This window comes from Rousettus aegyptiacus, unplaced genomic scaffold (assembly GCF_014176215.1).
Source record: "Rousettus aegyptiacus isolate mRouAeg1 unplaced genomic scaffold, mRouAeg1.p scaffold_m13_p_7, whole genome shotgun sequence".
Classification (NCBI taxonomy): domain Eukaryota; kingdom Metazoa; phylum Chordata; class Mammalia; order Chiroptera; family Pteropodidae; genus Rousettus; species Rousettus aegyptiacus.
Genome location: NW_023416310.1, coordinates 45509997 through 45654175, shown reverse-complemented (window position 1 = coordinate 45654175; position 144179 = coordinate 45509997). Strand labels below are relative to the sequence as shown.

General features: G+C 41.9%; 1 protein-coding gene across 1 annotated transcript; it reads left to right on the top strand.

The window, feature by feature from the left end:
• Nucleotides 1–44791: 44791 nt before the first annotated feature.
• On the top strand, nucleotides 44792–136892 carry TGFA (transforming growth factor alpha). Its single transcript, XM_016161387.2, has 6 exons — nucleotides 44792–44998; nucleotides 77191–77244; nucleotides 116043–116160; nucleotides 128008–128157; nucleotides 130871–130980; nucleotides 132857–136892. The coding sequence occupies exons 1-6, from the start codon at nucleotides 44959–44961 to the stop codon at nucleotides 132862–132864; spliced, it is 480 nt and encodes a 159-aa protein (XP_016016873.1). The 5' UTR covers nucleotides 44792–44958; the 3' UTR covers nucleotides 132865–136892.
• The last annotated feature ends 7287 nt before the right edge of the window (nucleotides 136893–144179 follow it).

Sequence of the window (144179 nt, the reverse complement as noted above, 5' to 3'; positions counted from 1 at the left end):
AGGCAGTGATAGAGGAAAAAAGAACAAAAATCATATAAGATATATCAAAAAGAAAGAGTAAAATGACAGATGTAAACTCTACCTTATCAGCAGTTACATTAAATGTAAAAAGGTGAACTCTCCAACTAAAAGACAGAGCTGTAACTATATGGTATCGATAAGGGGCTCATTTTAGATTCAAAGACACAAATGGGTTGAAAGTACAGAGTCACGAAATGGTACATCATGCAAATAGTAACCAAAAAGAGTGTGAATGGCTATACTAATATCAGATAAAATAGATTTTAAGACCAAAATTGTAATTAAAGACAAAAAAGGACATTCATAGTGATAAAAAGGATAATCCATCAAGAAAAAATAATGCTTATACACACATGCGAACCTAACAACAGAGCCCTGAAAATACATGAAGCAAAAATTGATAAAATTGAAGGGAGAAATAGGCAGTTTAGTAATAATAGTAATAGTAATAGTAATTAGTAATACTAGGAGACTCCAATATTCCATTTTCAATGGAATAATGGTGTGATATAATAAAAAAATATATTTGGTGTTTGTCCCAGTTTTAGCACAAAGCTAGTAAAATCCTTAAAATTTCCTGAGTGATAGGACTATCTTTTCTTATTCATAAGGTGCCTCTTTTAAGTAATACCTGGGAGTAATTGGGGGGATCATTTTATGAACTATACAGATGTCTAACCAATATATTGTATACTAGAAACTAATTTAAACATAAATTTAAAAAAAAAAGAAAAATGGAAGTGTCTAATACAGCAAATATTCCATTAAAAAAAAAGAATACCTGAATTTATTCTAATGAAATAGCTTAAGGTAGGATCCCTACATAGCCTTAGGATGGCACTGGCCATCAGAAAAATGAAGTTATTATAGGACTGGAACTTTCACCCCACTCACTGACATCAGGGAAGGGGTACATGCTGGAGATTAAAGTTCTATAAAAACTCTTGAACAACAAGCTTTCATGAGATTTGGGTCGGTGAATACGTCCATATGCCAAGAGAGTGGCACACCCCAGTTCTGTGAAGAATAAAGCTCCTGAACTTGGAACCCTTCTAGACCTTGCCCTATGTACCTCTTCATCTGGTTGTTGAACTATATCATTTATAATAAACTGCTAAATATAAGTAAATGTTTCTCTGAGTTCTATGAATCATTCTAGCGAGTTAATTAAAACCAAGGAGGGGGTCGTGGGAACCTCTGATTTATAGCTGGTTGGTCAGAGACACAGGAAACAACGTGAACTTCTGATTGGCATCTGAAGTGGAAGCAGTCTTGTAGGACTGAGCCCTTAACCTGTGAAATCTGACATTATATCCAAATAGAGAGTGTCAGGATCGAATTAAACTCATGGGACACAAGTCAGTGTCCACTTGGAATTGGAAAATTGCTTGGTGGTATTGGAACACATTCTGAAAATGGATAGAATCACTAGATAGGAGATCATCAAGGACACAGAAGACTTGAACAATACTATTAACCAACTAGACCTAATAGACATCTGTAGAACACACCACCCAACAATAGCAGAATATAAATTCTTTGGAAAGGCACATGGAACATTCTCTAGGATGGACCATATATCAGTCTATAAAAGGCTCAATAAACTTAAAAGGATTTAAATCATACAAGTATGTCCTCTGACCACAATAGAACTAAATTAGAAATCAATAACAGAAGGAAACTTGGAGAATTTACAATATACGGGAATTAAATAATAACCAATGGATCAAAGAAGAAATCACAAGAGACATTAGAAAATACCTTGAGATGAATGAGAACAAAAATACAATATACCAAAATTTTGAGGGTGTTGTGAAAGCTGTGCTCAGAAAGATATTTATAGCTGCAAACACCTACACTAAAAAGAAACAAGCCCCCCAAAATAAAAAAGACTAATCTCTCACCAATTTAAGAAGCTAGAAAAAAGACCAAACCAAACTCAAAGCAAGCAAAAGAAGGGAAATAAAGATTAGAATGGAAGTAAACAAAATAGAGAATAGAAAACAATACAGAAAATCAATGAAATCAAAGTTGACTCTGAAAATATCAACAATTTAACAAACTATAGCTAGACTGACCAAGAAAAAAAGAAAGAAGATTCAAATTATTAAAATTAGGAAAGGGGGGACATAATTATTGATCTTATAGAAATAAAAAGGATTATAGGGGAAATCATAAACAATTGTATGTTAATGAGCTAGAAAATCTAGACAACTTGATAAATTCCTACAAAGACACAAACTACCAAAAATTACTCAAGAATAAATAGAAAATCTTAGACCTGTAACAACAAAGATTGAACCAGCAATCAAATAACTTTCTATAATGAAGATCTCAGGACCAAACACCTTCATGGTGAATTCTACCAAGTATTTAAAGAAGAATTAACACCAATCTGTCATAATTTCTTCCAGGTCAGTATTTCTCTAATACAAAAATCAGACAGAAACATCACAAGAAAACTACAGACCATTATCCCTTATGAATATAGGAGCAAAAATCCTCAACCAAATACTAACAACTCAAATCCAGAAGTATATAAAAAGGATTTATTCTAGGAATGAAAGGTTGGTTTAACATACAAAAATCAATGCCTACACCAGATTAATAGACTAAAGGGGGAAAAAATCCACATGGTCATCTCAATAGATGCAGACAAAGCATTTGACAAAATCCAACTCCCTTCATGACAAAAAAAAAAAAAAAAAATCAATAAACTGGCAAAATAAGAGAACTTCCTTAACCTGGTAAAGCGCATCTGTGGAAATCTCACAGCTAACAACATACTTAATGGGGAAAAACTGAAAGTTGTCCCATTAAGATCAGGAATGAGACAAGGATGTCTGCTCTCACCATTTCTATGTAACACTGTACTGGATGCACTAACATGGACAATTAGGTAGGGAAAAGAAATTAAAGTCATCCAGTTTGGAAAGGAAGGAACAAAACTATCTCTATTTGCATGATTGTGACCTTGTAAGAAAGGTGTTGGAATGATCCTTGGCCATCTTTGAGCCTCACTGGCTTCTACTAAGGGCCCCGTTTTTCAGGAGGTCTTGCTATCCTCTTGTTCCCTGTTGCATCTGCTACTGAAGTCAGGCTACCAGTTGTCAGGTTCACACTACTTTTATCCTCTTTGTCCAAGGACAGGGCCTCTTTGAGTCTGCTGATCCTTTTGTTCACCTCCCTGCACCACGCTGGGGACACAGGCCTCTAGGAAACTGTCCTCGGGTCCACCCACAAAGATGCCTCACCCAGCCATGAATACAGCTCTTTCTGGGGTCCATGTTGGAGGTAGATCTTTCAACCTCCCAGGCTACACCTAGGGGTCCAGGCTCCAGCTTTCCCAGAGAGAAAGATACTCAAGATAGTACATGGAAAGAAGGTTCTGTGAGGAGCCTGAAGACATGAGGAAATGGAGAAGTGATTTATAATGGGGCAATATTCTAAGAAATTATTCCTATTGTTGGAAAGGGTTGGAGAGACATTATCCAGGGAGAAAAGAATTAAAGAAGAAATCAGAGTGGTGTGGGAGGGACAGGTGTGACAGTTTTCATTGGCAGAGCAGACTGGACTATGGCAGAGAGGAAGAGCATCAAGGCTGTAGAGAGGCCCAAGTAGCAGAGACCTGCTGAGCATGTGGGCCATGGGCCTGGTCAGAAGCAAGAAGTCTTTGCTCATGGTTACAAACAGATTGCAGAGAATGATCATTCTGGTGCCCCAAAGAGGTATATATACCTGCAGACTACGTGACAAGGGGCCCAGCACCAGGCCCTGGGAGTTGGAGAAAGGAGGTTCAGTACCTTCAAAGAGGCTCACTACCTGAGAAAATGAGCAACATTTCCAAAGAAAAACTTCTAACATGTCACCCTCTCATGGTTATTAATGAGAACTTGTTTTAGACCTTCATCTTTCAACTGCAGCAGCAGGAAGTCCACTTGAAAAGCCAATAAGGGCATCCCCACGCGCCAGTCAGTTGTACGGCTCAATCAAAATCAGTTCTATCCAGTACAGATGTCTTGAGCACTCCCTTATTCTCAGCACGATGCTATCACTGTAGTTTCAGCCAGGATGTCTCATAATTGTGCACCCTTCCACAAAAATCATTGATTAAATCTGCAAATAAGAGAGTTTAGTTGTTATTCCCTTTATTCATCATATTTATACATTAGAAAAAGACCTTGGTCAGACCATGTATCCTAACTTTTGATTCAGAAAAGATCAACACTGCAATTCTGCTATATAAATGATGCAGGGACTGAGGCCTAGTCTCCCAGGTCTCTCCTGAGTCAGGGTAGGAACGAATGTAAAAATGCGTGCTTATAGGCACTGAGCACCATAAGTTCAAAGACAGTGAGCTGCGTCTGATCCAAAACCTATAAAAGTGAAAAACGTCCCTCCCACCCCATAGGCCACTGGGCAACTACCCACTTGCCCTGTGAGGTCATTCAGTCTTGAGCTGTAATTTTTATGATGTCTAAATAGGCACTCTGAGAAACACAAAGCACATTACTTTATGGGGATTTCCTTGGATATAATGGGAAGAATATTAATAGGCTTCCATCTCACAAAGCCTAGGTCCTATTCCCATCCTTACCACTGGGATTTGTGGGGCCACAGCTGAGCTCCTTAACTCACTTGACTCCCACTATTCCCTCTGTAAAAGGAGAATGCCCAGGTTTGCTTCACAGGTGTTATGAAGATTAGGGAAGGCTTATTCAAGAATGTGTCCATGGTGGTGTTAAATAAATGCTATTCTTGTTTCTCCCTTTGTGGAAAGAGGAGATGACGCAAGCCAATTTAGGACCAAATAAAGGACTCCTCACACTGCCTAGGGATAGCTGGACCACCCTGGGCTCTTCTTACTCCTGCGTTTATTTAGATGAATAGTCTCAGGGTTTCATCTAAACAAAATTTGATTGCACGATGGAGGCTTCAGCTTGAAAATATACAGTTTCTCTCTCCCTCTGCCATCTCAGCCTTTCTCAGCAACCTCCTGAACAATGTATTAACTCCTCAGAAGTCTAACTTCATTGCTCCTCCAGCCTCAGCCATACTCTAGCAGAGAGAGGGCCATATATCTTCTCTCCATAGAAACTGTCAGTCCTGAAACACAGCCTGCCTTCTCTGAGTCTGAGCCTTTCACCTCCCAGGCTGACATCAGTCTTGTTCTCCTTGGGGCTCTGCATGGACTGAATAGGGGCTCTGCAGTGAGTTCCCACCCTGCAGTTTTCAATGGCCATCGTGTGGGGAACAAGACAGTGAATGTGTCCATGGCACCGGCTGTCTCTGATTATGTGGCCTGAGAACCCATGGGTCACCAAACCAAGAGCTGGGTTGGCCCAAGTTTCTATAATCACAGAGTCCAGCCTCCATGTGGCATAAAGAGGAGCATTGTCTTGGCAGCATAAGAGATGATGAGATGAATAAGGCTGGTATCAGCACTGCTTATTATTACCTGACCTCAGTTGATTCTGTGCCCAAACAGTGAAATATAGACAATTCATGGAATTCCTTCCTTCCTTCCTTCCTTCCTTCCTTCCTTCCTTCCTTCCTTCCTTCCTTCCTTTTCTTTTTTTTCTCTCTCTCTCTCAGTTATGATGCAACGCAAGCTATACAAGCCTGCTACTAGTAGTATTTGCAAATGGATGTTGTACAGACCAAATTTCATATTAACATTATTTTCTGTGTTGAAAGACCATCATTAAATGTCTTATTCATTTCTTTCTTTTGCCATGAGTTTATATCTGTCCTGGCCCATATGTCACAAATTAAAATATAGCTGAGACTGGCCTCTGAGTTCAGTTGGAAACCACCTTAGTTCTTAACAGTGGGGCTGCCACCGCAGGTTCCGTGTGCCCAACTTGAGCTGAGTCTTTGGAATCAGCCGATGACCATTTACCTTGTCTGTGGTTAGCACCTTCTCTATTTTCAAGTCTTCAGCATTTTTTCAAACTCCCTATTCAGTCAACCCCCTAGGTGTTATGCCAGCAGAGGACCTACCACCCCTTTATGAAGATAACTGGGGTACATACCTGTAAATTACTTCCCTTCACTGTTTCCTACATGTGAGCTTATTCACATATCCCTTCCTCCCCTTTTACCTTCATCTCTCCAGATTCAGAGGACCAGGTATTTGGACTTGGGCTCAAACCCAATCCTTCCCCTATATTCCTTATTGGTTGTTTGCCCCTTGCCTCTGGGACCTTGGTCTACTAGTCAGCTCTTCTCTCTCTTATGTCTTCCAACTCCCTCTCTCTACGGCCTCTTTCCCTTCATCCCATAAGAAAGCTGGAGCCTCTCCTACTTTAAAAAAATGAGTACAAGATCCCTCCATCTAGCTTCTTTCCCAGCTTCCTCCTTCCCCGTGAAACCAAACTTTGAGAAGCAAGTCTTGCTCTTGCCACTCTCTCTCCTCCTACTTGCCTCTTTATGTTCAAGCTCCTGCCTTGGCACTACGTTGCAGCAGCTCTGGAAAAGTTCGCCAGGTTTCTGGACGACTAAATCAAGGAATGTAGCCTTCATCTCACTATGGCCCTTTCTGAAGAAGGCACTGACCACTTCTGTCTTAAAAATTTTCTTCTAATTGTTTCCAAGACATCTTCCTGTCTCCTCCTCCCTCTAATTGCTCCTCTTCGGAGTTCTCGTCTGGGCACACTGCTCTCCTTCTCTCATAACTTTACTGCCATGTTATGCTTAGGCCAATCGAACAAATAGAAGCAGCCCTGGCCTCTCCTCAGTGCTCCTTCACACTGGTTTGTACAACTGCGTGATAGGCATCTCCGTTTGGATGATCATAGGCATCTCAAACTCAAAGTATCTAAAACCAGCGTTCCTTCTCCCCTTTATCAGACCTGCACTTCCTCCTGTGTTCTCAATCTTATGATCTTATCTTAGACCCACCATATTAGAATCTGAAGCCATAAACCCGACAATATAGACACCTCTCTTTCCTTCATTTGCCACATTCAAATAATCACCTCGTCTTGTCAATTTTATCTCCTAAATATTCCTGGAACTTGTACTTTATCTCTATCCATTCTACCACTATCTTTTTTCATCTCTGCCAATAACTTTTTAATTTATTAGATTCCATTTGGGCCATGTTCAATTTCACCTGCCATATAACCCCTAGGACAGTTCGCATAAAAGGAATATATTATTGTTTGGGTTCCATGTGTGACAAGAAGAAAAATAGCCTTTTCAACAAATGATGCTGGAAGAACTGAATACAAAAACAAATTTTTAAAATGAACCTCTACCTAAGTCTCTCATTTACACAAAAATTAACTTCAAGTTGGATCATGGACTTAAATATAAAATGTAAAACTATGAAACTTTTACCAAAAAAAAAAAAAATACAGGAGAAAATCTTTGAGAGCTAAGTCTACGCAAAGAGTTCTTATACTTGCCCCCAAAGCATAATCTATAAAAGGAAAAATTAATTAGTTTGACTTTATCAAAATTAAAAATGCTCTGTGAAAGATTCTGTTAAGTGGATAAAAAGACAAGCTATAGAGTGGGAGAAAATATTTTCAAACTATGTATCTAACAAAGGACTAGTACCTAGAGTATATAAAGAACTCTCAAAACACAACAATAAAAAAGCAAATGATCCAATTAGAAAATGGTCAAGAGATGTGGAGAAACATCTCCTTGAAGAGGATGTACAGATGGTAAGCACATGAAGTTGTTCAATATCGTTAGCCATTATGGAAATGCAAATTAAAACCACAAGGAGATGTTGCTATACGTCTATCAGAATGGCTAACATAAAAAATAGTAACACCATAAAGTGCTGGCAAGGATGCAGAGAAACTGGCTACATTGCTGATGGGAATGGAAAACAGTATTTTCACTCTGGAAAAATGTTTGGCAATTTATTCAAAAATTAAGCATGCAACTACCATATGACCCAGCAATTATACTCCTGGGTATTTATCTAAGAAATGATGGCTTACATTCACACAAAAACTTGTACACAGATATTTATAGCTGCTTTATAAGTAGTAGCCAAAAACTGGAAACAACCTAGATGTCTTTCAAAGGGTGAACGGTCAAACAAACTGGTACATCCTTGCCGTGGAATACTATTGCTGCTGTCTAAATGTTTGTGTCCTCCCCACCCCAATTCATATGTTAAAATCCTAACCCCCAGAGGCAATGGATTACTTCTGAGGGTTAAAATCATGAGGGTGAAAATCCCATGAATGAGATTAGTATCTAAAGAAAAGAGGCTCTAGAGAGAGAGATTCCTAGTCCCTTCTAATGTGAGGACACAGTGAGAAGGCACTGGCTATGAACCAGGGACTGGACCCATAAGTCATGACCACGCTGGCACCCTGGCCTTGGACTTCCAGCCTCCAGAACTGCAAGAAAAACATTCGTTGTTTATAAGCTATGCAGTCTGTGGTATTTTGTTATACAGCTCAAACAAACTAAGACAACTACTCAACAATAAAAATTAATACAGATACATGTGTCAACCTGGATTAATCTCCAGAGTCCTATGCTAAGTGAAAGAAAAACAATCCTCAAAAGTTACATACTGTATAATTCCATTTATATAACTTGAAATGACACAATTACAAAAATAGAGAACAGATTACTGGTTGTCAGGAGCTAAAGAGGGTACTCTGAAAGGTGAGCGTGGAGGATTCTCATGGTGAGGGAAATGCTCTGTGTCTAGGCTGCATCAGTGACAGTAATGTGGTTGTGAAATTGTACTACAGTTTGGCAAGATGTTACCTTTGGGGAAAAGGGGTAAAGGTGCAGAGGATGCTTCTGTATTATTTCTTACAACTGTACCTGAATCTACAATTATCTCAAAGTAAAAAGATTAATTAAAACATAATTACAGAAAAAAAAATTCATCTTTTCACCCCCTTCTAAGTCACCTCGGGGAAGATGCTTTTGTTTTGTTGATCAGAGAAGTGAATGTGATGCAATGCTAAGGAAAGGTACTAACACAAAACAGGGAGGGAGAGAAAGAGAGATAGGTGGAAAGAAAGATAGAATGGGATGGAGAAGCAGAGAAAGGAAGAAAAACTGGAGAAATTTAGATTTAGAACACTTACTATAAGAAGTTATGAGAAATTGTTTCTCATCATAAGAGGAATAGAGGAATTGTTTAGAGAGGATTTTACATATATTTTTGTGTGATGTGCTATGTAACCCTCTCTTCCAGGTCTAGAAGAAAACTTTAGGTAAAAACCTGCATTACTTATCAATTTGTGTGTGTGTGTGTGTGTGTGTGTGTGTGTGTGTGTGTGTTGGTGATGGGGACTTGTGTTTATTTGGATGTGACATCATGGCAATATCTGCAAGGCAGCCTGGAACATTTAAGTCATATTTGGTGGTTTGTCTGGGTTTTTGTCCTTTAAGAAAATTGCCTCCCTAGAACTAGGACAGGAATGAGCTTTCACCATGACCATCCAGTTGTTATGCTCACAGTGCACGGGAGCAAAGGCTGGCCCAAGAGGAGTCATACAGTCCTTGGAAAGTCTTCAAGAAGAGAGAAATGGTGGAGGCTATTCTGAAATTAGAATTAGAACAATGAGAGGGTATGTATAGACTTTTAGAGCCCAGATGTGTAAAATGGAGACCACTCTTGTGTAGTTTTATGTAAGCTAGGCTGAAAGAATCTAAGAATGTCTATCAGAAGGTAAATGCTGGGCATTAGCTTGTAAATATACAATTTCTACAGATATTGGAATCTTTCACAGATGAGGAGGTCAGTGGCAGACATGACCGGACATGTTCAGAATCCCAGTCTAGCCGCTGAAGAGCAGGAGGTCATGGATGGACCAGCGATCAAGCAGACCACCTGTTATCCCACACAAGTTTGGTCTGCGGTTAGACACTGCTCCAAACGCTGCAGGGGTGGCGAACCTGGAGGCTGTAAGTAGAAGAGGTTAAGAGGGTGTGCAAGGTCCAGCCCTAATAATTACCTGTGGGCACAAAGCCACAGAGACCAGTGCTGTGGCAGAATTCCTGCCAGCCCTGGAAAGGTGCTACAGCAGCGTGGAGCCTACGTGCTGGAATTCGGAGTTCACCACTGCCTATCAAGGGGAAGGGAAGTTGGGAACAGGGTACGCAGTCAGCACCTAAGGACTTCTGTGGCAGTTCATTTAAGGGCACAGCCAAGTGCTGTTTAGAAAGGCAGGAACAGCTGGCTCAGACAACTGAGGAATAATGAATGGTCAAGTTCAAGAGCAAACGTAGATTTCCCCAGGGAGCCTGATTTTTTGCCATGCTAATTCAGAAGGCAGGAAGAAAAAGCGGCCCTCCTGAGGGAACCTGAGGAGTTAAACTTGGGGTTGCAACCGGAAGCGGAAGTGGTATGCAGACCTGGGCCCCAGGGATGATGCCCCTATGACTCAGCCTGCTGAGGTCAGGTCCTCACAAGACAGGTTTGGTGGGTGGGGGTGAACCGATGGCAGTGGTAGATTGCTTCGCATAAGAAAACACAGGGAGGAAAAAGTTTCAGAGGGTGGTGGAAGAGGGCTGGGAGTTTGAGCAGCTGCTGGGAGGAGAAAGAGATTCTAAGGACAATTTTTAGGAAAAATTGCAGTGTTTCATGCCATGTGAGAACTCTCCCCTCTGTGTCCTCAATTAGCCAACAGCAAATGCCAACCAAACTAGTTTACTGAGGCCTATTTCATTGGGGTATAGACATGAGGGTTTTAATTTTTTTCAAACACTTTTCTCCAACTGTGTTACACTCCCCTTTCCCATTAAGTAGCAGCTCCCCTGTCGATAACTTGTCAAGACTCCAGAACTCTTTTTTATATCACCTGAAATTATTGAAACAGTCTTACACTTACAGTACTGAAACTCCAGGGCAAGCTAATGTTGTGGCCCCACAACTTGGAGCAGCTTAGAGTTGGAGGGTGAGCTGGGGAAGGGGCTGTTGAGGATGGGGCCCACCTCTCAAGTACCTCTCACCTCTTCCCATTTTGAGCCCAAGCTCTGAGAGACAGGAAAGAGGGCCCTCTTGCGGTCCCTCTGTGGGTGTTGCTACTTTTCTAGGTAACACTGATGGGTACCTGGTGGCCTTTGAGAGTCAGACACACAAATGCTGTCCTTTCTTGGGCCAGTAAGGCTACCCCCATGCAAGTTCCCTGACACAGGTGGTCCTCCTCTCAGAAAATGTCACTGGGGTCCCCTCACCCAGAAGATTGCTCAAGCCTAGCTACCCTTTCTGGTGTCTACTGAACTGTGGAAAACCCTCGTATTTTTGCTGAGCCAAATGTCAGGGGCATAGCTGTCCTACAGATCTCCTTCTAGCAGCTCTCTGCTGCCCCTTTCTCCAGACTCCAGCAAGGAAGAAGCTCTGTGGATCCAAAGACTCAGCAGACTTGGAGTCAACAGACCCTACTTTGGTGGAGATGGGGATGATCCATGTTCTCTCAAGTCAGCCTGCTCTTGCAGGAGGTGCTCAGCAGGCCTCACCAGCCTCAGTTGCCCTGCCAACTGCCTTGCATTTCATGCCCTGCTAACAGCAAAGGTCTTCTATTTTCTGTGCACAGTGGGGTTACACATTTCTGAGTCTTTGTGGCTTTCTCCCCAATGGAAACCTGGAAAATGTTCCTCTTTTGAAATCAGGTCAGTCCTCAGTCCTCCCACTCAGATGGGGCTAAGCATCCATTTCCTCTGCTCCAATCCCACCCTGTGAACATACATGTTTCTAGCATGTGTCTCCTGATAGAAAATAATACCTTTAAGTATCGAACTCTCCCACATCGGACTATACATTCCTTGAAGACAGAAATTGGCTTTTTATTTCCATATGTTGTAACTACAACAGCTTCTGATGTATGAATACAGTCAATAGTACTTGTTGATCAGACTAAACAGAAGGGAAAAGGACTAAACCTCTGATCTTTCGCAGTGGGGAGTGTGCACAATGGACAGTTCAGTTTGGGGAATGCCAGCCTCTGACACCTTCCTAGGTTCAGGGAGTAGAAGGTGACGCCAATCGTTCTTGACTTAAGTTTAAAAAGGCAAATACTGTCCTCCCAGACCCCTGGCAACTAGAACCCAGGTGGGCAGCCTAAGTTCAGCTAACAGGAAGCTCAGCCCTGGGTTGGACCTAGAGGAAGAGAAGTCAAGATGGGGAGGCCTGTGCCCTGGGCTGTGGTGGCAACAGCAGGACACTAAATCGGCTGGTCCTGGGTGTGATCTGGGTCTGGGTTCCTGGCCTCCTGCCAGCTTCCCCAATCTTGCTCACCAGGCCTTCCACCAATTCTATAATCTACCAAATATACTTCCACTGAAATCATAAAAATTAGCAGGGGGCTTCTCTTCTTTACCAAGAGCCCTGACTTGCATACTTGTCTATAGATGCTAATTTATGCTTGACCTTGTAAAAGATTTATATGTATGTATATATAAATACATATTTAACCTAAATATATATATAATCTAAATACATATTTCTTTATGTATATTTAACTTAAAGATAATCAGTAGTAGAATAAAATGAGATCTAAAACTTACAAATATGAAACAAAAAAAGAGCAAACAATAGTTGATCAGTATACTGAAAGATAAGAAGAGTAGGAATGCAAGTTAGCATAAGAATAAAGATGTTATATCAGTAATATCAGTTGTCACAATAAATGTAACTGGGCCGTACCCGCATTTGAAACAGAAGGGCTCTCAGAATTCAAAAGAATAAATGTAACGCTGTTAGTGTGTGGTAGATTCTTAGATAGACTCTCCTAACTTCCATTTCATCCTCCTTCTACTTGGAGAGATTACAAAATTTTAAATTACTTTTTAAAAAACTTTCAAAGTGAGGGTGCTGGGTGTGAATTCGGTGGGGCCAGTAAGCTGTACTAGAGGAAGATGCACTTATTGGTAGATGGAGGTGAGGTGGAGGCCACTTTCCTGCAGCTAGTTGGTTGACAGGAAACAGGTTTGAGTGAACAGGAGTGTTGGCAGAAGCCAGAGCCGAGTTCCAGTGTCTGGTCACTAACTTGGAAAGGTGATCGGTGGCTCTGCGGGCAGCAGCAGCAATAGCATCCTGAGCCCCACACAGTAACTTGGAATTAATAATTCAGTGGAAGTCGCCAATCTCCACAGCCTCCCTTAATGCTTCAATGAGCACTGAATTCTGCATTAAATCTCTTTTCACTTGACACACATAGGTAGTTTCTATTTCCTTCACCGAAATGAGTAATGTACATTGTTTATAAAAGTCAGGCCTAAAATAAAGTGATCCATAAAGCTCTTCTTCAAAAGGTTGACAAAAAGATACAGTACATTATGAAAAAGCAAATACTAAAGTAGGGCTGGCAATATTAATATCAAAGAAAGAATTCAAGAAAAAACATAGATTATATCAATACAAGATACAAATCACAAAGAAGATATAAGCTCATGAATGTTTATGTTCTGCATAAAATAGCATCTAAACGTTAAAAATAAAAATCCTAAACATCAAAAAGAAATAGAGAGGACTATAATATTATTGGTAACCTTTATCATTTCCTTCATGTGCTTTGATGATTCAAGTGGATGGATGAAGGAATTAAATAATGTAATCAATAAGCTTTTCAACATTTATAGTACACAAATACCTAGTTCATATTCCTTTAAAATAGCCATGGGACACTTATAAACTAAGTTAATATATTAAGTTATAAAAGAAACCAATAAATTCTTAGATGTAAATTCTCTTTAACCATAATCTAGCAAAACAAAGAATTAGTAAGAAAATATTAAGTAGTTGAATCCAAATACCAGGAAATTAAGTAACATTCTTCTAAATAACTCCTGGGTAAGAAAGTAAATAAAACATGCAATTAAATAGTGTTTTGAAAAAAATAATACTAGGTTTCAAAACTTCAGGCATGTGACAAAATTGTACTCACAAAAAAAGATCATATTCTAAAACAAGATTATTATTTTTATAAGGGAATAATGAAAATAAATGAATTAAGTATTCATCTCAAGAAGGAAATTTTTTAAATTTATTTTTGTTTGTTTATTGTATAATTAGAGAAGGTTGTTTCACCTCTTTGTTCACCTGCCTCTACCCAACAGCCTTCATAGTTGTATATTCTTTTTTCCAGCTTTACCGAGGTATAATCAACAAAAATTGTATATTCTTAAGATATAAACTTGATGTTTTCATATATGTATACATTGTAAAATGATCACCATAATCAAGCTAATTAACATATCCATCAACTCACATATTTCTCACTTTCTTTTTCTTTTTTGTGGTAAAAACAGTTAAGATCAACCCTCTCAGTAAGTTTCAAGTATACCATATAGTATATTAACTGTAGTCACAATGCTGTACAGTACATTAAATTCCTAGAGCCTGCCTATTCATACTGCATAACTGAAGCTTTGTACCCTTTGACCATCACCTCCCCATTTCCCCCACCTCTCAGCTCCTGGTAACCACCATTTCACTCTCTGCTTCTACGGACTGGACTATTTTAATCTTAGAAGAAATGCGTTTTTTTTTTTTTAAATGTAAAATAAATGTAAAGCTGTTAAAAGGTATTAACATAATGAGAATAGAAAATAATTAATTGAAAATCAGAAAAACATCATTAATCATTCAATCCAATCTGGTTTCTGTAAAACAAAAAAAATAACGACAATAAATTGGACAATATTCTAGAAGTTAAGTAAAAAAATGAGAGAAAACTATGCTAGCCCATTTGAGGTTCTTGATAAAAAGGGATGACTTTTAAAGGAAAATGTAAGTTACCAAAAAGAACTCAATAGGAAGAAGGGAACCTGATTACACTAACTAATCCTTAAAGACATTTTAAAAGTTGTAAATGAAAATATCAATTCACAGCGTTGGGCTGTCCACTGGATTCCTCTTGGGTATCAGTAGGACCCTGCCTGCTCAACCAGGGTAAAAAGTAGTTAATGTTCTTTGGAGAAACCCTCAACCAAGGGTAGTAGGGAGCCAATGGAAATATACTTTCCCATTTTTCCCCAGGAGCAAGGCCCTGAGCTGCATGTAGTAAAGCTTCTCCGATTGTCCATTGAGATTGAGCATCCAGTAGCCATTAACCGACTCGATAAAACATCCTTATTTTTACTCTCCTTCTTTCCCTGTCTCATTTCCTTATCCTTCCCTCATCACTATCCCAACCCCTTGATCTACTCACCCAAAGGAACAATCATAAATGAGTCTTGGTCTTAGACACTGCTTTTTTTTTAGTCTGCAAATCTTAGTTTTTACATTAGAGTATTAATTCATTTGTGTTTAATGGAATACTAATATATTTGGGATTATGTTAACTTAGTATTTGTTCCACATGTTTTCTTGTTTCTTGTTTTTTTAATAATTAATTTTTTAAAGAATAATTTTAGTTTCACAGCAAAATTGAGAGGAAGGTACAGAGATTTCCCATATACCCCTTGCAGACTTGGGATAAATCTCACTTGATCATTATAGTTCTTTTATGCATTGTTGGATTCAATTTGCTAATATTTTATTGAGGATTTTTATATCTTTGTTCATAAGAAATATTGTTCTGTAGTTCACTTATGTCTTTGTCTGATTTTAGTATTAGGGCAGTTCTGGCCTCATAGCATGAGGTAGGAAGTATTCTCTCTGCTTTTCTCCTCTGAAAGAGATTGTAGAGAATTGGTATAATTTCTTAAATATTTGGCATTATTCACCAGTGAACCCATCCAGGCCTTATGCTTTCTGTTTTAGGAGGTTATTAATTATTGATTCAATTTATTTACTAGATATAAGATTATTTGGATTGTCTATTTCTTCTTGTATGAGTTTTGGAAGATTACATCTTTCAAAAAATTGGTCCTTTTCATCTAGAATATCAAGTTTGTGGGCAAGGAGCTATTCAAAGTATTCCTTTATTGTTTTTTAAATCCATAGGATCTGTGGTAATGTCCTCTCTTTCATTTCTGATATTAGTAACTTGTGTCCGCTCAAATTATTTTTCTTAGTTAGCTTACTAGGGAGTTATTGATTTTATGAACTTTTCAAAGAACCAGCTTTTGGTTTCATTGATTTCCTCTATTGATATCCTGGTTTCAATTTTATTGATTTCTGTTCTAATTCTTATTTCTTTTCTTCTGCTTACTTGGGGTTTAATTTGCCCTACTCTTTCTAGTTTCCTCAGGTAGAAACTTATTGACTTAGATCTTTCTTTTTTAATACAGGCATTCAACAATATGTTTCCTTCTAAGCATTGTTTTCACTATAACCCTCAAATTTTAATAAGCTGTGTTTTCATTTTCATTTAGTTCAAAATATTTTTAAAATTTCTCTGGAGATTTCTTCGTTGACCCATGTGTCATTTAGAAGTGTGTTGTTTAATCTCATATTTTGGAATTCTCCAATTATCGTTCTATTATTGATTTCTAGTTTAATTCCATTGTGGTCTGAGAACAGACATGGTATGATTTTTATTCTTGTAAAATTGTTAAGGTGTGTTTTATGATTCATAATGTGGTTTATCTTCGTGGATGATCCATGTGAGTTTGAGAAGAATGTGCATTCTTCTGTCGTTGGATGAAGCAGTCTATAGATGTTTGTTATATACAATTGGTTGATGATGTTGTTAAGTTCAGTTATGTCCTTACCAATTTTCTGCTTGCTAAATCTTTCTATTACTGAAAGAGGGGTATTGAAGTCTCCACCTATGATAGTGGATTCATTTATTTCTCTTTGCAATTCTAGGTTCTGCTTTTAAGGGGACCCAAGATAAGATGTTTGGCACTAGAAAGTGGCCCCTCAGGGTGGGATTTTATTGATGGGCCATTCACAAGTCATATGACCAGCAGGTCTCCACAGCTGGTGGGAAGTAGGGTGACGAAAACTTCTAACATGCATTGATATGACGTGATGGACTGAGATGAGGTACAGGTGGGAGGTGATGTGTTGGATTAGGAAGAGGGGTTTTGCTTGAACTACTGGAGGCAACCATAATTGTAAGTATTTTGAAGTGGTCTAGCTTCTTTTTAACTGTACTGAAAGTCTTGAAAAGTGAAAATGATGGGATTAGAACTGCCAACTCTCAGCACACAAAGCAAGCTGCATAAGCCAAATTCTTTCTACAGAAGTATTTAGTTAGGCCCCCTCATTTCCAGCAGCTGTAGAGGACACCAAGGCAAAAATCAGGGTGAGAATTCAATTGTAAAGGTAGCAAAATAGAAAATGAGATGACATCTACAATAGACATCACATGTTAGAGTTAAGGTCCTAATACAAAAAGAGTAAATCTGTGAGACATGGGATGGGGACATTTGGATACATGACCTACTAATTTCGAAACCCTAGAACTCCCCTGAATTGTTTATGCTAGGAGAAACAGCCATCTCCCCTTATCTCCTCTTGCCTGGATACCTGCAAAGACTTCACCTGAGGCAGTTACCTTGCAATATGGACTCATTACTCACAGTTATCAACAGGCTGACAACCATGACTGTGTGTCAGAACAGCCTGTGAATAGAAATATGGTTCTTGCCCCAGGAAGAATCGCAGGTCCTGACTCATAGGTACTGGTAGGAAACAAGGAGTACATCTGGGAGTGGACCTTGAAGATGCTAGACCTGGGGATGCAAAATCTAAGGGTGGCTAGGTAGAACACATTCATATGGGCTACTAACCAGTGACTTGGGATGTAATATTCTTAAAGGACAGAATCAAACAATTTACTGGAGAGTTATTTTAAGCTTTTAAGAAAAAAAATAATTAAAGAGTAAGTTTTTTAACTGCTCCAGAGAATACAAATTGTAAACATTTTCTGATGTATAAAATAAAACTCAATTTATAAAATAAAGCTAATGTAGCCCTGAAGTCAAAAATGACAGTAAAAGTTAGATTAATTTATTTTATTAACACAAGGGGAAAATCCCTACATAAAATATTAACAAGTATTTTTGAACCGTATATTTTAAAAAATATGTCACACAGTGTCTAGATAAGGGTTTATTCCAGACTCCCATGGGACGATCAGAAAGAGAATACATTCAGAGGGAAGATCCGTCCCTGTGTGATGGAATTACACCAAAGTGTTTTCAGGATTGATGTTGCCTTTCAGAATAAATTATTTTTCTGCTTTCTATGGAAGAATACTTGAACTAATAAGACAGTAGCTAGTTGTGATGTCTAAAACACATATTTAAAAGTCAGGTGTTTTACTATGTATTAGCAATAACTAGCTCAAAATATCTGGTGGAAGAAAAGCTCCTAATGACCAGAGCTACAGAAATTGTAAAATATCTAAAAATAAACTTCATATGAATAAGCAGCAATTTATCCAACTAGATAATACAATATACAATAATACATTATGTATGACAATAAATCATATTAGTTGAAATAGTCTGGAACAATAAAGACTAAGATCAAAAGATTGATAAAAAAAAATTAGAAATTCCCAAGACGAATCAAAATGTATACAATATTTTAATACATGATAAAGATAACCCTTCAAACAATTAAATAAAGGATAACATTTTCAAATGGCTAACCATTTAGAAAAAATGAAGTTTCTACTTTACACAATAAACATCATCACCAAATAGATTAAAGATGTGAATATAAAAATTAAAGATGAAATTATAAAAATTCCTAAGGAAAATAAAGAGATAATTATATAATCAAGGTGGGGAAGTACTTTCTTAGAATGATACCAAATACATAAATTATAAAAGAACTAGGTCATTCAATTTTGACAATATAAAAATATATATATATATAAAATTGTAAATTAAAATTAACAGGCAAACAACCATTTGGGGGAGGGGAAAATATTTGCAATTTGTAAAGGAAGCAAAAATTTGATATTCTTAAAATATATATGCTCTTATAAATCAATAGGAAAAAGACGAATGGTCCGACAGAAAAACGAACAAAGGACATGAGCATGCAATTCACAAAAGAATACAAACGAGTGATGCTGCTGAAAAAATGGTCAGGGTCAATAATAACCAGCAAAATATAAATTTTTTAAAAAAATGAGATTGTATTGTATACCTACCAATGTGGTAAATACAATTTAATAATGATAATAATAATTAGAAATGCTCATGACCTGCTTGTTTGAGTACAATAGGCACAAACTCTTTGAAAGACAATTTGAAAATAAATATAAAAAACCTGAATAATGTTTATATATTTGAACCAGAAATTCTAGGCTCTACATCTAGGGCCCATGTCTAGGGCATTTATATTAAAAATGTGCACTTTGGCTTCAAAAATAGGCTTTGACCTCAAAAATTACATTGTTGATAGCAAAAACAATTAGAAACAATCTAAAACTACAATAAAGAATGGGTTAAATATATTAACGTATATCATATAATACAACCCCATGCAACCATTAAAAATAATATTTTAGAAGCACCCTTAGTGACTTGGAAAGACTGCATTATATTGTTAAATTAAAATCAATTTACTAAGCAACATGTATCACAGTTTTATTTTTCTAAAACAAGGTAACAAGGTCTATGTTAATAGTGGTTATCACTGGCTCCTGAGATTCCCATTTAACTTATATAATCTTTCATTGCTTTCTGCCTTTTCTAAATTTTATAAGCAACACAGCACTTTTATAATCTAAAAAACATCATAAATGCTAAAACAAACAAACACAAACACTATTACAAGGTCACACCCCAGAAATGGCTAAAATTCTCTCTGTTGGGTTTGTGAGCTGCCCAGGACAAAAGCGGCAATAGGAAATAATACATGAAGTTATTATTCTTGCATTAATAACTATTATTATGGAGGCACAATTGCAGCCTGTCCATTTCTGAGTTCCTGTTATTACCTGTGCCTAAGTCTTCAGGGAATCTTTGTGCCCCTATGGCCTCCTTTATCAGCAAATCTCTGAGCAGCAGATAAACATCTCCTTCCAGTTGAATTAGAAATGGGGCAAAGACCATTAGGCTCCAGATAGACAAATAGAGCCTTAGAAGGATAAGGGGATTTCCCACCTGAACTGTGGAGTCTCTGGGCCTCAGAGCTGGAAATCATCTTAGGAGACATCTGTCATCCAGCACACTGCTGAGTCCTGGGTACCCTACTCCAGTAGAGCACTGTGCTTGAACCCAGGGCCAGGAAGTACTTGACCTCGCAAAAAAGCATATATGTTCTTGTGTTGGGCTTTCCTAACAGAAGGGCCCTCCTGATATCAAGACATAATCTGCAGCTCGGAATTTCTGCTCACTGACCTCAGTCAGAGAAACAGAATTTTTTGAGTTCTGAGGCAGCTCTGGTTCTGCTAGGGTCATCAGTAATCATCCATCCCGCAGGAAAAATAGGAACAATCGCTCTTTGCATCTTTAACAGCTCTCTGTGATCTGCCTTCTTCTTTCTTTCTTTTTTTTAAACAGCTTTATTGTGGTAAAAATCACATACCATAATGTACAACTCAATGATTTTTAGTAATTTTTTTGTGTAACCATTACCACAACCTAATTTTAGAACGTTCCTATCACCCTCTCAAAAAAACCCTGTACCTGTTTGCAGTCACTCTTCCTCCACTCTCCTCTTCCTACCTGCCCCCTAGGTTTCTGCTTTATACAGGGGCCTATACCTAGATTGTCTCTTGATCATCTTTGAGGCTAGCATTCCCACCATACTTTTTAAAAACATTGTTCCCTGTTCCTTCAGGCCCAGTTCTAAAGAATGCAGGCTGACCCAGGGGCTTGAAGGTCAAAGAAATAACATGCCCTCCCTAAACCTGGCTGCTACTGTGCAAGGCCAATATCCACCCATGTACATTGCAAGCATCTTTTGAATAAGGTAGCCAATGTGCTCCTGAATGAGCATGTGATGTAATTTAGTTCAATTTACCAGGGGTCATCAAAACCTAGGAGAGGATGGGACCCATGATCCAACTTTGGACACCGCAGATAGATTGCTTTTAACAAAGAAGCCCTTACTTCTCACTCACCTTGCTGTGATCAGCAATGATGATTCAAGAATAATGTTAGCCCTACACTGCACTGAAAATAAGGGTGCTGAGTATCTTAGACAGAAATCTTTGGTGTGGCAATTGAAGGTCAAGGAAAGCCTTCCCAAATCCATTTCCGGGGCTTTTAGGGATGCAGTTGAGTCAGGGAGACTTTTATAAAAACGCAATAATTTGGGTAGGTCCTAAACTGGAGGCGTGTGGCATGGCCAGTGCTTGCTTTTCCCTCATAGTCTTTCAGGGAATGAGGCTTGTATCCTGTTTGCTAAATGTATAAAGTGAAGCAAGGGGACACGGAAGAAATGACTGCATCCTGAGGAGTTATTTGCATATTAAGTATAACCAGGAACAGAAGTCTTAAACTGTGAAAATATATCTGTAGCATACTATACCGGCTATATGGTTCTAATTAATTCTGTTGTGCTCCCTCAACTTTCATGTTAATATCATCAAGCTAATCCCTTAATCAGCTACCCACTTCGGCCCAACCCCACAAACATTTTTTGGTTATGTTTTTAATCTTCATTCCACAAATAAGCCTGCAGCCATTACATTTAAACCAAACCAAGACATTTAAGGTCTCTTACCCTCCTAGCTTGTTGAAAGAAAAATCTTACCAAAATTGCCATTACCCAACCTATTTCTCAGAAAATACTTCACCCCTTCCCAAGTCTGAAATGACTATTTCTGGGGGTGTAATGGGGGTGCGTGGTGAGGAAACACTCCAAAATGTAGAAATAAAGCCCAGGAACAGGTTTAAAATTCCTCTAGGGTTTACATCTGAACCAACTTTCACCAGCCTCAAACCACCTTCCCTTCCTGTCTTTCTCATTTTTACGTTTTACAAAAATAAAGAGCTTTCTAAAAGACTTTAAAAATAGGAAATGGTAGATCCAAAACTCTCAGAAAAACATGAAACACAAACCTGAAGCTGATTTCCAAACAAAGTATAAATGTTCAGACACTCCTCCCCTTCCTGCACAGGCCCCTCCTCACGGACAATCCTCAGAGGCATTCCTCTTTCCCAAAGAGATGAGAAAACCACTACACATTCCTAATGTAAAACCACAGATTCTGATTTTTTTAAATGCTCAGAAAAGTAAAAATAAAGACAATTTTAGTAGTTCCCTCAAAGATTTTTAAACCACTAGAATCTTACTTCGAGGTCTTAACCAGTTTAGTCATCTCTTGAAGGTACACTCCAGCATGCATGCGCGTGCGCGCGCGCGCGCGCACACACACACGCAACAGCACCTACCCACACACTCCTCACACATTCACACATTTTTCCTACTGTAGCTTCTTCACCATCCAGGGTTATAAGCATGAAGTGTGGGGACTTTTAATTTTCAGTTGTGCATGTAAGGAGCTTGAAAGTAGCCACACGTCTAATAAGCAAAGAGCTGAACAGATGGAAAAATCAACTCTTCTTGGATCCATAAGACAGGGGAGGATACAGGGCGAATTGCTGCCCTCAAGATTGGAGACATGGACAGGTGATATGGGGAGTTTCGGCTTCCTGAGCAGACTCTCAAGCAGAAACCACCACAAGAACCAGTGTGAGGGAATGGCGGGTGGGGAAGAGGAGGGAACTGAGCTGAAATGACAAATTTCTGAAGTCTCAGAGTGGACAACTCTGAGAGTTTAAACCTCTAGGGGGACCTAATCAGGGGGTTAGGGGCTCAGTTTTGGAGATTTACCTCCAGGAGTTCAATCAGGCTCCCAGAGTAAATATGTGAGAAAGATACTCTCACACTTCTGGCAGGGGGAGGGGAAAAGGAATCATTCTGAAATAGCCAGAGCACTCCATTCTTCTTAACAAGACCTGTCCATAGAGGAAACTAGTTCCTCAGAGGTCTAACCTAGTGGGGTATTATCTGAGCCCAACTAATCCCCGGGGAGGGAAATACTCACCACCAGTCAACTCAAAGCTATACTCTCCTACCTAAGGGGAGAGAAAAAAATTTTTTTAAACACTTATGAAATTTATTATTAAGAGTCACAAACTCACTAAAAGACTGAGACCTAACCATAGAACTATGGAATGCCTCCCCTCTCCCAACACCTTCTTGCCACATTATTAAAGGCCTATTTACAGCAGTTCTTTTTACCCAGAACACATGTCTGGCTATTAAGAAAAAATTACAAGGCATACCAAAAGGCAAAAAACATGATTTGAAAAGGCAGAGCAAGTATCAGAACCAGACATGGTAAAGAGGCTGAAATTATCAGACTGGGAATTTAAAACAATGATGATTAATATGCTAAGGGCTCTAATGAATAAAGAAGACAGCATGCAAGAACAGACGGGCAATGCGAGCAGCGAGAAGAAGCAGTCCTAAGACAGAACCAACAAGAAACACTAGAAATCAAAAAAAAAAAAAAAAAAAGAGAGAGAATACTTTTCATGGCCTTATTATTACACCAAACACAGCTGAGGAAAGAAGCCCTGTACTCAAGGATAACTCGATAGAAACCTCCCAAACTGAAAAGCAAAGAGAAAGAAGGTTGGAAAAAACAATGACAAAATATCTGAGGACTGTGGGACAATTAAAAACAGTGTAATATACATATAATGGGAATTCCATAAAAAAGAAGAAAGGAACTGAAGATGTTCAAAACATTAATGACTGAGAACTTCCTCAAAATGAATGTCAGATACCAATCCAGAAAGCTCACAGAACACCAAATAGGTCAGATGCCAGAAAAATTACACCTAAGCATATTATTTTCCAATTACAGAAAATCAAAGATAAAGTAAAAAAATATCCTAAAAGAAGCCAGTGGGGAAAAAACACCTCACCTATAGAAGAACGAAGAATTGATTCTGACTTCTCTTCAGAAACTACACGAGTAGGAAGAGAGTGAAGTAAAAGGTTTAAAGTGTGGAGAGGAAAACACTATCAGCTTAGAATCCTGTACTCTGCGAAATTATTTTTTTTAAATGAAGGAGAAATAAACACTTCCTCAGACAAACAAAAATTGGGGGAATTTGTTGCTAGTAGACCTACCTTGCAATAAATATTAAAAGAAGTTCTTTAGAGAGAAGGAACACATATAGCTTAGAAACTCAGATCTACAAAAGAAAGAGCATCAAAGAAGGATTAAGTGAAGGCAAAAAGATTTAAGCACAAAGAAGGGTTTGAGGAAGATGATTAGATCAGGCTGTCACCTGTGATTTGCAGAGGACACATTGAGTATGGTTTTGCATTCTAGGAGTGGTCGACTGATGGGAAACCCATTAACTGCAGAGCTCAATGACTGGAAACTGTGAATGATGAGGAGGAAGGTGAGGAAAAGGAAAAAGGATGAAGGTGGGTCAAGGTGGCGTTCTGCTTGATGAAAGCAACTAGAAAAGTACCTTAGGTGCCCTGTGTAATACCTTATTATACCTTGCCACATTCTTTACATCAATGGTCCTCAACCTTTTTTAGCACCAGAGACCAGTGCTCCTGTGAGAATCTAATGCCTGATGATCTGGGGTGGAGCTGAGGTGGTGATGCTAGTGCTGGAGAGTAGCTGCAAATACAGATGAAGCTTCATTCACTTACCAGCTCTCACCTCCTGCTCTGAGGCCTGGTTCTAGCAGGCCATGGACTGGTATCAGTCTGAGGTGGGGAGAGGGGTGGTTAGGGACCCCTGCTCTATATGACACCACAGGCTACTTAAAAATATCAAACCACTCTAGACATCCCAGGGTTTCCAATGTCAAGCTTGTGGCTACTCTTTCCAAAGACATATCTAAAGATGCACATAAACTCAGGAAGTTTTTAAGAAGCTCTAGCTTTGTCTTCTGATTTGAAATCTCAGATTCTCCTCTTCATCGAGAAGTCTATATCCAGCATTGCTGAATCAGCTTTGATTGCAGGGGAGGAAAATTACGAGTTTTATGATTCCTGTTGAACTACTACCTTTGAGTGATGTTTAGACATAAAACTATCTGCAGATTTTAAACATTTGTTTAAAGTTCAGTAGAAAACATAATCTTATTATACACAAATACACAAGTATATACAGTGAGCATATGTACAAGTTTACAAGTATATGTACATACACGTATCTCTCTTTTATTGGCAGTGATGCAGAGATGGATAGCAGGAGAATTGTTTTCAAGATGTACAATAAGATATAGGTCAGTTTTATACAGTTGAATTAAGTGGCTTTATTTGGGAAACAACAGAGACGGGGTTGGATATTGGGAGAAACTTCATCGGGGGACTTAACTGAAGAGATTCCTTGGGCCCCATTGATGTCCTAACAGGGCATCTCTAAGCATCGGCTCCCGAATTAAAAAGTGACTTTATAAATTTAAAGTGTCAACCACTTTTTTCTCTCTTAATGCTAGGTAGTCAAACTGACAGTTTATCGTGGAGCTATTTCATGTGAGCGATTCTAAAACTTCATCCTTTCTGTGGTGCTCAAAACAGGATGTCGTTGCTGTTGTTGTTGTTGCTGTTGCTGTTGTTGTTGTTGTTCAGTTGCCCCCGGCATGCTATCAAGCATAATATCAACGAATTTCTAGAAAGCTTATAAAGAATGCTACCTTCATCATTTATGGCATGACCTAAACTGTGGCGTCAGGGCATCCAGAGTTGAAATAGTTTTGTTTTAACAGCATCTATAACCCCAGCAGGACTGTGGAGCCAATATGAAACAGTACAGCATCGTGTGGACTCTTTATGAGTAGAGGCCACATTATTTTTATAAGCATGCCAACTGGACAAAGACAGCCACAGCTCTAAATGAGGTTAACACAACTGTAGTCCAAAGCATGGGTGAAGCCCCAGGTAAATGCAATTTGCTATTTACAGCTGTGAGATTGAAACTAAACCACCAAATTCTAAAAGCTTCAATTGCAGAGGTGATAATTTGTCTTTTCCTGCTTGTTTTCAGTATGAGTTGGACAAAATTCCAGCTAATGAAGCAGATCTTCATTTCACAAAGTTCAAAAATCATACCTCCAGCCTAGACTGGCATATTCAGGGACTACATGACATCTTTGCTTAGAACTATACTCTTACACTTAGCTTGCTTAAAACAGACCTTCTCCTCCCACCCTACCCCCAATCCCCCAAAAACCCCTTGTTCTGGTTCCTGAGCAGCTAAAACAATGCCTGGTGCATAATTGTTTTCGTCCTCCCCATGTCAGTAAATGGCATTTTCAACTTCCCAGTTGCTCAGGCCAAAAATCTCTCTCACACATCCGTCAGCTAATTCTGTCATCCCTATCATCAATGTTTTTCCAAAATTCAAGCTCTTTTCATCAACTCTGTGTGGAGAACATTATGCTAAATGAAATAAGCCAGACACAAAAACGTGAATGATGTATGACCTCACTTATATATGGAATAGTCAAACTCATAGAAGCAGAGAGTAGAATGACAGTTTTCAGGAGCCAAGAAAGGAAGAAATGGGAGATGATGGTCAAAGGGTACAAAGCTTCAGTTATGCAAGATAAATACATTCCAGAGACTTAATATACAGCATCGTACCTATCTATAACTAACAATGCTGTGTACTTAAAATTTGCTAAGAGAGTAGATCTTATGGTAAATGTCCTTAAACAATCACACACATACACATATAATAATAATAAAGTGTGTGAGAGGACACTTTGGGAGGTGATGGATATGTTCATGGCCTTGATGATGATGATGGTTTCATGATGTATACTTATCCCTTAACTTGAGTTGTATACATTAAATATGTACAGCTTTTTACACATCAGTTATACCTCAATAAAATAGTTTTTTTAAAAGCCCAATGTAGTGCCTTAAAACAACAATCATTTTATTATCTCCTTTGGTCCCTGTGGGTCAGGAAAGCAGGAACAGCTTAGCTCTATGCTTCTGAGGTCTCATGCGATTATAGTTGGATGATGGCTACGGCTGGAACATCAGGGAACTAGAGCAGTGGGGGGCTGGCCGAGCATTTGTATAGTTTTCTCTTCATATAGTCTTAGGGCCTCTCTATGTGATCCCTCCACATGAGCTAGTTTGGGCTTCCTCACAGCATGGCACCTCAGTACAGATGGACTGCTTACGTGGCAACTTAAGTCTAAAAGAGTGAGCATTTCAGTAATCCAGTAATGCAGTGGCTTGAAGCTGCATTACCATTTATGACCTGCCTAGGAAGTCATGCAGCATACAGATCCATTTAAAGTCAAAGAAAGGAAAATTAGACTCCATGTATTAATGGAGCAATGGCAAAGTCACGTTGGAAAAGAGCATATGGGATTTGGATTGGGATTGGAATCCAACTTGGAGAGAAATTATATCTAAGCAATATTATGTTTTAATCCATAAACATGGTATATTTTCCCCATTTATTTTGGTCTTTAAATTATTTTCTCTTTAATATTCTGTAGTTTTCAATAGAGAGACCTTGAACATCTGTTAGATTTATTTCTAAGTATTTCATGATTTCGATGTTGCACATTGTATTTCTGCTTCATTTTAAGTTACTTATTACTAGTATATAGAAATTAACTGATTTTTGTATTGATCCTATATTCGACATCTTTGCTAAAGCCACTTATTAATTTTAATTGTTTGTACATTCTACTGAATTTTATACATGTGCAATCGTGTCATCTACAAATAATGAAAGTTTTACTTTTTTCATTTCAAGCTTTATACTCTACCCCACATCCCACCTGCAAGACTTTCGGTACCATGTTATGTTGAATAGAAATGGAGAGAGCAAACATTCTTGCCTTATTCTCAGTATCAGAAGGAAAGAATTCATCGTTTCACCATTAATTATAATATAAGCTGTATGTTTTTTGAGAAATAATTTAACCATGTTAAGGAAGTTCTAGTCCTAGTTTGCTGAGAGTTTTATCATAAATTTATGTTCGATTTTATCAAATTCTTTTAATTTATCTATTGAAATTATTTCTCTATTCTGTTAAATCATAAATTACACTGATTTTTGTAATGTTAAACCAAACTTACATCCCTGGAATAAATCCCATTTTGTCATGACATATAATCTTTTAAGATGTATTTTCTGGGTTATAGTTTCTAAAACTTTATTTAAAAGTTTTAATCTATTTTCATGAGCAATATTGGCATAATTCTCAATAGTGCCCCCTTTCACTCTAAAAAGAGAAAGTAAATGACCACCCTAACAAATAATGTCTTCTTGAATTTCATTGAAGTTTTAACCTTCCTAACTTTATCTTCTGGTTTACAATAGATTGTTTCAAAGAGTCATCAAAATTATATCTCCTTTTCCTTGTTCTGTACGACTTTTTATATACACACAGTTTTGAGGTATGAACAGTAGGATTTTTTTTTCTCATCTCCAACTAAGATGAAGTCTTTCCAGACTAGATGTTGGTTGCCAATCAGTGTAAGTGTGTTGCCCTTGGCCACACAGTCAGTCAGTCCACTGTATGATAAGCATCTTTTAAGATTTGAAGTACAAGTTGACATGCACAATGTCCAGACCAAGTTTCAGTTTCTAGCAGGTGTACACCTAACATGATTCCATTCAACTGAGGTAGCACATTCTCCCACATGGTTCTCTATTCCTTTGACCCATGGAGTCATTTGCAAAACTGCAATTGATAGTGTGCACTGCTGTTAGAGATCTTCCCATCTCCACCCCTGCCTGTAGTGTTTACCCTGTAAATATTGCTCCTCCCAGGACATAGTAGAAAATTGCTGGTTCTCCTTCCTCCCACCCCTCCCCTTCCCATACATACACTTCCTGACCAGCTATTTCCTGGGAGGTGCTACCTTGAAATAGAGATAGTATTAGCATCCTCGAAAAGCAGCACTGCCTTAATAACACTATTTTGCATATTTGAAAGTTGCTGAGAAATTTTCAAAGTTCTCATCATAAGAAAATATTTTTTGTAACTATGTAAGCTGACAATGTTAACTAGTCTTACTATGAAGATTTTTTGCAATGTATGCAAATATTGAATCCTTTTGAACATGCGAAGCTAATATATTACATGTCAATTATACCTCAATAAATTAAAAAAATATATTTTTAAGTAGCACTTTTATGGAATATGGGTAGCTATCTAGTGTTCTAGTTGGCACAGACCTTGGATCTCTATGATTGTAACAATTATATTCCTATTGATTTCTATTTCATAAGGCATAACCTGCATTGATTTGTATCAATCCAATGTGCCCTACTTTATAATTAATAAAAATACCTCTTAGAATCTGGTTAAGCCATTGATTGGGTTAAAGTTTCTAGAGTTCTTCTGAGTTCTTGCCTTTTTCTTGATTTCATAAATAGCATAAGGAAAGCTGGGAGAAGCTGCCTCATACACTTTGAGCCAAATAGCATTTTAAGCCAGAAGTCATTTCTTTGCAGTTACCTCTTTTTATGTATATGTTTAGTTCTGTCATTAGGAAGAAAGGCAAGGTGCCAGAAATCTGTGAAATAGGAATGTTTGTTTTTGGTTGGGTGTGAGTGGCATAAAGAAAGTCCAACTATCAGAAAATGCTATTATCTGGTCACTAGTAATGAGCTATTTACACAGGGGCTGTTTTTCTCTATATGGATCAGATGTTACTGCATTGATTTGAGCATAAAGAGACCCTCTTTCCTGTTTCTCCTCACCCATTCACCTCTTGACAAATCAAGTTTTCTAACCATTGGGCCACTGTCTTCCCTGTCAGTTGAAACCTCCTACAATGCAGACCTCCCCTCTGGGTTCTCTGTAAAGTGAAAACTCCAGTCTTGGCTGCTTGTTTTTCAAGTTTCCTTCCTGGGTTTATTCTTTTAAAGGCATTTGATCAGGCAGTTAAAATCGGAAAAATATCAAAGGAAGGGGTGGTCTGGTAAGACCCACCAGATGTACATGAGCACTTGATTAAGATATCTAATCCATATGGGTTGAGATCCACTCCTGGCAATAGTGCCTTTATTCTTACCTAAAAACAAACAAATAAACAAACAAACAAATAAAAAATATCTGTTTTTCAAAAATTATGATTTTAGAGTTACAGGGCTGATGTCAGTTTCTCAAAAACATGTCCCATGGTGGTAGTTTTATGATTTTTGTTTTGGTAAAAGTTTCTGACAAGAAGGATTATTGGAAGATTTAAGAAATTTTTCAAAGATTAATTCACTCATTCATTGAATGAATACTTATTGGGCATCAAGTACATTCTAGACTGTGCTATGCATATAAACTTCTGATAGGGGAAGGCAGACATAAAACCAGCAATTTTGGAAATTCTTATGTAATTATAATTGTGGTATGGTATAATAGTTAGAATTTAGATGAAAGCAAAGACCCTTTACTTTTCCCAAGTCGAATTAATTGTTGCTTGAGAAACCGCTTGCTTGGGTTTGTAAAGTTCACCCTGGTGATCCCTGCTATTCCTGAGCTGATATCGTCCAGGAAAATAGGGTAGGGCCCCTTCCCTCAGGCTGGGGGGATGGGGCCCTACTCTGGCTGACCCTTCCCCTGGCCCACATCGTCCTGTAGTGGTAGCCTTTTCTTCTGTAGGTTCCACTCTCTCTATCCAAGCTTGACCGTGAGTGTCCCCACTAAAGGGCCCAAGTTTTCAGACTTAGTGCCTGGACTCCACAGGCACCTTAGCAGTTGTTTACTGGAGGTTTTGCCACTACAGAGATAATGACGTGTGACCAGGCTCAGAGAATCAGCAACCTTCTCCTCCAGCCCAGATCCCTCATGGTTCCAATGCCCACCCTGACTCTCACCCCCACCCAGGAGGCCTGAGGCTTCCACATCCTTCTGGGGATCCTTCCACTTATGCCCCAGAATACTTGTAAGTCCAAGATAATCTGGTGAGGGGTGGACGGGGTGGAAGGTATCCATATCTTCACTTTGGGGTCAGACAAAACACCCTGAGATGGGGACAAAGGAAATGCTATGAGGGCTCCTGAGAAGCCTGCTGCATACTGTCCATGTCTGAGGAGGCTGCCTGGAGAAGTGGCATTTTGGCTGAGCTGCGAAGGGGAGTAGGAGTTAACCAGGAAAATTTTAGAATCAGTGAGATAAAAGGGCTCGCGCGCGTGCGTGTGCGTGTGTGTGTGTGTGTGTGTGTGTGTGTGTGTTCTGAGAATGTAGTGAAGGTCGGAAGCTTATTAATAGAATTAGGAGGATGACATTTTAATTGTGAGTATAGCTTGGTGAGTAGGGCTATTTCACTTACATTTAGATATTTCTTACCCTCTTGGGACTTTGAGAGACATTCCCAAGGGAATGGGTATTGGGTTTTACTTTCCAACTGAATTCTACAAGAGCCAGAAATTTCAAAGATATTTCTCAAACTTTAGGTTGTTTAGAATGATCCACAGAAGCAAATCATTAAACTCGTTCGGGGCTCTTTTCTGTTCTGACTTTGATTTCTTTCCAATCATTCATCACCAGCACACATGTGAGAACATGTTTGGTGTTACGATTCCAGTGTGTAAAGATCTGCACAGGTAGAACCCCTCCCAAAGGGAGGGCATACTTGTCATTCCTCATTCTCTTAGTCACTAAGTTCCACTAAGTTCTCTATCTAGCTCCTTTTATAAACTCTTTTGGCTATAATGGTTTCAAACACTTTTTTAAAGTTCTCTCTCTCTCTCTCTCTCTCTCTCTCTCTCTCTCTCTCTCTCTCTCTCTGTTTTACATGCTTTTAAAAATAAAAAATGGGGAAAGCCAGCTTTCTTTTCACAATCAAAATGTAGAACAAATGAGAAAATTATGGTACTTAACCTTCCCAAGTTTCAAACCCCACAAATAATGTATCTAAGTTTTATATATTCAACGGCCCTTCTACATATACTCCATCTTCTCTAACCTGGTTCTGAGTTTTATCTTCATTCCCAATTATGCCAATTCTTTTGCTATTTAAAAAGAAAAGGCCTTCTCGATCATTATCAGAAAATACTCTTTAGCTTACCCCCTAGCCACAAACTACAGAAAGGGTGGAGTGAAATGTGAGCAGTACAGAGTCTGATGCAACTCACGGGGACCACTTAGTCCTTACATGAATCTGGCTACTAACATTTCTATCATCTGTGACAATGACTCCTGACAGTTATTTTTCTGTGAGTAATGGGGGGATTCGCATCTTTTTCATGCAGGTAGTACATAACACAGTAGTCTCTTCAGCTGAACTGGCAGGAAGACTCCAGAGGCCAAGAGAGCTCTGCAATCTGAATAATTAATAATACAATGGGGCACTGTCTTTCATCCTTCTTTGCCAGGGGTCTTGGGGTGGAGACATCCTCTCCTGAAGAGATGGCCCTACAAGAAGGAAGCAGTGACTTCTGTTTAGCTTGAGGTAGGTGCAATGGGAAGAACAAATGTTTACTGAGCCCTCTCTGGGCCAGGCTCTGGATTTGATGATCCGAAGGCCAGAGTTCAGATTCTTGTTCTGACACTTCCTGGCTGTGTGGCTGTAGACAAATCACTTAGTCTGAGTCTCAGTTTACACATCTGTAAAATAAAGATACAGTCATAGCTTCACCACACATGATTGATGTAAGGGTCAAATGAGATAATGATTCAGAAGGTCTTTGTAAGTGACACCAGGAAAGGGAAATGTTGTTATCTTATTCAGTGTGATCCAACAGCAACACCACTGAACCTGTCTCGCTTAGGAGGTCCCATCCAGGGGAATTCCAAGGTCTTGCCCAACTGGAGAGGAGCAGGTCACTTGGCAGATTCCTACCTGATACCAGGAGGCTCATAATAGCTGGCAGGCCACATCTCTAGAGATGCTTACGTCAAGGACAGAGCAAGTGACAGTGTAGGCAGACACAGTTGCTCTCCGATCTAGGGTGCAGTTTCAGGACACAGGTTAATGCTGGATCATGGGCACACACCAGATCACGCTGAGCTGTTTACTACTGTATTTGCAAACATGTGCCACTAAGTTTATATGAATGCTCACAAGGAAAAAATACTAAAAACCAGAGGTCCAGCTATATGAGAGCAAGAAATTAAATGAAAGAATAAAGTATCTCTCAGACTAGGATAGAAATCAAAGAATTTTTGTTGGTGGTGGTAATTGAGAAGGATATACACACACTAAAAGAAAAAAAAAATGAAGTGAATCATATCTGAACAAAGACCAGCTAAATTTAGATTTTTATTAAAAGAAGATAAAATGTTAATACTCTTTTTAAATTTAAGAACCAAATATAAAAGCCGACTCATTAAAATTGAATGAAAACCATCTGAATGCGTAGTTTCTCATGTTGCTGGTAAACAGAGTTCGGGGAGAGAGGAGGAGGCAGGATAAGGGTTGGCGCGAGGCAGCAAGGAGCGGAGCTGAAGCGGAGCAGAGGGAAGGGGAACGACAGAGGTTCTAAGGCCAGCAAGGAGCCAACGAAACTGCTCCTGTCGTCCGAGGCGCGGACCTCCTAGTAAGTTATGACTGACTTTGGTTTTCTGACTATTTCCTAGAGTCACTTTTGTGACTGGAAATAGCTCATCTATCTGTTTTAGACATAAATGCTTCTTTCCATTGGAACTTTAAAAATTTTGTGATGTGTGAAGGAATAGCTTAAGTTTTAGGAATTTTCTCTGTGAGATCTTAGTTTTATCTTAAAATCCATTGGCTAACTTTTATCCATGTTCCTGCTGGTGGCCAATAAAAACTCAGTGAATAAAAGGAAATGGGAAATGTCCGGCCCTGTCGGACAGCTACTTCACTGCTTTGTGTCAGGTCCTCAGAGAGTCACCTCTGAATGGCAATCCTAGAAGAGCTGACTGAGGAATCCTTGAGATCTAAAATATGACAAGCAAATGTCACTTCAGATATTTACTTTCAATGATGTCAGTAAACAGTTAGATTTGACAGGACGGAGGATGACATGGATATAAATTAGCGGTCTCCTCTTCCCCCTTTCCGAACCACTCATGTGCACACCACGCCCCCATTGCATATGGCCATTCTCAATCCCATACTGCTAGAAGAGTATATCAGACTCTGAGGGCAGGGTCAGATGTGGGGTGCAAAAGCCTCTCTGCAAGGTTTCTATGTCTGCCTCCTTTGAAAGTTACTTGATACTATGGTCGTCATTCCGGAACAAGCCAACATCAGACAGAAAATTGCTGACCCGACATGCTGTGCTTTGCAATGTCCTACGCATGCACTAGTTCAGGCCCGTCTTCCTGAATTGGGCAAAAGCTTATTCTATAAGATGTGCTTATTCCATAAGAGGTGACAAAAGTTGCAGGTCACAGCAGTGCCAGGTGCCATGCCTTGCTTGAGTCGTTTCCAAGAGTCAGGCTCTGATAACACATTAAGACACATTGTCTCATTTATTCTGCATTAGTGACTCTCTGTGCTAATTGTTATAATTACCCCCATTTTATAGGTAAGGAAATTGACAATCGGAAAGGTTCAGAAAATTGCCCTTGGGTCATTAGTGCCAGAGCCAATTGAACCCAGAAACGCTGAAAATCCATACAGTTTCCACTAGGCCACGGTGACCTTCACGAGCCCATTCCCTATAGCCTCAGGCAGTCTTTCAAAGTGGAACCATCTTGATGTTTATGATTTGAAGACTCCTATGTCTGCTAAAACTTCTTTCCCTTCGTAGGTCTAATTTCCTAAGAGGTCGGTATTTGAATGAGCACCTGAAAGGAAAAGAGTATTCCAGTGTGTGGGAGGCTGGAAGGCAGGGAGGGAGGAGGCAGCACGGCCTTGAATATGTGGGCGCTTCCAGCCTATAATGAGCTTCTTGCAAAAGGTCAAAGGCCATGTGTTCCAGCTGACCAAGGTATAGGGAATGCCCCATTTCCTGGGAAATGAATGGACAATTCAGGGGCCTAGCCAGTCACTGCTACTTTTTAGCCTTTAAGCCATAAATCTAAAAAAAAAAAAAAAAAAAAAAAGTGACAGACAAGAGAAGAAGCTCTTTAAGACTCCCTTAGCAATCTAGTTTGATTGATTTTTATTCAGAAAAGATACCTGACTCACTACAATTTGTTTGTTTACAAAAACTGAAAAGAGGGAAAACTCAAATGTTGCCGTCCTTCATTTGAATGTTTCTAATCTAAAGTAAACAGGGGACCTCTGTCCTTTGTGTTGGACAGTAGTAGCAGACACAGGGCCCTTGTTGGAGGAGCATGGTATCAGCCCATCGCAGGCCCCAGTGGACACTGAGGCCCCTGTGTCCAAGAGAGTGAGACGGGCCCGGACAGCCTCTGATTTCTGCCTGCGCTGGTGCTGCGGCGCAAACAGTTGCTGTTCAAACGTCATCTCTCCCCAACTCCCATGATCACCTCTGCCTCAACAAAAGAAGAGAAACCCTCTCATCCCTCGTTCTCAGCAACTCCGAAACCCGCCAGACTGTACTCACTGTCTTTCTTTCTGAAAGAAATCTGTTTATTTCTTATTACAAAAGTGAAATAAATTCACTGTGGAATATTTATTTAAATAAGAAGAAGTAAAGCAAATAGACAAAGAATTGCTCAATTAAACTACCCAGACATAAGTGTTAACAGTTTGGTATACCTATAGTGTTTATCTGTTTTTCTCTGCATGTATATTAACATATTTGTTGGGGGGATGACATTTGGATCTTATTATACGTTTCTTAGGGTTGTATTATAAATAATCACAAAAAAAGTGAATTGGATTAAAGATTTAAATGTAAGAGGTAGTAGAATAAATATAGATAAATATATCAAATGTTGTTAACTTGGGGTACATGTATAAACTTCAGAGACTCTATAAATGTATAGTATAATATACACAATTTGGTATATCATATAAATATGTAGATATAGACACAGCTATCTAGGTAGAAAGAGGAAGACAGTTCATAGTTTTTATCAGATTCTCCAAGGCACATGTGACCAAAAGAACCAACAATTTATATTAACTTGGCTGGGGAAAAATACACAATATAGGAAAACACCTATTACACAGCTGGTAGAAATGGTAATTGGTTAAATTGTGTGTGTGTGTGTGTGTGTGTGTGTGTGTGTGTGTGATTTAAATAGCCATTCGATATTATGAAGTTAAAATAATACAAAAAGCCTGGGGATGAACAAGACCAAGAATATAAAAGATTTGCAGTACGATAAAGGTATTATTTCAAATCAGTGGGGAAAGAATAGAAAAAAAGTAATGAGTATCAAAAACCTTAAGATTCTTCACCATTAAATCAAATCTCAAGGAGAAGGTTCTAGAACAGTGGTTAGATTGGTACCATTGTTTGGTTCCCACCTCTGATGGGTATGCTGCAAACGTTTTCATATGAAGAATTTTATCAGCACTGATTCAATGTAGGTTTTCTCTACATAAATGAAGAAGCCTCTTTCTCATAATCTAAGAACATTTCCCACAGCTGTAGAGATAATTATATTTTGTCATTGATTTTAAATGTAAAAAGCGTAGAATGGATGTTACCTAGACTTATCGTGATAATAATTTTGTACTATATACAAGTAACTAATCATTACATTGTACCTGTACAGCTGAAAGTAATATAATGTTATTTGTCAATTATATCTCAATTTTAAAAATAGAATTATATATGTTAATAACATATTGTCTGAATTAGCAGGAAAAACCCAACTTGGTCATAGTATATTGTTTTCAACAACATTTTGGATTTGATTTTCTAGCATTTTATTTAGCTCTTCCATCTATTTTTGTAGTCAGATTGATCTTTTTCCCCTTTTGTTTTTGCTACTTTTGTTAGTTTGGAATATCAGGGTTACTTTAGTTTGAAAAACTGCATCGGGACATTTTTCATCCTCTTACATTCTTTAACATTTTCAACAACAAAGACATTAAATTCCATGAGGACTAAAAGAAATATACCTTATAGCTCTGTGGAACAGTCATCTTTTAGATTATGTGACAACTCTTCCATTTCTTCTCTGATTATTTGTCTTTTCAATTTCTACTTCTTCTTGAGTCAATTTGGCAATCATATTTTCCTAGAAAATTTATTTTAATGAGATTTTCCAAATTCATTAACATTGAGTTATACATATCACTTTTTTATAAAAAATATTTTCCACGTGTTCTATCTTACTTCTCATTTCCAATACTGTACATTTTAAAATTTTCTCTTCATTCTTCATGATTAATCTTACTATTTTTTATTATTCTTTCCAAGATATCTTGCATGTATTCTCTCTAATTATTGCCTTTTCTAACTCATTTTTTGTTTTAATTGTGACCCCAAATTTCTGCTGTCCTTAGACTTCATTTTTTTTCTTTTTTCTATTTCAGTTGTCACTTCATTTAGTTTTATTATTTCTCAATAATAAAAGACAATTTGTGGCTATAAATTCTTCTTTGCATAGTTTTGGCTGAGTCCCAAACATTTTAATTTGAAAGGAATGTATTTATATTTGTAAAACAGAAAATTTTGATTTGTGTATGTTAAATTAATTCTATTAAATAAATTATTCAAATTTATCATAATTTTATTGTTACATGCCAATAGTATAAACATTTTCCTTTCCTTCCTACTAACAGAATTGCAGTTTTGTGTGATTGACAACGTGCCCTGACCCAGGGAATGAAGCAATATAGTTTCTTGCCCGTTGTTGATGATTGGCCTAGGGCTGGGCATGTGACTAAGTTCTGGCCAATGAATTGTCAGAGAAAGTCTCCTGTTAGATTTCTTGGGGAGCAGTTCACTTCTTTATAAAGACAAGAAGTGAAGTAACCTGACCTTTCTTCCTGCCTTGAAGATGGCTTATCTTTTTGAGGTGCTTTAAATGGAGAAAAATGCTCGGGTTTCACAAAGTGTATTCATTATCTATCTATTGCTGCATAACAGAATCCCCCCAAATTTAGTGATTTTAAACAGTAACATTTTATTATTTTGCACATTTCTGTGAGTTGGCTGGAGTCATTCTTACAGCCAGATTCAAGTGGTGGATTGGATGGGGGCTGGGTGCAGGAATGCTAGCTTGTCTCTACTCTATATGGCCTCTCTTCCTATTGTAGACTAGATTGGGCTTCTGCCCAAGATGGCAGAAACATTCCAAGAGGGCAAGCCCAAATGCACAAGAGTTTTTAAGTCTCTGCTTGTATCATTCTGTTTGTTAAAGCTCGCTTAACTAAGTAAGATACATGGCCAAACCAGACTCAGTGTGGGAGGGAAATACACAAGGGCATGGTAACAGGAAGTATGCTTCACTGGGATCCATTAATGTGACAATCTACCATGCAAAGGGATTATAATTTGTTCTTGTACTTTTCCTTATATTTCTAACAGTTTTGACCAAAATGATCCTATTTATATATTAATTCCATTTTTGCTGCAAATTTTAGTTTCCTCATAATTGTACTATCCCACTGGTTTCTTTTGGTTTGTTTTTATGGTCAATTGTATTTGCTTTTTACATCACTTTCAGGTGTATTTCTTAAAAGTCTCTAGTTGGATTTTGTATTTTAACAGGAGAGTTAACAGGGGAGTTAAAAGTGTTTATGTTTAATAGGAACATGGTTACATTTGTGCTTACTTCTGCCATCTGATCACCTATGTTTTCTGTCTTTTACATTTCTTGGACTTTTCCTCATTCTCTCTTGCTTTCATTGTCTGTCTGTCTGTCTGTCATCTATCTTTATCTCCTCCCTTTCTTGCTCAGAAATTGGATGTTATACGTTCTATTTTTATTCTATTACTAGTTATGTTTAAATTTTAACAAATTTATATAACTATCAAAGAAAATAATTTTACAATAGCCATTAATTCTCTTTAATGTAAGATGAAAAAACGAGTATATTTTTACTTTCCCTTCTTTTATGCCACCTTGTCCTCCAAGTTTCTATAACAACAATCTGGGCCTTTAGATTTAGATTATTATTTTGATTCAATACCAACTCCTAATCTCTGTATATATGTTTTCTTTCAAGAATTATCTTTAACAGTTTTATTAAATATACAACCATACCCTCAGATTCACATGTCTCACACATTAAGGACATTTATTTAACTATACCAAATAGAAAGATGGTGAAAGGAGGAAGGCCCAAGGTAGGCTCAGCAGCTCTTCAATATGCTTCAGGGTGCTAGGTGGACATCTCTCGGATTCTTTTGACCTTCTCCACATGGTCACAAGATGTTTGCCCCACTCCAGATATTGCTTCTTTAGACAGCCATCTTCAATCACACAAAACTGCAATTCTGTTAGTAGGAAGGAAAGGAAAATGTTTATGCTATTGGCATGTAACAGTGAGTATGCCACAGTATATTAAAAATCAAGACTTGGTCTCGACATTAAGTTTTACTGCTATTATCATTCACCACCATTTTTTCACACTATATTATATTGTTAAGTTTATTTGCTAGGCTGGGATATTTTCTGTGGAGTCTTTTTTTCAGTTTGTGTTGTACATGAATAGCTCACTTTTTAATAGCTGCTTGTCTGAAATATCTTGGTAAGAAACATAATTTTGTGTCACAACGATTTCCCCTCAAAATTCCAGGACTATTGCCTGCCTTTGGCATTCACGTGGCAAATGTCAAAATGATTTTTTTTTTCTTCAGAGGTAACCTGATGATTCTGTTTGAGTGGCTCCACTAAGCAGAAGAGAACACTTCCTTGTCTCTTGCCAAATCTCTAGTGCCTAACTTAGAGCCTGAAATGTAATAGGTTTGTTGTGGACATGTGTAGAATGAATGGATATAGGAAAACAATTAAGAGCCAATTGTCTGCAGAGACTCCTGAAAGATCAGTTTCACTGTCATATTAAAGAGTTTCTCCCCCTGCATGTTGTAACCACATAAAGCTAGCTGGGACCTGGGAGCTGGTGTGTCTGCCCTCACCATTCATTGCTCTTTGGGAATGTCTGTGCCAGCGATCAAATGTGAGCTGTGGGATCCCTGCCCTGTGTGTACCTCAGTATCTGGACACTTCCCAGATGCTTCAAGAAGATGTATATTTGCCCCTCCTGACTTTTGTGTGATTAATTTTAGCCCACAGCCCCGTCACAGCCAACCGTGGGAGCATTAGTGGTTCTGGTGGGGGGTTTCTCCCTCAAGGCGCCTTTTATTCTGTGAGGTGAATTGGAGGTTGTCAAACCCTTCTCTCTAACTGGTCTCATCTGTATTAAGTCGCGCAGAAATTCCTTAAAATGTCTGGTATGCTGGTGTAATCTCTCTCTTTCAGTTTTGAACAATGACAGGTTTTTTCCTATCATTATTTTCCTCTGGCTGTTTTAATGGAACTTTGGAAGAGAGGTAGGATGGGGAGTTCAATGTAATGGTCTGCATGTCACAGAATGCAAGTTTTCCTTGTATTTTTCATAGTCTCTTTAGACAAAGCCCCTTCCCCCTTATAGATCTATGGGATATATAAGCCCCTCCTCTCATCACTAATCCCTCCTGTTTGGGGAACAAGAACATTTTCTCCCCTATCAGCTCTATGCTCCTTTCTGGGTTCCCTATTACAAATATTTTGGATATTATGGTTTTGACTTTCTGTGTCTCATTTTTTATCGCTCATAATTTTTCTCCTTTCCCTCTGAGCTTGGGGAGCATTTTTTGAGTTTATCGAGTAGATTGACCCATAACTGATAAATAAACTAAGCCCCCTTTGCATCTCTATCTTTCTTGTGTTTCTACTTCCTCAATTCTTTATATATATATTTTTTCCTGTCTCTCCTTTGCTTCTCTCAGTTATCACTACCCTATTTCTGTCAACATTATCAGTTTTACTTGCCTAAGGATTTCTAGGCATGTTTGACTTGGGATTTTCTGTTTGGCACTCCTGGGGGCAATATTCCCAGTCTTCAGAATGGTGTGGCTATATGGTTGAGGCTACTGGGAGGACAGCAGCAAAGACAGCAAGGACAGAATCGAATACACAGCTCTTTCTCCTCTAAGTGTACTTCCTTAATGGAATGGTTTGACATGAGCTGTGCTGAATCCTCTGGGTACTTCTACCGCATTCAGGTCATCTAGGCAGTACACAAGCGATATGAGAAGATAATGTCTTCAGTTATAGCCACCATCTTGTAACTCCAAGCCTTAGGGATTCAACCTAGTGCCTTGGCACCTTAAAGCTGCTTGGACCACCCATGGAATCATTAACCTCCAGACCTCAACATTGGGCTTTAGGGCCATCCTGTGATATTCCTTGAGAAGAAAGGATTCAAGCTTAATATACAACTTCAATGTATTTTCCAAGGCACACTTGAGAGCTGGGGTATGGAAGACATTAAGCAGAAGGTCATACCAGTCTCTGGACAATGGTGGCCATTAATATCACCCCACTAGCTGAGGACAAAGCAAATGTCTTTTATGGCCATTTACCCCACCCACTATGCTAGTGATGAGAACTGCAAAAATGGACTAAGCATAAGGTTTCCTATTTTTCTTCCAGCTAGAGATAAGGAATACACTAACAGCTAAGTTTTCACAGGAGACTGATACTTGAATAATACCTTACTTTGGATTAGGTTTCTTTTCCTAAATCCCTTAGCTCATAAAACTCTTACTCTGCCTAAATATAGTTCTCCAGAGTCCTTTATAAACTTTTCTCTTTCTCTCGTACACAGATGACATCTGACCTTTGCCCTCCTACTGTGCCAGGCACCCTTTCCTATTCTTCCTCTGAGTACCCCTGGCTGCTGCTGCCACAGAGGAAATTCCTGCAGTCCCCTGAAATAGACTCTGGTCATTGCTCTCTGAGGCTTGTCTGCAGGAATTGTAATTCCTTCAGTGTTGTGGTCCATGGCTGTGCTTCCTCCCTAAGAATGTCTGGGCTGTTTATTCACTAATGTCTTGGGTAACTGTCGGTCTAAACAGTGAGCTCACCTGGTCTGAATCATTCGGGGAAGACTCTGGTGCCATTGGCCCCACAATCACTTCTATATATGAATCAGGAGGCTGATTACAGTGAAGAAGGGGCCTCTTTAAACACCACTCTGTAATAAGTATATAGAAGAAAGGAAAGGGAAAACTGACAGGGGGATTTTACTGGCCTCTGAATAGAATATAACATAATTCTCTTGTTTGCAGGGGGAGGAGAAGCTGTGATTCGCTTGTTACAGCAGAGGTTATTCTTGAGCTCAGGGCCAGCTGAAGCAAGTGTGTGCAAAGGCAGGCCAGGCGGATTCCTAGTGGAAAGGCCAACGGTTCATCAGACTCCATGTCCTCAAAGAAACAGGACCTTCAGTGGCCAAGAGAGACAGCCATAGTGCCTGTAGCTGAAGGAATGCACCCACATCTCCATGTAGTTTCCAGCGCTACAGCTAGAATTTCACTCAGCTTGGAGAGCAATGTATTCCATACTGCTAAAATATGAAAGCATCACACCACCCTTTAAGAAAAATTATTTCTTTGCTCTAAATCATATTCTGTAATCCCCCCCCTTTTCTTAGATCACAAATTCGTAACCCCTGATTTACCTGTGAAACTAGTCCCTGAAGGAAAATGTGTTTGTGTGTCTACGCAGACATATGCACATATGCACCAGCAAATGATAAAATAAAATAATGGTAGGAAACTGAGAGAAGGAAAAGATATGGCCACTGAGGGAGTTTTCCTTTAAACCACAGCTAGATTTGTTGACATCAAATACTGTGCTAAGCATGCAAACGAATTCTTGCAGTTAGTCCTCACATCAACCTAATGAGTTCAGTATTATCCTTATGAAAGTGTGGAAACTGAGGCAGCATGGCATAGGAGCCAACACATAGGCCTTGGAACCAACTTGTTTTGCTTTCAAAATTAGGCTTTGCCACTTGCTGACTTTGTCACTTTGGGTAAGTTACTAAATGCCCTAGGTCTCAACTGTTTTCATATAAAAGGAGGATGGATTCTATCTCGTAAGATTATTGTGAAGATTAAATGAGATAAATAAGATGCCAAAGGCAGAGTGTTAACATTTTAGGATATTAGGTGTCCTCCTAGTTCTATAAAGAAATGTTTGAAAATTATTTCAGTTCCATTTACAAAAAAATGCTGTAGATTTTTTTTTTTTAATCCCTACCCTTGATTATCTGTTTGACTTTAATGAATTAGGTTTAGGAAACTGTAGATATGTGCCACCTCTTGAAAATGCTAGGGGAGAATCAATAATTTTAATTAGAACGTATTTTGATTTGGGTACTCTTTAGTTTGCAGGACAGCAAATTATCTCTTGATTAAAAACGATTTTCCAGTCCTTAAGGGATTGATACTCATTGACTTGATTCTGCTGCTACTTCCCTCCATTCCCAGCTTTGTGTGTAGACAGAGGACAGAGAAGTGGAAATTGCCCAACCTGACTCTCACCAGCTGGGAGAGCCAACCCTCAGCCATAGCGAATTGATACATGCATCTCAGCAGGAAACATCATGACAGGACCACTCTCCAGTCCTAGTTGGGGGGGCCTGGAGAACAAAAGAGCCTGGAAAACTAATTTCTTCCTTCCTGTAGCCAAGGCCAGACTAATCCAGGAAGGAGACAGATGAGCCACCAGAACAGGTCAATATTAGTCTGAAGAAGGTGAATACAGATGCTCGAACGGGGTCAGGGACCACCTACTAAAGAAAGTGTATATGTACCCTGTTACATGTATGGCTGTGGGCATAGGTACCCCCGCACTTACCATAAAACTCTCAACTCAGATCATTAAGGCTTGAAAGAACAGCAGAAGAATGGTTTTGCAACATAAATTTATACTGTTTTCAGAATCTTTCCACCCTGGTTTTCCCTGCTCAAACTTTGAAGCCAATGGCCTGGTGCTTCCTTTTTGAAACTAGGCCTCTCAGCTCATACAAAACAAACTTAGCTGGTCAGCCATGGGAGTCTGTACCTGGAGCCAAGAAAATAGCAAGAGAATTCCCCCTGTCCTCCTTTCCCACCCCACCGAGGGGTTAAGAGGACAAAATTTATCCCTGAGCTCAGGGCATCTGGAGAATATGACTGGTAACTGCCTTCCAGGGCCATACTGTCCCCCATGGGTGGTCCCCAGGAAACCTGTGGTTCTTCCATTCTCTGCCCAGAATGTCTTCCCTCTTTCTTCTCACTTCTCCAAATTCTAGTACCAGGGTCCAGCTCGAGGCCACAAATCCTGAAAGGGCCACCCAGGTGGCTCCAGCATATGCATCTGTCTCTCAGGGCACACTTGTCGGCAAACTACTGGATCCTGGCCTCTGCTGCCTGTGGCGTGAAGTGGGCTGAGCTGGGCGGGGGGTAAGCGTAGTGGTAATCAGGTGCCCCATAGGCAGACCGATCATCATTACCAGCCCCAGGCCATATATTCGAAGAGGCACTGATCTTAACAATGTACCATCCTGGGAATGTGGGGTGGATGTGCTCCAGTGGCAAGTGTCCCTAGAATCAAGTGTTCAGGTAGGAAACGTGGTTTAACAAATTCTTCACTTGATTCTGGGGAACACTTTGCTTGGTCCAAGTCTCGGCAGGCGGCTAACAAAGCGCACGGGTCGCATTCCGGGCCACGTCCCCAGTCGCTCGCTTGCTCGCTCGCTCGCTCTGGGGAGCGCCTTCGCAGTGGCCCTGAGCACAGGTGACCCTCTCCAGGGCTGCTCCACTCCGCCGCCTAGAGACTAGAAGCTGCCACCGCGCTGGGACGATCCTCCGCAGCAGGTACCAGCCCCTGGCGCACCGGCCCGGGGCTGCACTGCACTACTAGTCTGAGGGTGGGGTCTGAAGTCAGGCGCTTCCTGCCTTTTACTTGGCCTAGGTGACGGGCTCTCGAGGCTGGGCTCAGAGAGTCCCCGTTTGCCACGCCCCGCTGTCCGCGCCCCATATCGTGCGCAAAGCTTCTCCGCCCCCAGCCCCAAACCTCCACCCCCTATGCCCTTAGGGGGACACCCCCATTGGGGCGGGAGAGTGGTCTGCCGTGCCCGGTCGACAAGTGGTGGAGAGGTGACGGTAACCGCCTTCCCATTTCCGCCTGGCCGGCAGTGCGGTAGAGTGAATGCCAGCAGAGGTCCTCCCTCCGCCCGCCTGCGCAGGGGCCGGCCTTGCTTCGCCAGCGCCTTTTCCCCCGCTGCACCGCGGAGCAGCTTCGCCACTCGGGCACCGCAGGTAGAGCAGGAGGCTGGAGCGCCTGCTGCCTGCTGCCCGTAAAATGGTCACCTCGGCTGGACAGCTCGCCCTGTTCGCGCTGGGTACGTACGCTGCCTGTTGCGCGTCCCCTGCCCTTGGTGACACCCCGCTTTCCCCTGTCCTCTCCATATCTCTTTCCCGGGGGTTTTCTGCGCCCACCTAGGAGAGTGGAAGGTGGCTAATGCTTTTCAAAGGTTGGAGGCTAGGAGGCAAGGGAAGTCAATAGGTCTTACTGGGTTTGGGGAGCGTATTCCAAAGAGGGGACCGTCGAGCTCCCAGGCTTTCCCTGCGAAGTGGCTGCCCGGGTTATGCGTGAAAATGCCTACCCGGGAAGGGGAAGCGGTGTGCTCACAGGCTTGAACTTTAATCCGCCGCGTCTGTGTGCTGGTACACTTGCCCACACCTACCTGCTTACCTGGCTGTCTCCAAGCCCGTCTTCATCTGCGTCGTCGGTAGCGTGTAGCTTGCAAAGGGGTCGGACCCTCCAGCTGGACCTTGCCTGCCTCCCTTTCATACCTGCTGCTTACCCCTAAGCCCCAGCGGCTGGCAGATGTTCACAGTCGGCAGAGGCGCTCTTAATCTAACTTTCAGTGCTTTGGAGCTTTGGGGTAGATTTTGGATTTTTGTGCGGATTAATTGTTCTTTTAATTAACTTCCCTGGCAGAAGTGGTTTAAGTGTCAACAGAGGGCAGGAGTGAAACCCTAGACAAAGGGTTGCCAATTTCCTTTGAGTTTGTTCTTTGACGGGAACGAACGATGGGGGAAGGGAGGGGAAGTAAACTCCGCAACCCCGCAACCCCGAGTTGGGTCTGCGGAGCCCGTGAGTTTTCAGCGGTGAAGTTCGCAAGTCGGTCTGTACGTGGCGAGGGGCAAGTCGGTCTGTAAGTAGTGAGGGGCGCTGCTCTGCGCCTGGCAGGCTATGAACCTTCGCGGTGCTGGGTCTCTCTGGTGTTCAGGTAGCAGATTAACACCCCAGGTATCTTGGTTATTGTTGCAGCTTCCGTGAAATGAATTGTTGGGTTGATATCCCCCGAGTTTAACTTTGTGAAGCAAGTTGCTCACCACAGGGTCGTCTATTAGAGTTTGAGAAAAGCAATGGACCCTCCCCGCCCCCGCCCCTACACACACACCACCTCACAAATGCGCAGAGCCTTAGGCAGTTCTGTTACAGTTTCAGGGGGTTCGCGGACCCGCCTGTAATCCCGTGCATGGAACACTGTGGTTAAGAACCGCAGCTGAAGGGGAGGCATCATCTAAGGGAAGGTCAGAGCGGTGTTGGAACCGGACGCTCCCCGCTGTACCCTCACCTGAAACTCACCAACAGGTGGCATGATTATGAACAGCTTTTTTCTAAGCTTTTTCTAAGACCTTTTTTTTTTTTTTGTATCGATGTTTCTTCTGATTTAGAGTCTGGTTGTTTTAATTGTTCTCTTTTGCCTAAAGCAATAAAACATTACCAATACAATAGAAGCCTCCTGTGTGCAGTTCCCTGTTGTAATGTTTTTGTCATTCTAGTAATAATGACCATAGCTTGAGCATTTACTCTTTGCCAGCCACTGTGCTGTGTTTGACTTGTATTCACTCATTCGATTTTCACACCAACCCGAGGAAGAAATTATCATCCCCATTTTATAGAGGAGGAAAGTGAAGCACACAGGGCCTACAGTTAGTAAGTAGTTGGGCCAGGATTCTTAGAGTGTTAAAGGAATGTGGCTATGAAAAGTCTCCTTACTGTGGTCGCTATGGTCCCATCTCTCAGGTCTGGGACTTTGCCTTGAGGAGAGATTATGTGGAATGCTCTGGAACTTGATATTAAATTGGGTTTTCTGTTGAATTCCTAGGACCTCAAGGTGGCCTTAGGTTATTCAGTGAAGGTTAGAGGCAGGAAAAATGAAGGTAAACACACTTGAGGAAGCCTTTGCAAGTCGTCAGACCCCCCATCCATCATAGTATACTTGCCCATGAAGACTGCATTCATTCATCATCTAATTGTTCTCTTTTGCTTAAATGTTCAATCCGATCTTTGTTTCCTTTCTTAAAAGATGTATAAACTTAAAAGATTAATCAATATGTAAAACTTGGATCATATAATTCCAAAATGTGAGCAGTTGAAAAGTCAAGGAAAAAGAAGGCAAGAGTAATTTACACCAGTGAGGATTCCTTTTTATTTATAATTCTTAAAAAAAAAAAAAAAAAGTTACTAGCACTTCTGCCTCCCACTTCACTTTCTGCTAGATTACTAAATACTCATCAGTGCTACATGCCTCTTTAATTTGTACATTTCCTCCAGAGCTGCTTTCCTCTCTAATTTTCTTAAATTAGTCGAAGGCAGTTCCAGGCGAATCAGCCAGCGTTCCATCACTAACCAAAATCTAGAGAACCAAGATCTCTCCTCTCCTTCCCCATTTTCGTAGGAACAGTCTGAGAAGGAACCAGCTGTTGATGTTCCTGATTACTTGGAACCTGACTGAGCATTGATTGATGTTTTGGTGGAGAGCGTGTGGAGATTTAAATGGCGATGTTGGAAAAATAATCCAGGTTTCTGTGGTAGCTGCCCTCCCATGTCAGGTTTCCACTGCTGGCAGGACAAACTCCAGTCCCACATCCTCCTCTGTGTCCAGGAAGCTAGATGTGTAATTTTGGGCAAGTTACTTGGTTTCTCTGTGCCTTTCTCATCTCTAAAATGGTGATATTCATAAGGTTGTTGGATGTATTTAACGAACATAAGATTGGTGCCTGGCACATAGGAAGAGCTTAATTAATCTTAGCGCCACCGACATTGTCGACATTGTTGTTATACGAACCCCACAGAATTTCATTGCAGGGTTGTCAATTTTATAACTGGGAGAGCTGTCTGTCTTACTCAACTCACATCCCTGCTCCCCATGCCTCTCAAGCCAGAAAAATACCACCCGACCCAAAAATCTGCCTAATGATTTTGGTGAGTATCATTTGGCAGATGACAAATTCAAGCAAGTTTGGGAGTTCTTTTGGACATCACAAATTCTTTGATTTTTGATACAAAGTATTTGTGTCCTCTATAACATTCAGTAGTTTACTGAAGCCTGCACTAAATTCCGGTTTTCTCATTTGTAAAGTATATATAATAAAACTGTACCCACTTCACAGGTGGTTATGAGAATCAGATGAGATGGTAAAGAAGAGGCTATTTATAAATTATAACGAAGGCTATCTTAGGACTGTTAAGGATGTGTAGAAATGAACCCCAACAACTTCCCTGTGGATTTGAGACTGAGCGACCAGTAGGGGGCATGAAGTAAGATGTTTCTCTATTCCATGGAAATTATGTCTTCAGTGTAGACAGTGGAGGTTGGCCCAGGACACGGTTTCCTTATTGGGCAGCCATATTAGGAAAAATTCACTTAGAACATGGGTTATAAAGGTGTATCTAGAAGACTTCGAGGCTGTTTCCCATATTTGCTTTTCCAAAATTTGGTTTCCTCAGTATAATTGATCTTTCTGTAAATACTCAATGTTGCCTGAAAAGGGGATTTTTCTTATACGAGTAAATGATGCTTCATGTTACTATGGTAACGTATGAAAAATAAATGACTTTTTCCATTAGCCCTATCTGTAAGGGCCTTTTGAAAGTGTGTTTGAACAGGGCCCTACTCTTTGGGCTGCCCACTGAAAGGGATGGGCAATGAAAGCGGAGGTTGGGTCAACCAAAATGGGAATAGCCTAACACACTGAATTGGGCTTTTTGTGCTTGGTTTTACATACAGACCTCTGTAATATCTTCCACAGCAGCGCCCTCAAATCACAACTATCTAGAGGGTTTGGTAAACCAGATTGCCAGGCAGGAGGTCAGGAAGTTTGCATGGCTAACGAGTTCCCAGGTGTGGCTTATGCTGCTGGTGGGGAGGAGACAGGAGGGACACTTGGAGAACCACCACTCTTCAGTGGGTTGCTGTTAGGGAAGCCGTTGGCTTAACCAACTGCATTTTATCTAAGAGTATGTTCTGACATTCATAAATGCCGCTGTGGATTTATCAGCCATTGTTAAAGGTGCTTTCTTGGCCTGTGTTGCTGACCAGGGCAGAGTTAGAATTCTTGCTGAGATCTCTTCATTGTCACAGGTGTTCTTATACCTTACACAGGGGAAATGTGATGATCAGATGTTATTAGACTTAGGCTGACCAACGCTAATCATGTCACTCTTTCTTTTTTTCTTCGGATTGTCAAAAACTGACCATTGTTTTGCTGCCATTTCAAATATTTTTAATTACCTCATTTTAAAGTATGAACTCAATTTATGCTAAAGGCAAATAGGTTGCATCCAGATAGAGAATTGGGGTGTTTTTTTGTGGTGACTTTTTAGTTTATTTTGCTTTTTTCCCCCCTGTGAAATGTAAAGTATAAAAATTTTTCATAGGAAACTGAATCTAAACTATAATGTAGAAGGAACTCTTCAAATACAAGGCATATTCTCTTTGGACCAACTCTAAAAATCTGGGTAAATTCTTTTGAAGCATAATGAATTGGTTGTATTAAACATAACTTAAATTGTTGTTACCTGGGCTTAGAAGAAATTGCAAGTTTATTGAAATGGAATTTTATGTATTTGCTAGTGCTTTTTTTAGGTTAGAGGAAACAATTTCCTTTCACAGAGTCTGCTTGTCAAGTGAATTCTATGCTGAATACTTTTGCCTTTAATTTTTCTTTGTCCCCTTACCTTGAAAAACTCAGTTTTTGCCACCTTCTAGGGCTTCCTCAAAAAGGGTTATACACAAAACTCCTTTGTGTAACAAGCTCGTACATATAACTTTGTGGAGCTCCAGCTTGCTATTGCCTTACCGTTTTTGGTTTTAATCTTTGAATGTGTTAACTTTTCTGGCTGAGGACCTCAGCAGCAGAGTTCTGGCCCCTCCATGTCCTGCCTTGGACTGACATTGGTTGTGCTCACCCTCTCTTCTCTCTTGTTTGAGGACTCCTTGAGGGCAGAGACCCCTTGGCCTTTATCTTTGCTCTTGGCCCTTCTGAGCACAGGCGGAGGGAGCCTCAAAGGAGACCACTAAGCACTTGATGACACCGTGTGGTGCCCAGTGCTGGATGCTCCAAGTATACACTTAATTGGCCCAAACTTGGCCACATAGTTACCATTAATCCTGAAAAATTCTTTATTATGATAAGGGTGGTGGCATATAAATTCTTGTAACACCGATGCAACTAGTCATCGGCATAGTGCTTTATTATTTTTTTTAAAAAATGGATCATGATTTAATGTTTTTAATGATTGCAAATATGTTTTTTCTCTAGACCATTTAGAAAATTCCAGAGAGCATAAGAAAAAAAGTGTTTTAATGACCTGTAATTCTACCACCCAAAGATAGCCACAATTAGCATTTTGTTATACAGCCTGTGGATGAAGGTATAGGTAGATGGTCTTTAAAAGCATATATGCATTCCAATAAATTAATTTGTTTTTGTAACCTTTCTTAATAAACATTTTTATGTCATTAAATATTCATCCATAATGCCATTCGTTTAGTGGCTAGGAAATAATCCCTTGACCGTATTTATTATAATTTAACCAATTTTGAAGCCCTTTTGAGGACATAGATTTTTTTTCTCACTGTTATAAATAATACACACTTTGTTGTTGGAAGTATAAATTGATATCTTTCCGAAATCAATGTGGCAAAAGCTATCAATTTTAAGTGAGCAAAACTTGTGTCATCGATTCTACTTTTTGATAAATACTTGCCTAAATTTGCAAAGAGAAATGTAAAGGATGGTGATTATTAACTCATTTATAATAGTTACAAGTAGCCAGTAACACACTGTTATAATTACTTAAGGAGATTCCTTAAGTAAGTTATTTTTGTATTTTAATACAATGATTTACTATGTATCTATGTTAAAGAGTAAAAGTTTTTATGATATATTAAATTTAAAAAGGCATAAAATCATATGTATAGGTTAGCACTTTGATTTGAATTGGTTAATTTTTATTACGAGTATATATTAAATTTATAATACTTAAAGTCAAGGAAGATAAATGATATAACAGATGTTCTTGTAAGTATTTGATACACTTTCAATTATTTAGGATAAATTCCTAGAAATTGTCCTTTTCTCACACGAGCAGTATATGAATGCCCATTTTCTTAAATCTTCCATAACATTAGAATTTAGTTTTAACATTTGCCAAGTCGATTGGAGAAAATAGGTTTCATAAAAAAAGTTTTCATATTTAGTGTTTGTTAGAGTAAATTTGTTGTCCATTGCCATCTTGTTATTTGCATCTAAACCTTTTAAAATTTTTTCCTTATCAATTGATTATTCTTAGAGCTTTATAACAACACTATGTATAAAAAAGATATTACTACTTTGCAAGTAGTAATATCTTTTACTATTTATGATATTTTTGACATATCTAAGGTTTGTCTTTTACTATTTATGATATTTTTGACATATCTAAGGTTTTAATTTTTTAGTAGCAGAAACTATTAATCCTTCCCCTTGAGCTTTCTACAGTTGCTTGTATATTTAGGAAAAACTTGCCTATGCCAAGATAAGGCAAATATTTACTTGTTTTTTTCTTCTAATTCTTTAGGGGTCTCATATTATGTTGAGCTATTCTATCTATAATTTATTCTACTGTGTAATGTGAGGTACAATTCGTATTTCATTTTTTAAAAAACAACCGATCAATTAATAGTCTTAATTGCTATTTTTGGTACAATCTAAATTCTTATAGGTCTTTGAATCTGTTTGTGGAATTTCATTTTCGTTCTATTATTTTGTATTTTTGCTGTTATTGTAAATGTGTTCATAGATGTAGTCTTCACATATTTTTGAGCACCTGTCCTGTCTTGGGATTGCTTCTAGATGCTAGGGAATTAGCTAAAAATGAGACAAAGTCCTGGTGTTCTAGTGGGTGAGATTTTTCTCCCATTCTCTATTCTAGTTGGTTATTTCTGGTATTTAAAAGTTTTTTAAATATTTATTTTGTAATGGGTTTTGTTAATTTTAGTAGTCCTTCAGTTGATCTTCTTAGATTTCACAGGCACATGATCATGTATCTTGAATAGTAATAACTTTGCCTCCTTTCTTTTAATATTTTTATCTCTTATTACCTTTTATTATAGTGCTAGCTAGAACTTTAAAGAACAGTTTTGAAAAGGTAGTAAGATAGCCTTATATTTCTCTTACTGATTATGTTCGTAGCATTTAACAGTTTAGTATGAGGATGACTCTATGGTAACAATACATATATTAACTACATATTTATATATGTGTGTATATATATATAAACTTTATCATGTGAAAAGAATATAATTCTCTTCATAACTTACTAAAAAAATTGGCCCTTTGTTTTTTAAAGCAGGATAGAGAATATGAGTTATCTTTTTTTTTTCCTAATGTTTTGAGGACTTTTATTTACTCAATTAGGTTAAAGCCATACTTTAATTCTGGAATAAACCCTTCTTAGCTACGTGGTATTATTCTTATTCTCTATGTACTCCTAAATTTGATCTGTTGTGAAGTGTTTGGAGCCTTTTCTTTTTTAGGTTTTGATATCAGCATTATGTCAGCTTTATCAAATAAATTTTAAAACATTTCATCTGAATCATGCTCAGCGAAATAAGCCAGACAGAAAAAGTTGAAAATCACGATATCACTTACATGTGGGATATAAACCTAAAAGTAACAAATGAACAGGACAAATAGAGACTCATGGATGTGGACAATAGACTATTGGTTACCAGAGGGTTGAGGGGAGGGAGGAGGCCAATGGAGTAAAGGGGGTCAAATATGTGGTGACAGAAAGAAATCAAACTATGGAAGGTGAACACACAGTGTAAATATATATATGCCTTACTGTTAAACTGTACAGGTGAAATTTATTGAATTTCATTAACTAATGTCACCATAACGAAAAAATTATGGTATAGTTATTAAGTAGAATACTACTCAGCAATAAAAAGTACTAAAGTAAAAAAAACCACATTGCATCTGTTTTATGCTCTAGAATAGGTGAAATATAAAAATCTGTGGTTCTGTGAAGGCTTGAAAGAAATTGCTTATGAAGCTTCTGAGCCTGGTCCCTTTTTAGTAGTCAATTAGAATTTTTTACCTCGAGTCATTTTTGGTAATTATTTCCCTCACAATCTATTTGACTCAGATTTCTAAATTTCTAGCACAGATTTACAAATGATATCCTTTGAATTTAAAGTGTCGCTTTTGCATTTGTAGCCCCAGTTAATATGACTTTACCGAATATGAAATAAAGTAAGCACCTACCTCCCAAATTAAATATTTATTAAGTTTGATTTTTTGATAATGATATTTTAAGAAAAAAAAGTTTTTTTAATCATTAAGCCAAATTTAAGCTTCATATTCAATAGTGTTCTCAGAAGCCCAGGTAACTAACTCGTTTACCTGCATAACTCTTTGTACCAAAGTTGTTATAGTAATGCCATTTCTGGTTCGGATGATACATCGCATTCTAGCAGAGGCTGCTAAGTCGATTCCTGTTGTGTTCCTTAAGTTTCAAAAAGTTTATAAACCTCCAAATACATTATCGTGCCCATCAGATGCTACTGTAGTGTTTGGAACAAGACAACCCAGCTCATATGGGGGATTTTTGTTGTTGTTTGCTCATTCACTTTTTGTTTATTTATTTTGTGTTTCGTTTTTAAAAGCAATACTTCTAGGTCAAAATATTGGATTCTTACAAAGAGACCATATCTTCAGCTTGAGTTCTTTAGGGCCTTTGATCTGAGTGTGAATGAGGTCAGTAAATAATTCTCTTAGGTGCTTGGAGGTAGATGTACCTTGACTGCTCTTTCGTCATCTCTTGCCAAGTCTGAGGCATTCTCTGTGTAATTACTCTACTTCCAAGAGGTACAGGAGATTAACTGGCTAAATGGTACACATAATGTGGTGACAGAAAAGCAGCCAAAGCTGATAAATGAGAGGTCTGCAATTACACACTTGGCTCCCTCCCTCCGCAGGCCTTGGCAACCAACTGGGAAAACACAAACTTAGGATACTTTTCCTGGTTGAAAGAAACAGCTTTGAGACCAGTAACTTTTACTGGGGCAGTGGCCCTGAGGAATTAGCATATGAACTAAGGAGGGACATAACCTTTTTACCTTATTTAGCACCAAGCTAGTTGAAAACTCTGAACTTAAGCACTTCTTACCTTGGGACAGCTTCTGGGTTATTACATTGGAGGAGGACATCATTAGGCCGGTTTGCGTGCTGTATACACCCCCTGCCAGCAAATTTAAACAATGACAGATGCTTTTTGCACATAGCAGACCTTGGGTGTTATAATTAGGGCTTCAGGAGATGAATCATAGGCCCCTGAACTGGAATGAAAGCAAGCCCAGGGCCTGAGCATTATTTAGAAAGGTGAGGTAAACTCAGAAGTATTTGGGGAATACTTCTGGATCTGGACTCTAACCTCATCAACCACTCCCCTGCCCGCCAAAGAAAACCCCTAAAACAAGCACACTTCTTGTGCTTGCCACTGTGCAGGCCGCTTAGCGTTCACAGAGCATGTACACCCTCTGATCAATCACCACCTCCCCATGTGGGCCATTCAGGATATGCTCCTTCTCTGCCTGCCTCAGGTACATCCTACTTACTCTTTTCCCAAAATGAAATGGAAATCAGTATCTACAAACAAAAGAGTCTAAAATAAACACCCCCAAATTTGACTCACCAGTGACATTCTCTTGCTCAGTTTAACCAGCAGGTATCCTATCAGATCTCATTCTGTATATAGACATAGATATTTGTGAATACTTGTATATTCACTTTTTTCCCTTCAAAAATGGCATTTTGTAGATTGTTTTAAAGTTTACTTTTTATTTACACTACATAAGAAAATAATTCCATGGCAAAAATATAAATATATGTGTCAACCTATTATTTTTTAATGACTATCACACATTACATTATACAACTCTATCATTGTTTATTTATCTGTCCCTTATTGATTGAGATGTAGGTTATTTCAAGCTTTTAAATATTGAAATCTGAAGTGAAAATTCTTACAGCTAAATCATTACCAGTATCATTTAGTTATCTTCTATGGACAAATCTCCAGAAATGGATTACTAGGTCAAAGGTACACACTTTTTTTTTCTCTTACCATATTTTGACAATCTTCCCTCCAGAAAAACTATTCAAATTTATACTTCTACCACCGACGTGTGAATACCTATTTATCAGCAAACTTGCCTATGGTGAATGTTATCATTTTCTACACTTTGCTATTTAGTTGGCAAAATAGTATTTTATTGTTAATTTCTATTTCTTTGGGTAAGACCAAAGTTTGGTACAATTGAATGATTTTTCATTTTGAGTATTTGAATTTATTTTCTTGTGGATTAGCAATTTCTGTCCTTAGTTATTTTCTCATTGATTTGTAAGCAGTTTTTAAAAAGATACCTTGAAAATATTTTCTTCATTATGCCTTTTAAATGTATATGTTTACAGAAGTATGGTTTTTTAGGTTTTTTTTCAGTTTTAAGGACTTTCTTTATTCTTATGTCCATTATTTCTTTATGATTTCTACTTTTGCCTAATACTTGGAGTAGGAATGCATTTGCAACGACTATTTGATCTCTCGTTTTCCTTTGTTTAAAATGTCAATTTCTAGGTAATGTTTTTTGGTAGAAGATGTGAGATAAGACTCTAACTTGCCTTTTTGTCAAATCATGATCCAGTTACTCTAACACCATTTATTGAATCATTTTTTTCTATACTCAGTCATTTCAAATCCCATTTTTATCAAGTGATACATTCTAAGGAGTACTAGGATTGCTTGTGGAGTTTCTGTTCTATTCCATCAATATGAGCTCACCCTGTAATGAATAATTCTTTTGGATTGGGAACACATCATTGCCCCCTAGGAAATTGGGGCAGAAAATGTTAAGATCCAGGAAAGTATACAGTGTATTATAGTGAGTATCACTTCACTTCTCTCTCTTACAACAAAACTTCCACTTCCCTCCTACCTAAGGTGTGTTGAAGGAAAAGCACTGTGATAGAAGAAAGGAACATTTACTGTGGTGGAGAGAAAGGTTATTTACCATTTTTCAATCCCTGAGGAGAAATGCTGTTTTACCTAATTCCTCAGCTTGGTCAAAGACTGATGGGCATTAGGTCTCACTCCACTGAAAGGCATGGTGAACTTGTCTTTGCTCTCCTACTCTTTCTGAAACTTTGTGCTTTGCAGGAATTAGGGGTCAGGTGGCAGGCCTGCAGTCTACCATGTGACATTCTAGTTAACAAAGACTGTATATTTTCATGTCCCCTTCTCAAATGGGAATATTGTGAAGTATACTGTGGCAGACTTAGAACTACAGACCAAACTCAGCACATCTTGCTGGAGCAAGAAATAATTAAGGAATCAAAAAGGAACTTGGCCGGCAAGTCAGAACAGTGTTTCCTATATTAAAACAAACTCAGTGAATAGAATGAAAGATTGAAATATCAAAATTAATTTTCAGTATATAAGACTTCATATAAATTATGTTTTTTTTCTTCAATAGTTTCAGACTATGCCTTCAGACTCTAAAGGAATGAGTATGAGTTCCTTCTCTTTGCCATCTTGGGAATTTTAATGGAAATGTTTGAGAAGTACTATCCCATGAGGATGGCTAATTTTCAGATATTTAAAGTAAAATAAGACAATAACTAAAATGAATAACTTTATCATATTCTGCTTACTTTGGTTTTAATTTGCTTTTCTTTTTCTAACTTATCCTAATTCAAATAAATTTAGATATTGATTTAAGAGCTTTCTTCTTTTCTAAGCCATTCAATGCTATAAATTTTCCTCTAAGCACTGCTTTTGCTGCATCCCATACATTTTCAATTTTATCTCCATTTTTATTGAGTTCAAAATATGTTTTGATTTCTCTGAGATTTATTCTTTGACTCATATGTTATTTAGAAGTGAGTTGTCTAATCTCCAGTATTTGACTCCTTTGTGGTCTGAGAGCAAACATTGAATGATTTCTAGTATTCTAAATTTGTTAAGGTATGTTTTATAACCTTGAATGTGGTCTAGCTTGATGAATGTTCATGTGACCTTGAGAAGAATGTGTATTATGCCGTTTTGGGATTAAATAGTCTGTTGATTCAGTTATATCCAGTTGGTAGATGGTGGTGTTGAGTTCAGTTACATCCTTACTGATTTTCTGCCTGCTGGATCCGTCCATTTCTGATAGAGGGGTGTTGAAGTCTCCAACTATGATAATAAATTTATCTATTTCTTTTTAATTTTTCTATTTCTATTTTTATTAATTTTATTACAATTTAATAGGATTATTTTTAATTTTTAATAAATTCTATTAATTATTGCCTCATATATTTTGATGTTATGTTGTTAGGCACATATATGTTAAAGATTATTATGTAATTTCATCATTCTTTAATGAGTCAGAAGCTATTCAGAAGGTCATCACTAGTAAACTGTCATCCTCACGTGGTACCACAATTATTGTAAAATTTCCATTACTACCAGTGAATGAGAAGTTCCAGTGAGTAGTCTTCTTCTTTAGTTAAGCAAACTTGGCTCTATTTTAACTTTCCTTGTGGAGAGAAAAAAAAATACAAAAGGCATTACTCCAATTTCCTGGACTCGTGTGCTCTATGAGGAGCAAGAGAATGGGACTGTCTTTGACTGAGGCCATCATATCAAGTAAGTTTTTATTTTGAATCTTCTGTAAGTTGTAAAAGGTTTCAGTGAATGAACTGGTTATGCCCCAGTGATCCACTTGAAAGTGAGAGATTTACATTTAGGAAAACATCAACTCACTATGTAATGTGAGCTTATTTTCTCGTGAAGTGCCTCTTTCCCCTACTGTGGAAGAGAGGGAAAAATAAACAAAACACTCCTTTCGACTACACTGAATTTTTTTTTCCAGATAAAAGGCATGGCGTTTTTCTTTTAACAGTAATAACAGAAGCATTTGGAGTATCTCGGCTGTCATCCCATGTAGGCTATACCCAAGTGATCAAACAGTAGTTGCAATTTTTGTTAAGTGGGCCTAATGTAATGTGGTTCTCATTTCACCTAAGATAGCTATTTTATTCATGTAATGCTATATTATAGAGCCAAAAGGATGAATAACGAAAATACGATTTATCAGCTCAAAGTGAGGGATGCTATTTGTTTGTTTAGGTTACTTATTTGATACATGAGTTATTCAGATTGTCTTCTGGGTTTGGCGATATTAATACAGAGGGCCATGACCTAGCTCTTGCCACCAGTCCTTGCATTCTTTGTAGATTGTAGCAGAAGCAGACACATAGTCTTTCACAATATGATGAGATATGCAGCAGGCACCTTTGGCTCAAGAGGAGAGTTCTTGATATGACAGCGCAAGGCACTCTTTGAAGAGATTATGGCCACCACTTAGAACAGTGCCTGGTACATGGTAATCTCTGTAAGTGCTTTGTGTGTTGCACAAGCTCCTTTAACCCGTCTATCAATCCTATGAGATATGATGATTATCCCCATTTTACAGATGAGGATTCTGAGGCATAAAATGTTACATAACTGACCCAAGCTCCCAGCCAGCAAGTGGCAGAACAAGGATTTGAACCCAGGATTCTTACTGCTGAGATATGTGAGAGTACCCTTTCGTAGCAGACATTAGGCTAATGTAATCAGACTTTCAGACAGCCACTGCCCTAAAGATTTACTATATTGAAAGTAATTATGCTGGCTAAAAAGAGATTTTGCTACTTCCCCATGCTGTGAAATATTATAAAGAAACACATGTGACAGAGTTCTATTTTTCCTCCTTTGGTCAAGAGTTCAGAGCTTCAGAGAACAGATAATCACAGTTGTACTTGATTTTGTTGTGACCAAGGAACCTCTAATGATAAATTCATTAATGGAGATCTGTTCACATTCTTACCATACAATCTTAAAAAGGTGTTTGTTTTAAAGAGTGATCTCTTCCATTTATATTTGAAAATCACAGCACACATGAACTGTAGTCTGTAAGGCCTTCTGCTAAGGTGCTGGCTTCCCCTCCTCCTCACCCCATTTCTATGCCTCCCAATTGATATTTCCCCCCCAATAACAGCGGAAGTTAGCAGAGTCTTTAACAGTTTTATTATAGCACATTTAGTTCTTCACAGTCCAACTAAAGATAGAATCTGTGTTAGCACATTTGCTAATAGCTGACTTACTTTCAGACTCTTCAGCCTCAACCTTAGCAATGACATGTACCCACAAAACACAGGCATTTCCACTAACTTGATAGAATAGCTGACCAGAACAAGAATAGCATAACAATAGCATTTACAGTTTCACCAGTATATGGGAACTTCCTTCATTCGGCTGGCAGCATTTTTCTGATGCCCTTTGCACCTCTGACTAGCCAGTTTAATATCTGAACCCTTGGGTGTTAGGGCAGTGCCACAGTGTGGATTCTGCAGATGTTTATTAAAGATGATCTTTTTGTCCCTTAGGTAAAGGTAAAGGAGTTGTATACACTGGCAAATCATATTATTAACACAGAGACCAACCAGTGGGATGGACCTCTTTTACAATGAGTGAGCAGCTGAAAAAATGTGGGTTTTAAAAATCTGTCTTAATTAAAGGACCTTATTTGATAATCCTTTTCTAGGACAAACTCTCCTTAATCTGTAAATGCAAATCATTCACATCTCTGCTTCGCTTAAAGTAGATTGCCTCCACTGCAGTGGCCCTCCACCCCACCCCCAAAAGTTGACTACTTGGTAATTATGTAAAATCCTATCCTGCTGGCCCATGGGGGAGGAAACATTGATGTTTTAGGGAGCCAGAGAATCAAACTATTCCCTGAGATTTAAACACACAGACAGTAGCTCCTTATAAAAATTCTGTTCTCAGAGCAGAGGGGCCACTTGTATTTTCCACAGGGCTTCTCCACCCTTCCCTTTAGGCTTCCTTGATCTTCACTTGTTCACCTAACCTCTAGTGACCCACTACCTAACAATTCTTCCTCTGATCAATGCTCTTTAGTTGTAATATTCAGCAGGAGGGAGAAAAAAAAAAAAAAAAGAAAAGGTTTAACCTTTGGGGACAGAGAAGTCTCTTTGGGTCAGAATTTTATCTTTCCAGCTTGCACCTCAGAACCCAAGGAACCAAAACAGCATGGAGCTGGTGAGTGATAACAAGGAAAAGACTTTGGTGAAAGGAGCCTCGCTGTTTTCCAGCGGTAAAGAAAACAAACGTGCTTAATCATTCATAGATGGGCTTTACCTACTAATCTGGGAACACCACTTTCCCTCTGTTTTCTCTTCTCCTTTGGGAGGAGCTGCCTGAAGCGAGGAGAAGGTTTTGCTCCAGTGACTGACTGTTCACAGGCCAAGGATGGAGACGGTCTGTCTGACAGGCCAGCTCTCGCTGCAGTGCTCCTGCAAGCCCGCCCTCGGGTTGAATAGTTTATCTGCGCTCCTAGCCTTGAGAAGTGAACAGCAGGGCGGGAAGGGGGCGAGAGGTTGTGGGTATATTTTTTATCCCAGAAAATGGGACATGATTACTTTGAATGTATCATTAAGCAAGGCAGGTACCTTTGTGAATGGGTAAGGGGTCAGACTGCAAGGCACGGCCCCCTCCGTGAGCGTTCTCCATGAGAGGTCTTCATCCCGGAGGGTTCCTAGGCCCCAGAGGCTGGTCCAGGCTCAGCCAAGAATGCCCTCTGGGGGCTGTGATGTCATCGGACTCCACTACAGAGCAAAAGTGAGTGAATGGCCTCACTGTTTGGCCTTGAAGATAAAGCCATTCACTTTTATGAAAAAGCATGTTTAGGCTCCCAGTAAATAATTAGAAAGCATTAAAGAAGTCTGGGTTGTTCTAAAGTATCTACAATATGCTGTTTTTGTTTTTTTCTACTTTAGCCTCTTAAATAAATGGTTCAGTCATTGTTTTCACCTGGACTGTTTATCACCTGATGAGCTATTTTCAGAGACTTCACAGGCAGAAATTTTCTGAAAAATCTAGGGCTTTGTTTATATAAAAACCTGTTCCTTTGAGAAGGTAAAGAAATCAATACGAATGAATAACTATTGATATTCTTAAGTCCTGCCTCCCTTATGCTGGGGGGTAAAAGAATCCACTTTGATTTTGTAGCCATACCAACGAATGTCTCATTGATAATAATTGTGTGTGAGACTGTGTATGTTTCATTCAAACGTTTCCTTTCCCACTTCATGGGCTTTTTCTTTCACCTATTGCCCCTATCCTCAACTTCTGCAGTGCCTTGCACAATACTTAACATTTAATAGTTGACAAATATGTTTTTATTGATGACAAATAATTTTCCCTCCAAGTCTCTCTCTTGTCTTCTCTTCCGTCCCTTCCCCAGCCCTCACTTCCAAAACATTACTGACATACCAACAGATATTTTATGAGAAGTAAGAAATGGTTCTACTTTTGTAGGCCAACTGTGATCACTTGGAAGTGGCCCTTTAGAAGAATTTAAAGGCTGCGTCTGAGTTAGTGTGAAATAGTGCTGTGATCAATTAGTAATGTCTGCTGTGGGCTTGATGTGGAGGTGGTGATATGTGTGCAGTATATTTGATTCCTGCTCAAGATGGTGGGGTTTTCTTAAGAATGAGAAAAAGACACGTATTTCCAAGGCATTAGTTGAAGATGTTCCCACTTATGTTACTTATATTTTATGCCTTTTAAAAAAATACAGTGCTCTGGTTTTTAAAAGGTATTCCATAAACCTAATACCATAGGCATAGAAGTGCTATAGAGTCCTATTAGGCAGGATTAGCATCCCAGCAGGGCAAGGAGCCTGTGAGGGTGTGGACTGGTATGTCCTGTCATCATTCCGGTCTTGAGTATTTGCTTCCCTTCAAAGTAAGAAGCAGAAAACCACAGCTAATGCTGGATGATGAAGCTCTGTGTTGACATTCAAGTGAGCCCATCTTGGGCTCTCGATGAGTTATTAGCAGGAGTGTTCTGGCTGCCTCCTGGTCAGGAAGAACACTGACTTCTACCTGTATTAGAGGGAAGGACTCCTTTCCTAAGAGGATATGTGGCATGTCATAGTTCCCCAGCCCAGCAACCATCTTGGCATTGTTATGCCCACATCAGTGGGGGCATTCATCTCTGTTTAGTTCCTGCCCCCAGATACTTTGGAGGGATATGATGAAAAGTAGAGAGCTGGGCTGTGCCTATGCCTACAGGGGGCATACGAGGCAGAACATGTAGGGCAGAGAAACTCAGAGCAGAGAATAGCCACTGGGTCTGCACATTTGCAATTTCCATTTGTTCTGGGCACAGGTCAGCACAGAGCCTGTTCACTTTGCTTCTTGCGGGCCCTTCACTTCTGAGCCTGGATACTTTAGTCCAGCCTGCAGGCAGTAGCAGAAGTGTACATGGTAAGTGGGATTCGATACTGTGTGAGTTTCCAAAAAGCCTTGCACACAACTGTTGTCAGATGGAAGCTAATTAATCCCAGATGTTGAACGTGTATCTCACAGGTAAACCTGGGGGTGCATTGGACTGAGATTCCTAGGACCTGCCTGAGTATGACCAGGGCCAGGACCTTCTTCATTCTGGCTTGTAGCATCCTGGAGGATCTCAGGGGTAGTGGGCAGACCCTGGAGGGGAACTGTTAATGAAAGCTCAAAATACTTTAAAGAAGTTTGAGAACATCAGGACCAAGATAAAATTGACTTGTGTGGCTTTGACTCTTGTAGCATTTAGCCTGCTAATAGGTTTCTCTAGGCCTTTGTTCTTGTATGTTTATTCATTATTTGCTTTTTAATTTGGGCGAGAGAAATGGGGTCCTCCATTTGAGGTGGTCAGGAAATGTTTTTGAAGACATCGATGTTTGAACTGGCCTTGAAAGTTGAACCTGGCCTAGAAAGGTGAAGAGAAGACAGAGATAGTAGAGGTAGCGATGGGGTAAGGAGAGGAGGTCCATGAAGAAACAGGGCCAACTCGTACCTCCCAAGTTCAGAGAGTCCTATCAGCTCTGATTATTTTATGTTCTACATCTGACCGCTTCTTATATCCTTCCCGCTACCCCTCTCATTTTCACCTGGACTCCTGCAGTACTCTCGTCTCCCCTCCTCCAGCTCCAGCCTTGCCTCTTTTAAGGCTGATTCTATTCTTGGTATCTTGAGCAATCCTCCTAACACATGCATCAGGTGCTGTTGCTCCTTCACTCCAAAGCTCTGGTAGCTGCCCAGTATGGAATAAAATTCAGACTGCTAGCACTCCCCGTGAGAGATGTCTGCCCTGGCATCTCTCCAGCCTTGTTTCCCAGCCTCGTTGCCTTCTTCGGTTCACACTCCCTAGATATCTCTGTGGAACTGTTTGGCGGGAATTGAATTCATGTAGCAAGTATTGTTGAGAGCTGTCTCTGTGTCAGGCACTGTTCTGGACACTGAGGATACAGTAAACCAAAAACTACCATCTCGCTCTCTCCCCCACTTGATCCCAAGAAGACAGAAAATAAACAAACAAACCTACAATTAACTGTCAGGTTGCAACAGTGCTGGGAGCCTCTTGCCTTATTACCTTGTTCGTAGGTTTTCACAGAAGGATGATGTTTAACATCTAAAAGGCCCCCAGCATTGTCTTGTTTCTTTGCCTGAAGTGTAAGAAAAGACAGGAAGAGGAGGATGGAAATATTCTCTGTAACTGTAGCTTCATTTTGTTATGACGAAGGCTGTGCTTGACACTTACTTGGGAGCCCACTCTTACATGCAGCTGGAGGGCCAAGAAATTGGATGAAACCATCCTTCTGGCAACTCGTATTCTGCTCCCTCAGTCTCAGAGCTGACGGCAGCCGACAACAGATTGAAAATTGTATTCATAACTGTCCTCAGATGAGAGACAGCACATCTGGGAAACGTCATCCACTTGATGTTAGAGGCCACAGAAGCAAGTCCGGTTACCCTGAAACTGGGATACGGGATTTCCCTAGTTGTTTCGAAGGCTGCTCAGATTCCTGACTGTGCTTATCAACCTCTCCATTGGAAGACTTCTCTGGAAGACCCTTAACCCATTATTCCTCCCCTGCAATCCTGTCCCCTGCAGTCCTGTCCTCTGCCTACCCCCTGGCCTATTTCCATGGGGAATGTGATTCTCCTCTGCTTCCTCTCATCCGTGTGCTCCCATTTTGAGAGGGAGGCTCAGGGTTCACAGTGGCCCAGCCCAGTCACATTGGCTTCTGACCAATGGTGGTCATCGCTACTCCTGGGGGCCACTGTCAATAAACGTTTAGTGAGCACAGCCCTACACCACATTTCACGACATGAGAACTAAGTGTGCTTCTTGCCCTCTCTAAGTTTTCAGCTAGCTAGAATTCACAGAGATGGCAAAGCCTGGCCGGGAAGCGAGCTTTGTTGTCTGTCTTTATACTCTGCCAAGCTGATGGGGCAGGCAGCATTGATGCCGAGAGCTGTGGGACTCTGTGGACAGCTGCAGTGTCTCCTGTGTATTTTCAGAAAAGTCCAACCCAAGCTACTTATGCCAGCTTGGCTTTCCTAGGAGAAGGACATTGTACTTGAACTCAGGGAAACAATAGAACTAGACAATTTGGAATGTAGATAAAATAATTTAGTTTCATAGTGTTGGAATTGTCATCAGCTGGGTTTTTTTTAATTGAAAAATTTTTAGAGCAGTTTCAGGTTTATAGAAAAATTGAATGGAAGGTGCTGTGCCCCGATATACTTTCTCACCCCACCCCACACAATTTCCCTGTTTTTAAACATCATGCTTTAGTGTGGTACATTTGCAACAATTGATGAGCCAATATTGATGCATTATTATTAATTAAAGTTAATGTTTTTAAACTAAAGTGAAATGTAAACTAAACCCTTTAATTTACATTAGGGTTTTTTCTTTGTGTTATACAGTCTATAAATTTTGACCAATGTATAATGACATACATCCACCATTGTAGTATTATACAGACTAATTCACTGCCCTAAAAACTCCCTGTGTGTCCCCTGTTTAGCCTTCCTTCTCTCCCTTTCCCAAACCCCTGGCCACCACTGATCTTTTTACTGTCTCCACAGTTTTGCCTTTTCCAGAATGTCATATAATTGGAATCACACAGTCATAGTCCATAATTTGTCTGATTGTTTTCTTGTCTTCTTTCACTTAGTAATATGCATTTAAGGTTTCTCGATGTCCTTTTGTGGCTTGCCAGATCATTTCTTTTAATTGCTGTATAATACTCCACGGTCTGAATGTACCACAGTTTATACATTCACCTACTGAAGGATGTCAGTTTTGAATCATTTGGGTAAATCCCAAGGAGTTTGATGGCCAGACGATATGGCAAGATTATGTTTAGTTTTGCGAGAAACCACCAAACTTTCCTCCAAAGTGACTGTACCATTTCATCAGCTGGATTGATTTCCTACCCCACTTTCGCTTCGATGAGTCTGGGTTTTCTTGGCAATGCTTCAGAAATACACTGAACATTAATATTCAAGACCTTTTTCTCACTGCACTCCGCCCTGAGACCTAAACGTGCAAGGCTGCCACCTCACATTCTTCTTTCTTTCATCCCCCTAGTCTCTCTAGAACTAAATCATCCTAGCAGAAAACTTCCTCTTTTTCCTGCTCCCTCTGCTCTGTTGCTTCTCATCTCTACCCTGCCCCCTCCCCCAAAGGCAAAGAGGTAAATAGGGACAGGGGCAGGAGCACAACTGGTAGAAGAGATCTCACTCCCATTTTGCCCTGGAAGAGCTACTGTGTCTTCCCCAGGTTTTTGTCTTCCTTTAAAATGCTTTAAGTTGACACCACTGAAGGGTACGTGTTGCTCTCCACCCCAAAACTGTGGGGACAGGCATGCCTCGTTCCTTATGGGTTTGTCTCAGTCAGCAAACAGGACTCTTCCCATATAACTAAGTGCTTTGGGAACATTCGCGAAGAACTTTGCTGTGTGTGGCCAGAAAAACTCCCGTTGGCCTGAGGAAAATATGTCAGGAGCCCTAAAATCGGGCGTTGGACCAAGAAAGCGTTGACTCATCACCTCTCCTGTCAGCTGCCTCCCTCCTGGGCCTCCTAGGAGTCTCTTTGGAACCCCACGACTATGAAACACTGGGGGTGGGTTTGTTCGTGGCTTGCCAGTCTCGTTGCGTTATAGGCAGGCTTCATATTGTGCAACCCAAATACTTTGGGTTAATATGGAGACAGACAGGCAGATGAACATAAGAAGGAGCTACTGAATGGGGACGGGGTTGTCCCAGTTAACTGAGGACAGGCCGATCACCACGGTTATCTGCGAGTTTCTCCGAGACAGTTTGCAAGGCTCTAACGAGCAGCCCTGCCTGTCATGTGGCTGCTAGCTTGTTCCATTTCCCCTGAGCTTTGGGTGCTTCTGCCCATTCATTCGGAGCCCAAATGACCCGTAGTTGAAGGGATTTTCTCTGTTGGGGTCCAGAATTTCTCCACAGGGTGTGCTATTAACATCTTACATGGGATGAAGTCCTGTGCATTACAGCAACTTAGCATTCCGGTCTCACTCATTAAATACCAGGAGTGCCCCCGAATCATTGTGACAATCAAAAATTGCTCCCACCAGTTTCCAGATATCTCCCAGGAAACACTGCCTGCAGTAAGAACCCCTGGGCTAGGAGTGGTCTAGTCAGGGTCTCCCAGTAACAGGAGGTCAACCTGAGCACCCGCTGCCCACCCCTTATTTGGGCCCCTTTTGGCAGCTTGTACCTGCATTTGTCACCCAGGCCCTTTCTTACCTACTCTCTCCTCTTCCTCCTCCTCCTGCCTGTCACTTCCAGGGCCCAAGGAAATGAACATAGAGTTTCCCAGTCTACAGCATGGTGTGGGTTGAAAATGCAGGCTTACAAGAACTTCAAGGTGTTTTCCCCTTAACTCTTAAAAATCTATAGTTCCGGAAATATGTCTCCTCTGGTTGAACCCTGCTTCTCAATCAGTGACCCCTATCTAGTCAGATGAGTTCTCACAAGGATATTCTATGGCTGTCCCCCAAAACACAGAACACAGTGGAAGCCTGACATTGGTGATTACATTAGTGAAACACTGCCCCCGGCCCTGCCCCAAGCTGATGCCACATTGATCTGAAATTTGCCAAGTCACACTGGTATTTATTTTGGCCCAAACTCCAAACCTCACAGTGCCTTCTGCAGGGTGGTTCTGGGTTGTCTTGAGTAGAGCAGTGGGAAAAGGTGAGTTTGTCATCACCAAGCTATTCATATGGAGGAAATTGTTTTACTTATTTTTTATTTCCTCCCCACTCTTAGCCTACTTCCAACCCTCTGTCTGTGAGTGATGTGTACATATGGCCTTGACAAAGCTGAGGAATGGGCCTGGCTTCATTGGTTCTGTTGGAAGGCTAACTCTGCTGGTTTGAGGCCCACACAGGCAAAGCTACTGCTGACCCTGTGCCTGGAAGATGGCCATTCAGAGGCCACCACAAGGCCAGGGGAAGCTGAGATGGGGCCGGAGGGCCTCCGTGGAGGGGAAGGGAGCTGGTAACATCCAGAAAACTTTTTCAGAGCTGGCATTTGATTCCTGAATTTCCTAGCAGCCAAGTCTCCTCTCAATTCGCAGTGCTAAGGGGTCTGGATCCTGCAGATAGAGCCACTGTGTCTGCCACCTTATCTTGGCCTTGTCTCTAGTGCATTCCTCGCCCTTTTTTCCTCTGAAACTCTGGGAATGTCAAGCGTAGCCCTCTCCACAGACACCTTGATGCCTCAACTCAGTGTCAGTCAGCTGGAACAGGGTTTCGGAGTGCTCAGCTTGGCATAGCTTCTTGCAACCTCAGAGCTCAGCCCTGGTAGAGCCTGTTGGTGATTCAGTGGCCGGGGAACTCCAGCTAGCCTGGGATACTTGTCCTGCTGCCCTGCAATCCCTGGTGAGGGGCACTCAGCCAGCCAGCACGGGAGCAGGCCCTGTGGAAGAGGAAGTTTGACTGAGTATCAAGCCCTTGGTTTGGGTCTTTGATAAGGCTTTAACTGCCGAAGATGTGACTGCTTCCTCCTAACAAAAAAAGGTGCAGCATAGATCTGGATGGATGCTCGGTGCATCCTGGTTAACTAATCATTTGATAAAGATATTTTGCCCCTGTATGCTTCCTGCTTAATTGGCAGGGGTCCTCCCTGACCACCGGATCAGTAGGCAGCATTGCTCTATAAGGCTCAGAAGTGGGCAGGGCATTGAGAAGAGTGGGGAGAATGATGTCTATATTGCATCACCTTCCGGTCCTGTCTTATCTTAACAGGGCAACACACACCTCCTCCTGCAAGGATCTCTGAGTCTTTTTTATTTAGTTTGTTTATTTTTTGTTGCATGCTTTCGGGGAAGTCAAGAGGAGCATACTTCACTTTCGTTTACAGCTCTGTTGCTTCGCTGATGCTCATGGATGTAGGGTTGGTTCCAGGCATTACTTAGGCCCTCGACCCTAAAGAACTCAAAGCATCTTATTTACCCCTTGAGGTAGGGAAAGAAATATAGTAATCGGCTTCCCTGAATCAGAGATGGTGCAAAATGAAGTCTGGACTGAGAGAGGGAGGGACAGGGGTACCCATGCGAGTGACTAGAGTGGGCTCTGGACCTGTCCTGGTGCTGACAGGTGTCAGGCAGCAAAAGAAGAGAACGCTGCCTGCTGGGGTGGTCAGGAGGGCGTTGTGGAGGATGTCGGGGCTCGAGCTGGGCCTGGAAAGCTGGGTAGATGTGAGGTCGGGGCAGCAGGAGGGTTTTCCAGACAGGAGAGAACAAGTAAGTGTGTTCTACCTGGACCAGGTAGACGCATTTGGCTGGAACAGAGGGCTTGCCGAGGGAGCATGGGAAATCGTCTCAGCACACAGTGTGAGTGTATTTACTTCAGCCGTGTCTCCTCATCTACACTGTAAACATGTGGCCATTCCTGCCTTTGCCTGAAGAGCCCCTGGAGATATAGTGCCCAGCAAACACTGGGTGGCCAACCTGCTGCTCCAAGACATTCATAGAGCTCTACACTACTTGTCACATCCTATGTCTTGTCATTGAGGTCCCTAGGTGTAGGTCTTACTGTTTTCTCATAAAGATTTCAGGAAAGCCTACAAAAGAGTTAAGGATCTGAAAATAGGGGTCATATTTTCTTGGCATGCCAGTTCAGCAGATGTACTCCAGACTCACGAGAAGGAAGACATGTCCCCACGCCTCCACAAGACCTCTCTCTAGTCTAGTGAGACTAGTTAACATCATCGTTGAAACAGAAGACACATTTTAACTCACCATCCACCTAAATATGGTACAGTCAGGCATTTATAATGGAGTTCAGTGTAAACGGTTTCCACGAATTGGAAGGATTATTTCTCACAAAAGAGTATATTCCAGAAGTTGTGAGAGATGGAACTTTGAGTCCTTCACTATCTTAGCAGCACCTAGAACAGTGTCTGTCACATAGTAGGTGCTCAGTAAGCACTTGTTGAGGGAATGAATGCCAGGTTTCAAGTGTTCTTCATCTCCACTGAAATCAGAATATGGACCAAGATTTAGAGCTGCAGCTTCAGGGGTCCAGGATAGATGTGAGGAAGGAATTCCTGAGGATTGGCTGTTTTTCTGTTCCCCATGTGCACACTCTCAATATTCGCCCTCCTTCTAATCCATTTTCAGGCTGGTGACCTCTTAGAGAAATTCATTTTAACATACATGTATCAAAAGCCTAACTGGGTGTGCGGTGTCATGCCAGGTGTGAGGGTGGAGATGAGTAAAGCGTGGTTCCTGACCTCGCTAGAGGGGACGACAAGACAGATAAGATGTGAAAATTTTCAAACTACAGGGCAGAATCAAATAAAGAATACTCTTAAGAAGAAATGATTGTTACTGACATTTGAGTGAGGATTTGAGGGGCGAATTTGATTCCCATAGGTAGAGAGAAGGTCATAATATTAATGATAGCTCTCAACCATTTCTGCGCCACTCGGTATACTACACATTTCTCATGTGTCCTCTCATCTCGCCTTTACAATAACCCGTGCAAGGGATGGACATCTCTATCTCTTTTCCCAGTTAAGGAAACCAAGGCTCAGGCAGCTAAGCAGATATCGCATAGATGCAAGGACTTGAGTCAGGATCCTGGTGGTGTGAGCCCAAGACAGGTCACATGCAGGGAAAGGGAGACGGTGCCCTGCAGCTGGAGTCAGTGCCCAACGGCAGTGCTGGGAGGAGCCAGGTGGGAATGCGGTTTGGGACAAGGTCCTGTGCCTTAAATCTCTGCTCAGGACTTTAGACTGAGTTCTGTGAGCCAGGGAGTCCATGGGAGAAGAGAGGAAGGGAGCGCCATGGTCCAGCAAATGCTTCAGGAAGGCACCTCTGGCAGCAGGAGCAAAGGTGGAAAAGCTGTTGGCAGGAAAACCAGTTAGGCAACTATTATGATAGCCCAGGAGAGATGGTGAGGCCTGAATTGGGGCACTGGCAGCAGGGATGCAGGGGATGGATGAGATGGACAATGTGGAGGTGGGGTGTGTAGGAGGCCTTGGCAGTGATACGGGGTAAGGGAGAGGGAGGGGTTCGGTCTTCAGCCCCACCCAGGAGCGAGGAGGCAGAAGTGGAACAGGTCAGGGGACAAGACCAGATGAAATTATTTCTGAACACATGGTTTGAGGCCTCTGGAGAGTAGCCAGGGTTGGAGACAGTGCTTGGGGCATGGAAGCAGGGGAAGTAAGTATCTGTGGGAATGTGAGATCTGTGTGGTACCTTTGGTACCCCAAACTCGCCTGCCTTTGCTGTAGTATGGAAGATTCCATTTCCCCCTGACTTTGTGTACTTGATTTCATCTCATTTAATCCTTGCAGTAGCTGTGTGAGGTGTTATCCTTATTTACAAATGAGGACATCAAAATCTCACAGGTAAGGAGTGGCAGAGCCAGGATTTGAACGCAGGTCTGACATCAGAGCTCCTGTTCTGCCATAACAAACTCTAAGTGAGAATTAGAAAATGGTAGAGGGCTGCAGTGAAGGCTTCTATCTGTCCATCTCTTCCACCTCCTTGATCCTAAAGGTTCTTTCTGAATACTTTGGTTTTTCCCATATGCAGATATATTGAGGTGGATATAGAAAATACCTATGAGCATTCAGGTAGCTCTGGCTTATTTTCCATGATGTTATAATCATGAGGTATTGCCTTAGTCTCATCAAGTTGGACTTTGCTGCTTATGGCCACCCCATTAGAAAGGGCAGCTGAGGGCCCTAAACTCACTGACCCAAGAGCATTCCCTCATGGATGGTGAGCTTGCAATATATTATCAAGGCGACATCAAGACTGTGTGTAAAATATAGAGATGAAACATACGCTCACTTAGGTTTAGGATTGCTCCCATCTTCTGATATTTTATGTAAATGCCATGCTAATTGAAAGACAAAATTACCATAAGCAGAGCCCATTCATTGAGACAAATGCATGCTGTCTTCATGTTGTCTGATCCTTGTTCAAAGCAAGGATTTCACCTACGAAGGTTGCAAGGAAGCCAGTGTGCCTCGTTGGCACCCTGTGCTGGATGGTTGAGGAAGATAGACCTGTATCTTCACAAATGCTTAGAATTTAGGGACTGGGCAGATCTTATTGCCCAACTCTGTCATGTAAAGATAAAGAACCCAAGATTGAGAGAGGTAAAGTGACTTGCTAACAGTGACACCATTTGTGAATGGCCCTAGTCTCTGGCTCCCCATTAGATGAGGTCCCCAATCACAGTACATACTTGGCTTATATCCAGGAGAGAGGAGGAGGTGGTGGTCTTTTCTAGCATGTCCGTGTGTTTTGGCTGTACTTCGCAGGGCAAGCGCAAGCAAAGTGGGGCCAATTGGGCCCTGTAACTTGAGCCTGCAATGTATGTCACTTACTTCATCACCTGTACATCCACTTTCTTACCTCTAAAATGGGAGCATAATAGTACCTACCTCCTAGAACTTGCTTTGAGTATTGAATCACATGACATGGGGCACAGAGTGAGTGTTCAAGCAAACGTTGCTGCTAATTGTTAATAACGCCGTCAGCCACAATGACAGTCCCATGGATGAACTATGTGAGGAAGGAGCTCAGGACGCAAATCAAGTTCCAGGGGCCTTCCCTCCACTGCCTGCCACTGTCATAGAAAAGCCTTCCTGGTTAACTTGTCCCATGTCATGGCTGTCTCTTGGCACAGGGGCCAAGACCTAATTTTTGTGGGTTTGGAACTAAAAGCTGGCCCCTCCCCACATAGTTGGTTTCTCTGCTCTGTGCAACAGGACCTGCCACCTGAAACACAACACTAACTGTGTCTCGATAAGACTCTCTCCTTGGGTAGCAAGGTCTAGCCTGTGTTTCGAAAACTGTTCCAGATGCTGGGATGATAAAGAAAGAGCCCTCTGTCCCATGAGCCTGTCTGCCCAAGGTGACTCATTCCTGTGTCACAGACTTCTAAACTCTCCTTGCCATTCTCCAGGGTTTCCCTGATCCCATCTGGCCAGTTCCTCCACAGATTCCTCTGCAGCGTTGCCTGACCTCCTCTGAAGCAAATGTCGCTGGAGTCTGTAGGCAAGGGCAAATGTGAACTGCCACCTTTTCCTCTCTGAGGGCCTGCCTCCCTGCACTGGGGTGATGGGGGATGCTATGGCTGCTTTCAGCCATAGCATTTATGGATATTGTCACGGGGGCAGGCTCATGGTCTCCTGGTCCTCCCCATGTCCCTGCTTACCCCTACCTGCACTGCATTCCCTTTTTCAGTCTTCTGAACTAGTTCTTACCCTACAACCAACATCTTCATGTGGCTATCAAAACCTCTTGCATTTAAAATATTGACAAATTCATACAGTGTTATAGTTTCTGCTATGTAGTTAAAAATCCTGCCATGTTTGCAGATAAAACTTAATATTGGGATATAATTCATAAGGGAAGAAGCCTTAGAACCTGTACCAGCAGGCCCTGGGTTCCACGTGACCCATTGACACATACAGTTGTGCCCACGTGGCTGCCCCATGAGTGTCCCCTATGGGTGTCGTGCTGAGCGCAGGATTCTTGCCTTCTCGGTAATAACACCCACCGCTTCCTGAGCCCTGGCTCTGTCTCTTGTGACCTTCCAGCTTCAAGCATGGTAGGAGAAGAAGGGGGATCCTGGCTGCCCCCAAACATTCATACTCCTTTCCGCCTCACTCCTGCATTGGTTTTTTATCCATATGTCTTTCCTCTCTACCTCCTCTAAATCCAGGGCATCCTTCATCCAAAAGAACCTGCTGCAACCTCTCTTTATCCTCCCCACACCAAAACCCCCTTTACCCTATTACCCAGGAAGCCTAGCTTAAGGGACCCCAAATGGATGAGACATGGAGCTCTTGATCTTCTCAAGGAACAGCTGATTCACACAGTGGAGTATTAGGAGCCTGGAAGCAAACACTGACTGTTGCAGAGGCCAGAGCTGGACATGGTCATCTCTGCTATGGTGACCAGGGGTCCACAGATGCTTTTCCCAGGTCTGGGCACTAGAGATGAGGTTCTACAGGGGAGAGAGACAACAGGCTGATGGATGGGAGAGGATGGAGGGCGTCCCCAGGTCCCAATCCCGTGTACCACACAGAGAGGCTGTGGGCGAGGCCCCTGCTCTGTGGTCTGGGAAGACAGGCACCCAGGACCTCTCAACAGCATCTCCCACCCAGACATCAGCAAATGGGTTTCACAATGGCTCCATTCTGTGAACTCACAAGATAAATAAGCTAGCTTCTCTTTTGACATTCTCTCTGCTGGAAATTCTTATTGCCTTCCAAACGGCTGAGTTATAAGCACTGCAACCCTTGTCCTTTTTTGGGGACAGGCCTGAGTTCCCACTCTCCTTGGGGTCAGGAGCGTATTGGCCTTTCATAAGGTTTCCTTCCGTTGTGTGTGGTTTTCCCCTCACCAATTCCCCCTCTTTTTTTTTGAAGTCCACAATCCAGGGATTCCCCTCTTTGGAACTATTTAAACAGAAATGAGATGCTGGCAGGAGCAGCTTAAAAGGGATTCCTGCCCCAGAGAGAAGCTGGCTGGGTGGCCTGTGGTGGGCGAGGTTCGGCGAGAGGAGCCTGTGGCAGGGGCCGCAAGGCTCTGTCTGAATGGTGTGCTATCTGCCTGGAGCCGCTGCATGTGGTGGCTGTCCCTGGGCGGTGCTGTCTCCACACTGGTGCTCCAGGGAAGGACTTCCCGCGTTCTGATGAGGCTTGGAGCCTGCCAAGGCCACATGTTTCTGGAAAGCCTTTGCAGAGCCCAGCTTCCCAAGCACAGGTGTGGGGCCCACGGTCTGGGCACCAGGCTTACACAGATGGACCAGTCAGGGATCTGGGTGTTCACACCCTTGCACCTCAGGAGACCTTGCTCATAATTGGGGGAATTGGTGGCAGTGGGAAATCCCAAGAGGCGACATATGTTTCTTTATGTTTCTAGGAAAGTGGGATCGAGCCCCACTGCCAGGCCTGCTGAATCTTGTTCAGACTCTTTTTGGGGTTTGTAACTGGTGAATACACACGTACCAGTGTGTCATGACAGGCTGTGGTCAGAAGGATTATTGTACAGTGTGGTAATGAAACACTGTCTTGGGCATAGGAGTTGGATGGACTTGAGTTTGAATTTGGCCACAGGAGCTTGAGCACATTTCTCAACCTCTCTAAGCCTCAGTTTCCTTATGTGGAAAGCCACGTGTTTCCACCGACTGGACCAGAAGGCCTGGGGCTGGAAGGTGCCTATATCACGGGTTATTATGAGGACCGCATCAAACAACATATGTAAAAGTGCTGGGCCGGGAACCGGTACATGCCCACTAAGTGGCACCCACCCACTTGAGACATGAAAGAGGCCCGGCCCCTGGTTTTCTGGCCTAAGACCCTCTTAGGAAGCGCATCACATAGTGAGGGGAAGGCAGAGCCCTCACCTGTCATCGCAGAGCCTCAGCTGAAGTTGGGCCTGAATCGAGACATGGAGAGAAACCAGGGCCTGAGGAAGTTGTTTGCCATGAGAATGCCACAGGACAGAAAGGAACTGTTCTCGTATTGCTCAAATTATGAATAAAATCCCAGGGTCTTTCATCTGTGGAACATGGTGGTTTTCCAAACTCTGATTTGTTCTCAAGACACCTTTGTGATAGCTCACGTGTGAGGAACTGGTGGGGGGAGGGAATAACGTGCCCCGAGGCTGGGGCAGTAGCCCCTCCACACCCCTAGAAAGGTGATCGTCTCCACTCTGTTCTGGCTGCAATTTTATGTATTTGCTTTCTAAATGTCTTGGTTTTGCTTAAGCAGAGGTCTACATGGAGCCCAGGAACTGTACTGACTCTACTTCTGCTAACTTACGGGATATAGGGCTGGGGAGAGAGGTGGCCAGATAATTCATTCATTCAGGGACAGTTTGTGATAAGCCAGTGGCTCTTCCTGTTGAGAGCTATGCAAAGAATCCTCATGTCATTCTTTATGTTACTACAGGTCAATAGCTGACTTTGACAGTGCCAGCAAAGTCAGAGTGCCAGCTGACAGTGTGGAACCAGTAAGACTTTTCCTGGCTTTGGCAGGAATGGCTCACTTTACCCTTGGTGTACACATTACAAACTCAGCCTTTAATATATGTCCAGGGAAACCCTAAGAGCCATGCTTTTAAAATTAGTGTTTACTGAGCAGCAAGAAAGAATTGCACAGGGAAGACATGGGAATTTTACTAATTTTCGTTCCTTGCCTGCTGCTCCCTGCTCCAGCTTGAATATCTAGTTCAGGACTTCATAGGAGCCTTTGGGAAATCCATGCCAAGCCTCCAGTGAAAGTGGCCTGAAGCGTTTGTGGTGTTCCTCACATCAAAGGCCTAAAGGAAAGTCATGGGCCTGATTGCTTTATCTGTTATAAGTGTGTTTCTCTCCTGAGAGCCAAGGGCTTGTGTGTCACCCTGAGTGCAAAGGGAAAGGAACTGTCACAACCTTTGCCCTGGTCCTGTGCAGCGGAAGAGTCACAGCCAAGAACTCCACTTGTTTTGTGTGACTTGGTTCACCTGCCTTCCAGGCTAACTCATAGGTGTCCCGGCCTCTGCGTGGCCACCGTTGTATCACTTTGCACTTCAGTTTTAGGAAGTCATTCTAATTGAGTTCATGCTGGTTGCATAACTCACAAGAGGTTCCTTCTTCATTGGAAATTTGTTGCAGTGTTTCCAGAAACCGCTGGTACTGTAATGTGAGGCTACATAAGGTCATCCACCAGCAGGGGTGGCTTCATCAGCGTGCGACCTGTGTAGTCACAGAGTCATGCTGAGATGGGCCCTGAGCTTGGGGTTAATGCTGTATTGTTGCAGTCTTAAAATTCCTAGTAGTTTTATCTTCCACTTTGTGTCTTGCGAGTGAGGTCTAATGGGGCAATGGAGTGTGCACTGGGGGCACGTGATCCCACCTATCACTGTCTCCTGGCCACTCTGGGTGGGTTCTTGCCCCTGCCACACTCCACCCCTGGCAGAACCTGGACTCAAGAAAGGTTGGAGTTAGGTGTGTGCACCCACAGCATCTTGGGTCAGGGTTTGGTGGCAGCTGTCCCCATCTGGAGATGACAGCTCCGAGGCGTGTTCAGTGGGCGACTAGATGGGCGTGAGCCTCTCCCATACCCCTGAATCAGGTACCTGGCACATACTGACATGGAGGTTGTAATACCCTTGAGAGTCACCTGTCCACCTCTGGTTGGGGCGCTTGGTCCCTGGAAAGAAGAAATACCTGACTAGACTCCCCTGCCCCCGGCCGGGTCACGGCGTAGCTGTCCAGCTGCTGGCCAAAGGGGAAACCTGGCAGTCAGTGGTCACATGTGCACTCGCACACTTTGTCACTGGGGGCCCCTGTGCCTGCGGGGGCTGTGCTCACCTTGCAATTATCCTTATACTTCGAAGAAGACATGATATAAACAGCATATAAAAAACATGCCACATACAACAATGTGAATGAACTTAATGCCACTGAACTGTACACTTAAAAATGGTCAAAATAGTAAATTTTATGGATAGGTTACCACAATAGATACATTTATAGGGTATTCAAAAAACGAAAAACATAGTGACAGGTGGAGAGAGAGACTATGAAAGAAAGAAAAAGCTTTGTATTTAGTATATTTAATGGCACTGTTTGCCTTTTTGAACAAGGGATCCCACATTTTCATTTTAACTGAGCCCCCCAAAAAATGTAGCCAGGCCTGACAGTTGGCCACCTTGTAAAACTACCCAGTCTTTACCTATCTGGAAGTGTGCCCTCAAATCCTAAAAGTTGTATGCTGAACTGACTCTTACCTCTCTCCTTTCTCTCCCCCACAGGTCTTTTGTTGGCTGTGTGCCAGGCCCTGGAGAACACCACATCCGCCTTGAGTGGTGAGTCCTGCCCCCTCATCCCCTCGGTGTGGGATGGCTTGTGGGGCATGGGAAGGAAGCAGGCCATGGCTAGTTTGTGGAGCCTGTGCTCTAAACTTCCTTCTGGGGCCCTGAACCTTCTCTGTTCTTTGTCTCAGCGGTTAAGGTCATGATCCTGGGAGAGCTTCACTGGAGGCCCAAGGGAACTGTTCCCTGCTCGCTCAGGGCTCACCCTCTCCTATCTCTCTTCAGACAATCACCGTGGGCAAGGATGCTAGAAAACAGAGTCTGCAGGACCCGAGAGCTCAGAGTCATCCCCATTTTTCTAGCTCATGTATTAATCCATCCAAAGAAAAGCCCAGATTTTTTAACCTTTTCTTCTGCTTCTGCCTGGTGATCTTCATTTAGTTATTTTCTTATTTATCTTTTAACATTTGTAGTGATATTTTCTTTATTTCATTTTAAAGATCCTAGATCAACAGATTAGAGAGTTTGGGAAACGTAGGAGGCAAACCACTCATGGTCAGAGTACTACAGAAGCATCGCTGTTAAGTTTGCACATTGCTTTTAGCCTTTGTCCATGTGCACTAATATTTTTATACAATTAGTCATAGTGAGGAAAATATTTTGATTCCTGCTTTTCAAAGTCAAGGTTTAGAGTTGTGCTTTTTCCATGTTGCTAAAAAGTCTTAAAATTTATCCTTTATAAAATGTCATGATATTCCATTAAAATTGACACGTGTAATTGAATCCAGCCTTCGCCATTGGATGTTCATGTTGCCTCCAGCTTAAGTTATGATGCTACGCCTTCGTACCTAGAAGCTTTTTCTTTCCTTTGGATTCTTTCCTTAGGCTATTCTTATTCCGGGAATAAGAATAAATATATTTAAGACTCTTGGTACAAATTGCCAAGTACCTTTCCGAGTGAATTTGAGCTGATTTTGACACCGGCAATGCATGAATCCGCCAGGTTCACTGTTCCCTCATCGACATGGGGGCGGGGGAGGAGCAAAGTAACAGCAGCCCCTGATTTGTCTGTCTCCCTAGTTATTTCAGGGCCGTGTCAGTGCAGGGGGCGGGTGTTTCTTATGTATTCACAAATTCTCTAATCACCCACACTATCCTAGCACTTTGCTCTTCTGCTCTGCTAGATCTTTCCCTTCAAATACACCACAGGTAATACTGCCACTCCCACAGAGTACCACTGCTTCCACAGCCCCACAGTCTCCCCTTGGAACTGTTATCCTTGACGTACTTGAACCCTTAACTGTCCACTTGATGATCCATGATGCCACAGAAGAAAATGCCTCTCTTCCCCTGTGTTATGCTTTGTTGGGGTGGAGGGCGGAAAGGTGCATCCATCCCAGAGCAGTGCTTCTGGGGTCCAGGGTCTACCGGAGTCTTCATAAAGCAGTTCTTTTACTTTTTAATTACCTCCCACATCACAAAGGGCTCAGTGATAAATATATGAGGAGGGCGATGGCTTAGTGATTCCCCGCTGTGCAGTCCTCACAACTGTCCTGACCTCCTTCCTAGGGTCCATTTACCCCCAGATGAATCCTCAGCACCTCCTGGTCCTCACTCTAGTACCTATTAGGTGAAGGTGACACTTGCAGATGACAGGCTGCAGTGATGGCAAATGCCGAGGCTACCATCGTGGGTACTATTGGTTATTTGACCCTTCCTTCCAATCTCCATCCATTCGTACAGCTGTGGAAGGCCTATGGGTGTTGTACCTGAGCCTGTTCCCTCAGGTATGGTGTGTTGAGATTTTCCAATCTCCCCTGGGCAGACATGGGGAGACCTGCTACATTTACCCAGAAATGACTGTCCTTGCTGCAGTGGTGGCAACCTCTGTTCCATCTTTCCTTTCTGGACTTGCTTCTGTGGGAATGTCTCCAATATGAACGAGTACCTGAGGCCCACTCTCCTCATTATGACGTTTCTTCAGGGAATGGTAGTTATACCCTGCTATGTTGCATATCACCCTGTAACAGGCTGAATGCCACCCTGTGGCCCAACGTGGTGGGTGAGAGCAGGGGCAGTGCCACAATTCTAGTGTCCAGGGGGCTTTGAGATCTTGGAATTGGTTGGTAGTCTGTGGAGAAGGGAAGTGGACAGCCTGTCTGGCCTCTGCAATGATCTGTTTGACAGGTTACTGAGCTACGGGACTTGTGCCCGGAGAGGTTAATGGACTAGTTCTTTCCATTTTTATTAATTCTTTGTTCTGTCTCGTTGGACCCAGACATGAACCCATGGGCTAGGCGACAAGTCCAAAGTGTGATGGCTGTGCCATAGCGACCCCTCCAAGGGCAAGGGCTTTGAGACTTAATCAGGCTTCTTTGCTTGACTTTTTCTTCCTTTAGGGTGAACTTTCTGTCTCCTAGAAGATTCCTCAGGCTCTGGTAGGGCTTGACCACCACCATCCCTATTCTGTTCTCACCAGACATAGCTGAAATCCTGTGGTGGATGCAGCTCAAACTGGGGACCATCCCCATCAACCACACTCACTACCCTAGCACTGGAGTGTGTGTGTGTGTGTGTGTGTGTGTGTGTGTGTGTGTGTGTTAACTCTTGGCTAATTCAATGATTAAAACTATTTGTTAATGTTCATTATGGAAATCTTTATACATGGAAAAGAAATACTAGTGAAATCAGCTCCCATATACCCATCACCTAGCATCAACAATTAGTATTGCTCTGCCATTTTTCTTTTATCTATTCTCCCACAGTTTTTATTTTTCCTTTTGCTGGGATATTTTAAAGCAAAGCTTATTTCTCTTGTGTATATTATATCTAATAGATAAAGAATTTTAAAAACAAACCATAGTTCCATTACACCAACAAAAGCAACAATGATTCTTTCTTTTTGTTAGATCCTTAAATATGGAGGGTGGATGATGCTGCATTCGATTTTGTGGCACTTCATTTAATTTTCATTTCCTTTAATGTTTTCACATTTTTTTCCTACATATATTACTTTATATTGAGGTGAACACCGTTTTTGTAAAATGTGCTCATTATATACTGGGTAATCAATTTTCATATCTGCATCCCTTCTAACCCTTTATGCTCTGGGTGTTGGTGAGCCCATTTACTAAATCCAAGAACTATCCATTTAGGTGTAAAGATGGGTCATTTTAGGACCAAAGCCATAAGGAGGTGACGAGAATGAGAATAATGGATGTAAGAAGGATTTGAGGCATTCCCGAATGACAGTGCTGGAGCAGGCATATTCAGGATAAAGCTTGAACGTTTTGGGGGAACAGCATAGAGAAGAAATTGCAAACTTCATGTGCCATTCAAGTGCAGTACGTGAGCTTGAAAGAACAGGGGCTGATCCCATGTGGCTTTCCTGTGCTCTTTGAAAAAATAAAAGTTCCATGTTCTCATTATTTGACAATTAACTGGCCTTTCTTATTGAGGTTTTATTAGTTTCTTCCTCTCTGTTAGTTGCCCAGATATGAAAGGTTGATGATGTCAGAGGCATAGGAAACTGGCATTATTATCATCAGCAAATGCTTCTTAGACATCTACTTGTGTGGGACTTGGAGGGATACATGCCTTAGATGGTTAGGTTGGGAATCTTGGGTGTTGGGCCCATCTGGTCTGTTTTACTAGGTCTCTGAACAAGTTATTCATCCGGCTCCTGTTTGGATCTTAGCTTCCTCATCTGTTGGACTTGAATCAGGAATAGCCTGTTAAGATTTTTCACGTGACCTCTCTGATAGATTGGTGGAGACTTCTTGGAGGGCTTTGTTGAGAAGGATTATGAGGTTGCCTTCAGGCTGTTAGGAAATAAAGTGATCAATTGGCAATGCTTGCCACACAACCAAGGTAGGGAAATGGTAGCGTGACTGCCATGTATTTAATTCTCTTGGCACCAGATGCTATTTTACAGTCCGGTCCCTACATTCTAGTTGCTGGGACTATACAAAGAGGCGGTCCCTCTCTGTTCTTGTCCTCAAGGATGCCACCATACAGGTGAAAAGATAGCATGAGAAGCCATGACGTGATAATGATGTAAGGCGGCCCGGGCTGACTGCTTAGTGCATGATTTTGAAAACAGCTGCTGCTGGAGCGAAATCGATAGTCGAGGGGTTAGGACAAGAAAATTTTATCTGGTTGTCGATTTGTAAAGCGTGCACAGAAACTTTAGCTAGAGGCAAGGTGAGGGTGACAGCACTTACAGCTTACATCTGTCATGCCCTCCTGAGGAAGGAGCTATGACCTATCTTCAAAAGGCACCTTTTAATATCCCTTAAAAGGGAGAGAATGCACCCGGTTAAGTTTTGGGGTGGCTCCTTGCTTAACTCTCTAAAATGTTGCACAGTTCCCAGGCTGCCCATCTGGTTCTCGTGTTTTCATGTGACTCGCTCTAATGGCCGAGGGGCGTGGTGCAGGCCTTGCCTGGGCACCTGGAAGCTGGGCTCCGGGCTTCCCTCTGCTATCTGCGTTGCGTGATCTTGGTACTAAGGGCGGCTCTTTAAACTTCTGAACTACTGCTCCTTGCTCTAGCCCATGTCTAATGATAGCCACACAGAGTTGGGGAATGTTTAAACGCTTGCTTCATTTAGTTTCATGAAAGAATGTGGAAAATTCACAGTGGCATTATTCATGGGGAAGGTCACCATTAGCTTGCTTGGAGAGATGGTGGTCAGATTTTTGTGGGGACATTGGGCTTAACTGTGTTGAGAGGGCAAGTTTGGGCTGGAGGTGCACAGAGGGAGGGCAAAGCAGATTATAGGAAAAGGTCTTGGAAAGCGTTATTTGTTTGGAAAACAGGTAGAACATGGGTCAGCCAGCAAGCCACAGATCTGTTTATTGCTCATCTCACCAAACAAAAGGTTTTCAGAATTGCAAACTGCTTCCTCATTCCATTGTCTGGAGTTTTCCCACGTGGAGCTGCAGTCGTTCTAAAATTAGAAGGCTCACGTGTACTGCTCAGGTACATGGTTCACTGTTTCAACTGTGTCTACAGCACAAGACACTTCATGTGTCTTAGTTTGGAGATGAAAGCACATATATCTGTGTATGCTGGGACTTGCTTCCTTGCTTACAGGAATGTGGAGCCTCAGGAAAAAAGAAGAGATTCTCTCTTTTCCTAGAGTTTTTCTAGAGTTTATCCTTGTCATCTAATTCCTCATTTCACCTACTTTTTGCAAAGGAAACTGCTGGGTCAGAAGGAAAGTCTCTCAGGGTAGCAGACAGACCATAGAATGTGGAAACAGGGACCATAATTCCGACTCACTAGCTGTGTGACTTTAGTGTAGTGCTCTTAAATCCCCCTGGACCTCAGTTTCCCACCAATATAATTAAGGAGTAGGACTAAGGCAGTGTCTTTTCAAACTGAGTCACAAAATCACTTTAGTGGGTCTCGACTAACATTTTTAAATGAGGTTGAATAGCTAAAAATAGAGAATTTCAGAATACATTACATAAAGGAAAGACAGGTATTGATCGTTTCATAATACTCTTAGTTATTAATTTTCATATGTAGGTATTCTGCATCATTTTACTTCTATAAGCTGTGCCCATCTTGCATTCTTTATAATTTCCAGATTTGATTTCTTTAGTGTAAGAATTGAGACACTTGCAGAGTGCCATAAATCTTTCTAGACCTTTCAATACCCCTATATAGACTCCTAAACTTTTATAGTTGTTCTGGTCATCCCTATTTAACAGCAGTTCTTTTAATCTACTCACCTTTATCAAACAAGTCTTTCCAAATACTCAACTTATAATAGAAACAACAGCTCTTTCCTTATGCATAGGCATGTCATTAGTTTACGTAATAAGTAATTAAATTACGTAAATATAATAATGAGTGCAATTGACATAAACAGGCTTGGTAACAAACACAAATGTCCTCTTGGTAAATATACAGCTTAACTGGTAAAAGCAGAAAAAGGGTTGGTAAACTAGAATAGCCAATTTGAGTAGTCAACTAACTGAGCTTTTGCTTGCTGAGAGTATTGGTCAAGATGCTTTAGCAAAGGAAGGGAGAGGATGGATTGAGCAAAGCAGGGGCTTGGTTTACGTCAAGCTCAGTGAAGAGAGCATCTACCATCTTTGAAAGAAGCAAGGCAAGTGATGCATCTCCTTGATTTTAAAAACTCTAGACCTATGGAAGCCATGCTGTTCTCCTACTTTTTAGTTTTTAACATTTATTTAGCACATGTTAATTACTCTCTCACCTGAGGGATTGTGCTGGGACCCACAGATTCATATGAGAATTAAACATGACCCCATCACAGGGCATAGGGCCCAGCAGATAATGTTGGTGATTTTTATATATCACAGTAAATCGTAGACAAAGCTGTGATCTGCCAAGATGAAGTTCTTTGAAGAAAACACCTGCTTCTACAATATTCAGACTTCCCATTTGTAACTGAAGTGCCAAACTGTATACTTTCAATTCTCTTTGTTAAATTGCATCTCACTCAGTATGGCCCATGGTGCTGGGCCAGTTTTCCATCTGATCTATCACTCTTCTGGGCTGTAGCTGTCATATGTGAAGTTGGCAAAGAGGGTATCTATGCCGGGAACCTCCTGTTGCAAAAGCAGAATTGACCACACATCGCGTCAGCCTAAACGGGGGTTGATTTTAAGGAGTCAGCCCTTGGAGAATCTACAGCAATCCTGAGCAGCCTGGCCATGGGGTGCACTGCAGGAGCCAGGGTGACTACAGATATCTTGGCTACAGCAGTTTGTGGCCATTTACTCTATACCTACCATGAAAATAATACCAGCTCATTTTATTTATGTGCCTCTTAGCTCAGAGTCTCAGGAGAGGATCAGATTGGCTTGCCTTCCTTGGTCCAGTGGTCACCTAGCAACTTTGGCAAAGTTGGGAGGGGAAGGCTGCAGGGTAACAAGATGCCTAAGTGCATCATAGGTCTTGGGCAGGGCAGAGTCCATTATTAGAACTAGAAGAGGCAAAGACCAGCATCCCTAATCCAGATTGATTCATCGTATCATTCATTCAATCAACAAATATTTATTTGAGCACTTATTATATGCCAGGCCCTGATCACAACAAAGGACCTGTTCTCAAAATCCTTCCATTCCCCTAGGAAAGACAGACATAATATTACATGTTTAATCTATCAAGTTGGCATATTTTTAAGAGCATCAATACTGAATGTTAGAGTGTGTGAGATGAGACGGGCCACATATGTTGTTAGGGAGTATAGGTACTGCTTTCTGGGAAAATGGGTCAGCATGGCCCAGAAAAGTGCATTCTTGGTCCTTGACCACATTTTGCTAAGGCCCGATGGGAAGAATCTGAGAGGTGCATGTCCTCATAGGCCGAGGCGCCTTCTGCTAATGGCAGCAGCACTCCCCTGTCCACGGAGCTCTTGCTCTTCCCAGCTGGACAGTGCGGGTTTCTAGGAGTCTGTGAAAGTTTGGGTTCCAGGACTGACTTTCTAGCATTCACCCAGGAACTTGGGCCATCACCTTGAATCGTCTTCTTTTTTGTTAGCCTTACTGTAATGAACACGGTGGCTTTTGAATAAAGCATCAGCTTTGTTTTCTGAGAGCCTACACCGAGTTTGGAGAACAGGCTGGAGTATCTGGTTATTAACTAATGAAGGGACCTTTAGATATTTTAATCCAGCCAGGTTCAGGTATCCTCCTTAGCAGGCTCAACAACTGTTTGACTTACTGATTCATTCTGAGTCTTCTTAGCTTCCTGTCTTAAAAGTTAGGATCCAGTTCCCTTATCAGAATGTGTAATGGAAGGTGATCTCACACATCTGGCCATTTTATTACCACGTTGCCCTGACTAAAATGTTTCTTAAATACCAAAACATACCTCTACTAAACAAGGAGGGGAAATGGATAAGGTGAAACAAACTTGAGGGCCTCAGTTCCACTCAAGACACTTTGAGAACTTTCATAGGCTTTTTGTTTTTGTTTTTGTTTTTACACAGGTTTTTAATTCTCCATGCCACTAAAAATTAGACATACCTCTTAAAGCAAAGTATGGAAATATATGTGTGTCTGTATGCATACGCATGTGTGAGCATTCCTCCGTGTGTATACATATGCGTATATAAGCTTTTCTTTAATTATATGTTCTTAACACAAAACCTTGGAATCTTCCCTTATACATTTATTCTTCCATTCAACAAAGACTGACTCCATTCCTACAATGTGCTGAGTACCAGAGGAACAACTAACACATCATTTCTGCCTTAAGAATCTCATCTTCTTAGAGCAGAACTGTCTGGCTAACGAATAGTCACGATCTTGTGCGGCACACAGACACACGTGCTGTCGGGTAGCTGCACGGGTGCCATGGAGCAGGAAAGGGAACCCAAATTTGTTCAGGGAAGGCTTCTCAAAGGAAGTGACTTGAACTGAGTTTTGGAGGCCGAGATGTAGTTAGACAGGCCGACTTTGGGGGAGAAGACATACCTCGTAGGAGTGTGAGGTGAGGCTGGAAGAAAGCAGTAGCCAGCTGAGGAAGACTGTGCATGGTCCTTGTTCTGAAGCATATAGATTATTATAATCGTAAATGTTTTGTCTAAATTTAGTCACAGAGAGGTGCTTCCTGAAATAATCTTTTCACAGATTTATCTAAAATGGCTGTTACTAAGCTTATGAAACACAGGGCACTAAATCTATAAGGCTCCAAGGTCACGAAAATCCATGTAGGTAAAAACACAGTTCTCCCCTCTTTTGCTTTGTTATGTGTGGTGTTCCCTGTGTGCCAGCTGCCTTGGGAGTATATCTAGGGGGGGTAGTTACCAGGTTAGAAATTCTCATGTGATTCTCAGAACTTATGTTTTACTTGATTTCAGCTTTTCATTAGCAGGTAAGGGAATTACACCTTTTTCATCTATTTAAAAAGTTTGGCTTGATGGAAAGGCACCTAAAATCATTAGAATCTGATGTCACAGTGGTTACAGTAGAGTCTAGAGCCCGATGGCCTGAGTTCAAGTCTTAACTGTGTCCCTTGGGGACTGTGGCCTTGAGTGAGTTACCTAACCACTCTGTGCCTCAGTTCCCCCATCTGCAAAGTGGAGATAACAGAGCCTACCTCATAGGGTCATCACGAGAATTAATAAGATGACATGTATAAAGTGCTTGAACAGTGCCACATGCATACTAAGTTCTATTTGTTATATCAGTCTTTCATTTCGATTTATAAAGAGAAAGAAAGCAGTAACATACATGTAAGAAATGGTATCTGAAAGACCAAGATGACCTCAGCCAGTTGGTGGCAAAGATACGATTAGAGTTGAAACATGTAAAGGGCCTTGATATGGGGTAAGCCACACATCTGAATGCTTAGGAGCATGGGTCAGAGGATCCCCACTCTGCCTGTTGGGAAGTGGTCTTATGGAACCTGCTACCCCAGCAAAGCCAAAAAGTTAAGCTTTCCTGTGAGAATTACTGTACCCAAAGCAGAGGAAACACAGTCTGCTCCTTCGGTAACAGTTATGGAGACCTGAGATGTTGTTCTTTATTCTGAGCAGTGAGATTTAGGAGGTACAGAGAACAGTTGGAGAGAATCACCATGTGGAAAGGCTGACAGCCGGGTGAGGCACCAGAGGGCAGAAAAAAGAAGGTCTCAGCTCCTTGTGGTGGGGGCTCGGCCCATGTCACAGAAGCATAGAGTGAGAACAGCATGGTCACTTGCTGAGGAATTCACGTTCCCACTTGCTACATGGATGCCCTTGACATTGTTTAAAATAAGGTATAAATGGGTTGCTTTTCCTTCATAGGAAAGGTTCAGGGAGAGGTTGATCACATGTGGGGACTATTTATAGTGATTTATATGCGAAGAGTTCATTCCTAATTCCCCTTTTGATTCTAATGAGTTGAGAATCTAACTGAGAACACAGGTTAGAAATGTACAAAAATGAGAAAATAATTAGATAGTTAACTAAGTCTTCCTAATTGAGAAACTAGAGCAATTGGGACCAAATGGCTTTAGGATTAACCACCCAGGTGACACATAGAAGAAAATCATATCTTTTCAAGAAAAAAAAAAACTTTTTAGGGACCCTTGGGAAAGAGGATATTATACTGAAGGACTCTTCGGTCCAATTTGAGTTGACTTTTCTTATATTTTTAATATCATGATTGAATGTGAGAGCTTATTGCAGAGGGCTGTGCTGAGCATCAGAGATAGGGCCAGTCTCTGCCCTCAGAGCCTTTTAAGTGATGAGGGTGAGGAACGGAATTGCAAACTGTTACAACAGAATACAGCCCATTCAGATATCGAATAAATGACTGAGTTATAAATAAACTGGTGTCAGGAAGGGCCAGGTTGGGCCATGTTCTGCCTGAGGAGGCTGAAGGGGGCACCCCAGAGGAGTGCGTTTTTAATCTGGGTTCCACCACCATAGACGGACGGCCTTCTCAGCTTGGTAATCTGCTTCAGCGAGGATAGGAGGCTTGAAAATGTGTATTTGGAGGATCTTGAGTGGTTCAGAATTTAGGATCTCTCATCCATGAGCCAAGGAAAAACAATAGAAGCTTTTTGAAGGAGATGTGTGACCTAGATCTTAAAAGACAAGTCAATATTCCCTAAGCAGAACATTTTCACGGGGGGCAGGTAACACGTGAAAGCATTATATTAGACCATTGGGCTAGAGCAAAAGATTGGGATGAGACTGAGAAGAAATTACCCCAAATTTCATTGCCTTAATAGCAAAAGTTCAATTCTCATTCAAAGTCCATTGTGGACCTTGGGTGACTCTCCAGGGAAACTGAAGGTGCAGGTTAAACCTCCATATCAGCAAGTGTGATATAAAGTCTAATGCCAGCAGTTGAACACTATCACCCAGATACATATCACTTTTTGGAGTTCAGATTTCATTGCCTAAAGCAACTCAGATGTCCATACCCAACTACAAGGGGGTGGGGAAGACCAAGCCTTCTGTGTGCCTAAATACAGAGGCGTGCATATATTGATACATAAGCCAAATGCGAATCTGAGCTGGGGCCCCAGTATCTACATGTTTAACTCCCTTGGTGATCCACATTCACACTAAAGTTTGAGGACCATTGGGTAGGACAGGAGTTCTCAACATTGGCTGCACGTTAGAACTTCCTGGGGGGGAGGGGTGAAAATACAGATGCCCTGGTCCTTCCCAGAGAGATTCTAATTTGTGGAGGTTGGGGGTGGGGTTTCAGCCATCAGTCCTTTTCCAATCTCCCCAGCAGACTCTAGTATGGGGCCAGGGTAGAAAACCACAGTTTTAGGGAAAAGAGCAAGAGTCATGGAATTCTGCCTCTAATACTGCCTGAGCCTCTATTTGTATATGAGTCAATGGTGGTGAAGATCAAACAAATGTGAAAGTAGTTGTCAACTACAATATTGAACAGATATTAGCTATTGTTACACATTGGCAGGTATGGATTTTTATAGATACCGGATTTGTGTACACTTCTACATACAAATGATGTTTGTCTCCCCTCTCCGCAAAGCCAGGAGAAGAAAGAAAGCATCCTCCATACCTTTGCATCTGCCTCCTTTTATAGACAGCCAGCAGGTGGTTTCTTCTCCCTCCCCATCTGTTTATCTTAAGGGGAGAATAAAAAGAAAAAAATTATTTTTCCCTGTCTCTATTTTTCTCTCCCTGCTCCAAAACCCTTAGCCTTTATTCTGCCACTGCCTTTCCCAGGCCCCATCCTCATCACTCTCCCTTCAACCTGAGGCCTGTGCCTTTCACCTCTGATCCCCCACAACCCTTTCTCCAACCTCTTCCTATAGCCTATTCCTCATTGACAACCTAGTCCCATGCCAGGACAGACAGCAAGTACCTGTGGTCTCTTCCTGCCTTCTGATGTGTTGAGCGGCGCAGTAAATCCATATTATCGGAAAATTCATACCCAAGGCATTGTTGTATTATTAGGACTGGCAGGTCCAGCAGCACCCTGGGAGGTAAAATATGTCATAGGTAAGGCCAGCTTTTGTGAGCTGGTTTAGCACTCTCACCCACTTTTTATAATATCTCGTTTCCTATGGATTAATATTTTGTTTCAAGTTAGATCCTGAGATCTAATCAACTAATTTGCAAACAACCTCTTAAAATGCTACCGTTCCATAACCTGGAAATTGCCTCGAAAGTCAGTTTTCTTTAGTTATATAAATACCACATTGGCTCTCTTCCATTGACAGAGCTAAGAGTTAATGCTGGAATAAGCTATTTTTAATTACTTTTCCTCTTGTGTCTAACAATTTTCAAGGAAGAACAATGCAAGAGTACCTTATAAGAAATAAATGCAATACTACTTATGAAAATACAGATCTGTGTGTTTGATATGAATTGGTGACTATATAAAAGAATCAAAAGACCCCCTTGGCTTAAACAGCTATGAAATAGATCCTTTGAGATGATCCTTACTGGCACAGCTAATACAGCTGAGGTCCTTGGCAGTGGAAGTTTTATGTCGAGCATCCAATTATAGGCCACCCCAGCCTTTCTAATAGCTGGAGCCTACTTCCTTCCTACCCATCAGCCTGAGCCTCCTCTGCGTCCTTGGTTCTTAATCTGAAGCCAGTAGGGCTGGAATGAGATATGTCTAAAGGAAAAGATGCTCAAGGAGCTCTCCTTGTCAGCAGGACCACTGGCACAGCTTATTGGTACCTCCAGTGCCTCCCCCATCGTAGGTGCAGTTGTTTTTCATTGATTTGTGCATAGTGTTAGGTCTAGTCTAGACTTTGAAGGTTCATTGAATTAAACGAAAATGCTTAGCAATCTTAAAATAAGCTTCATTAAGTAAGATCTCTGTGGTATACTTTCTTGCAAATTAGATAGTTGAACATGTATTCAAGCTTCTGGTTTAAACTGCACCCAGTGCAATGTCTCCCACATCACCATCAGTTCCAAGAACAGTGGCAATAGCAATAGCGATGGTCTCAGAGTTAAGACCCAAGTGCCTTGCGAGGTCCTGCGAATGCAGCCCCGCCTCCCTGTCCAGCTGCAGTTCACACTTCTTTCCTCTTGACTCTGTTTCAACTCTCCAGCCTCCTTTTTCTCAGTTGTGTCAGACCCTTCTCTGTCTTTAGGCTTTTGCTCTTGCTGTTCCTTCTGCCTGGGGTTCTCCTTCCCCAGTTTTCCCCATGACTCGTTCGTAGACTCCGCTCCCCCTTCTAGAGTAGCCCTCCCTGAATGGTGACCTCCCACAGCCAGTCTCCATCACACCTCTGTTCATTTCCTTCATAGCACCCACTGCTGTCTGTAATGATTTCATTTGATTGTTCATCTATCATGTGCCCACCTCCCCCAGCAGACCTAAGTTCCCCGAGAGGAGGGATCTTGCCCAGCACAGCTCTTGGCACACTGAAAGCACTTGTTATTTTGGTGAGTGAGTGAATGAAGAAATGAATGAATACTAAGCACCATCCAACTGCTTTATATCACTATTTACCTTTACAACATTCACTGTTGGTATACGGGGAACCTGAGGCCCAAGGGGGTTCAGGGACTTACCTAAGGTCAGAATCAGTAACAAAGAGCCAAGATTTGATCTCAGTCTACCCGCCTACAAAAGTCTGTGCCAGTGTCAGGTCTGAGGTTATGGTTCAGTCTTAAATTTTGCCTTATTCTGGCCTTCATAGATTTATTAGTAGGAAGTATTCTGTTTATTTCTATGGCTCAAAACTTTTTGTTCATGGCCTTTGAAATAGGTCGTTACCTACAGTTTTGTGCAAAAGAACTTGGTAACAAGGAAGTGTTCTGGTAGAAGCTTCTTTGGAGGGAGTTTTGGATGTCTGCGTTAGCATGAGGATTATGGATGGTTCTTATTTGAGAAGTCATGCACATCTTAAAGTTTAGTTTTTGGAAAACAAAACAATAAAAATAATTATGGCAGCAAATGGAAAAGAGGGCCAAGCTCCAGACAACAATTACGATGCTCTGGTGACACCCTTGGCCCTGTGACAGGAGTGTCGGAGGTTCACACATGTGGGTGTGATGGCAACTCTGTGGTGTCACTGAAATCTGTGTGCCAGCCAGAGTTCTTAGGCTTAAAACTGACAAAGGGTGCTCAGTAAATTCTGGTTTGAAAGGAGATTCCATCACTATTTTTATAAAGCATATAATTATGTATCTGGAAAACACACATAAACCACCAGAATGCCTGTTAGAAATATTAAGACTATCTAATAGGGTGCAAGAAAATAATCAGCGGTTTTCCTATAAACCATCAATAACTAATTAAAAATATACTAGGGAAGCTCATCTTCAAAATAGTTATGAAATGAACTATAAAGTATAGGAATAAACTTTGAAAGATATGCTTAAAATCTATTTTAAAAATAGCATGAAACTTTCCTTTTGAGGTAATTTATTTGACTAAAGAGACCTGTGCTTCAGTAGGAAAGCACAATGTTATAAAATTGTTAGTTCTTCCCATTATTACTTTAGAAACGTAAGACAGTTCTAGTTAGTCTTTCCATGGGATCAGAATGGGTAAGGGGAAGGTGACTAAATGATTCTAAAGTTTACCTTGAAGAATAAAGCACAAGAAAATGTTGATTTAAAAGGTGGAGGGATTTGTACTATCGAATATAAGTAAATAATATAAAGCTGCACTAATTAAAACATTGTGACACTAGCACAAGAACAGATACATTCATGAATCTCCAGAAGAGAGCAAGTTACACAGAGCATGTTGATGTGATAAAAAGTGGCATTTCACATTCCTCGGGAAAAGAGAGGATGATGTCACAAATGATTCTGGGGTCATAGGCTAACCACTGAACTAGAGATTAAGTTGGATATGAAAACCTGATGGCATTCTAAAATAAGTCCTAGCTGATTGTAATATATTTTTAATGGAAGCATAAAATTTCTCTTAAAAAATATAGGTGAATATTTATATGACTTATAAGAAAGGACAACTAATCAGGACATTAAAGGCAGAAACCATAAAGGAAAGTAGATACATTAAAATCATAATTTTCTGAACATTACCAAAAATATCACAATAAAAAAAATCCATACGTAATATTTGCCAATATTTGACTCCTAAAAAGGATTCACATCTTTAATATATGAGGTGCCCTTACAAACCAATTACAAAAAAATTTAACGTACTAGTAAGAGAGCAAATTATTTGAATAGATAAGTCATAAAACAACTACCTTCGGCCGATAAACATAGAAAAGTTGTCCAGCCTTGATAGTCATTAAAGAAATGCAAATTAATGTGAGATATCATTTTCATTGATCAAATTGCAAAGATAAGTGTTGGAGCACAAAGTAGATAAGATTGGAGACTTGTATTTGGGGGTGTGTAAGTTGTTACAACTTTTATGAGAGTCATTTGGTAATACTTGCCATAAGGCTTTGAACTTCCCTGTTACCCATTGACCTAGAAATTTCACCTCTAAGAATACATCCTAATAAACATGCTTAGATTTGTATTAAGACTTAGCTACAATGATGTTCATTGCAGCAAGATATTGGTCAGGAAAAATCCAAGTGTTGATACAGTAAGAGGTGCTGGAGAAGCTCTAGAATTACTTTGTAATGAATGGGTAGAACCTGTGTCCATATTATTGGACTACACGAGACATTTAGTGCTCAGGTCACTGGCTAAGGGTTGAATGAGGCATACATGTAAATGGCAATGATGGTCTATTATTTCAGATTTGTTTCCATTTTGATGAAAGTTTTTCAGTATCTTTCAAGTTACTGTGAATTTGGGGCCAAATTTCTCATTTACACTTTTGCTATTAAATACTTGCTTAGATTTGGATAGTACTAGTGGACATAGTCATTTGTTTGAATTTCTGACTTGTGTTGGCCCTTGGATTATAATTATATAAACAAAAAATGTAGATTTCCTCTTCCTACTGCTCTACCCAGTTTTGCATGTTAGAAGGGCCATCAACTTGCGATTTTTTTTTTCTGTAGACAACAAACAGATGACTAAATAAACAGAAGAGAATTCTTTTCATTTGGTGTGGAAGACTGAGTAGTCCCCCAAAGATGTCTGCATCCTAAACCCAACAACTTGTGATCATTACCTTACATAGCAAAAAGGACTTTGCAGATTGATTAACTTAAAGACCTTGAAATGGGGAGGCTATCCTGGATTGTCTGGGTAGACCCAATGTAATTACAAGGGCAACACAAAGATTGGAGTGATCTGCTGCAAGTCAAAGAATTCTAGCAGACTATAATCAGGAAAAGGCAAGAATTCCCCCCCCCCCCACCGAGTATGTCAAAGGAACCAGCCCTGATGACACCTTGACTCTAGCCCCATAAGACTCGTTTCAGACTTCTGACCTCCAGAACCATAAAATAAGAAAATCGTGTTTGCTTTAAGTTGCTAAGTTTGTGGTAATTTGTTACAGCAGAAATAGAAAATTAATATATTTGGAAAATGTGGAAAAATCAAACTTATTCTTGAGCGGTAGTTATACGTTAGTTGGTCCTGGGTGAGAAGTTCAGAGACCTGGATTCTGGTGACAGCCTTAGGCAGTCACCTACCTAGGTGTAATTTTCCTTATCCCTAAGGTTCCCTTCTTGCCCTAAAGTTCTGTTCCTCCCTAAGCATTTGTTTACCTTCAGGAGGTACGTCATTATTGTGACACCGATAAGTATGGGTGAGGCTGGTGAGTAGATTTGAATTTGTTTTGGAAGCTGGCTACGCTACTGTTGGCATTTTCCTTTTGGGGGTGTGTGCCTAGGTATGTGGTGTGTTCTGCTGAGGATCCTGAATATTGCAGTGAGTGCTGTGGAGGCAAGTGAAGACTCAGGCAGAGGTTAGCAGCCTCAGGGACTATGGCAAGTGGATGGCAAAGTGCACCTGAGATTGGATACCCATAAGCCTCACAGAGTCTCCCAGGGTGTTCTGAAACCTTTCTAGAAGGATGGCCTAGAAGATCCCTCCTACTCAGACCCCTATTCCAAGTCAATACGAGTTTTTGCACATACAGAATGAGAAGTTTGAGGTTACAATGTCACATCAAAACCCAGCATTGGAATGACCCAGGCATCTATAGTCACTTTCCTAGAAGACCCACGGGACCTTTCCGGAATGGAGAGTGGGCTTTATTGGGTCTTCTCTCCTCATATGCTGTCAGCCCTCTGGCCCACAGAAGGGGCACAGTAAATGTTGCTGGAGAAAACAGTTAGAAACATTGACAGTGAGAATTACCACCTGATACCAGTGTATTTATGTTTAACAACTTGGTATGCGGGCATTTGGGGGTTTTGTCATGTCATGTTCATTCTTTCCTCTCCACAAAAACACGAGAACCACAATCAATATCCATCACTGTTTGAGTTTGACTATATTACAGATAAATGTATACACATGTAGTTTTCAAATTGGTGTTTGTGCCTTTAAAGAATCAGAGCTACATTTAAAAATGAGAATGAATTACTTCTCACCATCAAGAACAAACAAACTACAGAATTTAGCCTTCACACCCAAAGCAAAGCTGTTTCTATTGGCTAATGACACGAAAGACCCCTTTGTTTTTCAGAGTACATTTTAAGTACGAGTGGTGATTGAGACACATGCAAGGAGGTCTTACTTATAACTTGTCATCCCAGTGTGCAGAAAGGTTGTGAAATAGAACTGGGGTTTCTCAGTTAAACGATTACACAGATTAGGTTTGGTAATCAAAGGAGATAACAAGAAACACGAAGGTAAACAAAACAGCCTAGCACAGTGAAAAGGGGGAAAAAATCCCAGGCTTGATCCACCAGTCCATCTTGGGTCTCTGCTGCAGCTCTGGTGCCAACCAGCAGAACTACCTTGGGCAAGTCACTTACCCTCTTGAGTCTGTTTCCTTGTCTGTTAAATGGGGAAAATAATACTTGCTTGTCTGGTAGTAGTGAGAAATAGGGGTGATGGCTGACACATTCAGCCACTCATCTTGTCCACACCTGACCTCAAGGGATGCACAATCCAGCTGAGAAAATGCCAGGGCCATGCTCAACTGACCATGATCCAAGAGCTCATTAATTCCTGCTCTACAATCCTCTCCCCTCGGCCCCACCTTGGCCAGGTGTGGAGAAGGAAGTGCCACATGGGAGTACAAGTCCAGGCCCATGGTACGTAGTATGAGACAAGCTCTATCGCTCTTCCTCCCCTTCTCAATCCCTTATTGTGTTGAGGCCTAAGGTTTTGTCTTGCCTCCTTTCCTCTCTTCCTTCTCAATACCTTTGTTTTCTCTCCTTTGCATCACCATAAATTAGAATATGGGTATTAACTTCACCCAGGAGTCCAGTGCTATGAAGGTAGAGCATGACTTACTTATGGTTCTCTTCTACAGCAAGTTTTCTCTTCTATAGTAAGTTTCCCTGCACAGGTAAAGAGCTCAGTTAATATTCAGTAAAAAAAAAAAAATTGTGTGGAACTGATGGCCTCATCTACAAGATGCTGGAGATACGCCATTGCGCAACTCATTTCCTGGGCGTCATGAACTGTTAGTCCATGCCATGTGGACTGGCGCCCTGGGAGTTCCTAAGGGGCGAGAGGAGGAAACCAACCAAGCGTGGTATCTTCCGCACGGCAAGGAAGCTCTGTGCAAGCTTTTTCTTAGGTGGTTGGAGGTCAGCAAAAAGGGCCTTTCATTCTCCAGGGCGGAGCACTTCTAAGAAGGAACGCTGTGCCAATTGCCGTGTGCACGAGACCCTGCTACGCAGCTCTCGGGGAGGGGACCTGGCTGGCTGGGTGTGGGGTGAGAGGGAGGCTTTTCAGCAAATACTTGTGTTATTTTGAATTTTCAAAAATATAAAGGGAATGGACGTTTGTTTAAAACCAAGTTTCACGTAGGCCAGTTCACAATCTGAGGAGACATGGGTGCACAGGTGGGCTTTGCTTGCAGCATCCTGAGTGGAGCAGCTCTCTTTGCACATTTGCGGTGGGGTGACTTCCAGATAAAGTGACTTCTGGATCATGCCAAGCTGGAAAGTTTGTTCTGGAGGGTTGTTGTTCTCCTGCACAACGTGGAACCGAAAGTCACTGGTCCTGGCCAACCTCCTGACATCTCATTGTGGTCTGCTTCAATGTGGGTTTGTCCTGGGGGGCTCCATTCCAACCCCCTTTTTTTATTTTTATGCCTACAGTGCCTGGTCTTCCTAGGTGGTCTCCCATTCAAGTACTAACCAGGCCTGACCCTGCTTAAGCTTCTAAGATCAGACATCGGCTTATTCAGGGTGGCATGGCTGTAGACCATGGACCACGGCTCCACGGGGCACGAACCCAGGACCTTCTGTGTGTAAAGCAGATGTGCTAACCACTACACTACGGAACCACATCCCCAACCCCATTCTTGACACTGCATGCCTGAGGGGTGAGTGTGAGAGAAGCACCGTCCAGCAGTTCAAGTCCTTACCCCCAGCCCACTCTCAGACAACTTGCTAAATCTCTAGTGAGACTGTGGGATCTAACAGTGCCTTCTTTAGGAGTTAAATTAAAAGTGGGTGGGTGGGCATGTGAACTCCACGCTGCCCCTGGGCTTGGAATACTGAATACTGACCGTTTTTTCTGTTGTCAGTTCCCACTGAATATGGTCATATCATACGTGAAACCTGATATGAGTGGGGAAACCTGAGCCAGGAATCACTTTTATGAATGGCTTGAATTGAATGGCTTCGATTGAAAGAAAAGGCACTGACTGCCACCCAGACATGTCTACACATTATGTTGGCATGCTCCAGGAGATAAACACATGAAGCTCGGGAAGCCCCAAAGACGTGGCTTTGGGGCTGATGTGCTGCATAGGTGGCTGGGACGTTAAGGCAGATGTCTTTTCATAGCTCACCTGTGAGTTTAAAGCAAGGAAGGAAATCAGAGAGAGACCCATTCATACCCCCTTGATTATTTACTCAACATGATGCTGAAAGACATTTGTGTTTTTTGGAAGTTCTGTCCCCTGGCAGTGAAATAAAACCTCCTTTCTAGGCTAGAAAGATTGATGTCCAACTACATTAAAGAACTATGTGAGTAAAAAGAAACTCTGTATTCACAAATGAACACAAGAACTTCCACTGTTCTTATGTAACCGTAGTGCGAAGTACATTATCAAACCTGAAATTTGCAATGCAAAAATAAAATTGTTCTAATAAGACTGAAGCACTATTTGGAAATTGTTATATGAGGAGGTTTTTTTTTTTTTATCAGTCACAAGATGGGAAGAAGATGGGAGGAAGTATTTTTTTTAATGTCACTGAAGAGTATGATTCGACCTTTTTATTTCTCTTTTTAAGTGCATCATTTACTGATGCTATATGGTAAACATCAAATCGGTGGATATACATTCAGTTTCTTCTCAATTTTGCTTAGTTGTTTGCAAAACTTTCTATGATTCTATTTATAATCTAGGAAAGAATTTCTTAATTTTTTAATTTTAATCTATGTGTACGCCAGACCACTGGTTCTCAAATTTTGCTACATATCAGAATGACCTGAGGAGTCTAAAAAATCCCATTGTCCCACCTGCATCCCAGAACAACTAAATCATAATCCTTGGGAGTAGAGCCAGGCATGGATGCTTTTCCAGGGCGATGCCCATATGCAGCCACGATTGAGAAGCACTGCACCAGAGCAGCACTTCTCAAATGGCAATGTGCACGCAACGCTGGGGTGGGGGTAGGGGGCTGGTTAAAATGCAGATTCTGACTCAGCAGCTCTGGGGTAGGATCTGACATTCTGCCTTTCTAATGAGCTCCGGTAGTGCCAATGCCGCTGGTCTGTGGACCACACTTTGAGCAGCAAGATCCTAGACCATGAAAGGCACTAGACACCAGATCGTAGACAGTGATTATAAAATGCTACACAAGTTCTCACTTGTCCCTTGACTGCTGTCCCCCACTTTGTAAACAAACAGCAAAGCTGTTAGAGTTCTTTATCTTTCTTTTCCTGTAAGTTTTTTTTCTTATTATTATTATTTGCAAACCCCACGAGAAAAGCCCTCTTTCTCAGACATTGCCTGATAGTTTTCTTGTCCTTGAAAACATCAGTCACTCCCAAGGTGGAGATTGGGGTCCTTCCCCCTAGAGTGGGTGGCCGCGTGCCGTAGTCTGCAGGGTGGCAACCTATGTTCTCTGCTCTGGCTGCTTGCCCGGTTGTGGGAACATTCTCTAGGCAACCCGGGGAACCCTCGTCTCGTGCTTCAGCTGATGGCGAAGAGAGATTTTAGTAAACACCGCGTGGGAAGAGGAATGAAATGGGCAGAGAATGAGGTTAAGGAATGGGTGTGTGAAACGCCAGGTTGAGCGAGGCCAGGGAGCCTGGGAGCAGCATTCCAACACCCACCTCTCTAACAGCTGACGGGAGAAGGTGCTCACCTGCCGAGGGAGGAAGGCTGTGCAGAGCATCAGGATGCATATGCACACGAGGGTGGACAGGGCCCTGGCTACCCTGACGTAGCTCTGGGTGCATGGCCTGTCTGAGCTTCACTCTGGGACCTGGGTGTGGAATGAAGGGGCAGCTCCTGCCCATGCCTTTTATTCTGGGCCAGGAAAGATCATCTTGCTCTATGCTCTCCACATCCTCTCAGTTCCTGGAAAGGACTGACTCAAGGCCAAAATCCCTAAGTTACTTTACCTAGATTCTTTGACTCTTTGGACCAAGAAAATCTTAGGACTGGGCTGTACTTTCTGCTCTAGGCCCTCTCTGTGTAAAATGGGTGGATTCTGTAAAACTGCTGCCCAAGAATGAGCTAAAAGAAACATACATAAAAACTGGCTCAAACTTCATTTCCCTGCATTGCTGCTCTCTAGACGAGACTCTACCGTAGTTCTCACCCTCCAGTCACATCATAACTAATCTGCTTCCTCCCTCCCCACCCTCCCTACTGCCCATGCCTTAGCACCTTTAACATACGTTTCACATTAGGGCACTGATTCTACATGTTTGCTGTGCCTTTCAAGATCCCACATTCAAGCTCAACTTCTCCAACAAGTTTTCGCAGATTAAACTAACTACCTTTAAACAATCATCTCTTAATTCTTTATTCCTTCAGCACCTAAGCATACCATTAATGACTTCCTATGGGATCCATCCTCCTCCAAGGGTTCTCCTATCTACCATCTCACTTTTGATAGAATGAGAATTTTAATATGAAAGGAACTTTGGCAGTCTGGAGGGAATACATCTTACTGAGAGCCAGGGAAGAGAGTGACTTGGCCAAAGTCATCAAGAGTAGGTGTCCTAGCCACAACTAGGACCCAGGGGCCAACTCGGAGTTCCAGCCCTTGCAACCTCCAGTGCATGCTATTACAGCAGGCTAGTGTGACTGGAGGCCTTTGCAGATCCTATCAGGGATGGTTAACACTAAGCCAAGGGCATTACAATAAATAATAAGTCCAGCAATGGTTGTCATGCACAGGAGTTCTATGGAACTTTACTACAGGTCACACAAAGGAGATTTGAATAAATAGGAAAACATAACATGTTTGTGACTAGGAAAACTTCATATTTAAATACGCCAGTTATCTCTAGGTTAATTTATAATGACAGCCTCAAAAAAATTAGAAATTGGGATGAGAACTTGTAAATAATTCTAAAGTTCACCTGGAAAAAAAAAATGTTATTTAAAATGAGGAATGGGGACAAGGGAGAATGGCAAATTTTTACTGTTAGATATTCAGCCATATTACAAGGTAACAAATAAAATGGTTTGCACTGATATAGAAATAGACAGAACCTCAATGGAACTAAATAAGACACAAAATAAGTACGTAGTGTATGATAGAGATACGATTTCAAATCAATAGGGCAATGATGAACTATTGGGATAATTGGTTGGCCGTTTAGAAACAATAAAGTACACACTATACACTAAATTATCAATGGTTTAGAATTAAATGTAATCAATAAAATAGTGGAAGGGAACATAGGTACATATTTATATAATCTTAAGAAAGGGAAGGCCTCTAACCTCTGCTAAGGTGTAACTTCTGTATAAACATAATGAAGACACAAACCGCAGATTATTGATTATATACATATATAGTTATTAGCTATTATTTTAAAGAGCTCTTGCAAGTAAATTGGAAAGAACATTAGTAGAAAAATGGACAAATGATGTAAACAGCTAATTAACCAAAGTTGAAATACAAATGCTCATAATCATGTGAAAAAAATATTTAACATCAGAAGTAGTCAAGGAAATGCAAATTAATGTGAGATTCCCACATACCTCCATGAAATAGGCGGAAGGAAAGGAAAGATAATACCCAGTGTTGGAAGGTTGTAAATAAACACTCATCTCCTTCATACCAGAGTGTAAATTGTTACGAATATCCTAGAATGCAGCTTGACAATATGTCTCAGAAGTGTTAGAAATGATTTTTTTTCACACTAATTCTGCTCTCAGGAAAATAATCATAAATGTGCATGAACAGAGATCTACAAAAAGATATTCAATTCTATATTATTTACAAGAATGAGATGTTGGGAAGCTGTCACAATGTCCAACAAGAAGAAATTGGTGAAAGAAAATGTATCAGTAGGAAACTTAAGCCATTGAAGATTACCTTGTACTATGATACTTACTGAGTTGCGGAAACATTCACGATAGTATAATTTTATTCCTGTTGGGGACAGAGTGGAGGCACAGAATAAAGGCTGTACTCTAAAGTGTTAACAGTGGTTATCAATGAGTGATGGGCCTACAGGTGACTTACGTTTTTTCTCTTTGTGTTTTTCTATTCTGTCAAGTTTTCTGCCTTGAACATATGTTGCTTTTGTAATTTGAAAAGTTATTAAAATGAAAAGAAAAAAGAAAAAAAGGCAGGGGGTGCAGTTTTAAGAACCTGGATGAGATTTGGTCAGATGTTTTTGAGAGACCGCATAGGCACCTGTGGTTGGGACCACCAGGAGGAATGCACCCTGGGGGTACCCAAACAGAGGATCAAAGGAGATGAAGTGTCCTGCCCTTGCTTCCGGGGTCCCCCTTCCTGTAAGTGCCTCAGTGGACTAGAACTGAGTGTTTGTCGTTTCACCGTCTAGGCCTACAAAAGGCATTTTTGTTATGTTGCCTGAAGGCAAAATATAGACCTCCATTTGCAGGAACTATCTCAAAAATAAGTATGTTAAGAAAAGATCTGCTCCAGTGGGCAGTAGAAAGCAATGATTTCCTGACTTGGCAGGCTAGGAAAAATATACTCTCAACACGTTATTTAGGAGACTTTGCTATGTGAGCTTTTTGCATTTCAAATAGCATCACCTTGACACCTGGGAGAGTAGACGATCCTAACAGTCCTCAATACCAAGAGGAGGCAATAGGGCTGTGAATTGTGACTTTCTGTTGAAGGGTATGGTGTCGACCCTGATGTAGTAGGTATCTGGTTTTTCTTGGTCATCCTTCTGAGATTTGATGGAGAATGGCCAAGAAAGACAGCCATCCAGATGAAGTTGTTGCCTGTGTAAACATTATACAAAACTATGACCACGGCCTATAAAGATTCAAGCAAGAGATGAACTATAACGTGTAAAGACAGGGAAGTAAGTTCATGTTTGGCAAAAGAGCCACCCAGCTGATCGGTATGTCCTTAAACAGAAATTTGGGGCAGAGAAAGATAAAGACTCAAATTAAACTGTAAAGCCAGGTGCTGTGGAGAGAGTGGCAAGTGCAGTTTGAAAACTAAGCAGCATTTAGCAATTCTCAGTTACAATATTCAATTTATTTTTAAATTTCACAAACCATTAAAGGAGGCCATGAAGTTATGTTTATCAATTTAGGAAGGGAGAAATTGAGCTAAGAAAGAATAGTAATGATACAGAACACAGCATTATTATAAACAACACTCAAGACCTTGGGTAACTATAGACTTTAAACTCACTTGGGGGGCAGTGGATAAATTAAATTTGAAATTTTAATTCAGTTTATGCCTTTTGGGTTTCTTAGGGAAATGTTTTTGAGAAAGTGAAATAAATAGATGAGTCCAACGAGTCGAATGGGGGATTCCAAGATGCTGTGGGCATTGGAGACTTGATAGGAAGGAAGATCTTTGGGATAAGTCACTGGAAGGATAGTTCTTGTTCTGGAGTATATCAACTAGAGTTCTGTGGTTGCAGCACTCAATTCTGGCTAACTTAAAACCAATCTTGTTGGAAGGCAGTTGGAAGTCCACAAAATCAGCAAGAAAGCCAGAGAATCAGACTTGGAAATGAACAGTAACCAAGGTGGCTCCAAGGAGCCAGGAAATGAGAATTACAGAATCCATCCCAGAACATGCTACCATTGTCATGCATGAGCTCCTCTAGTTTTATCTTTGTCTTCTCAAGATTCAAATTCTAGGGAGAAAGGATTAAGGGAAGATAGGGCATATGACTGTGGCTGTAAACCAGCATAAACCTATGGTAGAAAAGGTAATTCCCCTCTCCAAAAAAAATGTGGGTGCTGCTAAAAGGAAGAGAAATGTTTGTCAGGCAGCTTCAAATTGCTGGCAGTCCCAAATTGCTGAGCACAAGTTAAAAAGAGATGTGGATGTTCGATTCAAGATGAAAAAGAGGGAATATCAACAGTAGTATTATCATGGATCAATTCTATGGATAGATGGTTTATCCAAGTATTTAATATTGCCTGGATCCTGATTACTAAGTAGTCATAAGGATAGAATGTGGTTTGACAGCAAATGTCAGATTGTTACATTTTCTGGGAATCTTAGCATGCCACAAATTGAACAACTAAAAAATTCTTTACATACTTGTTGGCTGTCCTACTACTCAGAAGGTAGAGAAGATGACAGGGACACCTGCATCTTTTTTTTTTTTTTTTCAGTTTGCATCTTTGAATGCAGTCTTGCTCAGAAAGGATAACAGGTTGTTATCTGTATTGCGTCATTTTAAAGTTTGTAACAGTGAGAGAAGAAAACAGTAGGCATAGTTCAACTTCAGTAAAGCAGAATCTACAAAAATTCAGAGAAAAATCAGATGTGATCCCATGAGTAGGATTCTGAAAAGGACTCTGACCTGGGGAGGTTGAAAGGCTAGTAATGGTTCCGAGTTTATAGTCAGAGGGTACATGAGAAAGACAAGGAACAAAATTTAAAGAAGACACAAGTGCATCTGCAGAGGTAGTTCTCTTGCATTCAGTTTGATAAGCTGTGCAGAGAAGAGCAGAAGGAAAACATGTCCCAAGAAGTATGGCAACAGTACCGAGTGGCGCTTTGTTGAGTGTACAAGCATGTTGGTGCCTCCTGGCTGGCAGGTGTTTAGAGAATGTCAGGAAAACTGAAGGACAGAAGCAACTAAGGATTGCCTGCATGGCTATTGGCCACACACACACACACACACACACACACACACACACACACACGGCTTTTTAAAACTATATTCAGAAACAGACAAGTAAAAAAGGAAGGAATAAGTCCATTCCTTGGAGCAGATGGCGAACATTAGTGAAGAACCAAAAAAAAAGACTATTACTATAATTTTGCTTTTATATTTTCTATCAAGAAGGATCTTCAAACTAGAGGAAGTAGAACATAGTAAATGAGGAATAGTAAATGATGGTCCTAATAAAAGACCACCTAATGCCATAAATGAATTTATTTTCAAGCATGCAGATGAATTACAACTCATTAGACAAAAAACTTGTGGCAAAACTCTTTCCATTTTTGTTGGTATTTCTTAAGAAATAATAGCAAATGTAAAAAAAATGGAAAAAGACAAATATTTTACTGACTTTAAGTAAAAACACCTAAAGATTCTTTAGAATAGTGATAAAACTTAATGATACTCCCAAGAAAACTCTAGACCAAATTATTACAGCAGATAGAGAGTGAATACTTGGGATCCCGAATAAATCCATCAAAATGAGTCACAGCAGACTAACTATTTCTTTTTAGCATTATAGGAAATGATGCCAGGGCATGCTATCAAGATAATACAATTTGATTTCAGCAAGGCACATTACAAAATCAAAATATTCAGTAAAACATAATGGAAAAATGTGAGTTAAAAGCGGGGCTGGTCAGTGAGATGAAACAATAACAGTGACCTAAAATAAATGGATCCCCAGACATACCCTACAAGGGTCCACCTATAAGCTTTTGGGATGGGCAAGAAGTTTTTAACCAGAGCATCCCCAGAAAATGTTGACTAATGTATTCATATTGACCTGGGGGAGGGTCTGCAGAGTGTCTCAGCAAGATTTGTCCTCCTTTCCTTTTGAGGATTTTATAAGTAAATCAAAAATAGACATATAAAGCAAATTAATCAAATTTAGAGGTGACGCAAAGCCCAGAATGATAGCTGAAGTGTCAGATGGTAGAACAAAGACTCAAAAGGTAGGGAGAAAGTATTGAGCTAGAATGATGGGTCAAAACTAACCAACCAGATTAAATGGAATAATGATACATTAACAGTATTTAGGTTAAGAATAATGGTTTAATTAGGAAGAATATAAGACCAAAGTTCCCAGCAGTTTATACGGAAAATAGCTAGAGGCCTTAGTTGACCACAAGTTTAAAACAACCCAACAGCACTCCAGGACTGCCAGCAAAATTGATGGAGAATTAAGTTACATTAGTGTAGAAATCAGATCATGGGAGATGGTATTCCTACTCTACTCTGTTCCCATAGCCCAGAGCTTCAGAGTGTGGGCTCCGGGGTCACACTACTCATTTCTGGATTTCTTTCTGTCTCTTTCTAGTGCTATGCCTTTGGGCAAGGCCCTACACCTCTCTAAACTCATATTCCTCATCTGTCAAATGGGGACATTAATAGAACTATTCATGGGGCTTTTACAAGAATTTAGATGGTGCATGTAAAACTCTTAGCACAGAGGCCAGCGCCTAAAGTATTTGGTAAATGTCTTTGTTATTGGTGTTTTCATTGTTACTCTCTAGTGGACTATTTTAAGAGAATCACTAAAAATATGTCAGAGTCTGTCCTAAGATAAAAAGTTTGCAGACTTTTTTGCTTAAAGAGCATTTATAGGAAATTGGAGTGTATATTTATTGCTATGTAACAAATTACTCCAAAATTTAGCAGCTTAAATTAAGAATTTATCTCACATAGGTTCTGAGTCAGGAATTATTCGAGAAGGAGTTCGGCTGAGAGGTACTGGTTCAGGGTCTGTCATAGAGATTGCTGTCAGGATGTCAACCGGGGCTGCAGTGTTATCTGAAGGCTTGACTGGGGGCCAGATAATGGCTCACTCACATAAATTTGGGCTAAAGGCCTCAGCATCTTGCCACATGGACCTCTCCATTGAGTGTCCCGATGATCTGATGGCTAGCTTCCCCCAGTCAGTAATCTGAGAGAAAGGGAGCAAGCAAGGCAGAAGTTACTGTGCCTTTTGACACCTAGCCTCTGAAGTCACATATCGTCCATATTCTATCAGTCACACAGACCAACCTGAGACTATGTGGGAGGAGACTTTACAAGGCCACAGATACTAGAAGGTGGGGGTCTCTGGGCTCTATCTTGTAGGCTGGCTGTTAAAGGAAGGTTCTCTCCACAGAGACCCAGATTTGGTGGCTGAATAAAGATGCATGAAAGGGCTGTTGTATAGAAGAAGGAGACTTATTCTATGTGGCTTCCAAAGACAGAATTCAAACTAATAGGCAGAGATTTCTTTAGGGCTTCATTTATACTATTTTACTTTTGATGGAAAAGCAATGTTTCATCAAAATATAAGGTCTTTGTTCCTGAACCAGTATGGCTTATAGAGAAACTATTAAGAGATAGAATGACCTTGGTGCTTTGGGAATCCTCTAATACTCTCCTTTTAAGAACAAAGTTCTGATGTGGTTGCTTTACACTTAGCCTGTGGGGTTTAAACCAGGAATTCCTAACTTTTTACTAGGCAAAGCCTTTAGATCGTGGAAGGGGCAGGAATGTGGGCACTGAGTTTTCTGTTTGGGAATCTCAGCATACTGTGGAGAGACGGATGAGGATGCAGCCCTGGGGAGTATTGCCAGGTAAGACTCAGACATCCGCCAGGGAAACCAGGCTGCTCTTCGAGCATGCAAGAAAAACTGCTGACTCTCGTTGGGGATCCCCATGGGGAGAAGTGAGAATGCGCTCATGTTTAAAATAGCATCCAGGAGACGTTTTATACGGATGGTGGAAGTGGTGAGATATTGTTATGTTGTCACCCTGCGTACACATAATATAGAATGTCTATAGGAAAATGGGATTTTTCTGGAACCATGAAGGGAGACTTGAACATGCCACTTTCAATCCTTTCTGCCATCTGCCCTTGGACATTCATTGAAATCAGTGATCAGTGGAATATGGAACTATTGCTAATCTTACATCAGTACTAGGAGCTCTGAAGAATTTCTGCCACTGAGTGTACAGATGGGATCCATTCTGCCGCAGTGCAGCAATCACCCCTCAGTGCCCGGATTGTCATAAGCAGGAACATATTGACAGCCTAACCTTGGAAGGCCAGGGTGTGGGGGTGAGGGCAGGCCATGCATGTGGCAGTGGGACAGGGGAGGCCTACCTGGGTTCTACCGACATCCCAGGAAAAGATGGCAAGCAGGGCCACACTGAGTGATGAACTCAGTCAGCTCTTATTCCTGACATGGTGTGGTGTCTGGCAAAAAGGGAAGGGGAAAACAATCCTTCTAACCCAAAGATGAAATCCTGTGCTGTACTTGCTCTGTCTTCTGCTTCTACCAAACAGATGTCTCAGCTACTGAAAGCCAGTATGTTTAAACTTTTTCTTTTCTATCTTTATCAAAACATTTCACAGGGCCACACAGTCTCTGGTGGAACCTACCTTAACTCCCCATCAATCATACTTGACAAAGCAGATCATTATCCTAGACCTCCCACCATAGACTTCTGCCTTGTAGTTGTTGAGAAACCTAAAGGTAGCTTCACTGTATTCCTTTGCAAGTAGCCTGTTTTTATTTTCACCTGAATGCTTGCAAGATTTTTTTCTTTGTAATGAAAATCAAGTTACATTGAAAGTTAATACTTTCAATCTTAAGAACAAATCTTTTCAGCTTCAGAAAGTTCTCTTTAATTATTTCATTGGTAAGAGAAATATTTCATAGATGTCAACCTTAGTTTGCTTTCTTTTCTTCTTTTGGAAGTATTGTTATCTGTATTTGGATCATTTAGTTTTGTTTTTCAGACTTCTTTTTTCTCATTATTTTTGTCTTTGTGTCCTTCTGAGTTCTGGGAGAAATTTGCCAGGTCTTTTTTTTTTTTTTTTATTTCACTGATTTGATTTACTGTAATATCCAATCTGTTGCTCGTTGGTCCACTGTGAATTTAAAATTGGTTACCATATTTTTTTATCTCCTTGCAGCTGCTTCTTATAGCTCCCTGCTGTCGTTTCACAGATACAGTGTCAGCTTCAGTCTGGAAGACGCAAATTAGAGATTATCCAATATCTTCTCCCATTTCTTAGGCATAGAAACAGTCATTGAAATTCCTCAAGAATGTCCTTATGAGTCTTTTCATATGGCCAGTAATTTCTTGCACCGTCATGGTTACAACAAAGACAAGACAGTAACATGATTTAACTTATGCAGATTTAAACCTAGATTCCTAAAAGGCCAGTCTTATATGATATAGTTCTATTTGTGAATAAAACAATTAAAAATAAAAATTATTTAAACTTTAGTTATGTTTAGAATGTTATGGGGTTTTAATTTTAAGTAATGTTTATTTTCAAACTCTAAAATGTTCATTTTATAAAATTTGTAAAATTATGAAAGAGGAAATGATTGCCTACAACCCTACCACACTCAATATCTCAGTGTATTTCCTCTGGAAGAGAATCTTGATTGAAGGACTTTTATCTAAGGGCAACCAAAGATCATCGCTATGAAACTTAGATGAAAAAAAAAAAAAAAGAGTCCCATTTTTGTCATAGGACAAAATTCCGGCCACAAAATTCACATCGATGTTTTTAAGGCTGTTGAATTTTGCCATAAATTTACTTCGGAATGCCTCAGTTTTCTCACTTAAGTTGAAGAGTATCCTTTATCCACCCAGACTGCACCTGCAGACCGTAAATAAAAAAAAGTTCTGAGGGCATAGAATGTTCCAGAAAAACTATCATCACAGTAGTGCTTACATGTACTTAGTGTAGACGGTTTGAAGGGATTATGGTTCAAAGACTCAACAAGAGGAAGCTTTTCTTCCTAAGGGTATATTGAGGGTTTCCTGCCAACCACTTTGCCTAACAATTTTGACATTAATAAAGAGAAAAGAGACACACACAGTCTGCAAAGCTGAGTAGCCCTGGGCTCAAACGGGGCTGTTCCTCCTACAAAGCCAAAACAGAATTCCCCATCCTGCAGAACTTGGCTGTAGTTCACATTCTGGTTCGGAACTGGCTGATGAGAGCCATAGATATCCTTGTTTACTTTGCAAATGGAAATTTGAAGTGAATTATTTTCAAAATGCTGGTTGACACCCAAGAGGATGTAATTAGAATAAGGGGCCTTCTGGTTTGAAGATAGGAAAGAAAGAAATGCTCTGTCTCTTTGAAATCAAATCATTAAATAGTAAAAAAGAGGGGAGATTTGGCTTTCAGTCTTCAAAGCAAAATCCTGACCTGCAATTTTCTTAATTGGTTTTTTGCTTAAAATTACTAAGAGCAAGGCAGGGAAAGAAGGAGCAACCTGGGGCCTGGAGAATGGGTTTGTGAGGACAGGAGGAGCGCAGGGGAGAGGAGGTAATCATCTGTGTCTGCTGCATTGCCCTGCTATGTCCATCTCATTTTAACCCCGTGGTGGGTCTAGAATGCAGTGTGGGGGCTCCTTGGGGCATCTCACACATGCCTCTCCCTCCCTCATGCCCTTTGGGGGAGGAGGTCATTTCCTGGTGAAAGCTGGGTACAGCTAAGGGGCCAAGTCGAAATAGGTATGCTGTGCATCTTTGGATAAATACACCCAGGCTCTGGTTTTAGTGCAAACTTCACATGATTTCACTGAGATTTTATTCTAGATTCATAAAGTCTCTTTGCTAATTAGACATTTTTGCCATGGGAATTTTAGCTCTTTTAATTCTAGGAGTCCTGAGAATTTCATGGTAATTTCTAATTTGTTTACTCTTCAAATTAAGAGTTGTCTTAACTGTGGCAGGTGCCCATAAGGATTTCTTAACCCTCACCTCATTCATTTACATTAATATTCACACACATACACACACACTCTGAAGTGACGATGTAGTATATTAGAAAGAGTCAGAGCTTTAGAGACAGCCAATGATGAGTTCTGGTTTCAGCTCTGCCATCTACTAACTTTGCAACATTGAACAGCCTAAACCTCCCTCAGCTTCAAGTTCCTGATCTATAAGACTGGGATTTTTTTGAGGATTAAGTGAAATTCTCTGTGCAAAATTCTGGGCATATGCTTGCAGTTAGCAGACGATTCTACTATTAATTATAATCGTGTCATGATCATCATCAACATCATCATAGCCCAACCTCAGAAAATCCACATTGAGCCCATGTACCTTAGATAGAATAAGAACCTAGTAAAGTACTTCTATGTTCATGTTATCCTCTCTCTCTCTCTCTCTCTCTCTCTCTCTCTCTCTCTCTCTCTCTCTCACACACACACACACACACACACACACACACACACTGTCATTAATACCCAATGCCTTGGTAGGAAAGTAGAAGATATGTTGTCTGCTTCTTTCAACTTGGTTCTCTAACTTCTGATTCTCCTTCCGATTATCCAAAGAGAAATGACCAGAGGGAATTAAATTAACTCAGATGTTCCCTGAGGTTCCCTCAGTATCTCATTTTAAGGTTGCAAAAGCAATTCAGGAGTCCGTTTTAGCTCTGCTGTGAGCCAGAGGCTCCCAGTCTCTTTGGCATGAGTGCCATGTAGTCCATAGGGTGGGACTCTGCTGGGGTGGACTTTGTGTGGTGGCCGAGCACCATGCTGTGAACCAGCCCCTACCCAGGTTCCAGCTACTCCTCAATTAACCATCATCTGCAGACATGTAGAAATCTCTTTGTCATCTCTATTTTTCAGCCATTGCTCCTTCATGGGAATAATAAGTTCCATACGTATAGTTCCCTACTGCTCTCCCAAATAAAGTAATACTTCCTCGTTTTTCCTAAAAATGCCACTTTGATTATCAGAAGCTGTCTAATAAGTGTTCCCCTTCCTCACTGCCACATGATTTGTAGACTTTGATTATGTGCTTTCCTATCACTTGTCTTTCTGGACTCGAACAGTGTCTTAATTTTCTATAGCTCTTTATTCTCTTAAAATCAAAGAACTGAGAAAAAAATCCCACTTTTAGTACCTTGTAGCTCTGTATTTGTTGGCAAGGTTATTTAAGCTTTGGTTTTGTTTCCTCATTTAAAAAAAATAGAGACTGGTAATGTTCACCCTACAGGGTGGTTAGAATTTTAGTGAGATAATGCCCTTAAGTGGGGATGGAGGGGTTGGTAGAGTCTAAAGCCAGTTTAAGATCAGGGAAAAGTAAAAGACAAATAGGGTCAAAATTAGCCAGTGTTGGAAAAGATTGCTGAAGAGTTAGTAACTCCATGTATAAGTATCAAGTTATAGGAAAAATATATATCTTTAAAGTACAGCAGTTGCCCTCAGGAAATTGAAAACCTTGGGGTAGAAGATGGTAGTGACTAAAATGGTACGAGCTTCCTCACCCCAGCCCATCAGGTAGGGTGGCAGGAGGAATTACAGTACTACTTTAAGTTACTCTTCTCTTTCATTGTTTAACTAAAATAAACATCCCTTCCCTCTTAAATGATGGTACTGTGAAGCCAAACTTCTCAAATTGCTTTTTATTCACCGTTCTTGGTTTTAATAGCGAATGAGTTGAGTGGTTACATTTATCTTATCCTACTACCACACACATCCCCAAAACAGTAAGACTGCGTTCCCGACATCAGTCAGTACCCCTTGAGAAGAGGATGAATTTCTGGGATGACTTTTCTGTACTCTGTCAACTTCCATTGCCTGTTGAAAACTGCCTCCTTGCCTCTGCCCACTCACAGGGCCTCGGGAATGCTCTTATTGATTAGCTAAATTGACGGACCTTCCTCTGTGGTATAATGCTCTTTCCCTTCAGGATCACTTTTAGAACATCTTAGAGTTCTTATTGTCACTCCTCAGATGCCTAGGGACCAGGGCTTTTGCTCACCAATCTCTGTCTGGAGAGGTGTACCTGTCTTCTATACCATCAATTCCTCTAAACCCTGGCTTAGCACTTCCACTACCCTAGGTATAAGCCTCTGTACCAGCCTTTCCTTCTCATGCTGGCTGATTGTGGAAATTCGTGTATTGTCACATATGAGCTTGGAGTTCCATCCTTGTAAGATGGGCCACTGATGGCCTGCAGCCACCTTTCCCCATCCTGAACTGAGCCCAGAACCATGTGTGACTCTAGCCTGGCCCTGCGGTAGAATGGAGGCTGTGGCATCTGGGAGCATCAGAGTGCAAATACCAGATATATATGCTCCCGAGGGCCACCAGGGGCTGGACTTCCATCTTTGTTAGACTAATCCGCTGCCTTTTCTCCTAGACATTCCAGAAGCATTAGTTGGCTTTGCCATTGTAGTGTCTAAAGAGAAAACATTTAGTCCCAGGTCAAAAACCTTGGCTGCAAGTTTCTACTAAAAAGCCAGGCGTCATTATTAAATTGTTAGCCATGATATTTGAGGAAGTAATAAAATGGCTATAAATGATGTAAGCTTCGTAACAGGCGGTCGTGTTCGCAATTTCTGGCATTTGGTGGAGAGAGTGAGGAGCCGAGGCCTCTGCTGGCTCCCATCCATCAGCCCAGCAAAAAGTACAATTAGGGCTGCTTTTAAAAGGGGGTGACTGTACTTGGCGGTGTGGATGCTGCTCCCCAGAGAGCAAGGCTGTCGGAAGTAGCTGCCCAGATAGCCACCTCCCTGGCCCTTCTGAACTGGAGAGGCCCCTCCTGTGAATTGAATCCATGACTTCCATGCCCCTCAGTCGCCATTCCAGACCCTCTTCCCCATGAGTAAAGCTGGGCTCCAGGCCCTATTAGGGGGTCTGTGGTCTCTGGGCAGAGCGTTTACAGCTTCCCTGGAGAACAGTGGCGTGTCTGCAAGATGTGCATTTGGTTAACATGTTGGAGAGGACTCTCGTAAAATGTCAGAGCCACAGGAACTGAGCAGCTCTGCAACTCCAGCAGCCAATGGGCTCCATATGAGGCCTGTTCTTAAAACTGGAACGTGTGATTTTCCAATCAGCCCCATGTGCTTATCAGAGTCAGTGCCTGGAGGAGATGAGTGCAGGGTCTAGAGCCCTGGCAAGTAGGGCCGGCCCTCTTCCCTCTGCTTGGACTTCTTAGGGGCCTCCTTGGAGTTTCCCAGTTGATCTTCACTGCCTTCCTTTTCTAAGTGAGGTTTCTTTCTTTCCCCCATTTCAAATGTCTAGGCTCTTCCTTCCTTCACTTGATATTTTCTTAAGTTTTCAGAAAGAAAAAAAAAAATAAGAGGGGGAAGGGAAAGAGTGGAAGAAGATAAAGAATAGAGAGAGTCGGGAGGGGAAAAGAGACAGAGAGGCTGAAAGACTCATTCTCTGGGAAGATGCTGAGAATTTGGAGGTTTTCTTGTAAAGGTCACTTTTAACTAAGTTACTGAGCAAATCCTCCACCTGTTGTGACCACCTACTCTGCCTGGATTTGTGAGGTGCTATCAGAATAGCACCTGGCACACAGTGCACACTCAGAAAGGGGTGACTCCTCTTCTCCCCTCCCCAGCCTTCCCCAGAGTCCCTCTCCTCCTGGACCTTGGTGAAGCTCCTGGGAACATCAGTAGGAATGGTCTTGCCTGTCTGGCCTGACCGTGCCTGCAGTGCGGGTTTTCTTTGCGGGTTTCTGAGACAAACACCTTTAAGAGCCTATCTGATGAACTGTGCGCATTCTTGCTTAGACTGCAAGGGAGCGTAGAGCTGGATTTGCCACTCAGCTTCAGTACACACACGTGACTTTCTGATGCATGTCTTTGTTTATAACCTGATACCTGACTTCTTTGTTCTTTTCTATCCCTACCTTTATTTTCCTCTGCCCAGATCTCTCCATCCCTCTCTCGTTGCCTGTCTCTGTCTCTGTGTTTCATCTTCTCACCTCCCCCTCCCCTTCTCTGCCTCTCTCTCTCCATCTCCCTTTCTCTCTCCTTCTGTGTGTCTGTCCCTCTCCCTCCTTTCCTTTATCACTTCCTGTTTGTGCATGTCTCTTCTCCCTCCCCACCCATCTCCCCCTTACACACACACTCATGTCTTTTCCATTTGAATCCTCTTTTTATGGTACCTGTTTCTATAAAGCCTCTTCAAGTCGTTTATGAGAAGAGGCAAAATATCTATAAATATATGAGACCATGACATTGAGTCTACTCCTCACCGGTCTTGTATAATAGTGTTCACAAGAGACGGATCCCAGAGTTTTCCTGTCAGTGTATTGCTGTTGACCTGACTCAGCTACCATGAAAGAACCTCAACATATTTCAGACTTTAATATCACACAGGAATTTGAAGAGCTAGAAAATGATCAGCTTCAAAAGGGATCCCTCTGGGACTTTTGTCTCTACCTTTTGTTTCCTATGTATTATAAGCCGGTATCTCAAAAATTAGCGAACTGTCTGGAGGGCCAACGGTACTGTATATGAAATCTATCTCAATAAAACTGACTTTTTAAAAATTGCCTGGAAAGCACGTCACACAGATTTCCGGGCCCCACCCCAAAGATCCTAATTCACTAGGTCTGGTGTGAGGCCCATGAAATTGGCTTCCTAACAAGCTTCCAGAGATGTGAAGCTGCTGGTCCACAGACCACACTTTAAGGAGCCCTGCTCCAAGCCCTGACAAGGTACTCCCTCTAGCTGCTTGGAGGTGGTTGTCTAAATAGCCTTTTGTGGAGCTTATCAAAAGCCTTTTTCAACGTCTAAATCAAATTAGATCCACTAGTCTCCAGCCCCTTCATCTTACCACGTTCACTCCTTGACAACTTCAGTGAGCACAGAGGAGCCAGTTATGTGAATTACAGCAGACCCTTCCAATGTCCACGGTCAGTGAATAAATAACCGAGCCCGTTCAGTAACCATCCAGACCTGGGACTCACAGGTAACTAATCAACCAAGGCAGTTGGACCCCATGTCTTGGAAGCTGCTGCCAGATAGGGATACACTGTCACCAGGAGGAAGGCTGACTGGCCGGCAGCCCTACGTGGGCATCTCCACCTGGCTTTGGGCTTCCTGTTGGTCACCACATGTGAAAGTCGCTATTAAGGGCTAAAGGAAACACTTGGACTTTTAGTCATACTACACTGAACTTACAGAGAGAGAGGAAGATTATGTACTATGATGGTCTTATCATTTGTGAGAATTTGTTAGCATCTTGGATTATCCATGATAGTAACAGCAACACTGACAGCTGAGTGAAATGTAAGAAGCAGTTTGTTGAGGACAGTACTGATCAAGCTTTGCCTTAGACAGCCTCAGAGCCACCCATGAGGCAGATAGATTTCCTGTCTTGCAGAGGTGGAAGCAGGCTGGAAAAGCTCAAGTACTTCCTCCAGGTGGCAAAGGGAGGCTTCAAACCCATGTCTGTCTGCCTCCGAAGTCCATGGTCATAGCCACTAAGTGCTCTCTTGCCTTCTGCGTCAAAGATTTTGTTGTATTTTTAGCTCTGCTTTTTCAACTAGGATTATGAGATTTCCAAACTTATGACACTTCTAGAAGTAATTCAGGAATAGAGGCAGCAATATGAGTTTAATATTCGTTGGTGGTCTAGATAGAACCCCACAATATGAAACGGTCTGCCTTTTCTAAAAAAGTAAGAACTCCAAAAACTTTTTTCCCAAAAGATAATTGAGAAAGACCCACTCCCCAAATACCCAAAACAAACATAAGAAAACCTCTGGAAAGAAGCAATAGAAACTGTATCTGTCGTACTATCTTGAAATAGCTACCTACTGTGTCTCAAGTGTTATTTGGACAAAACGAGGCTATTGGAGTCTAATTTAAAAAATTCACAGTGATGCCTTTTGCACTGGTCAGCGGGCCTGTTTGTGTGTTGTTCCTTACAGTGATCCCAGCTGGCCTTTTCTATGCCTGTCTGAAAGCCAAGGAAGAAAAACCCTGAGTAGTTTGCTGACACCCCTGGCTCTTTAGAGTTATAGGTGTCAGGACTGTAAGTAGGACTCCTCTCTGCCCACCGGCTCCGTTCTCTTTCCCTCCCCCTTGGAGCTTTCCCAGTACTGTCTGCGCTGCCCCAGGTGGACTCCTGTGCCTTAAGTCATCTTCACGACGTGGTCATGCCATGCCCACCCCAGAGAAGCCCTGCTACCATTTTCATGTATATCCTGAGATCCATGATATATTCATGTATGTCCTTTAGACTTCTTTGTATCCAAATTTCTGTTTGTTCATTTGAGTAGCATCATACTACCCAGATCGTGCTGGAAACGTACCTATTTCACATGCAATAACATCATGAGCATCTTCTTGCATCATTACTCGTTCCTCCTCAATGTCGGTTTCATGGCTACCTAGTACTCTTTTGTACTTCTTTTCTGGTTTCTTGCATTTAGAACAGATTTTTGTGAAGGCTATCTTTAAAAAATGGTCGCTCTCACTTTGCAAAAGCAAAATTAGGTCACTTTGGAGTAGTAGGCTTTAAATAGTAGAATTGCTCTGGTATCTCTGACTCACAGGGAATCTTTTGCAGAGGTGGTTTTGTTTTCTACGAAGGTAAATAAATAAATAAAGTCCTGCTGGAAAGCACCCAATGCAGGAGTCTCTGGTAGAAAGTGAGTGAGCACTATGGAGGGGATGCTAGGAGGGACCAGAAATCCAGCCATCAGGGCTTCGCTCCTCCTGACCGGTGGGAGCCAGCAGGCGTGTTCTCCTGTGCCGTGGATCAGAGCCAAATGTCTTTTCTCTCCCTACAGACCCGCCCATGGCCGCAGCTGTGGTGTCTTATTTTAATGACTGCCCGGATTCCCACAGTCAGTTTTGCTTCCATGGAACCTGCAGGTTTTTGGTGCAGGAGGACAAGCCAGCATGTGTGTAAGTGTCCCATGGTGTCCGGGGGTTTCTGGGGCTGGGGGTGGCTCAGCAACCAATTGAAGAGCATTTACCTCCACAAGGTAAGCCCCTGAGACTCCTGGAAGCTGACATGTTGGAGGATCGGAACAGCAGGCTGAGGGATACCTGCTTGACACTCAGCTAGTGGAAAGTCCAGGTCCCAGGGCCCCTGCCCAGAGTCACTGAGGCAAAACTGCAGGGGCCTGGAGCCTGGGGGTTTTTAACAAGCACCTCAGGTGACTCTTGGGTCCAGCAAAGTCTGAAAATTCTGGGATTCGAGTTTAATTCTTGAATTCAAGTTTAATACTTAAAATTTCTGGAGGGCAAGGCACTGAATTGGATCGTTAGAGTAGCCGGAGTCTCTAAGATGAGGTCTCTACCCTGTAGCATTTTTACGTGCAGCTAATAAAAAGCTGGAAGTGCATACAAAGAGTTAGTGTACATAGTGATAACAAAACAAGGAACAGCCCAGAAATAAGCATGCATGCCAGGGCAAAGTGGTTTCCACACCAGACCGAGCATGAGCCCCTATGGCTTCTGAAAGTGTAACTGAGCCCCACCCTGACCCCCTGAATCAGAATCTGCAGGAGTGAGACCCAGGGGTCACATTAGTCAAGAGCCACCAGCCATGGTCAGCCAGACTGGGGAAGAAAAGCCCCTGAGGAAAGCTTCTGGGAATAGGTGTTGTGGTTTGGCTGGTGGGGAGAGCAGAGAGGTTACTCTGGGCCTGGAGTGTCGGGGATGTGCTGTTACAGGTCAGTGCAGCTATGGCCGGGAGGGGATGAGATCGGAATCAAAAGAGGCCAGAGCTTTTGTTGAAAGTGAGCCTTTATTCTGTAGGCAGTGGGAGCCATGTTGGTTTTATAAAGGAATGTTTAAGAAAATTAATCTGTTCATAGTAAAAAGCTATTAGGTGGCCCTATACTTAACACTGGCACTATTGACATTTGCGGCTAGATAATTCTTTGTTGTTGGAGCCGTCCTGGGCTCTGAAGGGTGTTAGCAGCACCTCTGGCCTCAATCCACCAGATGCCAGTAGCACTACCACCCACAGTCATAATAAAAAAAAAAAAGTGTCTCCAGACATTGCCAGATGTCCCATGGGGTGTAGCAAAATCACCCCCTTCCCCCACTAAGAACCACCCATCTATATGAAGTTGCCGTTCAATGGGTCAAAACTGATTGAAAGTCAGCAACTTCATGTAGTCCAACCTAATAGTACCAATAAATAACGCCATTAATAAAAACTAGCATTTATTGAGCTTTTGTTTCATGTTAGTCACTGCTCAAAGCATGGTCCATATGTTAACTCATAATCTTCATAATGACCCCATGAAGCAGGCGCAGAGAGGTCATACCCAGGTTACATAGCAGAGTTTACATTCAAATCCAGACTGGCTCCTGCAACTGAGCCCTTAACCATAATGTTTAAGAATATCGAAGGCAGGAGCCCAGGAGAGACTGAGAACCAAGAGGCCCTCTGGCAGAGGCAGTAGTGGGTAGGGCTTTCTTCTTCCTGATATGTGGCTGTGTGAGCCTGAGCAGGCCCCTTGGGGCACCTCCGAGCCTCAATTGGGGAGGCACACTGGCCACCTTCCTCCTTGGGGAAGGACTGTGTGAAGGTCCCAAGTCGCCTCTGCAGAGCTAAGAGCACTCTTCACCCCATAAATATAAAGCACAACAATAATAGTCATTATTCATGATTATCATTCTTGTTAAAATACACATAGGGGCCCCTGGGGGGCTGATGGGTTGTTTTTGCTAGTAGCTGGGTCACTGTAGAAAAACACTGGCCCTGATGGAAGTATTGCCTCAGCCCAGATATCAGGAAAGCTCCCAGTACAGCAGGCAGAAGGCAGTCTTCCCTCCAGCAGTGTCCAGGGCTGGGACTTCAGAAGGCTGCCGCTAGCCATGCTCTTTGAAGAGAGATGACAAGTCTTTGCCGAGTTCTGATAAATTGTGTCCAAAGCTCACATCTTTCTACTCAGGGGACCTCCCCACCAGATCAGGGACTGGTGCGAACTTTCTGAGAGCTGGCATCCTCCAGCCTGGGTCAGCAGATGAGCCAAAGCAATAACCTCGTCAGTGGCTGAGTCCCCCCTCAGAGAGACACTTGACCAGAGAGATATTTGGCTCGGAGAGACATATGACCATCACATATACACACCATTACATTTCGATAATCAGGATGACTGGTGATCTCGCCTCCATTCTCATTATAAATATTACTATTTGAAATAATCTCTCAATAAAAGCTGTCGCTATGAGCCAGTCACAGCCCCCAATGCCACACATAATGTGGCTCAGAGTCCTCACAGCTCCAGCTCCCCTCTCAAGTAGGGATTCTTGCTCTTATTATGTAAATGAGAAAATGAAGCGAGCTCAGAGAAGTTAAGCAACTTGCCCAGAGTCCCAGAGCTAGTAAATGGCAGAGCTGAGATTCAGTCCAATCAATTCCAACCCCCAAATCCCTTCTCAGCAACTGCCCCAGAGGGCACACTACTTCAACCTCACAAAGTTCATCTCAAATCACTAAGCTCTTTGGTTTCCAGGAAAGGTATTGGCAACTTTGCCCTGGAGGTAAACCTTCCTCCAGAGAAGGTCAGGGTCATTGCCAAGCTCATTGCCCTGACCGAAGACTTAAAGGAGTCCTTCCCATGAGGCCAGTCCAGGATCTATGGACATAGTCAAGACAAAGCCAACCATCTGTGGGGAAGCACGGCCATGCAAGCAATTACCACCTCTGTACCTCTGTTTCCCCGCTGGATCTTGGTGGCATTGGCCCACAGACATGTCTTGTGTGGTGGTAAATGAAAACCCGCTTTGTTCTTGGGTGGTGAATTAGTAGTCAGCATTTTGGGCGTCAGGTTTCACATCTCCACGCAGAGGCCCACCTTCTCTTGAACACAGAGCGTGCCCGCTCGTTTCCACCTCTCCCCACTGCTCTCCAACACTGAAGCCAATATTGGTCCCCGGTCATCCCGCTGCCTCCTCTGTTCTGCTTACACCAGCCCACTTTGCTCACGTCTGCTGCTCCATGAGCTTATAAGTGTAGTGAGGACAGGACCATACCTTATACGTGCTGCATTTACAGTACCTAGAAGAACGTTCTAATTAATTCCCACTAGACCAGAAAGTCTGTGCAAAGAAAGCAGAACATTCTGTCCCCGCTTTTAAGACCTGCCCAGCTTTGGGGAGCTGACACAAACATTCTGGCCAATAAAACTGATATAGCTGAGGTAAGGCCTTGTCTGTCACAGCCTCATAAAGAAGCCCCACAGTGACCCTAGATTATAGTATCAAAAAGGAGAGCTCTTTCTAAAATACGGTTATCTTTAAGCTTCGTTCTCCATAAGAACAATAGTCTTTAGGTTTCCAGAGAACCTAAAATGACATCTCACACTAAAAAATGAGGTCAAGGAAAAAAAGTTAAAACAGATAACTAGTCAGAGATAGCCAAAGGTAGTAAAAACTGTCCTTAAACATTTATGCCACAGACGAACCCTAGCTTGTATTTTATGTCTCCCTTCAATAAAACGCTGCTAGTACTCAGCTATACCAGGAAACAAATGGGAAAAGAATTTCCAAAGACAGTAAAGCCATAGAAATGCAAGCTTAGCACACCATGTTTTCCCCGAGGCAGATTCCACATTACTGGTCTGCTGCCTGCAGAAGCCTTCAAACAAAAGAAAACAGTTGAAGAAAGCCACCCAAGCAACAAGTTTTAGAGGTTCCAGTGTCAGCAGCCAGTGGCAACTAGTTTGAAGTTTCTCACCTGTCCAAAATGCTCCTCCGTGACTGAACTCTGACTTAACTTTCCCACAGCAAAGTGTGAAAACAAATTACTGCCGGCCAAGGAAAACATTCCACATGGCCCTGGCCACAGGACATTCCGATGGGGTCTGAACAGAGTCAAATCAGAGAGAAGGGACCGCTGTCGGTGCACCAGCGGGCTGCCTGCATGACCAGAAACACACCTCCCAAGAGATTAGGATAGACAGGTTTGCTTGTTGGAGCTTGAGCTACTTAATGTAGGTCTACTCTCACCTCAACAACCAGCAGGGCAGGTGGTAGGGCCCTGGAGTTAAGAAGTTATGACATCACCACCATCCACATGTCTGGAGAAAGTACATGTCCTCATTCCCTCTTTTCCCCCACGAGAAGCAGATACTGAGGGTCATGTACCAGGCAAGATAATGCAGCAGTAAAAGATCCGGAGGTCAGATGGACCTGCGTCTTTTCATCTACAGGTGACTTAGCCCTGTTAAGCCTCAGTTTTTTTCTGTATAAAATAGGGATGCTAGTACTCATAGGATTGTAATGAGGACCGAGTGACCATAATGCATATAGAGCTGTTGCTGTTCAAGACGAGAGCCACCAGACAGGCAGGGCTATTTAAATGAATTCATTTAATTCATTAAAATTCAGTTTCTCAGTCTCACTACTATATTTCGAATACTCAATCCCTCTAAGTGGCTTGTGACTTCTGTATTGGACAACATAAATATAAACAATTTCCATCGCCACAGAAAGTTCTATTAGATGGCACTGGAGCAGTTGTCATCAGCACCATCCCCATTGTGATCAGCTCATTGTTACCATCACCATGGCTGAAGGACCGGTAAGGTTCTGCTAAAAGGAGCAATGAAAGTCAGGTAGACCGTGGAACCTGAAACTCCCGTAAGTCTCCAGATGAGAGCTGCAAAGGAAGCCCTGACTCCATTTGGCCCACTCCTCCCCTAGCCCCAGGAGCAGAGAGGCTATAGGACTTGGCAAATTCAATTCTTAAGAGGCCAAGAATAGGTAAGTCCAATACAGGAGTCCTTGGGTTCAGGAGCCCACTCCTATCCCAGCCCTGTGAGTTTTCTCCATATTAAAGACAAGTTGGTAGAAACATTTCCAAAACCAAGGCCCTTGGCCATTGGTCAACTTGGTCCTTGGCCCCTATATTAAAAACTTTGTTTTGGGACCTATGCCAAAAGACTTGGCTAAAAATCAGAGCCAGAGAGTACATCACTGTTAATGAAGACAGTGTCTCTCTAGAGCCGTAAGAATGCTCCCATCCTTTTATTTACATTTTAGCACTTATATAGCCCTTCCTTTGTGTCAGGCACATCACAAAATATTAACTCATTTAGGATTCATAACAACTCTGTGAGCCAAGTTTTATTACTATCACGTTTTAAAGTTGCAAAATCAGTGGCACAGAGTGCTGAAGTGACTTGCTCAAAGTCATACAGACATTAAGCAGGGAATGGGCTCCAAAGTCTGTACCACATTATGCCCACTTGTGGGATCCTATTCTGAGAAATAATCTCAAATGCAAACGGATGTGCACACAAAGATAATCGCCTGGCATTATCTCAAAATTAGATCAGCCAAAATGGTAAGGGTTCAGTGAAACAAACCATGTACAACCATTTTAAATGGATTTTGCAAAGTTTTCTAATGACATAGTAAAATGGCAAAGAGATGTTAAATGAGAAATTCATATAAAATTGTGTGTGGGAGGGAACCCCATATCTTAACTATGTTAAAAACTAGAAATAGTATGGAAGGAAACATGTCACTCAGACTACCATTTGAAGAGGTGGGGTACACAAAAATATGGGCTTTTTTTTTTCTGATTTATTATAATTTATGTACTTTACAATTTGCTTAGAAACATTCCTTTTCTAGTTGGTGAAATTTTTCCTTAAAAAAATTTTTTTAAGAACACAGCTCTACATGCATTATCATCTCTTTTTAAAATTTAAAAAGGTTGCTAAAAACCAGATTCAAAGGGACTTAAGAGAAAACTGAGCAACTGGACAGGACTAGAAGACCTTGAAGCAAAAGGTGTATCACAGATGATTTAATTCTTCTTAAAAACAGACCTACAGCCACAAAATTTGCTCCTAAGAAAAGCACCAAAGCGACCTCTAGATTCAATCAGTAACAAAAATGAAAAGGCCTCAGGGACCCCCATGGCTAGAGCATATCGCTTTTTATCTCCAGCCAGGATGGCTCCTTTTGCAGGTCAGACCTCCTCCTCAGGCTCTTGTGCTACATTTTCTTTCTTAGGCATATCTTTCTTTTTGGTTTGTATTTTGGGAAAAAGCCTGAATGTGATTCCAGAGCCTCATATTCAGCATCATGAAGACAAAACAGCATTCCAGAACCTCGTGTCTGACAAAACCCATTCTAGACAGATGAAATTGAATGGTCAAATGATATTTTTTGAAAGTTCAGTCTTATATATTTCTCATTCCCCTTTGTGATAGATAAAATAACTCCTATTTTGTTCAGATTTCTTTCTTAAACTGGGTGCAACGTCTTCTGTTTCTCTTGCCTTTGATATGAGGGGGCCCATTTTACAGCCTCCACCTGGGAAATGCCCAGAGAGAACAGGAAGGTGAAAAGGAGGAGAAAGGAAAGGAAGAAGTGGCAGATTTTGAATTGTTGGCCCTTGATTTTGTGCACTTAAACAATAGTTCTGCTTTGGTAGATCTCAGGCCTGACTGCACATTAGAATTACCTAGGTGCCCAGAGAAATGAGATCGTCATCTCCTGGGGTATGACCTCGACCCTGGCATTTTCCAAAGTTTCCCAGGTAATTCTAATGTGCAGCCAGGTGAGAATTAGTGCCTACCTGAGGTAAAGGAGAGGACGGCAGCTGAGCCAAGTGTGATTCACTTGTGACCAGGTGAGGTGACTCTTCCCTTTCTTGTGTAACTTATACCTAAAATAATCAGCATAATTAAGTCTAATATTAGTAGAAGCTTGGGGTGTTAAAAAGAAAGTATCAAAGTTTCTTTTTCCCCCATAATTAGAAGCAACCAGGACACATCTCCATTATTATCAATGATTGGGGTGGAGAAAGGATCTCTCTCCACCCCAAGGCCAGAAAATCCAAATTGTGGCTCTTAATTCTGGCTTCCCAGTAGATCATCTTGGATTTTTAAAAATACTAATGCTCAGGTCTAACGCCCAGAGATTCTGATTTAGTTGGTCTAGGGTATGGCCTGGGTATCAGAATTTTTCAGTCTTCCTAGGCAATTCCAATGGGCAGCCAGAGTTGATGTCACTGGTAAACCTTTATGGTGGCTGTCAACTTTGCCTTCATGAGAATGCCCTTTGGCTTTTTCTTTAAAACACCCAGACCTCATTTTCAGAGTGATTTTGATCTGGGTGGTCTTGGGGGGAAAGCCCAAGCACCTGGACCACAGGCTGTACTGCCTCACAGCTGCAGCTTGGCTGCTTGGGACTAGGATTCCCTGTTCTCGGAGCTCATCTAGGGCATGACCTGGATCTCACCTATTAGGCAGCAGCCCAGGTGCCTCCTGAGCCTCACTGAGAAAGTCTCCATTCAGAAGTATGTTGGGCTCCCTAACTCAGTATGACTAAGATTTGAGTACAGCTGACCCTTGATCAATGTGGGGGTTAGAGGCACCAACTCCCAAACTCCAAGAGGTCCAGAATCCAATGATAACTTTTTGATTCCCCAAACATATAGTTGCCTCTTGGTATCCACAGGGGATGGGTTCCAGGACCCCCTGAAGATACAAAGTCCTGTGGATGCTCAAGCCCCCATATAAAATGCCATATATCAGTGCCTATGGTCAGCCCTCCACATCCATGGACTCCCAACCAGGAATCAAAAAATACAGGTATTTATTGAAAAAGTCCAAATGTAAGTGGACCCACGTAGTTCAAACCCATGTTGTTCAAGGGTCAGCTGTATTTTCAACTGTGACACTAAGGTGACAGAGGCATTCTTCTTCACATGAAGACTTGCCTAAAAGGCAAGACTGCTGCCGGGGGCAGTTCTGAGGCTGGGCTGGTTGTGAAGGACCCAGTGCGCACAAATGGGGAATGTTCGTCTAATAGGAAGAACATGGAAAGTCAGAAAAATGTGACCCAGCTTAGGAGGTTATCTTTCTCAATGAGTTAAGACAGCACTGGGGCATCTTTGCAACCTGCCACTCCCATAGCAGGGCGATCTCTTGATGGGGAGGTCAGCAAAGCAGCCCGTCTTTCTTTTTGCTATGAGGTTTGTGAGTTTGTCATTAAATCGCTGTCCCAGAGTACCACCCAAACCAGTTTGCATTACCCCAGAAAGGTAGCCTTCATGGTTGAGAGCATTAGTATTTAAACCTCTAGAAGCTCCCATTTCCTAATCTGTAAGACAAGGTAAAAACAGCCCTGACCTCACATGCACTGTGATTGTTGGAATTAAAAGAGGTAACTCATGTAGGAGTTTAGCACAGTGCCTTCCATAAATAGTAGGTGCTGTAATTAGCACCTGGCTGCCACTCTTTTATTTAAATGGGATTTCTCAGAGTCCCAGCATTGATTTGTTAATTCATAGGGTTTTCAGAACCAAGTGGCTGTGGAGGTGTCGGAATCTGTCTTTCCCAGGGCCTGCAGGTTAGAGTAGGAACATTTCAAGCTCACCCTCCTATAACCTGGCCCTTTCACAAATATTTATGTAAATTCTCCTCACACTACCCTTCTCCAGAATTTATGTAAATTCTCATCACACTACACTGTCTACAAGAAGTCTAGTTGGCTCAGCTGCAGCTCCTGATTAGAAATCTAACACTTCACCCCAAAGCCCAGGCTCCCCAGCCTACTCTGCTCAGTGGCTGACCAGTTTTTGTAGAGACAGATCTTGCCCACAGGAGCGTGGAGGCTGACCTACAGTGAGGCTGGTACGAGGGTAGTCAGAGAGGTGGGCATAGTCCTGAAGATGTTCAGAGGAGGAAGGGAGTTTGGGGAGATCCATGGAAAGAGCTATAGAACACCAAGTAGATGGACTATGGGGCCATTGAGTGGGTCTTTAACTTACACATGTTTAGAGAACATGGTCTTTGAGATGGAGTCTGAGGAGGAGAGTGAGGAATACTATTCCAGGCAGAGAAGGTAACAAGAGTGAGATGGTCAAGTGAAAGGTAGTCATTTATTCATTCGGCAAGTGTGTTCTGAGTGCCTATATGCTGGGCATGAATTTATTTGATGTTGGGCTAGTGGTGAGGAGGGACAGCTTGGGTTAGCTGGAACCTTGGTGATGGGTGATAAAGCGGAGGGGGTGGGTTAGGGCCCTGCAGAGAGGGGATGTCAGATACCGAATAGAAGAAGCCCAAAACTCAAGTGGGAGCCATTTGGGCACAAGGTCGAAACTCTGAGCATTGCTGGAGAAGTAACTCTCTGCAGAGATTTCTTCAGAAAACAGCTTAGATTTATGAGTCACCTACGCCTGCTGCATATAGCCTGTCAACCTCCAGTCCCATCCACTGATGGCTTCCACCTAGTGGGAAAGGGCCGATGCCTTTGTTTTCTCCACAGCTTACAGGGTGAGCTGGTTCTTGACTCTTGCCTTCACATAATTTTGTTATTAAAACCAAACAAAAACAAAATCTGCCCCTGTCCCATAGCCCCTCATCCCAGCCCAAGTCTATGAGAGCCAGGGTCCTTATTCAGAATTCTGTGGTCCAGATCTTTTTTCAAGAAGAGTCTTCTTGCCAGAGATCTCTCCTCTTTTGCTGTGTCTCCTCTGTCTGGGGCCTGCCCTCTTCCCCTCAGGTCTGTCGAAGACCCTGCATGGCATTTTTCATCCTAGTTGACCTTCAGCTTCCTTACTTACCAAGCCCTGCAAACCCTTTGCACTCTAATCGAACCTAAAACCTCAAATCTCTTTGACCCTATCAAGATTGGAGGCTAAATCACAAGCCAGATTTGATCAAGAGCCTAACATGTGTAACACTCGTTGAGTGTGCGGGGGAAGCAGCCTGGAGAGTGAGCGAGAACCCCAGACCCTGGGGTCAGCAGTCCTGGGTATGAATTTCTCTCTTCTCTGGAAGCCAAATGACTTGATTTTTCTGTGCGAGGATTAAATGAGAAAAGATATACTAAATATAAAATAGCTCTTAACAGAAAAGCAGGTGCCTGAATCCAAACTAAAAAAAAAATATCTTTGTATGAAGTACATAACAACTGCTTTGGGATAAAGAGCACCAGCGAAAGACTTTTCCATTAAGTGGTGTTAAAGACAGAAGCTTGTTTCCTAGGTCGTAGCGTTCAGCAGAAATTTTTGCAGTATCTGTTTGCCATAAATCTTAAACCCATGTGGTACCTGTTTCTTTAACATTAAAACGATTAAATATTTGTTAACATTGAGCAAAACTTATGCTCCAGGAAAATATACTGTACAGTAAATCCTCACTTAACATCTTCAAAGATAGGCTCTGGGAATTTACACAAAATTACTTACAAGGGAACCAGTTTTACAATAGGCTAATTGGTATAAAGAGTTACTGTTCCTACAGCATCTCATCAACATCATAATGAAACATTTTAACGAAACAAGATTATAATGAAACAGCATTATAACGAAACAACAACGTAATGAAACGAAACAGCATTATAACGAGCAACGGTATTGCATTCTGTTATTCAATGATTGCTGCATTTATCCTATGGCTCCAAGTACCCTGCTGGCATCTGGGGTCTGGCCGCTCAGGAGCACGGGTTTAGGGGAATCACAAATGCAGTGCCCTGGGGCTGCTCTGGCATATAGAAGGCACACCAGGACTCTTAATCCCTTTCATTTTTCCTTGTTCCTCAAAGGCCTTTTAATGTAAAAGTGAATGTGACAGGCTGGCTACTTCATCAAAAGGTAGATTCTTTAAAAAAAAAAAAAAAAAGTTTGGCTATCATTGCCACCATGTCTGGGGGGCAGGGGGCGGCGGGGGCGGGGGTGGTCTAGGACAAAACTTTAAACACAGTAAGTGATGTTCGGGCCTAGGCTGCTCCTGTGGGAAGCCCCCTGTAGGAAGGAAATTTCCCGACCTGAGAAGGCAGTGGTGATCAAACATTTTCATCACAATTAAAGTCACCCCAAACAAAGGGACCAGTGTGTAAGCTAAGTGTCTTCTATTACGAATTATATGCTTGGGGGGCGGGGGGGAAATGCCTGCATCAGAAAATTGCCATCACTTCCGTATGGCTAGAACATGTCCTAGGGAGTCATGTGAGAACCCATTATGCCTGCCTCAGAATGGGGTGGGGGCTGGAGTGAGATGGAAAAAGTCACATCAGCCTTCGGCTTCAGCACATAGATGGCTGTTACTGAAATGACTGATGCCAAAGCGCTTCTGAATAGTAGCAACACCAGTAACAACGGCAGTTCGTATTGGCATTGCCCTTTAAAGGCTACATGCAGCTCACAAACAGGACCTCTTTCAGCCCTTAGTAATCTTCTGGTGGAGGGAGGCCAGGCATTGTTAGAAATGAGGACCAGGGTCACAGGCGCCCAGAGGCTTCTCAGGTCCTGCAATTACCCGTTCGTGATGCTGGACTCCGCTTCGGTACATGCCCCATGCGCTGAGCCACCAGGTAAATGCTTACAGAACTAATTAAACTTGAAGAAGATAAAAAAGCAAGCCACAGCCTGTCTCCTGCTGGTTTAACGTGTTTTCTTGTTTATCATTAGAAACTCTGAATACATGCATTTGGTTTTAAAATAACCTGGATTTTTATGATAAATGAATTCAGTGTCATAAATACATTTGCTGCCTCCTCTATTTCCCCAAGAGCTGGCTCGGTAACAATAATAATGAAGTGCTTCTACAGCACCTTTTATCCACACGTGATAAAGCTGATTAGTTATCCTTCGTTCTCTGAGCAAGAGGTGCCTGTGCACGGAAGTGGGAGTGATTTTACTGCCTTGGAGGGGTTCCTTTGGGCTTTCCCGAGGGGTTTGGGTTCCTGCAGCCCAGCCTTCCCTGGGGAGTTGTGGGAACAAGACCTTCTGCCAGGAGACTGTGCTGATGCCCCTTTCTTTTCCAGCTGCCATTCTGGGTACGTTGGAGCGCGCTGTGAGCACGCGGACCTCCTGGCTGTGGTGGCCTCCAGCCAGAAGAAGCAGGCCATCACTGCCTTAGTGGTGGTCTCCATCGTGGCCCTGGCTGGCCTCATCATCACGTGTGTACTGATTCAGTGAGTATTTGCCGTCCTAAGTCGGGTCTCCCACCCCTTGCCCTCCCAGGGACATCTGTAGCTTGCTCAGGTAACAAGGTCACCTCAGCACTATTGCCATGATGCCCAACTGGTGTCAGCTAAGCCAAGAGGAACTTCAGTGACAGCCAAGTCGTGACAGGGCACACACCGTGGGAGGGTCCCGGCAGTGGGTTTATGCCCTGCTGGGAGCCAGTGCAGAACAAAGACTCTCTCTCCCTCCCCATTGTTGGGTTGGAGCTTTCATTTATTCATGCTGGGGACATATGAGTGCTCCAGAGTAAACTGGAAAGAGTTCCCAGTCTCCTTTGGGTGGGAACAGAAGTGCTTCTTCTCTGCAGAAAGCATTTTGCAAATCTTAAAGCCACATAGAAGGCCACTGTTGCTATTATGACAGGCTAATGACAACCCTTCCTCTCTCTTCATTTCTCTGTCCTCTTCATCCCCCAAAATTCGGTTTATGCTTTGCATCTTCCAGGAAGCCTTCCTGAGCCCAGACCAACAGGGACTGTTTTTGGATGTTTCTTGCCCTTCTTTGCTCGCACATATCTTCCAACGAGACTGCTCTGTAAAGGGAGAAACCCCAGGGGTGCATTCCAAGCATCTAGCCAGATTCATTCCCTGGAAATACCTGGAGATGTCTAAGTCACAGAGCAAGCCCTCAGAGAAATTTATACCTAATTAGATATGCCCAAGGAATTCACAGAATAGCTAAAGGCAGCCTGTAGCTTAGTGGATTAACTCATGATGGAGATAGTAAGTGGATGGGTCATTCTGGCAAGAGCTAGAGTAAACAGCTGCGTTTTAATGAAGGAAACCAGACTGTAACCCTCTGAGGTTACCTAGGATTTTGGACGGGTAAATAAAAGTGTTGACAGTAGCCACAACCTGCTCATGTCCTTCTCCTGGAACAGCCAGCTTTAAGTGGGGAGAGATGAGGTCTGAATGGGGCTGGCCTTTCCTCTCCAAGCAGTATCTGTTCCACTCCCTTGTGTCTTGGGAAGATATGTTTGCAGGTATTGGACAAACAGCCCTAGAGTTCAGGCTGAGGCAGAGGTCAGGTTCTGCCACTCATGAAGACCTTCCTTGGGGGGACAGTGGCAGCCTAATGGACCACTGGCTTCAATTTTCATGTCTGGCTAGCATTCTGTGCTTGCTCATCACTTCCATAGTCCTATTTCTATGGCTAAGAGGGTCCTAGAGCCTTAGGAACAGGACTAGGTGCCTACATGGGCCTCCCCAGATAGACTTAAAAGCTAATTTTTACCTGGAAACTAGAACAAACCAGGCTACCTGGACAACCTCTCTTATTCCGAGGGAGGCAACCAGTCCCACCTCTCCTCTGACCTAGCCCATCCTTGCCAGATACCAAATTCAGAATCTCTGAGCCAAAGACTAAGCCCTTGTCCCCATTAGGCTGCTGGTTGCCTGGGTGAGTGACCCCCCTCAGTTATAGAGTTGGTTGGGACCAGCTGATCTCATGCCAGAGAGATCCAGAGGCCTTGATCCCACAGCCCTTGGGATGCTCCCAGTTGAGACATGACTGAGGCAAGCCCACCTGGCTAACTGACTGCCGATAGCAGTCACTGACAGATCCGTAATCAAGGCCTCTAGATCCCTCCAGCATGGGATGAGCTGGTCCCATCCTGGACTGCACAACTCAGCAGGTACTCTTGCCAGGCAGACTGCTATGGCCACCCATGGCAAAAGCAACTTAGGCAGAAATGTTGCAGGACCCCTTCTCAGCTCTGCTGCCCAAAGACTCAGGGGCCCCGGGCACCTTTCCAGGGTTGGGAGGGGGACCGTGAATTGCCACCAGGCACCAAGAGGGAAGGAAGTCCAGCAACAAGCTTGTTTCCTCATCTGTTCTCAGGCTCAGGAGACCCTCCCAACCCATCAACAGATGCATAGATTACAAATCCATTAAGGTTAGAAAGAGTAGAAATAGTCTTCCATGGCATCCCAAGGGAAACATCAGTGTCTCTAGGTAATGAATGACAACTCAGTGCTTCCTTCTCTGACCTTCTTTTGAGTTCTCTGGTTCTTTTTTCATGCTAACTCTGTAAACTGTTCTTTCCTGCCATAGAGGGAGGCAGGAATGTTCATAACTCGAATGCTTCAGGACCCTGAGTAACACACGCTTACCAGGAGGTTGGGTTTGCTGCTGGTCCTCGGGAAAGGATTCAAAGCCACATGACTCATTCTTTCGTCCTTTCCATGGGTCAGTTCAGCCCATCCACGTTCCCTGCTTTGTTGCTAGCAGTGCCTCATGGAAGAACCCCCTCCCAAGCCCTCACAGCCCTTCCAGCCTGAGGTCCTGACAGCAGTTCTGAGACTATTACTACACTTATGCAGTTGCCCAACTGCTGCTTTGTGGAGCAAGCAGCTGGGTGGATGACCAGGCCCCTCTGACAGCCGGGAAAGCTGGAGCCAGGGTGCCCTGAGCAGAGCACCACAAACAGGGCTGGTATTTTGGAGTGGCTAGCTGGTTCTTTTGTTGTTGGCCAGCATTTGCTTTAAAGACCACCACTCAGCAAGGCCCTCTGTTCCCTCCTGTGTCTGTCCCACTGAAGAGCCCCATGGGAAGGCTGGTTTAGAGCCCAGAGCTGCCCTAAAGGCCCCTTAGGAGGAGGATGCACCAGCTGGGCACTCCTGCCAGGCTCCTGCCTAGACCATGTTCTCTGTGCCTTTGCAGCTGCTGCCAGGTCCGAAAACACTGTGAGTGGTGCCGGGCCCTCATCTGCCGGCACGAGAAGCCCAGTGCCCTCCTGAAAGGAAGGACTGCTTGCTGCCACTCAGAAACAGGTAAGGGGCTGATTCGAATAGGGGCCTTTTACACTTGGGAGATACCACTGGGTAGAGAAAATGATCACCCTCTCCAGATCAGAGCAGAAGTTCTTGGAAGAGAAAGAAAGGAGAAAAGGAAGAGGACATTTATCGTACCAAGTCAGGTTTAGTTTATTCTAAGGTATGTTTTACTCAAAAGGGAGCTCTTTTATTCTTCTTGGTGACTGTGACTTTTAACAAGTTACTTAGCCTCTCTGAGCCTCAGTTTTCATACTAAAAAGACATTTTGAAAATTGAGTAAATACTGACAAAGTACCTAGTATAGTATATCACTAATTGTAGACATAAAATAGATGTTTATTTTCTTTCCCTTGAGAAGTCACCTACCATTTTCCATCCATGAAATAAGGGATTTGGCCTATAGAAGGTTTCTAAGGATTCTTTAAACTTAAATCCTGTGACTGTCATTAAGTTTACTATCGTTTATGAATATTTTTCAACATCCACAAAGAAGATTGGATATCTAAATGTAGAGTCAAACCCATATCTCAAGAGCTCTCATCCGAGCATCGTGGAGCCAAATTGCTCCTTTATCCAGACAAGCTCTGAAAGTCTCACATCAACAGTTTTTCTGGAATACTATTTTGACCAAGAAAGCCCATCACAGAAGTTCCTTTCCAAGAAGTAGTGGGTCAGGAGACAGTCACCACACGCTGATCCACCCAGAGGTGTCCTTCCCTGGTAAACACTTGGCATTTCAGAAGCTCAAGGTTTCCTGGAGAGGGTAGGAAGAAAAGCAGCCAGGAAGTTGGAACACTAATGTGGTCATTAAACTTTGTGGTATCTGACCTGGAGGGAACCGAAGGCCCAGGAGCACCATTTATTTGTTCTTTGCGCATGGGTAGTTCTTTTGACTTGGGGAGGATGCTAATCCATTAATCCTCATAATAGCCTTGAGGAGGACTTATGGGTGACGTGGGTAAACTGAGTCTGCTAAAGGCCTGCATGGGTCCCACCATGAGTCCACAGGGGACCTAGGATGAGAATCAGGGCTTTTAATCTAAAGGCCCCACTTACATCTCTTCTACTACCTCTGGGGGACATCCTTTGAGCTAATAATGAAGGTAAATATTTTTATTTTGTCTTTTAGCACTTAAAAATTGTTTAAAACTTTTAGGAAAATTTATAGTAGATTTTTGTACTATTTGTCTGCACTGCAACAGAGTCATTCAGGGTAGAGTAAGTTTCTTAATGTTACTTTTTCTCTACCCACATTAGAAAGGACTTTCGCTTTGAACCTGGGAATGGGTCTGGCCTTCCAGAAAAAAACCACTGAGGCTGAGATGACACATACCTCCCCAACTCCAGAGGAACCATGGGAGGGGCCAGGGTAGGAAGATGTCCAGGCTGACTGGGCTCAGGCGCTGCTGAGAACAGGGTCCAAGCTGCCTCACCACAGCAGCCACAGGGGATGCCCCCAGGGCCACACCCATTGAGAAACAAATGGGTCCCTTCTTGTCTGACCATAGGGGAAGTCATTCTTCCACCAGAGACCTAGACCAGCTTTTAGCTGCCCACTAAACCACAGCTTGTGGGGGAACTGGCCACGGGCTGGGTTGAATCACCTCCAGTTGAATTGAGGCCCACACAACAGAATGCACCCCTATTCTCTTCTGCAACAACTCCTTTCACTTTTAGTCAGCCTTTCCTTGGGTGTTGAAAGCATCGTTTCAGAAGCTGCTGCCCCTGAAGCAGCAGAATTTGTACTCAGACTTGACTGGCCGAGAGAACCTGGTGACGTTGGCTGATGCATCTCCAAGTTTGTCTCAAACCTGTTTTGCCAGCATAGCTGGGGTCTGACCACAGAGCTTAACCTATATTTTCTTCCTTTCAGTGGTCTGAAGAGCCCAGAGGAGTTCAGCCAGGTGGACTGCAGCAGCCCTGATGAAGAAAGGACTTCTTCAGGATGGCCTGGCAAGGGATGCCCGGGGTGTGCTGGCAGACCTTTCTGCTCTACCTGCAATCACCTGTGCAGCCTTTTTGTCTTTGATGGGCCTTCCTTCGAAACTCTGTCAAGAACTCTGTCTGCTTGGGGTTATTCAGTGTAACCTAGAAAAAAACAGTGGACCACGATTTAAAGACTGGTCAGCAAAGAACTGCAAAGGGTGGACTTCATGTTTACCTAGATAAGGTGTGGGCATCTGTCGGCATGTGTATAGTTGTCTTCTGCCATTCATGGATGCCAGGCTGTATTTCTTTTTAATGGGCCATTTCCCCACAAAAGTATGCATCCTGCCTATAACCAGAGATTCCTATAGTTGTTATAGTTTTTTTTCTCATCCATTTATTGGGGAAGAAGGTGGAGAGAGGGTAACTGCTTATTGTTATGTGAAATGCCACGTTTAAAAAGAGCTGTATCTGTCCTCTGTCCATGAGACCAGAAACCAGCCCATTGTCTGCCATATACACATGATGTTGAAGACCCCAAGTCATCACCACCCTTGAAGATAATTTATTTATTAGATGGATGATGGTTTTATTTTTAATCTCTTAAGACAATGTAAAAAGCATACAGCTCTTTCAGACTTCTTCATTAATTATGGATATATTGTTAGCTGCAAAATTATACTGATTAAAAATGTCTGACCTCTTTGGGACAGCTAAGGCTTAAGAAAAGCCACCCAGGAGGTACAGAGATGGAAGCAGAGGATGAGTTGCTGGTGGGAGCAAAAGTCAGGGTTCAAAGGTTGTGCCATTTAAGACACAAAGCAGATAAATGCCCCTGGATACATTCCGGTGGGAAAGTTAGCCAATTCGACAGCATAGATGTCACCTCTGTCAGGGAAGAGAGGAAGAGAGTGCCTGTGTGTGTGTCTACACAGGTTAAATGCAGTAGTTACTGCCCTGCTCCACAATTAAACATCGACTGCCTAGTGAGCCCTCCAAGAGTCTGTTTAGAAATAGAGCATTAGCAGAGAGCCATGGGCATTTGGGGCCACGTCCATGAAAGGGGAACTAGTCATTTAGTTTCCATTTTGTGGGTTCATTTATTTGTTGCTTTATTTTCAAAGGGAGAAACTTAACTTTCCTATTTATTTTCAAGCATGAGGAGAAATATTCCAGTGATTTTTTTTTTCTCATTCAGGATGCTGGTTTTATTAACAAAAACTAACAAATCACCTCTACCATGTGGGTCTTACTTTCCCCTCAGAGAAGGGCAGAATTGTTTTCCTGGGCACCTGGGCCATTCTGACCCATCGTCCTGCCTGTGAGAAGGACTGGTTTCCTCCAACTAGACAGCGGGAGCTCATCCCTAGGATCATTAAAATTTGGAAACAGAATAACCATGAAATAATATGTAAACTCTTTATGTGAGGGAACTCTTCACTAATATTTGGGAAAAAAATTAAAGGTTCAGTACATTACACTCCTTGCATTGTGAAATCGACCTTTAAAATATGTCAAGTTGGCTTGAAATCTCTATCAGGTAATTTTGTCCTCCCCTAGTTCTTCCCCAGTCTGTCTATTTCAATGACTTTTCTCTTCCTTTCTTACAATTGAGACAACTACCTGACCCATGTCTTAAACTTTGGCACTTTTTTGACTCATGCTGTACCCAAAGCACAGAGCAGAAATGGGAGCTGCTCACCGTCCGGCCACCTAACCACGTGATTGACACAGCTCCCACAGTTTAATTACAAAAGAAAATAGGTTTAGGTTTACATTTCTTGGGCCAGTCCTACAGCAACAGGTATGTGGGGCTAAGGCCGACTATAGCATCTCACTCAGAGACCAATCCAATTGACACTGGTTTACAGACCCCAGCTTGCATTCACTTTTCCCACCAGACTCTCCTAAAAGCCTGAGATTCTTTCTGATTTAGACAGATTAATGAAAGTGGAGTAGTGTCAACTGTTTTTAACATGAGGTCACATTTTTACTTTGGGACAATCTTTCCTCAGTCTTTTAGAGACTCTTTGAGATCTGATTGCCTTTAAAGAATATGAACTGATGTGAAGATGTCTTATGGGCTTTCTTCACCTAATAGAAGGCTCAGTGTCCAGTCATTAGGCATCCAAGAGCTTTTGCAGAGGTATGAGAAGATGCGGATGGAAGCAGAGGGAGCCTTCTTGGTTCCCTGTGGGGACTTCATGTTCAGTGGCTGTGAATGCTCTGGTCCTCAGGTCCAGGAAGTCACAGTTACCAGTGCTCCTTCCTTGTGACTGTACAACCATGCAGTGAACAGGCTTGAATGTGTGCTTCACAAGAAGTGCCTATCGGATCAGTTCTCTGTAAACTAGCCGGTCTGAAAAGAGTTGGAAGCAGAGGCTGGAGTCAAGGCAGGCCTGGTTGAACCTTTATCCATGCCCCAGGATATGACGGCCTTGCTTCTTTGGTGATTTCTCTGGAAATCAGATGGCCAACAAGCTTTGGATTCCTGTGCCATTTCATAGCATTGATACTTCTTTAAAATGCCTTTGTAATCCATGTCTGCAGGTTTGTTATGTAATGATTAGGAAATCATTCCCAAGACCTGACCTGATAGGCAGCCACATAGGGGAGCAGGGAACACAGCTGTTTCCAATATCTGTCTCAGGAGAAATGAAAAGACTTTTATTAAGGGAGGAGGCACTTTCACACTGTTTATGGAGCCTGGATTCTCCCACTGTTCTACAGGCCATGACTTCTTTAAATATACTAGCAGGAAACTTTCTTCTAGATGAAAAGATATACAGCAGCCAATCCTGATCTGGAAAACACATCTGGACACACATGAGAGAAAGCAAGATGTGAGCTTGCCATTGTGTGCTAGCAAAGGAGATGGGCAGAATGTCCTCGGAGTTTATTTTCCTGAGACAAGAGAGCGAGGTGGGATTGACACTCCTCCACCTACATTGGTGAGGGAGGGGAAGGTGTGGTTCTAGAGCTTCTTGGGAAACTGTTCTCTGCAGATGGAGGAAAGTGGTGTCTTCAGCCAGGCCTCGCAGGGCCAGATTGTCTCAGTGCACACAGGCAGATGGTTGCTTTTCCAGGCAATTTTGGCAAAAAGGGGTCAACCAGCCTCCAGCGCTGCTCAGGGGACCCTGACCCATTATTTTCCCTTAGTAGGATCTGGATTTTTATTTCTCCCAACCTGCTCAGTGAGGACAGGGGATGATTTAAAAGCCCAAGGCCAAAGGGGACATCACAGAAACAGGCAAACTTCTATGTTCGTTCTTAATGTTCTTACACAAGACCTGTTCTCTGTACTCCCTGATTTTACCAGGCTTTCCGAAAGATCTAGTAGTAAGCACACACGGTACTGAAAAGTGACCCCTCTTTCTAGTGTAATAAGTGAAGCGTTAAACTTTTCATTATCTTTATTATAACAAACCTGATGCTTTTTTTTTTTTAGAACTTGTTACTCTGACTTCTGTATATGTTGCACTGAAAAGGTTAATATTTAATGTTTTAATTTATTTTGTGTGGTAAGTTAATTTTGATTTCTGTACTGCATTAATGTGATTAGCGTTTCTTTTCCTTGATATCTGAATTATACATATTTAAAGAGTAGTGAGCGATGTAAAATACAGTTGTGTTTTCCAGTAATATGCATTGTTATTCAGTTGTACTGTACCTTGTTTGGAAGGATGAAGGAATGAACTCTTTTTCCTAAATTAAGACTGGATCTTTTCTTTTGTGAGATTGGGATATTGCTGAAGGAAATTAAAATTTTTCTCCGCAAATGTGAATAATTAGGAAAAATTAGATGTTCCTTTTCAAAATGTAGGACTCCTAAAATGAACCACAGTTGATCCCTGTCTCCTTGAAGAAACAAAATTCTCTGAAGTTCTTCTCAGAATATAATATTTCATCTACTGTGTGTCCAACGATAAGCTAACTAATGTATAGGAAAATGAAAATACAATCTCTGCCCCAAAGAAATTGAGATCTGCTGGGAAGACAGACTGACATACAGAAAATTCTGGACTAATTCTAGACAAAACACAAATAAACCATGAAATTGTAAGGTAGAGATTATGCATTAATTGCTATAATTCTTAAAGTGTGGTCCCCAGACCAGCAGTATCAGTATCATCTGGGAACTTATCAGGAATGCAAAGTTTCAGGCCCCACCCCAGACTTGTTAAACTCTAGAGGTGCCCGATGCACCCTCCAACACCCAGGTGATTCTGATACATGCTCAAGTTTGAGAACCACTGTGCTGTAAGACTCAGTGAAGAGCAAATTAGTGTAGGGCTACAGTTTTTAGGAAAAGTTTTATAGAAGCAGGGAAAGTGAAACTTAACACAATTTACCCCTCAGCAATCAAAGGTAATAGACATCAGGAAGTATGGTCTTAAATAAAGATGAGTGTTTATTCGGATCTTCTCTGTTCAGCCAAGTTGAAGGAAAAAAAAAAAGTCCTCTCCATCTCTAGCCACACCCCCACTCACCTGTCCCCTACTGCCCAGTTTCTAACTAAAGAATTGTTCTAAAACTGTCAACCCAGTTCTCATAAGCCTCGCTGCACTCCAATTCCCATGGTTAAGCCTCTGTACTTCTAATCCATGTGTGTACCTCACATGTGCAACATATGAGGAGCTCAGTGAAATAGTTGCTGACTGGCGTGAGAACTTAGTTTCCAAGGAAGGTTCAGCTCTCTATAGCCAGGAATGAGTGTGTGGAGACCGTTGTCCAGGCCCCACAGGGCTTGGGATCGGCCTAACTTGCAGGAAGATGGACACCCAGACACCTTTTTGTCCTGAGTTTCTTTGCCTCTGTTCCTCAACAGAGTCTTTACCCACCTCTTAGGAGAAAGAAGGCAAGACCTCTCTACACCCATACTTGGTGTACCCCCTCATGACCCTATTCAGTCTTCAGGGATATCTCCTGACCTTACTACTAACCCAGGGAGATTTCTATTCATCCATCCTATTTCTTTTCCTCCTCCCCAATTTTCAAGCCCTCTTCCTCTCAAGACTGCCTGCCTGCAGTGGCTGTCCCTTGTCCTAGTTAGGTACACTGAACTGTTTGGGGTGTTGAGGGACACATCCCAGGAAAAATGACCTATGAACTTTGAGTCAAGCCAGACCTCCTAGGTGACCTGCAGTTGCCAACTTGAATATATGTTCTAGACTGTTTGAGCCTAGTCTTTCTGGGTACTGTTGGCTCAAACTTCAGAGTCCTGATTTGCCTGGTTTCTGTATGCCCTGACTCCTGCCAGGCCCAGTTTGGGGGCGTGTGAGTGTGACCTAGCCTCGCCTCCTCTCTAGCTCTGAGCTCTTTGCCCTGCATCCACCTGGCACCAGCACTCTGTCTCCTGAAGCTCCCTCTTCCATATTTGCCCTCTGCAGGACTTGCTACTTACGGCAGGCCCTGAGGTTTCCGCCGTGACCCTTCACCTCCAAAAAGGACAAGCCCATGGTCATAAAAGCTGGATCTAGAAATTCTTATTCCGCTGGACTGGTGGCTCTCACCCTTGTTCACCTGAATTCTAGAATCTGTGAGTAGATTCTAGGCACTTAAATATTTTCAATTATAGTCAATATATAATATTAGTTTCAGGTGTATAACAGTGATTAGATGTTTATGTAACATGAAACAATCGCCCCAATAAGTCTAGTATCCACCTGGCACCATAGTCATTACAATATTATTGACTATATTCTCTATGCTGTACTTTTTATTCCCATGACTATTTGTATAACCCTGAGCAATTTTTTTTTCTGAGCTCTTTTTAAAATTTCTCCTAGTGATTCTTATACAGTCCCTTCTGCTCTTTGAAAAACACAAGGCCCCAGGGAGCAGATGTCATGGGAGAGTTTTGATGCCTGGAGCTGAGAGTGCCTGGTACCCACCCAGGGCATCTCGCCCTGGTCGCTACTTAAGTATCCTTAATATCCAGCAGAGAAAGGAGGCTTGGGCCTCCTTTCAGGTGGGATCATCTAAGGCAGAGTAGTGAAAAAACACCTGTGGGACACGGGCCCGTGAGGAGTACCCCATGGCTGGCACTTGAAGTCATGCACAAGTGGGCCATGGTTTTTCAGGAGCAACTGGGAATAAGAACATAGCAACATTTATGCTGAAAGAGAAACAGGATTGAGATGGGGAAAGGCCTCTTTTCAGAGGCATTTTCTCCAATGGAAGCTTCAAGCCCTGACGCGCAGCCGGCACAGGTGCCCTGCTGCCATGCAATCCTCCATGGCAAGTTCAAGTCCTGTGGCAGAGCCCACCTCAGGAGGGCGAGGGATGCAGTTGAACGCTTGGCAAGGGAACAGCTTCATTGACCTGGGGCTGGTCTGCCCTGCGCATCCTAGAGGGGCATTCTCTCGACGTCTGGATATGGGACATCCCAGAAGGACTGTGCTGTGAGGAGCCGGCATCACTTAACCCCAGTCCCACCAGGACAGGGCAAGCACCACAACCCCCCCTACGGCATGACTCTCCCACCTACCTTTGTGAAGAAACTCCCAACCAGAGCACAGGGTTCTGGGCCCCAGTGGTAGAAGGAGTCCCAGAAGCGAAGATCTGGGGTCGGCTACAGCTCAGGTTCCCCTGTGTGTTACATGGGTTGCTACCGATTCTCTGAGCCTCTGGGACCTTTTTAACTCTTGCCTGTTTAGCTAAGGAAGTTGAGATAAAGCTTAAAAACTACCCACTTACACAGCCCGATTCTTGAAATTAAAAATCTAGTGTGATTCTAAATGCCATTAATATATATTGCCCATGGGAGGCCTCCAGTGACTTTCATGAGAAATACTTTCAAAGAGTCAATGGTGAATAGGGCTACAACCAGAGGGTCATGGTTCCAGGACACCACTTTTAGAAGTGTTTAGAAACCCAGAGGAATGAGGAAATTTGTCCTCGAACAAAGAGGTATCAGTCTGGCCTTAAGCAGCAGGGCCAGGAGGCAAATAGGTTTTCAGCTCCATGGAGGGTCTTTTTCATCATCAGAGCCACCTCCTGGCCCTGGCAGACTCCTAGGTCTGTGCACTTCCTAACACCAAAATGATCAAGCAGAAGCCGAATGACTTCCAGGGGCACAGGAGGTCCCCTGGTGAACTGGTATGTGAGCCAGAAAACCTCTGGGGGCCCATCCACCTCTAGTATTCTGGTCACGTCTCCTGCCCATGAGTCCATGGGTTACCCCAGTGCTCCAAGCCTGTACCTCCCACAGTGCCATTCTGGAACAGTCTTTGTGAGCCCAGAGTTGAGCCTCTGTCCTTCTCCTTTTTCTGCTCTGGGTCCTGTGGCCTCCCAGAGCTTCACAGAGATGGAAGAGCTTCTCACCCAGCCTGCTTCTCTCCACCTGTTGGCATTGGAGCCTCTTTAGGAGGCTCCCTATACAGGAACCACAGCCTGAATGACTCCAGAGAGGGCCTTTCCTGGTTTTCTCCATCCCCAAATCCACTGTGTTCTGTGTCTGGTACCTGACCCCTGTGTATGTCTTCCCCAGGGCTCGCTTGTTATCTGGCTTCAGATTCAACCGGTGGGAGGCTCTGGAGGAGAGAAGAGGTATTTCAGCCTCACTCTCACCCTGCTCTAATACTGTGTCTGAGCAATCACACCCCCAGCACTAGGCTCTCAGGACCTTCCTCTCCAGCTCCAGCTCTCAGCACACTTCATTTAGAGTCAATGGTGAATAGGGCTACAACCAGAGGGTCATGGTTCCAGGACACCACTTTTAGAAGTGTTTAGAAACCCAGAGGAATGAGGAAATTTGTCCTCTCACTCCCCTCACTCCCCTGTTCCCTTTATTTGTGGGGAGGAGGGTGCTGTCACGGCTTCCCACATTTACTAGTTTAACTCTGTCAATCTTCCCCACCCACTCCCAGCTCTTTAATTTCCAGGAATGATTAAGCAGAAGCTAAAAATTAAAAATGCCTCAGGAGAGAATCTGGTCATCTGAATTAGTACAACTATTTGATGAAAGCATGAGTGCCCACGAGTATATCCGAATCTGGGCTGAGAGGTAGACACTGATGAATGGGAGTGCATAGACCCCTTCCGAAGGGGGCGGTCACTTCTCAGTTCCAGCCTGTGTTAGATATCCAGGAGGGTGGCCAGATTGTTCAGTTTTTTAAGAGAAGCAGGAAATCTTGATTTTTTTTCATAAAGTATCTCTACTCATAAATGCGGCTTAAGATTATAAGCCAGTCTGTGTGGCCCCAGCAAAATCTGTCCGCAGGTTACCATCCATTTGCAGCCTCCACTCTCAAGCTATTTGCTTGTCTCTAGCTCTGCCGGGCCCTTTTACAACTCTCTGCCTTCAAAGTTCTCTCTTCTTGGAATGGCTTTTCTTCTTCTTTGTCTGAGCATTCCTCTGTTCCTTTAAGAAAAGGCTCACACCTCACTCTCTCTGAAGCCTTCCTGGAGCCCCCCTGCAGAGCCTTCCCAACACACCCAAAGCACATACTTCCCAAATTGATCTACAGATTCAAAGCAATCCCTATCTGAATATCAGCTGAACCTTTGTAGAAACTAATGAGCTGATTCTAAAACGCATATGGAATTGCAAAGGATCCAGAAGAGGCAAAACAAAGGGGAACAAAGGAGGAGGACATATGTTTCCTGATTTCAAAACTTACTACAAAGCAATGGTAACCAAGGATCAATGGAACAGAATTGAAAGTTCAAAAACAAAGCCATACATCTATGGCTAACTGACCTTTGACAAGGGTGCCAAGACAATGCAGTTGGTAAAGGGTAGTCTTTTCAATAAATGGTGCTGGGACAACTATATATTTACCTGCAAAAAAAAGAAGTTGGACCCCTATCTCATACCATATATAACAATTCAAAATAGATCATAGACCTAAATATAAAAACTAAAACTATAAATTTCTTAGAATAAAACAGAAGTAAACCTTGCGACCTTGGATCAGGCAATGGTTCTTAGGTAAGACACCAAAAACAAGCAACATTAAAAAAATAGATAAATTGGGTTTCATCATAATTAAAGTCTTTGTGCATAAAAGAACACCATCAAGAAAATAAAAAGAATCCACAGAATAAAAGAAAATATTTTGGAATCATATATCCCATAAAAGTAAAGTATCTGGAATATATAAAGAACTCGTAACTCAATAGACAACCCAATTAAAAACTGGACAAAGGATTTGAATAAATCTCTCTCCAAAGATATACAAATGACCAACATGCCGAAGAGATGCTCAACATCAATCATCAGAGAAATGCAAATAAAACCACAGTGAGATATTTCTTCATGCCAACTAAGAAGGTTAAAATCAAAAAGTCAGGTAATAACAAGTGTTGATGAGGAAGTAAGGGAATTGAAATACTCATACATTGCTGGTATGATGTAAAATGATGTAACCAATTTGGAAACAGCTTAGCAGTTTCTCAAATGACTAACCATATAGTTACTATATGACTCAAAAATTCTGCTTCTAGGCATAAACATAAAAGAAATAAAAATATATGTCTACACAAAAACTTGTGCATGGATGTTCATAGCAGCATTACTCATAATAGCTAAAAAGTAGGGGGGAAAAACAAATGTCCATCAAATAACAATGGATTTTTAAAAATCTGATATATCCATATTATGGATTATTATTTGGCTAAAAGAAAAAGAAAGAGGTGGGGGAGAGGGAGGGAAGGGGAGAGAGAGAGAGAGAGAGAGAGAGAGAGAGAGAGAGAGAGAGAGAGAGAGAAATGAAGTCCTGGGATGTGCTATAACATGAACGAATCTTGAAAACATATTAAGCGAAAGAAGCCAGTCACAATAGATCACATATTGCATGATTCTATTGACATAAAATATCTAATGTCTAAAATAGGCATATCCATAGATTAGTTCTTGTCAGGGGATGGGAGAGAAGAGAAGAGAGTGTCTGCTAAAGGATACAGGGTTTCTTTTGGGGATGTTGAAAGTGTTCTAAAATTAAGTAGTGGTAATGGTTGCATGACTTAGTGAGTATACTAAAAACTACTGAATTATACTTAAAAAGGGTAAGTTTCATGGTATATCAAATACATTTCAATAAAGCTATTACTAAAACAAAATGACAACTAAAGACCTCATTCCATAGGAAAGGAAAAACAATTAGATGAAAAAAAATCACTGACCTAAAGAAGTAGACTGGGATTTTGATTGTTTTTGTTTCAACAAAATATACATTTGCTGAAAATGGTGTTGCTCAGCATCATGAAAACAGGGCTTAAAACACTCAGTACAAGTTACATGGGAACAATTAAATAATCGGTGATATTTTTCTTATAACCAATGAGAATATAGATCTGAATAATATCATATGGCTAATTAATTCATGTTGTTTGTTTTCGATTTTTGGTTTTTAACATGAGAAAAGAATTTTTGGACATGTGCTCATGTTAGACAACATTGGAGAATAAGTTATTTTGCTTTGAGAATATTCTTGAAAAGTTTAATGTAGACAGGCCATAATTAGTATAACCACAAACAGTGCTGTTTGTGATGTTAACATGGGACTTCTGATGAAACTTCCATGGTGGCATCATTCAGTTAGGAAATAATTTAAATTCATTGTGTCATTCCACAGGAACGTCTTTGTTGCTAAAACACTAAAAGGAGATCACACGGTAAATATAGTAATTAACTCTATATACTAAATTCCTACTCTGGATTGACCCAAACAGTTCTATGAACAATGGTTTGGCTGCACCACACAGCATGCTGCTGTGCTACACAGAGGTTATGTGACTAACTAGTGTCTTGATGCAAATGTAATTTTTTTTAACTAAGGGCAGGGAAAATCACATTGTTTATGTCATCTGAGGAAACGTCGCAAAGGGCAATATTATATCTTTTTGCGGCTAAGTTGTATTCCATTGTATGTATGTGCCACATCTTTATCCAATCATTGGTCGAAGGACACTTAGGTTGTTTCCATGTCTTAGCTATTGTGAATAACACTGCAATGAACATAGGGGTGCCTATTCATTCTTAATCGATATTGTCAGGACAGTTTCCAAATAAATTGCAGTCATTCAAACTTCTATCACAGAAAGAGTGCACATTTTCTGCATTCTAGTCAACCCTAGATACAATAAGCCTTTTTTACTTTTGCTGGTCTGGTACCTGAAAATATATGATATTTTAATTTGTATTTTCCTGACAATTCATATGATTGAGCATCTTGTCAGATGATAATTGGCCATTTGGATTTCCTCATCTCTGAATTATATTCTTTAATCATTTTTAATTGGCTTGTTTTTCTTTTCCTTATACC

What these genes read in the sequence shown, in the direction of transcription:
- TGFA (XM_016161387.2), top strand. Translation starts at nt 44,959, where the DNA reads ATGGTCACCTCGGCTGGACAGCTCGCCCTGTTCGCGCTGG. An exon ending in CACCACATCCGCCTTGAGTG is followed by an intron (nt 77,245 to 116,042) that starts GTGAGTCCTGCC and finishes CTCTCCCTACAG; the next exon opens with ACCCGCCCATGGCCGCAGCT. An exon ending in GAGGACAAGCCAGCATGTGT is followed by an intron (nt 116,161 to 128,007) that starts GTAAGTGTCCCA and finishes TTTCTTTTCCAG; the next exon opens with CTGCCATTCTGGGTACGTTG.